Source organism: Physcomitrium patens, chromosome 6, assembly GCF_059467195.1.
Source record: "Physcomitrium patens ecotype Gransden chromosome 6, ASM5946719v1, whole genome shotgun sequence".
In the NCBI taxonomy this organism is placed as follows: Eukaryota; Viridiplantae; Streptophyta; class Bryopsida; order Funariales; family Funariaceae; genus Physcomitrium; species Physcomitrium patens.
In genome coordinates, this window is record NC_143415.1 from 6,864,540 (window position 1) to 7,007,589 (window position 143,050).

General features: G+C 37.1%; 9 protein-coding genes and 4 long non-coding RNA genes across 31 annotated transcripts; 5 read left to right on the top strand and 8 right to left on the bottom strand.

Annotated features, from left to right (window-relative positions):
- Nucleotides 1-2,655: 2,655 nt before the first annotated feature.
- On the bottom strand, nt 2,656-6,106 carry LOC112284123 (chaperone protein dnaJ A7A, chloroplastic). Its single transcript, XM_024523703.3, has 8 exons — nt 5,716-6,106; nt 5,321-5,456; nt 4,660-4,717; nt 4,461-4,503; nt 4,303-4,351; nt 4,009-4,095; nt 3,584-3,883; nt 2,656-3,375 (listed from the first exon to the last, which is right to left on the bottom strand). The coding sequence occupies exons 1-8, from the start codon at nt 5,838-5,840 to the stop codon at nt 2,842-2,844; spliced, it is 1,332 nt and encodes a 443-aa protein (XP_024379471.1). The 5' UTR covers nt 5,841-6,106; the 3' UTR covers nt 2,656-2,841.
- Nucleotides 6,107-7,442: 1,336 nt separating this feature from the next.
- Nucleotides 7,443-11,222, top strand: LOC112283183 (putative F-box protein At3g61730). Of its 6 annotated transcripts, XM_090251078.1 has the most exons (9): nt 7,472-7,567; nt 7,716-7,789; nt 8,092-8,318; nt 8,486-8,530; nt 9,045-9,212; nt 9,495-9,542; nt 9,754-9,924; nt 10,274-10,381; nt 10,682-11,222. In XM_090251078.1, exons 1-9 carry the CDS (start codon nt 7,529-7,531, stop codon nt 10,762-10,764), a joined length of 963 nt encoding a protein of 320 aa, XP_090107204.1. In that variant the 5' UTR covers nt 7,472-7,528; the 3' UTR covers nt 10,765-11,222. The 6 variants fall into 6 exon arrangements, with proteins under 6 accessions (XP_090107201.1, XP_024377370.1, XP_090107205.1 ...); XM_090251075.1 differs by having other exon boundaries at nt 7,443-7,789; XM_024521602.3 differs by having other exon boundaries at nt 7,443-7,789; nt 8,116-8,318.
- Nucleotides 11,223-11,806: 584 nt separating this feature from the next.
- On the top strand, nt 11,807-16,121 carry LOC112283181 (uncharacterized). Of its 5 annotated transcripts, none has more exons than XM_090251074.1 (4): nt 11,807-11,919; nt 12,398-14,334; nt 14,482-14,657; nt 14,933-16,121. In XM_090251074.1, exons 2-4 carry the CDS (start codon nt 13,224-13,226, stop codon nt 15,815-15,817), a joined length of 2,172 nt encoding a protein of 723 aa, XP_090107200.1. In that variant the 5' UTR covers nt 11,807-11,919; nt 12,398-13,223; the 3' UTR covers nt 15,818-16,121. The 5 variants fall into 5 exon arrangements, with proteins under 5 accessions (XP_090107200.1, XP_073390562.1, XP_073390563.1 ...); XM_073534461.2 differs by having other exon boundaries at nt 11,822-12,590; nt 13,185-14,334; XM_073534462.2 differs by having other exon boundaries at nt 11,822-12,590; nt 13,210-14,334.
- A 203-nt stretch (nt 16,122-16,324) lies between these two features.
- Nucleotides 16,325-22,723, bottom strand: LOC112283180 (uncharacterized). The gene is made up of 12 exons (XM_024521593.3): nt 21,536-22,723; nt 21,215-21,394; nt 20,790-20,882; nt 20,244-20,668; nt 19,423-20,098; nt 18,913-19,205; nt 18,456-18,570; nt 18,086-18,236; nt 17,887-17,988; nt 17,284-17,589; nt 16,812-17,159; nt 16,325-16,713 (listed from the first exon to the last, which is right to left on the bottom strand). The coding sequence occupies exons 4-12, from the start codon at nt 20,482-20,484 to the stop codon at nt 16,534-16,536; spliced, it is 2,412 nt and encodes an 803-aa protein (XP_024377361.1). The 5' UTR covers nt 20,485-20,668; nt 20,790-20,882; nt 21,215-21,394; nt 21,536-22,723; the 3' UTR covers nt 16,325-16,533.
- Nucleotides 22,724-28,023: 5,300 nt separating this feature from the next.
- LOC149989128 (uncharacterized) lies at nt 28,024-29,912 on the bottom strand. Of its 4 annotated transcripts, none has more exons than XR_016503257.1 (3): nt 29,474-29,713; nt 28,985-29,220; nt 28,024-28,496 (listed from the first exon to the last, which is right to left on the bottom strand). It is a non-coding gene; the product is annotated as an uncharacterized LOC149989128 (long non-coding RNA). The 4 variants fall into 4 exon arrangements; XR_016503255.1 differs by having other exon boundaries at nt 29,446-29,713; XR_016503254.1 differs by lacking the exon at nt 28,024-28,496 and having other exon boundaries at nt 28,871-29,220; nt 29,446-29,912.
- Nucleotides 29,913-30,553: 641 nt separating this feature from the next.
- Nucleotides 30,554-41,921, bottom strand: LOC112283428 (putative phosphoribosylformylglycinamidine synthase, chloroplastic/mitochondrial). The gene is made up of 31 exons (XM_024522067.3): nt 41,487-41,921; nt 40,969-41,125; nt 39,969-40,061; nt 39,794-39,841; nt 39,523-39,652; nt 39,186-39,367; nt 38,860-38,958; nt 38,665-38,733; nt 38,321-38,428; nt 37,886-37,998; nt 37,604-37,730; nt 37,193-37,312; nt 37,003-37,074; nt 36,792-36,857; nt 36,574-36,663; nt 36,357-36,413; nt 36,191-36,244; nt 35,717-35,905; nt 35,445-35,531; nt 35,147-35,238; nt 34,682-34,784; nt 34,260-34,415; nt 33,986-34,075; nt 33,768-33,821; nt 33,534-33,605; nt 33,108-33,371; nt 32,911-33,000; nt 32,734-32,799; nt 32,373-32,564; nt 31,696-32,247; nt 30,554-31,428 (listed from the first exon to the last, which is right to left on the bottom strand). Exons 1-31 carry the CDS (start codon nt 41,594-41,596, stop codon nt 30,844-30,846), a joined length of 4,287 nt encoding a protein of 1,428 aa, XP_024377835.1. The 5' UTR covers nt 41,597-41,921; the 3' UTR covers nt 30,554-30,843.
- A 1,699-nt stretch (nt 41,922-43,620) lies between these two features.
- LOC112283287 (L-arabinokinase-like) lies at nt 43,621-52,718 on the bottom strand. 3 transcript variants are annotated; one of them, XM_090251084.1, is made up of 29 exons: nt 52,416-52,718; nt 52,141-52,248; nt 51,989-52,057; nt 51,584-51,667; nt 51,308-51,384; nt 51,011-51,077; nt 50,667-50,724; nt 50,478-50,545; nt 50,235-50,297; nt 49,966-50,019; nt 49,665-49,767; nt 49,433-49,542; nt 49,150-49,269; nt 48,988-49,044; nt 48,548-48,735; nt 48,223-48,397; nt 47,904-47,987; nt 47,626-47,751; nt 47,359-47,492; nt 46,984-47,065; nt 46,790-46,811; nt 46,249-46,292; nt 45,891-45,986; nt 45,659-45,735; nt 45,360-45,569; nt 44,871-45,036; nt 44,619-44,690; nt 44,253-44,450; nt 43,621-43,926 (listed from the first exon to the last, which is right to left on the bottom strand). In XM_090251084.1, exons 1-29 carry the CDS (start codon nt 52,485-52,487, stop codon nt 43,813-43,815), a joined length of 2,898 nt encoding a protein of 965 aa, XP_090107210.1. In that variant the 5' UTR covers nt 52,488-52,718; the 3' UTR covers nt 43,621-43,812. The 3 variants fall into 3 exon arrangements, with proteins under 3 accessions (XP_090107210.1, XP_024377587.2, XP_090107209.1); XM_024521819.3 differs by having other exon boundaries at nt 45,360-45,554; nt 46,724-46,811; XM_090251083.1 differs by having other exon boundaries at nt 46,724-46,811.
- Nucleotides 52,719-54,383: 1,665 nt separating this feature from the next.
- Nucleotides 54,384-56,804, bottom strand: LOC112283288 (eukaryotic translation initiation factor 2 subunit beta). Its single transcript, XM_024521820.3, has 8 exons — nt 56,713-56,804; nt 56,394-56,546; nt 56,141-56,195; nt 55,815-55,921; nt 55,450-55,595; nt 55,081-55,223; nt 54,788-54,873; nt 54,384-54,640 (listed from the first exon to the last, which is right to left on the bottom strand). Exons 1-8 carry the CDS (start codon nt 56,770-56,772, stop codon nt 54,563-54,565), a joined length of 828 nt encoding a protein of 275 aa, XP_024377588.1. The 5' UTR covers nt 56,773-56,804; the 3' UTR covers nt 54,384-54,562.
- Nucleotides 56,805-57,428: 624 nt separating this feature from the next.
- LOC149989129 (uncharacterized) lies at nt 57,429-58,472 on the top strand. Its single transcript, XR_016503258.1, has 2 exons — nt 57,429-57,621; nt 58,105-58,472. It is a non-coding gene; the product is annotated as an uncharacterized LOC149989129 (long non-coding RNA).
- A 4,675-nt stretch (nt 58,473-63,147) lies between these two features.
- LOC112283295 (transcription factor EAT1) lies at nt 63,148-68,370 on the bottom strand. 2 transcript variants are annotated; one of them, XM_024521827.3, is made up of 6 exons: nt 68,033-68,370; nt 66,214-66,342; nt 65,385-65,792; nt 64,549-65,223; nt 63,963-64,424; nt 63,148-63,797 (listed from the first exon to the last, which is right to left on the bottom strand). In XM_024521827.3, exons 1-6 carry the CDS (start codon nt 68,231-68,233, stop codon nt 63,711-63,713), a joined length of 1,962 nt encoding a protein of 653 aa, XP_024377595.1. In that variant the 5' UTR covers nt 68,234-68,370; the 3' UTR covers nt 63,148-63,710. The 2 variants fall into 2 exon arrangements, with proteins under 2 accessions (XP_024377595.1, XP_024377597.1); XM_024521829.3 differs by lacking the exon at nt 68,033-68,370 and adding an exon at nt 67,631-68,018.
- Nucleotides 65,786-67,524, top strand: LOC149989130 (uncharacterized). The gene is made up of 3 exons (XR_016503259.1): nt 65,786-66,087; nt 66,568-66,711; nt 66,998-67,524. It is a non-coding gene; the product is annotated as an uncharacterized LOC149989130 (long non-coding RNA).
- Nucleotides 68,371-71,134: 2,764 nt separating the features above from the next.
- Nucleotides 71,135-72,529, top strand: LOC149989131 (uncharacterized). The gene is made up of 2 exons (XR_016503260.1): nt 71,135-71,590; nt 72,292-72,529. It is a non-coding gene; the product is annotated as an uncharacterized LOC149989131 (long non-coding RNA).
- A 4,859-nt stretch (nt 72,530-77,388) lies between these two features.
- Nucleotides 77,389-80,401, bottom strand: LOC112284077 (uncharacterized). 4 transcript variants are annotated; one of them, XM_090251085.1, is made up of 6 exons: nt 80,341-80,401; nt 79,774-80,079; nt 79,216-79,493; nt 78,324-78,771; nt 77,940-78,018; nt 77,389-77,693 (listed from the first exon to the last, which is right to left on the bottom strand). In XM_090251085.1, the coding sequence occupies exons 2-5, from the start codon at nt 80,026-80,028 to the stop codon at nt 77,968-77,970; spliced, it is 1,032 nt and encodes a 343-aa protein (XP_090107211.1). In that variant the 5' UTR covers nt 80,029-80,079; nt 80,341-80,401; the 3' UTR covers nt 77,389-77,693; nt 77,940-77,967. The 4 variants fall into 4 exon arrangements, with proteins under 4 accessions (XP_090107211.1, XP_024379365.1, XP_024379364.1 ...); XM_024523597.3 differs by having other exon boundaries at nt 77,389-77,725; XM_024523596.3 differs by having other exon boundaries at nt 80,259-80,401.
- Nucleotides 80,402-143,050: the final 62,649 nt, after the last annotated feature.

Consider the following 143,050-nt stretch of genomic DNA (forward strand, 5'->3'; position numbering starts at 1 on the left):
TTTTGATCTTTCAGTTCTTTAAGATTCATGTCTTTGATAAATAAAAATAAACTAAAGATTTATGAGCTAAAACAAGAACATAAGAAAGATATTGATAAAAGTGAGGAAAGCCTCACTCTTATCTCTATATATATTATCCAAATAAAATGCTATGTAACAACATTGTATAGGTCATTCAACATGTATCTAGCTTGGAAGGCAAAATACCAGCGTTTGGAATATAAGTTATAACTTATCAATCACTTACAAACACGTAGAAAGTCAAATTCATATCTATGAAGCTTCTAAAAAGCTTTTCTACAAGGTATTATCAAGTTTACATATATTTATTTATTTCTATTTAACTTGTCTTATCTTTACTAATATTGATATGTCTATGACACCTTCTCATCTACTATCTATATAGTATTTAAGATAACTATAAATATTTATTTCTATCCTATTCAATTTTAATATATTTTTTTAATTTAGAAATTAGAATTTTTTATTATGGATATTAGAATTTTTTAAGAATAAGAATATGGTTTTATATCTTAGTTCATTTTGAAATAATTTTTGTACCTTAATATTTAATAGCATATTTTCATGTATTTTTTAGTTTTTAAAATTATTTTTAAGATATCTAAAATTTTAAAAAATAATATATTTTTTAAAAAAATATTTATTTAGCTTTTAATAATATACTATAAAATTAATTTCATTATGATTATAATAATTTTATATTTTAAAATTTTACAACTTTATATAAAATGGCCTCATTCTTACTTCTATATATACAAGCTATCAAGAAGGTCTTGTGGAAGCTTCTTAACAATCATAAGGGTTGTAGTTAAAGCATCAAATTTGTAGTTTGCTTTCAACATGGCTTTGAACAAGTAAAAAACCTCTTATACAAGTTTCTAATGTTGTATGGCATATCTATAGAAATCTATAGTTCTAGTTTGCATCTACAAAAATTCTTTAAAGTTTTGTAAGAAAGATTTTATTTACCTAATAAATTTTTATTTAATTATATTTATCTTTATTTATTTTAGTAACATACATATATATATAGATATATTATTAATTTTTCTTATAAAAATTAAAATCTAAATAATATTGTAGATTTAAATTTTACTATTTGAATAAATATTTTAGTTAAGGAGAAATATATTTTGTGATTCAAATAATAAGTGTTTTATGGAATAATATTAAAAATTCTTTATAATTATAAGATAATAACTTTTTTTTCCAAAAAAAATTATTTTAAAAAAAAATAACAAAAGAAAAAATATAATAATGTTAAACTTTAATAGAAATAGTTTTATTAAGCATATATATATTAAATTTTTTGTACACAATAATTTAAAAGATTATTAAATTATTAAATTATTATTTTTATTTGTAACAAAAAGTTGTGTTGTAGATTTAATTTTTTCCAATATAAATTTTAATCATCCTAAAATTCAAAATTTTATATTAGCTTTGTAATAATGCTATAAATTGACAAATTAAAAGATGACACATCATGATTTTTATGTATTCTAATGGCTTCTATTTGTTTAGTACAACCATTGTATTTGAGATAGTGTTTGTTTAAAATACTTCATGTAGATGTATCCATATAAATTTGGAATCTTTTATGTCTTTGATGCAGGACAATATCTTGCAAGTAACAAATAAATGCAGATAGACTATTGCTTTGGGGCTTCTTTTGCGCCACAAGTCTAATTCAATTGTTGTGAAGATTGGATCAATTGAATCAACTATTCCTTTGTCTCTAAGTGATGAAGTTGTCTTATGTGTGGATGGTGTACATGCATCGTGTAAGACATCTCTCTAGAATCAACTGCACATGAAGGATCACCATTCTTTATAATTGTAGCCATTTAAGAGGTTTTTCTCTTCCACTATGTTGTCTAGTGTACATGTCATTTTAAGCTAGTATTATTTGATTAGTTCTTATGAACAATGTTTGCAAATATTTTGAAAGACTATAGTAGAGAGAATGTAGGAAGAGTGAGAAGTTTGAAGAATCTACAATTATACAAATAAAGAAAAAGAACAAAATGAATAGAGAAAGAAATGGTGAAACAACTCAATACAAAGTCTTGCTTTGATACCATGAAGAAGTGATCCAATACATATAGAGATTACCAATAATATCATTGTAGTCTCACAACTTATATTATTTATATATAGTTTTTACAGCCTTAATTCATGTAAGCTTAAGCCCAAGATTAGGTTTAGGTCTTCTTAACCCTATAGAAACAGAGGCTGCAGTATGTTCATCCAACAAGATCTAGGGGAGCCTTTCGACCCTTGTTATTCAAATTGGTATCTAAACTGAGAAGAATGGCAGGGAGAAAAGGGGTCGTTTGTGACAAGTTTACAAACATTTTCATGTTTGTTGACCAGGTTGAAGCAGTTCAGCAAGGCGCCTTTCGAAGTATTCATAACCTCTCTAATAGACGAAATACTGAGAACTTGTGATTGCTCTCGAGTTAATGGACATTACACCCAAAACACAAGTGTTCACCAAATTTACTTTCAACTATCAGATTGGTTCCTAGAATGAGGCTATTTAATAAAAGTAGTCTGAAATGAAAAAGATTGAAAAGGATACAGAAAAGATCACCAGCCTAGAGTGTAAGAGGAATTGAAAGAAGGCTTGAATCGTGGAAACAAAGAATTGAATACTCTATCTTAATTGGAGAGATAGGCAGACCCAGCTGCAGCGCATAGGTCTTCCTGCAATGCAAACAAATTCCTGTAATTTTCGCGACTAACCTCAATTCTGAGACTACAAAATATCTTTGTATTACAGTCTAATTAATCTATCTCGAATGTTCCAGCTAGAAATCACCTAGAGCTACCAGCTTTTGGCTTCGACACTTCTGCAAGCTCCTCGACAAGCTTTCTCTCCTCCGAACTCAACTTTTTGGGAATCTCGACTACAACCTTAACTAGCTCATCACCTCGCAAATTAGGCTTACCCAACAATGGAACGCCCCTTTTAGACATAACTAACGTGCTTCCAGGTTGCGTACCAGCAGGAATTTTTAAGTCTACAAATCCATCTACAGTTGGCACTTTCACAGTTGTTCCTAATATTGCATCTATATACGAAACCTTGGCTGAGACATAAATATTGTAACCATCCCTCTTCAACTCGAGGTCAGACTTTACATTGATGAAGACGTACAGGTCACCAGGAGAACCACCCTTGCGACCGGCATTTCCTTCAGATCGAACTCGGAGCCTGCTCCCTGAATCAACGCCAGCGGGTACCTTCAAGCTTATGCGTTTGCTTTTTCTTACTCGTCCATCGCCTGAGCACGTTAAACATGGCGTCGAAATCTCTCCGGAACCCTTACATGCTGGGCATGTTGTCACCTGCGCAGTTACGATCGCAACAATGGCACGTCACACGTGCAATTGGATAAGTTTCTACACATAAATATAAGAGGGGTCAAAAAAAACACAACCAGTATTAACAAGCCGTCAAACGTTAGCGAATAATGTATTTATCACCTCAAAGGCACACAATGAAATACATTGGACGAGAACTACAGGAACTTCAAGCGAACCTTCAATTACTTACCTGCTGAAACATTCCTAGAGGAGTTTGAGCGGTAGTCATCACTTGTCCTTGACCTCCACAGGTACTGCACGGAGTGGGAGTTGTACCGGGTTTCGCTCCAGAACCAGCACATGTATTGCAACTTTCCAGTCTAGTCACGTCTATATCTTTTTCTGTGCCAAACACGGCTTCCTTGAAATCAAGAAGTAGGTCATAGCGCTCGTCGTCACCCTGTACGGGCCTGTTTCGAGCCTGGGCGGAACTTCTACCGCCCATTCCTCCAAAGAATGTCTCGAAAAGGTCAAAGGGATTATTGAAACCCTTCATCAAGCAGTGCACAGAAGAAAAAAAAGTGAGAACTTCCAATGTTAAAACAGGGGATGTAATACACAGGTTACAGCTAGCAAAAATATACACGCCTCTGGAATATATACGAGGTAACTTACCCCAGTCCCTCCTGCACCTCCAGCACCTTTAAGACCAGCTTCACCAAATCTGTCATAAATTGATCGCTTCTCATCATCAGAGAGAACCTGCAAATAATAAAGACAATTAGCGTCAGCTTTGAAGAGTGCACACACAATTCAAATACAATACATTTTAAGAGACGAAATCCCTACTTCAAGATTGATCTGCCATTTTCGTTAATGTTTAATTTCCGATTAAGAGTATTGCTTTAAAAAGATTAAAGGTGACGTAAAAATTCTAAATTTATTTTGAAAATTTGAGATTAAAATTACCTCATACGCGTTACTAATATCTTTAAACTTCTGTTCGGCTTCAGGTTCTCTGTTAACAAAGATAAACATCATTGTTACTTACTCTGGTCAACTGGAACCAATTCAGCGGACAACCACAAATAAATTAACACCAAACCAATGATCCAACCATAACTTACTTGTTCACATCTGGATGGTATTGCCTTGCAAGTTTCCGATAAGCTGCAACCACAAAAGTACAAAACCAATGCAATCATGAGCGGAAAAATCCTCTATCACTAAAGAAGTAAATGTCCGTGCTATCAATCTCATTTTCAATATGATAAGTTTCAAAAGACAGGGCATAACGAGAAGGGAGACAATTTGAGTGACACGTACCGCTTTTAATCTCCGACTTGTCAGCAGTTTTCGCCACACCAAGTGTTGCGTAATAATCCTAAAGACAACCAGCGCATTGACGTCAAAAATAAAAAAAATAAATTATAACACATCTACTTAAATAGTATTTGAACATGTAAACAAATGACAAAGCCAAGCATTCAGAATCACCAGTACATTACTTTCTTTGTAATGCGTAGATCATGATTGTCGAGGATACCGTTATGAAATGAACTACTGAAATAAACAACCTGAAAACTGCTGCTATATGAAAATCCAAAAACCCTACTATGCCGAAGACCACCACCAAGAGCCTTTTTGTCCTCAAAATTTGTCCAACCAAGACAGTTGCAAGTGCCAAAATTACTACAGCAACTTAATACTAGTTATAAATTGCTGCGCAAAAACACACCTGGCTTACTAAACATCTACAGGAAGTTTGAAGTATGAAATGAGGGTAAACATCCACAGCAACCACGGAACTTGTACATCTATTATTAATCTCTGTAAAATCTACAGTCTGGAGGAGCTTGTTGCTATTGTAGCTAAACGTAGATAGAACCTACAGTTGCTCTTCAAATTTTGGAAGCGTTAATTGTGTCGTCTCAGCAATTGGCAATTGCAACAATGCCGTGCGAGGAGTAGAGGAAAAAAAGCTTACAGCATCAGCGCAAACTACAAAGCTTCCGTTTCGTCGCTGGTGATGCCTTGGCATTGGACGAGCCACGAAGGAAAAAGGAGTTTCTGAAGCAAAGAATGTGCTTGAAGCATAACCACAAACCAAGCCACCGCGAACCCTGTAAAAGTTATCACAAGTTACAAAGTGACTACACATCCAACAAATTCCGTGAATGAACTTCATAAAATTACGTATCCTCTGATTGGAAATTCAGAGTTGGAGCTCTTCATACAGCACATTTACCCGTGTAAACAATTAACTAAGCTTCAGTCCTGTAACAGCAATCCATGTCGAACACTCTGAATTCGGCTTCGCCTAAGAGGCACAATACATTACTCGTTGACATCAGTACAAAGCGAACCCTTGCGAATAAATACCTGGAAGGCTGGGCAAGCACCACCTGAGACACAGCTAGTGAATTACATGAAACAGGAGGTGACTTTTGCTGCAATTGTTGAGCGTTGGCCAAATTCCGCGTCGCAGCCCCCACGGAAGTCGCCATCCCACTCTACTTTGCTCACAAAATTCAATGAAAATCGCCTAGCTATTCAAAAGACGAATTCTCAGAAGCGCTGCCTCCAAACCACCTGAAAACCGTGGACTTGCAAGAAGATAAGGACAACGTAATAGTGCAACTACGGAAGGAAGAATAAAATTCCCACGTACAACTAGAACCACCACATGTACAGATTCCTACTTGGGGTTCAACCACAATGAATGGTTGCTCCAGCCCACTACGCGAGCGCAGACGGAACCACAAACAGAGCTCTCAGACGACGCCAAATTTCTAGATGTGACACCACACTTAAACCTCGGTGGTGCGAGACGGATTCCTCTCGGAGGATCATCAACAGAACACCGGAAGGTACTGGAAGGTCAAGAAGGGGCTGCAATAAAGGAGATTGCATCCTCTGAATGAAAACGCATTGGATTTTGGATGAACGTTCTTTTACTTTCCGCAGCTATCACGCACGGACCAAATTTGATTTTTGGACTCGAATAATCACTATTGGAATAAAGAATAAATTTTGATAAACGGGTTTTTTTATGAATTAGTTATAATTCAATCGTAATAGGATTTTTTGTAAATTCTCTCATTATAATTATTTTAATCCCATTCTATGATTAATGCAAATGAAATTTTTTGTATTGATATCAAAGATAAATTAAAGTAACTAAAATTAGAAAGTTCAATAGTATTTATTACCAAATTATTTTCATTTTCAAAACTACGTCTTAGTAGCATCAAATTTAGAAATATATACATGAGTGAATAGTAAATATATTATTTATGTATATCTATTAATCATTGGCTTGAATATGCATTTGAGCTAGAGTTGATTAGATGAGGCAACAAATTCAAGTGACTTCATAAGATTATGTTTTACACTTGGATCATTGAGAAAAATTTGGTGTAGACACTTATTACTACAACATCTAATAAAAAATTATTTTGCACGAATGTATACATCCAGAATAAAATAAAAGCAATTGAGCAAAACATTTAATACAAAATACATGAACTTAAAATTTGGATGAGGATGATTGTTGATGTGAGAATTGATGAACAAAATCCTGCAAAAATGTAAACCACTGCAGAGGATAATGAGAAAATTTGCATTTTAATATTTACCTTACAATTTCAATGAATTGCAAAGTGTGTTTGAGTTCAATTTAATACTCTTTTTTTATTTTCTTTCAAGTTTGAATATTCTGTTTTCAATTATTGGAAATTTCCCGATTGGATAATTTTTAAAAAAAGAATTACAATTCCATTATATATATATATATATATATATATGCATCCCACTTATTGAAAAAATGTTTAAAATTTTGATTTTAGAAAGACGTGATATCACAAGAAATTCTTAGCTACTGAAAAAAAAGTTCTAAAAAATCATATACTAGTAGTGGGTCCTGTGAACAGCATTCAGAAAACAGTAGATTTGGCTCAGATGAAGTATGAATGCTTGGAGGAATATTCAGGGCAGTCGCGAGTCCAGAGTTCTTTGTTTGAAGTGCGCAAGTTCCCAGGCTCGGAGTGCCCATGTTCCCAGACAAGGAGAGAGAAGGGCGAAAGGTTCCCCAACTTTTTATTTGATTCGCGAGGTTCACAAAAATTTAAAAGTGTCGAAGCATGTTAATCGACTCTGCAGTGGTCAGAGCTCTCAAGAACTGGTGTGCACAAGGATGGCAACGCCCGGTTTACATCACTGCGTTGCACCAAAGGTACGATGAGTGCTTTCTGCAATTTTTTGTGCTGATTCTCCCGTCTACGACTTTTGCGCGCGAAGCTGTTGCAGAGCAGGCTGTGATGGGATCTGCGATGCGAGCTTTCTCTCAAGTAGATGAGTCCTCAGATTGCTTCTCGTCTCAGCCTGCACGATCTCCGATGCTCAGTTGCCGAAGGAGGCGTTCTGTGTCGCCGAAGAAGGCGAAAACCGAAGCATGGTGAGTCAATTGATTTGAGTGCTCTCATTATGTGTGAGATTATGTTCTTTGAACTTACGAGTTTCAAGTTCATCAATGATCGGCAGTAATCTGGTCAGCTGATAAAAATAAGTGGTGCAATCAAATGCAGTATCTGTGAGTTGGTCGTAAAGTCTTTAAAACATGTACAAATCATTGCAGGGCAATAGTGTATTTAGATGGCTACTTAGGATACCTTCTTGCCCCTTGAGACTACGCCGAAGTGCACATATCTTGAATTAATCATCTGCACTAAGTAATTTCATGTGACGTTCGGTACATAGTTTCAACTCGGGAACTACATGCAGGTTTAATGAAGACATCTGGATTAGCATAATGTCGTTCTTGGACGTCAAATGTCTCCTGCGTCTGGCACTTACGAACCGCCACCTTTGCGCTATGGTGAAGGACGATTTAATTTGGAAATCAGTGTTTCTTCGTGATTTTGGAGCTCTTCCAATCGATTTAAGACCTGCGTTTAGCTGGATGAGCCTGTACCTAGCAGCATGTGGTGCGAGAAAAAAAACTTGACTCTGTAGTTGAACGTTTAGGGATAATGTTGTTGCTGCCGCTTTCATCGTTGATCTAGAGAGTCCTTGAGTAGATCTGCCGTTGTTCTCTTTGTGATGTACTTAACGTCGTGCTCATGCATAGCTATGTTGTGACCTTTTCATACAGATGGAAGTCACACATTCAGCCATCATGAGACTGAAAAACATATTGGTAAGTGTGCATCGTACCGCCTCTTCCCCGTGAGTAAACAGGCTCATGATATTAACAGTGTCTGGCTGTTCATTCATGACCTAATCTAATTATGCATGCATTGTCTGAGAGCGAATAAAGCTAATTTGAGGTAGGAAAGCAGTAATGATAATGCTACATACACTGAAGATTGATATTGCAGCTTCTGTTTCCCTGTACTTTTACATGTATGAAGTTCTAGAGTTTCTAGAAACTTGTCCAAGGTCAATTCGAGGGATTTTCTCTACCAGGTTATCAACAGGTTGTAATTGTTATGTTCTAGGCAGAGAGATGACAATGGTAAAGTAAGATCCCCCTTGGCTCTCAGTTGATGTTGGATGTCAGTGGCTCTCAAGTTTTTGATTTAGTTCTACTGGGCGTTATTATGAAATTAACCATCAAGGAATAGTGAAGTTAAGCGACGATTTTAAGAAAGTTATTCACAGCCTCTGAAAGGGAGAGTTTATTTATTACGACTTCTGAACACCTTGTGCAGATTGGATGAGGATAGGTGTGTTTAGATTAGAATCTGGAGAAGCTGTTGCAACTGATAAATTGAGGGAAATGAGACTAGTCTCCCAGAAAAGCAACACCTCTGAATCAGACAGCTTACTGCTCAAAGCCTTCGCAATTTCGAATGTTAAGAGGGGAATATGGATTGCAGGTATGTGATGTCATTCTTTAGTCGTCAAGGTTTATTACTTGGAAGCATACTCGGGAAGTAGCACGAGAGGTGTTTTGAATTCAAATATTGTGAGAAATTCGCAAGTTACTGTCAAGTTGCTTGAAAAGAGTGGTATCGTGATGTGCACAAATTTTAGCTCTCACTTAGTTAAATATATGAGTTCACTGTACAGCAGTCCCTTAAATTTGTGAAAAATTAGTTTTACAGCAGTTTACTCAATAAGCTCATTGATATAAAAGAAAACTTTCGGATTATTTCCAGATCTGCATCTTGTGCATTGCCCTGTTTGCAACCTCGCATCTTGTGAAGGTAAACCATCTGCTGTGCTCGACTCAAATGCAGCGGCTGGAGGCACTGTAACTCTACATTTCTATTAATCTCAGAATTCAATTGATCCCTTTGAAATATGATTAAAATATGGATTGAAGCATAATGTGAATAGGAACCACAGTTGATTGGTTGCAGATTTCAACATGATGCGAATTGGTTTTGGGTTGACCTATTCCTTTCACTGGATCAGGAACTATGCAAACACTTGATGCTCGGCATTGGGAGCTTTTCTTGAATAAGGAATACAAGGATCGCGAATGGAAGTATGAGCAAGTGTGTATGCGTGTTGTGGCTGGTCACTGCAGCGAAGCTGCCGCTTGTATCTTCGATGCCAAACAACTTCGTAGCAAAGGGACACACGGTACAAATCCCACATTCCACCCGTCTACTTTGCGTGCGGTGGATTTCAACGTTAACTTATTAACACCCGATTGTTTCATAATCAAGTGATTTACAGATCACTTTGCTATTTCAGGTTAGTTTTCCGTGAGGATGTTTATTAACTTGCTCGGAAAGAATAAAACACTCGCACCTCGCCCGGAAAGCGGTTGGGTTCGCTGGATAATTCTGTGAAACCATATGCTATCCGTTCCCGAATTAAATAAGTTTCATTTTGTTTGTTCTTCCAAAGTCATGCATCTTGTTTACCGAATCGAAGTAGAATTGGATTATGTATCTCGTAAGCTTCATTAGTGCCTGGTCATGAACAGGTCTCCTCAATTTGAGTAGTTGGAATGCTCCCCCTGGGCAATGGCAGCCTAAGGGAATTACCTCATCCCATGGAGCGGCAGCATGCACTAATCTTCAGCCTAATCAAGGTGTTGACACTTGAGCCTGCCATTCAGAAGGATGATTCCATTCATTTGTTTTCCGGGCCATGAGATAGGATCCCTCATTTATAAAACGGTGTTGTAAACAGGTTCTAAGAACCCTCGGTTTATCGCTCTTGCTGGATCCTAATGTAGAATTTATCTTCAAGATATACCTGGCAAGTTGCAAATGCTATGTTCTCTCTCGAGCCCAGCGCATGAAAATACAATTAGTGGGGCGCCTATGAGGGGCATTTCATTTAATTTGAATTTAAGTAACTCACAGGAATTGTTTGCTTTGCGAGACAGGTTTGAAAGTGAAGTTTCACACCATGAAAGCAGGAACGGAAGGTCCGGTAGTAGGCATTCGAATATGCCAGCAGCTTGCCTGACACCAGATTTACTGAAGCACTTATTCGCATGAATCATAACATTCCTAAAACATCCTCAAGATTCTGCGTTAGTATGGGGATTCTGTGTGCACATTATTCTTTCGTATCGGTTCTTCTCGTCTTGTTTTTCTCACTATAATTCGAGTAGTACCAGTAAGTTTTTACGCTCGATGGTATGTCCAACTGCCCAGCTGTTTTTAACAGCTCCCACATAGTGTGAGAAAGACGGAGTTTCCAAGCGTAAATCAAAAAGCATGGAAAGACGATTCAAGACTTCGACCACTCAACTAAGTTCTTTACAGTCGGGGTCTAAACCCACAATATCTCAACGTAATTGCAGGGAAATGATTCAATCGGTAGGATTTTAGTTATCCTCATAGCTTTAAACCTCAGATCTCGATTGTCTTGAACTTCGCTTTAATTACCAAAGCAAGATAGAAATTACTGGCAAGGATAAATGGGTGCAAAATGTCAACTTTCAGCAACATGTCTTATTCCTTTTCACCAACCACTAACATAGGGATGCGTTAACATTATTCGTCATTTACACCTTGGGCGTTCTACCACCCATAGACTCACGCACATGGATTTTCCCTCCACTACTGCCCCACTCCAGCTTGGACTTGCAAAGGAATCGAAGCCAACGGCACACACCAGTACCGCCACCCAATAATAGCTTCCTGTTTTGATTGGCCGCCTCCAGCTGAATTTCCGTTCCCTAACCACGCCGCTTTTGTGAGAGCCTTTCGAATCCCCCAGACCAGTACATAACCAAGACTACTGGGCTAGAGTTTGACGGTTGATGACCCAAATTTAAACTGCGATGAATGCGAAAACAAGAATCTAGTGACCGCGGTACAACTACAATACCTCTATTACACAACTACGAAGGCGATAAGTGGCAATTGTGAGTCCCCCGGTGTCCACACTTGCCACCGCATCCTTTGCACCGTTCGATTGCGCCAGCTTGAAATCTTCACCCTTGGTTCGGCTCTGGGGTTGTCTCTCACAACTGCCACAACGCGGACATGGCGTCTGGTGCTCTGTGCTGATTTGTTCTTGGCCTGCAGTGCTTTTACGATTTCGCTTCCGTCGGGGATGTGCTAAGCTTGCTGGATTGGACTCAGGGAGAACTTGGATTGGCCAGAGCTAATGGTTTGATACTTTTCCTGCTTTAGATTTTTCTTTTCTTTACCCGATTATTTATTTGAGTCAAGAGACTGGCTGAGGCAGGAGGCGGGGAGTCTAGGCCCAGTGGTGTTCGAATGCAACAGTTGAAGGGAGTGAGGGAAAGAAAGGGCGATCGATGGTTTAATTGGTGAAGCAAAGGTGTGAGCTGCTTCTCGTCTGGTATCTTATAGTGATGGTGTTGATAAATGAGGAGAGCTAGGTGTAGAGTGCGTGGTTGCGAAGCTGAACGAAGTATTGATGAGTTCTTTCTCGTGGAGACCTACAAGATGGAAGGTGGGGAATGCTGTGGGATTGTAGGGGCGCGTAAGGTCACTACCGTTGTTGAGCCCAAGATGCATCTTCTGCCGTGATCAGAGAATTTGCCGTTGCGAAATCAGGAAAGTTTTTGTAACGATTATTGTTAAGTTGGAGGAGGAACTGATTTTCAGGGGTAGGATAACAGGTATTCGGCTTACACTGCTGGTGAGGCCTTTGTGGATTATCAGCAGCGTCCATCGAAAAAGATGGAGGGCTCAAGAAGAGGCACGATTGATTAACAGGAAGTAGTGAAGCGCTTTAATGTATTGATAGCACAATGCTCTCTGCAAATTGGGACGCTAACACTTAGCGCTTGAAACAGATCTGCAAACTTTGAGGTATGGGCCTCTACTTTGCGTTTGACATTATGCTCCCAATCGCTGTGTATATCGTGTTCCATTGCATCACCAGTACTATAAACGTTTTTGGACTTTCTACTTTGATTCAGTGTATGTTCGAGAATTTTTGTAGGTATTCTCGAGGTTCTTGGAATGGATGTTGCTCAAAGTTAAGGAGAATAATTAATGCAAAATATGTTAATGAAATGTTGGAAGTTTAAAATATATTATGAGAAACCTTGTCAGTAAGCACGGTTTGTTTCCTTAGTGGATTGCTTTGGAATTTATGCGAAGACCTTTCACGTCGTAAAGACGTTCTTTCTACTATTTCTTGTTAGTCTTGAATTATGCTACATGGATATGCTAACCAGACTGAAACTTATATTGTTCGAAAGCAATATTATCAATGATGTATAGCTGAAGTTTTTATAGTGGTGACTACTGGTGCAGTCGACATTGCATTTTATTGCAGAACATCACTCAACATTTAATTCACCTCATGACAGCTTTGGATGTGTCTTTAGATTTCCTCTACGGTGTTCAGATAGTACTTTTCGAATTTCTCCAATTCTCTAGTTTATTGATTTTGAGCAGCTGTGATTGATTGCTCCTCTCGAAGTATCTTTTTGAAGGATGGGATGTGTCGCTTCCAAGGATGGAGTGGAGTCGAACTGCGAGTCTCGTCTTGTAAAGACAGGCAGAAGATTGTTCATGCCATTACAAACACATGGCAACAGCGACACTGGCTACCATATGGTGGCTCTAACTTCCAGCACTTATGGAATTTTGAAGGTAGACGGCACCAAGAATGATGGCAATGATAAGAACTTTGTAAACAAACCTGATTCTCCTCATAACGCTTACTATGAGAAGTTGAAAAACCTCGATGTCCATGAGGATATGGTTGCGAAGACATGGTCAGAGTTTAGTCGTAATCTTCCCAAAATTCCGCCCCCAACAAAATCAGATATTTCTAAGCAGATGGGTAATACTCGGGGAACGGATACTTCACGACTGACAGGAAGTACTAGTTTTCGGCGAGTTTCGGAAGGTAAGCGTCGACTACATTCGCAGGCTTCGAGAAATGATCACGAGACTATTAACATGTGGGAGTTGATGGATGATCTGGCCGAAGATGGAACTGCGAAACCAAAAGAGAAACTAATGAAGAGGACGAGCAGTTTTCCTGTGGTGAAGCCCTTTGAGAGATCCGTTAGCTTTATCACTATTCACACGCTGAGTGAACTGGACTCTGACGACCCAACCAAAGCCATTTCACTTGGTTTGAATGGTAATGTTGTGAGTGGCTTCAACTCAGTCGATGGTAGTGGTACGGAGAACGTTAAGCCGGTCAGGACAGCACTTATGCCTGCGAGCTCGCCAGTAGTGCCCGAGCGGGATGATGTTGTAACGAAGCTGATGCCATCGTCAATAGCTCCCCTGCGCAAAGCTACCACTATAATCAATAACTCCTTACGTTCTCGCCAACCAATGACGTTGAAACTGGACGAGAATGTCTCAGTCCAAGAAACAAGCAGAGTTATAACTACAGGCCTTCCTCAGCCTCTTTCACCAACTATGAGGAATGTTGCAGTTAAAGGAACCACTGCCTCTCATGTTGTTGTACATCCTCGACAACCTGACGTTGCTCCGATTATGCTGGTATCGGAAGAGCATGTTTCTGCGCAAGCGCAAAACATGCCATCACAACTGCACCCATCGAAATCTCCGATCTTAAAGCCTGGTAAAACTTCTACGTCACTGAACACAAAACTAGGGGTTGAAGTTGAAAGTGCTATCCATAAAGAGCAGTGTAGTGTGAGCTCAAGGCTAGTGCAGCCGAAAGCAACGACATCATCAGATCCTGACGTGGAAAGCAACTGTGCTTCAGGTTCTGTTACAGCTTCCTTGGGCCATGAGGGTGCTGTTGTCCGTCCAGGGCAATTTGAGCTTTGCGGGACATCGAATGAGCCCACTCGGGAAGTGCCACGATTTGCCTCTTCAATACACGTGCTTTCTCTTGCAGCCTCGTCTGAACTTCAAAATCGGAAGAACTCTATAAGCCAGGTAGACATGAATGCCCCTCCTGAATTGCCAGGTTCCAAAATGCTGATGGTTTGTCAGGTTAGTCTGAGTGATAGCCAGTCTTTTTCAAAGCAGCAAACGATGCTCTATCCTTTCATGAGCACTACACCGTGCCCAGGCCAAGGAAGTAGTTTCAGTCTCAGGATTGCACTTCTAATCGTAGTGGCTATGTGAGCTACAATGCCTTCAATATTATTGTAGGGTGTCAGAAAGCTAGCAAGGTGCCAGATCATGACTTCTTTTGCAATCATGTCCAGGTTTTGGGTGACGGGGCCCGTCGGAGCAGAGACGGTGAGGTTTCTCCGGAAAACAAAAGTTTTGGAGCAGGAGCCACAGGATCGTCGACTGGAGCTGGTAAAAGCCCGACAGGCGCCACGGAACGAGGTGTGACCACAAATTCTGGAAGTTCACTCATTGTGGATGGTATCGAAGACTCGGAGATGGACTCCGATTTACTAGCTTCTTTTGAAGAAGCCCTGGAGATGTTCTCCACAGAAAAATGGTACAAGGTGGAGGATAGTAAAAGTGAAGCTGATTTCGCTTCTGACGTTTCCGAGAATAATGGGCATTCACCGATGTCACTTGTTAAACTGGGAGATGGATTGTTTGTTGACAAAATTCGACATGGAAATGTAGATAAAGGAGTAGCAGTGAAGCCTGATCCCTGGGCACAGTATGCGCGAAAGTGTCCCCCAGCTGGAAAAGACCGAATTGTGCTCTACACAACTACCTTGCGTGGGATTCGCAAAACATTCGAAGATTGTAACAATGCAAGATTCATCTTGGAGAGCTTTAACGTTGAGATTGATGAGCGGGATGTGTCCATTCATGCAGAGTTTCGGCAGGAATTGAAGAAACTTGCTGGAAAGTTGGTATCAGTTCCTCAGACTTTCATTAAGGGCCGTTATATTGGAGGTGTAGATACCCTCATTCGATTGCATGAGGATGGCACCCTTGCCAGTTTTGTGGATGGTATGCCATCTCAAAAGTCCCGCGAAGAATGTGACGGATGTGGGGGGATCCGCTTTGTTCCCTGCTCAAATTGCAGTGGCAGTACCAAGGTGGTAAATGAGGCAAATGAGGTGGTGCGGTGCAGTGAATGTAATGAAAATGGATTAATTCGGTGTCCAATATGCAATTAGAAGATTGCTGAATTGTTGCCATTAGACTGTACAGTAAAATCATCAATACCTTTGTGTATTTTTGTGTGGCCGAGGCATTTAGTTCTTTAGGCAGGAAACATGTTTGAAGTTTAAGCATGCTAGAAATCGGTCTTGAACAGACTACAGGCTTAACTCCTTCAACGTTAGTGTAGATGATAGTGAAAATCAGTTTGTGGAGGTCGTTGCCAAGTATAACAAGAAGTATGGTTTTCTAGATAGCTCACTTGAACTTAAACGTTCTGGAAGGCGAGCTTTATTCAAATCAGACGAGTATTCGAATCAACGCTTATACAAGTCCCTGTGCAATATCTCGATCATCAACCTATATTCCATAGTATCGCAAAGAATCTTCTCCTCCAAAATAGTGTATGAAGATTGCACCACTGTCGGGTGTGTTTTCCAAACAACAATCAGTCGTCTGCCAGTATTCATATGGTGCAAGTACTGAACACGATTTGAAAGATAAATTAGGGGTTCATACAAGAATTTGACCAAAGGTTGTCGAGATCGACTGATTTATGATGCAGTTTACGGGTCTACGTAAAAAGACTAGGAAACTCTTACAAGGAGACATCAGTCACTCAATTCATAATGATCCAACTTCACCTAAAATTCTCTGGCACTACGATCACTAGTTTCGAAATTTACAAGTCATTCAAGGACGTTTCAGGATGGAGTCGGATCCAACTTGAACATCAGAGCTTTACTTGCGAACCCAGTGTGAGTGACAACGAAAGAGAGAGAGGTGGTCCTTGTCCAGAAGAATTGTCACCGGGTGTCAAAGCTAAGGCTTGACATGCACCAAAGGCTCTTTCAAAACTCAATGGGATCATGCACTTCTCGGGTCTCCCGGTAGTTGACATGGCGGCCCCCGTCTGCGCAAATTTCAAAAACAGCAAATTAGTTTATGCAATCTCTTGCTACTGATTTTCAGTAGAGGCGAAGAGCGCAGCTAGGAGGTTTGGATACCTACCACATGGTCGAGACTCTCGCCTTTGATCGAGTGTTGCTTCGTCTGCACCATGCATCCGAACATACCAGCCATTGCCGCTGCCACAGGACACTCTTTTGCCAACGGTCGGGAGACACCAGCGAAATTGAAGTGCACCGGTGATCCCTCACGAGAATTCGTGGCCGATGCACAAACTCCAGGGTGGTCTCGATGGAAAGGGTTAGTATAATCATCCCATCGAGAATTGTTTGCTGGGGCGGCATGGTTACTTGATGCCGTGGTCAAATTCAGCCACACAGGGGTAGCAGCCTCTCGAGGACGCAGGCAGATTTGAGGTACGCTGCTACCGTCCATTTTGATTTGGCATTCCTGTTATGCGACAAAGGAAGTGGGTTTTTATAGTCAATAACACAATAAAAATTGGTCATTCTTACATCTTTGTTCGATTCCAATAATAGTAGACTGTACAACATTCTTGGGGCTGGGGCATTACCTGGTTCTCTCTAATGGAGTAGGTTTCCTGGGTGATGGGACCAGCTGCATCAGTGCTGCTGCTAGTTGCGCTGTTCACGCTTGCAAATTCTCTTGCTATGGGCTCAGGATGAGTATGGCCCCCTGGTGATGAACTGGCTGGGAAAAGAGTTTCAGACATGTTCGTCACTGACAGGACTTCCTCACCTGCAGAGAGCAGCAAGCCTGGCGTGCCGCTGTCGAAACCTTCAATCTGCGGAGAACCATCTGAAGACTCTCTTACGTGTTGTTGGTAACCGAGGAGCTTTAGAATGCATTGAACGTCTGACTGCACGCAGAAAAAAGGATTGATCAAGAAGTAGATACCGCAAATACACGAGGGCTACCACATTTGCACTTCTGGCAGGTTGGTATCAACTTCATCATGACTTACATTCACTGCAACTTATACATCCTTTCAGCTCGAACTTCGTGTCAGACCTTTAGGAGAAGAGATTTGATCGATTGTGACACATCTAATGACATCCTAATAATATTTGTGAACTGTTCCTTTTGTTGAAACGCTTTACTTCGATAGTTGAACTTGTATGACGGCACATTTTAACCTTAGGTACATGAACCTAACCTGCATTCGATTGACTTCTTTCCGAATGTCTGCAAGCTGCCATTCCAAAGTAGTGCTTCCTGCAGCTGTCGTAGTCTTCTCATGTTGTTCCTCTTGTTCCTCCTGAAGTTTCAACAGAGAAAAATGAAATGAATTAGTGGGCACATTATGGTGTTTCACTATCCAAGGTGATATTCTGTTAAAGGATAAATCAATTTACCGAAATCTTCTTGTCCGAATCGTCATAAGTTCTCAAGCCAACCACATGGCCAGTTTCATACGGCTTCACTCCTACATCGTTTGTCTCTTCAGTTCGTAGAACCTCCATATGTTTCAATTCCTTTAATTTATGAAACAGGAACTTCATCTCTCTGCTCACAAACCAAACATGTGGTCGTAGAGATAAGTAACTTCAGTCCTTGAATTGATAATCGATTTCTAAGTCAGCTGCCACTTGTTCCTATTCCAATCAAAGTACTAGCTAGTTGGTAGAGAACAATTAGATTCTTGTAGTGATAGTTATTTGGAAATCTTCCAGATCCACTTTTGAGACCAAGTACTGAGGAAAAGCTGAGTGTCATATTACAAACCTTTTAAGTACTTCTACCGTCTCCTTGAGCTGACTCATTTCCGCAGCTTCGGAGGACGACATGCTTCGGCTAATTTCCCATAAACCACTTCGAAACTTATCACCTGGTTTCCAACCTACAGGAGATCGCCACGAAAATAAACACAACTACTTAGACACAGCTATGTTTTACAAAAAGCTGAAGACGTTCAATATTGAGATTTCGGTTGATTTCAGAAAGACAGAATCTGAACGACGTCCACTTGGAAGGCCAACAGGAAAAACTACAGTCCGACAGTTCTGTATTCGAAGTCCAACAAAGTCTTCTTACGGATCATCACGTTACGTTTTAGATCTAAATATATCGATGGTTGAACATGTCTAAGTGTTTCCACATGTTAGGTCAAGTTCGACAAAATCTATGAAGCCCTGGAGACGCTAACGGATTAACTTTGTAATGCATGGAAATCTGGTATTACCATGAGGAGGAATCCACGAAGGGTCCTCGACTCCAGCTGCTTTACGTATTTCCATCAGACTTGCATCTTCCAGCCAGTATTCCATGGCTCCTTCTGCGTTGTGCCGACGGCGAAAGCGTTCGCCGGTGCTTACAACCGTATCAGTCATATGCTTCAGAAGGTGATCAAGCAGCCCTGTGTCTCCAATGTGCTTTCGTGCCTCTCCACGCAGAGCAGGTCTTCGGATTGGTCTTCCTGGCTGCGCTTTGCGCTCGTGCATTATTTCTATAAGCTTCAGCTGCGCAGACTTGTACCTTCAAATTACGTAAGAAAAACAAGATCAATCAGATTTATGTCAACTCCACAAATGAGCTTCATGTCTGTCTCCGGAAGCTTCAACTATACTTTGTGGCAACGGTTACCGTCTTATCCCGACAGCAATTACTGCAACGGAGTCATGAAAATTAAACACAAGGAAAATTACGTAGAAGTTCGGAACTTTGAAATTTGCTAGATGTGGGTTGTTTACACCTTTCACTGGACCACCGGCCTTGCATGTCTTTAGGAAGCTTCAGCATATTTGTGGATCTGCTGTGATGAGTCTTTAATGTCTTTGGATCCTTGGACGCGTGACATGATTGCGTACGTTTTAGGATCCCTCCAGCTGTGCTTGCTTGCAGACCATACAAGTCCATGGTTTTCGCAGGAGTAGGATAAGCTGACGGCGAGGGCGATGGTACTGTCCATTGTCCTCTTAGCGATTGCATGAAATTGAAAGGAACAATGCCAGCTTCATTTTCATTCGCTAAAACACTTCGTAGATAAAAGTCGTTAAGCTTATCCCTCAGGTGTCTGTTGGCATGATCACTGTATGCGTGAGCTGTAAGCCCATCAACTGCATCAACTTTCCGCTTAACGCCCCAGCGAGTGGATCCCTCACTCACACGTTCACTTCCTTTGAGATCCATGTAGTTCTGGGTAACATTGAGGCAATAGCCAGTATCTTCAGGAGCTTCTCCATTGCGACAAACTGGAATAGTGGCAATTGGAGCATCATCTCTGCTTTGTCTGCTGCCCAATATCTGCCCACATGGTGTCATCCTAGCTTTCTTCCAAGGGTGCTCAACTTCGGCTCTTATTGGAGCATCCACCCAACTTTCGAAGTTTTCGCACAAGTCTCGAGTCACCTGATCGACCTGGTCTTTCTCTACACATGTTTATCCAACACTATCCGTCACATTTATAACCATATACTCGAAATGAATGTAAATGTTCAAACCTCGTCTTCTTAGGTCTAAACTAGAGGAAACCTGTGTTAATTTTCACTTGACGTTTGCGAGGTCTGAACTCACCATGACTTTGAAAATTTCTGAGAGTAGGGGTCGATGTTACTGGAGCTGTTTCACATGAGGAATAGTGCACCTTTTTCTTGATTTCTCTGGGGTTACCGTCGGATGAGCTTTGTGTAGAAGTAGGTCCAATAAACCAAAAGGATTTCAATGCTGATTGTTGAAGACTTGATTCTGTGCATGGAAATTCGCGAACGAGAACTTTCTCTGCAGCCTCGGGCGAAATTGTATGTATTTGGTCCATCTCTGAGGTAACGATTGGTTCCTATTTGCAGCGAGTGTCAAATGAACAGCACGAATTCTAGTGAGCTTTACCTGCTCTAACAGAGTAATGAAGTCGGAAAGGTCTTTATAATAGCTGCAAAGCTGGAAGTTGGAGCTTAGGTAGTCGACAGCCACCAATGGGGGTTCGTTTCTTCGTATACCAGCTGTAACAAATCCAATTTAGATTAGTCAGTCTCAAGAAGTCATGGACTTCAAAGTGTTCACTTGTTAGTTCATGAAAATCCACTATCTAGCTAGATGAAGATTATGTCGAGCTTCACGTACCGGAGCAGCTCCGATTTCCTGGTATCAGTGGAGGTGCATTCAGTGTCGCAAATTCCTTGAACTAGTTCCTCAAAAACGACGATTCCTGCACAACTGTAAATTATGTATATTGTTATGATTTGTAATGGTAGGAACAGTTCTAGTCTTTACAGAAGCATCCAATTTTTTTCGTTTTTTTCAAAATAAGAAATACTTTTCGTAACATTGAGGTGACATACTTCTGTCAAGTAAAACTAAATGAAGTTGAGCCGAGACATTGAGGTGTTCTAGTGGGCTGAGAGAGTGCTTAATTCACTTTTCAAGTACTCGTGATGTCTGTTTCAGCCATAATTAGGTCCAGATCGTTTTTAAAGGACAGTCGCAATGGGGTCATGTCTGGAGCTGCACCTGACAATTTTTGAACCCCAAGGCATTTTACTTTGTACCTTCTGTCAGCTCTGGCATGAGTTATTTGGTAGCGAAGAGACGTTTTCTCTGCTGCAGCATTAACCATCGATGCTTGATTTGGTGCAGGTCAATGGCCAGGTCACGGCCTCATTGAGAACTCGTTTCGCCAGTTGCGCGTCCAACTATCAATTACGAGTTTCATGGTGACAAAGAACACGCTAAACAGGAAACAAGCAGGTTAGGACCATGAGTTCTGTGAGGAAAGATAATTGCACATTGAACGAGGAAAAATTGCACATCCCTAGTATTCGATAGAAATTTGAATCCACCTGATAATTCTTGGGGTTTTAGGAGCTTACTTGAAGGCGCTTAGAACAAATCGAGATAGACAAGTGTTCCATCGGAAACAACAAAATTGGGAATACTCAGATATACTCTTCCAGAGTTACTGATGCCCTCTCCGCGTAAACAAAAATCCCAGACCCCTGTTATAACTTGAACATCTGGAGTGCACCTCTATCACCCTTCTGCTCACTACTGCACCATATTACTGCACTTCACGAAAGAGGCCCAAGAAACATAATTTACTCACACCTGCTGAAGGAAGAATGCGGTTCCCCAAATCGCAGCAAACAATGTCACCAACTACGGCAACAAAGGTTCTCCAAACCGTGTTAAAATCTGCGAGCTATTTTCATGAACTATTCTAGAAAAAACTCCAAGTCACTGAACCGATGCTGGAGCATCTGCCTAGCTCGCTTCATTTATAAGCTCCTGCTTCCTTGAATCAAAGTCAAGTTCCACTCGAGTTGATTGCATACACTCACGTCTTCATGTTAACGATCGACGTACTATTCTCAGGAGCACCCAGTTTCAGTCTAGCTTTTGGAGCGGTTAATATTCAACTACTTTAAGATTCTGTGGAATGCTACAATTCAATGCAACGGCATTCTGACCGATTTAGTCTGGTAACCAACTGTCGTGAAAGGTCCCCTACACCAAGTCTCTGGCCTCAAAGTAGCATTCGTAGCTTGGCTAATGTTGTAGGTGGTGCACACGTCCTTGTCTCCAATTCACCACCACCAACCGAGCAGAAACTCGACATAACAAATTCAGTAGCAACAGCAGCTTCTGAAAATTACCTGGAAGCCTTCAAAATCATAAGCTTGCACATGAAACGCTAACTGTTGAATGTGTGCATGAATCAAACTCATGGTCTAGCAGGGTTGAGCATCATCGTCAAAGTGAGCTGGTGATGAGAACAAGAGAAAAACTCATGTTAACAAACTGAGACTCAAGGAACGAGCAACAAAACATTAATGATGACCTTCTGCAGACAGCACATCGGTGAAAGCTAATTGATCTAACTGGTGAAGCTAGTTCTGAAGTAAATTGTACACTTATTGTTGATCATCAGGTGTGTGCTGTAATCTATTCCTTCTTTCCTTCCCTTTCCCTCTCTGTCTCTGTCTCTCTTGGTCGTATCTGCAGCTGGTTTCTTGTCACGTCCATGGTTCCCTCAATGATTCGTCGCTCACTCATTCAATTCACTGTTGCTGGAAAATCCACGAGCATGTTTCATTTTTGGCACTCTTCTTTGGCTTCGTTCTGGAACCCCCTTGCAAGTTCCTATCATTTGGAGTGCACTAGTGGCCCAGCACTACATATTTCATATTATAGGAAAATACTCATTTCAAGACGTAGAATGTAATGTATTACAGCAAGAGTTCATTATGTACAACACCAGCATTAGTCCAATCTACTGTGCAACTTCCGGCGACGAATCGCATGGGATTGAATTCTGGTGACTTTTCCAGTATTGCTCTGTAATTTTTTTGGTAAACCACTCTGCATTTTATGCTATTTGACTTTCATTTTGAATTGTTCGAGTTTAATTCGTTCATTAATTCATTCATTCATCCCTTCACACATACAGATAGATAGATAGATATTCGTTTACTGATTAACATACTGAACATGTCATATTGACTCAAGAATTGCAGAAATATAGCTGTGGAGATGAAATAGTCCAGATAGGTATAATTGCTGCATACTAAGACTCCTAAGTTGCTGTCAGCCACCCTTTTCTGACTGATTTCACCCAATCTTGCTGAGATTAAATCCTATTGTGACTTCTGAATCCCACTTCACTACTCCACATTGATCATGTCTAATTCAATATGAAGTAAAATAACATAATACGTATACCTGGGTTCTTCTCTACCTCAACTTCAGTTTAACCCATGTGCAGATTAACTACAAGAACCATGTGTTCTAGCATGATATAGTTATATATATATACATATAATATTTTCAACATTCTCAGTAATACTCTCTGCAAGTTTCATCCATTAACTCCAAGGTCAAGCTTCAAACTTACTCACAATCATCAGCTTTCAGCAAACTTGGGTGTTGAGATCATGTCCCATCACCCCTTCGAGGTTGATTAGACTTCCCATAAACCTGAGATGGGGTGGTACATGAAGCATCCCCCAATCCATTAGACTAAGTTTTTCTCTGGGGGAGGTACTGCAACAATTGACAAGGTGCTAAAAAACCACCAGTGTTGATCAAATGGAACTAAATGGGTGGGGGCCTAGTACTAAAGATTAGCACTATCAACCTCTGCGTCCTGGCCAATTTGCTTTCATAGCTGCTGATTGCTTGTCCTCCAAATAGACTTCCACAAGCTTGAGCTGTCCCCATTAGTCCAGCCTCGAGGTGCATCAAGGGTCAAAAACCCACACCACCTTTTATTTCAATTACTGTGAGGCATGCTTCTATTGAAATAGCACACTAATTGCAAAGGTTGGAACTGTAGTGCATATGGCACACTCAACTGATAATTGGAGCATTTGAGATAGAACACAAAGATACATAACTTGATACTTCTGAAAAAAAATGGGTAGGGCTTATAGTAGATGTAGATTCTTGTTACAAACATGAATACAATCTACAAAAATCTATTCTATGGTTGTACCTTCTTCTTCTGCTTCCTCTTTTGACACACCAATCAATGTTTTATTGTGTGATATTCATTTGTGTGAATTAACCTGACAAAATTTGAAGCTAAAATATAATCTGCAATTCTATATGTTATTACATGTCTAGCAAAAGTTAAAATTAGAAAAAAAATAGAAATATATATATATATATATATATATATATATGTGTGTGTGTGTGTGTGTGTGAGGTTTTTGTGTGTTGAAAGAGGATTGCATGATCCTGAAAATGACTAGGTAGCTCTTTTCCAGTTGCTAGTCACTCAATCTTACATTCTAATCAAGTTTTAAAAGTTGATATGTTTATTTGATATGCACTTAGTAAATATGAATTCTAAGTTGTGTGACCACAATAGATATTTTTTATATTTGTTTAGACTTGATATATGAGAACTTTAGGTTTTTTTGTTTTTTGTTTGTTTGTTTGTTTTTTTTTTTTTTCTCACATAATATTGCATGGATGAGTGACAGAGCAAAATTAGTGAATTTGAGGAATACCTTATCAAAAATTGGTATAACTAACAAGATATTGAAATTTTATGAATATTAATTAAATTTTATGAATGCAATGCTGAATATAAAATCCAAAAGTAAAAAAATAAAAATAAATTTTAATCATATAATGAACTAATACGTGAAATTTTGTTCTTTTCTATTTTTTAGATTTATTTAATTGAAGTATATAATAAATAATTAGGATACTTAAATTTATTAGCATTAAAAAATGCTAATTAGGTTTCCACATCACGTGTTGTATTCTCTCAAAGGTAATACTTTTAAAAATTAAAAATATTACAATTTTATATATTTTAATTATAATAATGATAAAAAAATTAAATAAAAAATAAGCTCACCACTTCAAATCTCACAAAATAAAAATAAAAAATTTTACTTAGTATTTTCTTTTAAGTAGGTTTTCAGGGCATCAAATCTGCATTTGTATTGAAGCATCAGTTATCTTTTGTTTGTATATATACATAGAAATAAATGTGACAGAGATCATGAAAAAGTATATACTTGATATTGACTTTGTTTGAAACACCTTAGTTGTTAAAAACAATTTCCAATTGTAAAGTAAAATGCAAATAGGGTACCCTTAAATCATCTCAACTTGTACTTGATTGCAAAAGCTCTTATCTTATCACATTACAATAACACTTCTCAATGTCCTTTTTATACCTTGAATAGTTACTCTTTCCCACCATGTTTTAACTTATTCAATTTCCTCTTGATTGAAACCTTCTGTTCAACTCCTATTGAATCACTCTAACCTCTTCTAATCCAACCCCACCCACAGCTTTAAAAAAAAATTGTAATAAGTCCCAATAACCAAGACAAATCCACTTTGCCACATGAACTGCACAAGTTTCCCCAAACACTTACACTATGAAGGACACACCACAAACAACTTCATATTAAAAACAGGCCGGAGAACAAGAGAGAGAGCCAACAAGAGAGAATCCTATGTGTGTTTTAACACCTCACTTCAATGCTACCCAAGAGGAAGAGTAAAGCAAAGCAAGGAGGGGGAGAAAGAGGCATAGAGAGAGAGAGAGAGTGTGAGAGTGATAGAGGCCTTGCCAAATGTCCTTTAAGATTTGTCTCCATCACATTATTTGACAACAATGTTTGGCACCCTTCTTCTTTTCAAAAAAATACTTGCCTGAGTTAAAGCCACAATAATCATAACACAGACTGTGCCGGACAGCACCCTCCACCACCAGGGCTAGGGAAGCCCATGTACTTGCAAAAAATTGGAATATATTATATCTTGTGCCTAATAAATGATAACAATGGAGAGAGCGACACAGCAAGGACCAGATGGATGAAGAGGATGCAGCAAGCTCTGAAGCATCTGGTAGAGTGGGAAGGGTCCAAGGGCCTCCTCTCTTTCACTTCATCATCCCCCCCCCCTCCCTCACACACTTGGCCCCTTTCTACCCACCACAGGGATGCTATTAAATTGTGTATTGTTCAAGAACGTGCATATATTCTCTTGACCAGGGTGACACCAAAAAACAGGCTCTCCAGGGCTTGTTGGACCACTTGACTGACTCATTGTTGTATTCATTCTCATGTGAATGCCCTCCATGTTTCTGACCATGGGTACTATTATCTAAGGAGAAAATTTAGAGAGGGGGGTTAAAGGGTGATATACTTTTTGGCTAGTTTCAATTTCCCAGATGGAGGGTTTGACAGTTGGGGGGGGGGGGGTTGTGGGTGGAGAGGGGGACCAGATATTATCTATTGCTGAGGAAATATCAAAGTGATGTGACCAAGCACATTCCAAATGGGAACATGTTACCTAACCTGCCAAGCCCACCACTGTTCCACCATTCTGTGTTTATGAGTTTGTTGTTATTGGTTAATGGTTACTTCTTTGTTTTTTTTGCAACAATGGAGAACAGATGTATGTTCTGTGCAGAATTTTTATTCCCATGGAGCTCTGTTGTTCCAAGAGTACTGAAAAATTCCCATCACCTTTTCCTGTGATCCCATATTCAGAGTACACAAGTTGCACTTTTATGCAGAGAGATGACGAAAAAGCAGCCATTGGAATCACTATTCTCTGCCTTATAATTCCTGGCTCTGAGATAATCCAGCTTGCAGGAGGAGACACTTAACATCATCAGCCGGACAATCCCAAGCTCAGTGTCCCATCAAGCAGCCTTTTGCGTCTTATCAATCACTGCCTCAGCCCTGTCCATCCATCATAGGCAATTGCTGGTTGATTGCCTGACAGTCCATTTGTTAATTGAGTTGCTCCCCAGTATTTTTTCTTACCATTTGCTTGCCTTAGCCTGAAAAAGACCAAAATGGGTTCTCACCAGTGAACAGCAGCCTTGGCAAATCCCTCTCATTTTTACCACTTACTAAGATGTGTGGACAACTAGAGTACCTTCATTCTCCCAACCTTATCCATCACTGGCTCCATTTCTTTTGTTTTTAACTCCTGTGATGAAGCTGCTAACTTAGAAACCATGGGAATGATGCAGTGATGGCTAGTATGAACAGAATGTGTGATGATAGATACAAATCGAGATAAAATTGTAATGTCGATAACCAACAGAAATGTTTTCAAGACTTGCTATTCTCTCTCTCTCTCTCTCTCTCTCTCTCTCTCTCTGGATTAAGATTACAGCTTACAAAAAGTTTTCTTAGTTGAAAAGTCATGGCGTTAAAGAGGAATGTCAGTTTGCAAAAACCAGAGCTGATGTTTCAAGAAAACTGCAGTTATGTGAACTACTGTTAAAATGCCTGGTCTAATGCTGTTCTGCATAACATCCTGAACTCATGCCTGCATTTCCACCACCCTATTACTGAGTAACCAGCTAAAAGAAGAAATGGCTAGCCCACAAAGGCAAATTAATTTGCAACAGCAAAACACATGTGTTCCAGCACAGAAACTGAGCAATGACAATATACACTTCCATAAACATGTTTACAAATTACCATAACAATAATTACACCAATCAATGGCAACAAAGCCAGTACACTCTAGAACCAGGTGTAAATAAATGTTTTGAAGCTAAATCTTCTGACTCTTTCTGTTTCCTTGATTAAACAATGTAAGAAAGTTGGCTATATGCTTGTCGCGCCCAGTCACATATCAGCTCTCCATGGCAAGCAACCAACTCTTGACTTCCTTGAATTGACAGCGTCTCATGCTTATTATGCAGCAAAAAAGAATCTCCTATATACCTCTCATTCTGGAGTGTCGCAACAAAGGGCTCCTAACTATCGCACAACTGGCTCTATCCATACAAGAAGGCAACTTGCTACACCTCACAGTGTCACTACCCATTGCTAACAAGCAAATGACACATGAGCAGATTTATGATATTTGGACCGAATCGGAAGTACATTTTATTCGTATAAGAATTGAGGCTCTACAGTATGCTCAAAGAAAGGACAGTATGTATGAAGACAACAGAATTATATTTGTTTTGTTCCTGAAGTCATCTTTCAAAAACTAGTTGATAAACAGGGCGAACCATGTGCTCTGCGAAGCTTTACCCCATCAAAGCTTGCCAATTCGGAAACAGAACTAGGTCAATTAACGTTAAGATGACGTTTTCGTGGATGAACAGACACTTTTGGCAAGGTGAGGGATTCGAAAAGAAATATGTTCAAATATGTCCAAAAGTATTAGGAGAATACCCATTGCAATATTCCACGTACTCAACAACCTGACGAGTCACCAGTAGTCATAGAGTGGAGTGATCCACCATTCGATTGGGTGCCTACAGGTATCCCTTAATATTTATGATGACTTGGTTGGTCGAGGAAATAGGCGATGCATCACTGGGTTGATACGCTGCATGCATGCGAATATTGTAAAGAATCAGAAAATCCTAACAAACTATCCAAATCAACCCCTACAGAAGACCACCAAATGAACTCTAACCTTCACACAACCACACGAGTGTGTTCCTCCATGCCTGCTCACAGTCACATATTTACTCTACATGTGTGTTGACTTTCAGACATTATAAATAAAATTATTTCACAAAGAATGTATTCTGGAGCTATTTGCAAACAACACACATCTTTGGAATTCATTAACTTGTGAGCTACCCACTGGCATCCAAAACAAACTCCAGTTTCACTACAAAAAGCATCTCATTAACTTGATCCCACTCAACATCATAATCTCTTCTGTTTCCACTCGAGTGCATATCACCACATAAATACATCAGATCTATGGTTTCGGATATTGTAAAGATGATAATACAACACTACGATTGTTTTCCTTCAACTAATTACAGTCACTGCACACGACTAGGCAGCAGAACGTTTGCTTACAAGTATGAGACACTCGGCCGACACACCAAAGCTGACAGAAAAACGAGCGTCCCTTATCATTCAGAATATCCTTCCACGCATCCATACACTCTTGCGACCGATCCCCCGAAGTGTGTGAAAACCCATTCAAGGTTTAATTGACACCACTAGCTTCGGCAGTAGGAGCTCCACCATTCGTTGTGCGTGGCGCGTAATAAAGAGCGGCATGTGAAGGCTGTGATACTATGCTGTGTGACCTGCAGAAGGTAAGTGGAGCCAACACAACACTGCAGCAACCAACAAGCTAAAAGTAAAAGAAATCTGCTACGACTACAAAATGGACCCAAAACAATCTCATCAGAATGAAACCCTAGCACCCCCGCCTAATTGGAGCTCTCAATGTCTGCAAGGAATTGCTATGTAGAATTCTACACTAATCTTAGGCAAGTAAACGAGCTTTAAGGATTCTACAACCTTGATACCTGAGAGAGAGCTTTAACAGGAACCAACCGATATGAAGGCAACAAAGGCATCTTCTCGAGGTCCACGTGTAGAGTATTATTCTCATGTGCTTGAGAATCAATCACCGCATTCTTTGTCTCCATCAGCAAGAACTCAACCGCAAAGTAACAGTTTCAGGCTGCACTTCCAAGCTTCCTCACGAAATTCGGTCTCAAATTATCCCCGATTTCGTACTCTCCTGTTAGCTAGCTTCATTGACACGGTAATCAGGGAGGATTACGCAACTGATATCCTCGTGGGACGAAGCTCATTGAACTTGATGTATGGAAGACAACTGGCTCAAGGGTTGACAGAGCACATCAGAAAGCGGAATGGCAAATTTATTAGTTGGAACTTCAACCTCGATGTGACTAAGTAGAACAGTTAACGACCAAACTTGTGCACACAGCACATGACGAGTCTGAACATCACCTTCCAGTGGGCCCAGAACATCAGCCACATGTGTCAAGTCGAAGCTGGTCCGGGTTAAGGTAATTTCCAGTGCTGTCATCTAAAGACATTCTACAACACTGCGTAGATGAAAGCGAGTTGAACCAGCAACAGTTCCAACAGTGAACAAAATCCTAAACCGAATCCTCTGCGTGGTGAATTATGAAACCGTTGTGGATCAAGGAATATGAGGATTGATGAGTGTAATTGGTACACTATTTAACAGCCTATGTGGTTCTATGGTTCCGCTTCTATGGAATGTCGTGTCCAGATTGTAGGTAAACTTGAAGAAGACCTCGCACAGTTGACCTCATGCATCAGTACATTTCATTTCATGATGTACACACCTTCACAGTAAACACCAAGATTCCCGAGGCCCAATTGTGTACACACTAGTGATTGATCAAGGTACACGTCAGATTGCAGGCAGCAACATAGATGGGTGAATGTGTGGAACAATCTGATGACGAATTATTGAAATTACAGTGCTAGGTCAGTTACCTGATAAAACCTAAAATCAACCCAGATCATAAAGATTGGCGTAAGAATCCCAAAACGAGACAAACAGAAAAAAGAAAAGAAAAGAAAAGAAAAGAGAAACTACTGATGCATAATAAGACTAGGAATCACTTGATAAAATACTGTTGAAGGAGCAGCTTGTCAAGTGGCAGCAAATCTCCAGTGTTCTTCGTATTAATGAGATGATGCGCTCATTAGCACATTCCCAAGTTTTCCATCAGTGCGACATTGATTTTTGGCAGAGCAATGGTACAAAAAGCCGCAAATCTCTCTTGGCAACATTACTGTACGCTGCTAACTTTGCACCATGATTGAGTTCTCTACTACCGCAGCCATCAATCTAGCTTCGGCTGAGATAACAAAACAGAACTGTCCTAACGTTGCCTTCGGCTGAGAAAAGGAGTCATAAACTATTCAACAGAGCTACACCACTCGCGAGCGTTTTGGAACAGTCGCAACCAAGGGCTGGGTCCAGCAGCATCAATGTGGGTCCATTCTTGAGGATACCATGGAAACTGCCACATTTGGAAACACCTTTCAGGATGAGGCATCATAGCCAGGTGTCGCCCATCAGGTGAGCAGAGGGCTGCAATTCCCTCGGGCGAGCCATTGGGGTTGAAAGGATAGGCTTCTGTAGACTCTCCTGCGTCATCACAGTAAGTGAGGGGAACTAGGTTTGACTTCTTCACCTTTTCGAGAATGGGAGAGTTGGGAAACAGGGCTTTGCCCTCACCATGGGATATCCATATCCCTACAGTTGTACCAGCCATGCCTTCGAGCATGATAGCTGGCGACTCCCCAATCTTGACAGACGAAAATCGACACTCAAACCGACCAGAGTCGTTATGCACAAATCGGGGCTGTGCAGGATCTCCTCCGGATCCAAGAGTACCACCAACATCCGCTCCAGGAACCCAACCAAGCAAAGCCATGAGTTGGCATCCATTGCATACTCCCAAACTGAAGGTGTCTGGTCGGTTGTAAAATTCTTGGAACTGCAGCAAGAACAGTTTACTTCAGAATCAACCATTTCACGATGACAGTGACTAAGACTGTCAGTTCATTGAACTATTTCTATATTATACCCACCAATCAATAGCACTAGAAAATAGAGGGAAAAAATACCCAACTGAATCGACAGTCTACCATATCAAAAATAGAGCTTCAATGAATAGTTACGAAACCCTGAAAAAAGTTAAGAAATCCAGGAAAACTCAAAAGTACGAAAAGAGTGCAACCAATGAAATGAAACTAGGACCCACCTGTTCCAAGAGAGACTTGTTGAACCGGATTGTGCCAGCCCAGCCTTTAGCAGAATCTAGAACATCTGCATAACTAAAACCTCCTACAAAGACAACCCCCCGGTAATCCTTGAGAGAAGCGCGCCCGGAAAGCAAATCCGACATTGCAACATCCCAAGGCTCAAGCCCTGCCGCAAGAACCATGGCTGACATTTCTCGGTCCCCGTTGCTACCTTCCTCTCGAATGATAGCAACTTTGGGTTTCGAAGGACTGTTCATAATCTCTTCTGAAGACTTAGCTGGTGTGAAAGATAACTTCCAAGCTGGGGTTTTTCTGTATTTTAGACCCTCTTGTTCGGCTTCTACACATGATTCAAGCCGTTGCAGCCTCTCGAGTTGGAAACTGGTCTCTTCCCACATATCTCGCAGAGAGGCAGTGGTATCGGATACAACCTCTTGTCCGCTGACACTAATACTTACTTGTGGGTTGGACGTCACACGGCCAACGACATTGCACTCAACTCCTGCTGCCAGCAACTGTGCAATAACAGCTTCCTGCTTGGATTGGTCAACCTGGAGGATAATCGAAAGGTTAGTATGAACCAAATTAACCATTGTCTAGGGACCTCGATAAAATGTAGAAATCATTGCTAAGAGTCCCACCATTTGAAAATGTAGTGAAAGAATAGAGTACAAACCTCAAGCAAAAGACCCAGCTCCTCCGCAAACAGGGTGGAAAGCTGAGTGTCCAGGGAGCTCTGATTCCCGGAAGCAGGCAGATCCACCGTAATTCCACAATTTCCAGCAAACGCCATCTCGAGCAAGGCAACCACAATACCACCATCGCTGATGTCATGACCAGAGGCAATAATCCTCTTATCAATCAATTCCTGTCCGTTTATGGAGCCAAATAGGATCAGGTTTCATTAGTGAGCGCTTAACTGTAAGCGTACACATAAATAAAGGGCATGGTTCAAACACAAATATGAAGAATATTATAGTATGCTATTACAATGTAAAGCTCACATGAACAGCTTTTAGAGTGCCAAGATTTCTCACCTGTACGGCATTGAAGACCTTTCCCAAATAGGGCACGTCATCTACATCCGGAGAAGCATCGCCAATCTGAAATCATATAAAGTTTCAGAAAACGAAATGAGCACTGCCGTCTCCTTACAGAGAAGGTCAAAAGTCGAGATAAAAACAAGGTTAAATCTTCAAGTACAAAAATAATACCTGATCATAAACTTGTGCTAAGCAAGATCCCCCCAGCCGACGCTTTCCTTTCCCGATATCAATGTGCAGAAGAACTCCCTCATCTTGAAGCTGAAGTAGACATGTAATAACTTAGAAGGACCAAAAGAAAAATAGACACGAACACATCAGAAATAGACATTCAGTGTTTAAGTGAAGGTCGAAAGGTAGCTGGTAACCTTCAAGTCTGGAGTGACTGTTTTTGTGATGTCTGGACAAGTCACGTAAGCACTTATGACAAGATTGCCCGGGCATTTCACAGTTTCACCTCCTGCTTGCGCGGCCATAGACAAACTGTCTTTTCCACCATCGATGGCAACTTCCAGTTCAATCATTGCCTCCTTCAGAGCAACGGCAGCATCATACATAGCAGCTCCTTCACCGTCTAACTTAGCGGCGTACATCCAGTTCCCACTGGCCTTCACATCTTTCAGAGCAGTTGCCTGTACACGCACAAGCATTCACATCAACGCTCGACTTCACCAACATTGGCAAGCAAATGTATGTCAAAATGAAAAATAGACCAGCACGACCAAGGCAGTAGGGGCATGGATACCCCTACAGTGAGGAGACACTAATGGATACAACCATGCGACACAACTTACCTTAGCCCAGACAAGGTTAGTCAATGCTTCTCCAAGAGAAAGTCGTGCCATAGCCTTGGGATCCAAAAGGCCCTGTGGAGATAAACGCGCAGTGAGAAATCGACTTTAGGTAAAAAGCGAATCGAAGTGGTTACAGTAAAAACGTCGGTGTCCACAGTCTCTAGAAAGAATGTCGAAATCATTTAGTGACACGAATAAATGCTGAGCGCAAAGCACGCAGATTATGCAGCATACCTTAATGGGTTGCTCTCCAATCGCACATGCACCACCAGTGATTCCCGTATGTGTCTAAAAGGAAAATATCGAAACTAAATTTAGAATTCAACCTTCATAGTTCAAGAAATCAACACATTTGAACTGTTTCTAATACTATTGAATATTCAAAAAGTTCAGTGGAAACTATCTCTGTTTCCCCATGTTCCATATGAAAAACTGATGGTATATGTGCACACCTGGGCAAGAACGGCAACGTCAGCTAGAGGAATCTGCAAAGGTCCCACTGTCTGTTGCTGTGCCACAAGTCCTGTCACACACCTGTCCACCTGCACCAGACATGACGCAGTTGCTTAGTAAGTAGACTGAATTTCAAAGAACATGATGAACACAAATACTAGTGTAGACTAAGGACAAAGTACTTGGCAGCAGGTTAGATACAGCACGACAGCGAAATTGTGGAAACAACTACGAGCTACCCTAATCGTAAGGTAGAAACAACCACGAGCTTACCTTAGTCGTAAGGAATCGCTTGGAGCAGACTGAAGGCAAATGAAGCACACGCTTCAGGGCCTCCATGACTGTCTGACCAGGTGCAATGTCAAGAGGTTCAGCAGGCTCTGGCATTCTAGTAAAGTTATAACTCTTCCTTGGCATGTCTCCAAGTACCTGGTAAAATCACATTACATTCATTCTCAAAACTTAAGAAGGACTTTGGTCGCGGCAGTGTAATTGAACAATAAAAATAAATAAAAATAAATAAAAACAAAAACAAAAAACCAGAATCAACATGTTACGTAAAACTAATAGAATGTGAAGATCCACAGATAAAGATCATTCTAAAATTTGTTGCGATTTGAAATTCGTTAACAAGACTGTCAGATCCGATAGTTCAGTTGGCTTTACGATGTCGAATTACTACAAGTAATCGTCACCTTTTCAAGGTCAAGGTCGACAGCTGGCATTGGAGGTGGAAGTCCCTTAGCTTCTGCCTCTTTCTTCAACGCACTGTCTGAGAGCACAATTCTTCCGTCGCCACTGCATACAGCCAAATTCATTGTTTCAGTGCTTAACGTAGGCGTCATCCTCTGTCGGGCTAGAAGATGACAGACAAATAGAAAGCGCAAGCACTGGTGCAAATCTATCTAAACTACGATGAAAAACAACAAACCCAATTAGCAGGAACAGAGAAAAACCATTTATGTCAAAAAAAAAATACAAATACAAATACAAATACAAATAATGAGTACCCATGGACTCGCAACATGTTACAATGTTTCTTGTAGACAAAATTTGTTGAGCAGCTTCAAGCTAAGTTAGGTTGCACTCAGTATATGGAGCTAATGTGTTCAGTTAACACTATCATCAGATACCAGAAATGTTCAATGTTTAAATCATACCTGATTGTGCCGATTACAGCCATAGAAACACGTTCCCGGGCACAAATTGACCGCAAAAGTGCTTCGCTCTCTGGTCTAATCAGCAATGCATCCTGTAGACAAGACATGTTAGGCATGATAACAAACGAGCCTAAAAATTCAGACAAATCAATACCGTACACACACATATATATATATATATATATAACATACCTTTCCTAAATCACCATCCAGGTAGACACACAGCAAGATCAACGACAATATCATTGAAGCTCACGTAAAAATTTCCCAGTACCCACAAATTCAATCCAGCGTTTACCTGTTCCTGATATTCTGCACCCCAAATCTCCAGCACAGACATAGTTTCATCTCCCACTACAATTGACCTTACATCAATTTCCGCACCCTGTAAGGATTACAACCAGAGGTAGTTGAAAGTCAGTCAGCTTACTAAAATGATCATAAAGAACAGAATCAAGTCCTCACAAAATTAATGTTCGGCCTTTCGATTCAGGGCAGTAAGGTAGATTTTACGCCCATAAGCATATGACCATCAACAAGATACATGATGAGTAAATCAAAAAGGAATACCTTGGGATAGATGATCTCCTTCACGACGTTACAATTGCCACCAGCACCCTGATCATGAATGCTAACAATCGGATTGTCGTCTCCCATTTCAACACAAGTGCGAACAGCTCTGTACAACTTCTGCGACATCTCTGCATCACCTCGCTGGACTGCGTTAAAGTCCAGTTCAGCTGTATTCTGCCCACTGACCTGAGAGACAGCAAGCATGATGCTAACAGGTTAATGAGGAGGTTCGGTCTCATGCACGTCTACTGATGTAGAATCAATAAATTAACACACAAACACCCACACTTTAAGTGGGTCCTAGATTCACAGCAAACTTCCTAAATCCAAATTAATCATGTAATTCATGAAACACTAAGACTGTATTCAAACCTAATAAAATTAACCATGACAACACTCAAGAACTGATGAGTTATACAGAAGTGTTTTGCAGAAGTAAAAGTCCAAAACATTCACGTAAAAGGAACTAACCATGCTCGAAGCAGCACCACCACCCATACCAATGCGGTAAGCTGGCCCACCAATCTGCATACCAACATATTCCACATCCAAATCAGAATTAAAACAAAAACCGTAATAAAACATTGCCGGTGCAAACGCTCAGCTTGTAATCTAGGGGTAGCTTGCAGTAACTTACTTTCACAACAAGCATGCCAATCTCAGGATCCTCTTTTTCCAAGTGTCGGTGGTCTATCTGTATCCAACATCGTATGCAGATTAGATATGTTTCCATAAGCGCACTTACCAAGAAATATATTGGTTGTGGATGCAAGAACAGCCTCAAAATCATAGCTTTAAATTTTAAAACATTAATGGCTCATCCAACTCAAAAACCTTGTTTATTTGGGAAATACCTGGCCAATACCAGCACTGAACATGATTGGTTTCAGCCATTCCCTTCGTTCACCACTAGGCAACCGCATGCCAAAGGTTCGAGTGTATCCCTAACACAGAAAACACAGGTCAGCAAAAACATCAAAATAGATTGGTACTTCTGATGAGGATGATAGAACAATATGATTGGAGTATTACATTACAACCAGTATATTTCCTTTTAAAACATGGAACTCACCTGAATAAGGGGCTCGCCAAATTTGTTTCCATAATCAGATGCTCCATTGCTAGCATCGATAAGAATCTGCAATTCCGTTACAGGTTCTCATCCAGTAAGACTATAGAACAAAGAAGATTGTATCAGCCATAATCAGACTTAACCTAAACGGAGTTATCTGCACATTAGAGTAACTATAACTAAGTAAAAATTCTGATGTGCAGACGTATACCTGAAGAGGGGATGCAAGATTTGGTGGATAAACGAAGGAACTGTCTTCCCAAGGAGCATAAGATCCTTCCATCTACAAAGGAATTTCGAAGAGAATGACATCAGTACAATAGTTCGAACTGAAACTAAACCAAACGCACACCAAGAAAAAGAAAAATAAAATACAATAAAATGTAACAAGCAGGACACACCTGAAGATTTCCAACACAATATCCTGCAGTGGCTGCACCGATTAGAGATCCAATTCCTGTAGCATGAGTATCACGAATGCGACCTCCAGCCCCAGTTTCAGCACCAGGAAATGGCGCAACCTGCGTATTCAGACAGAACAAGACATTGAGGATACAAAACATCACACAAAAACATTCACATACATTGAAAGCAGTACATGTGCTTATGAGAAATTATCTATAAGGAGAATATAATCTCAAGTGTTAAGTGACTTCTATACACGTTCTTAATAGTACTCTTTGTTTGTTATGCAAACTGGGCAAATATGTCCATCCCTCTCGTACGGACATTAACCTGGTTGTACAACGCTACATTTTCAACCACACGTGAGACCATCCTACAAGCACAGACAAACATAAATTTGAACTTACTGCACAAGGGAAATTGTGCGTTTCAGCGGTGAAAAGAACATCGAAATCGCGATCCAGGGCATCCACAGGAGAGGGTGAGCCTGGAGTCACTGGTAGCACAGGTTTGACTGCTGCACCTCGAATAGCGCTGGCAAAAAACAATAAACCATCAGTGCCATTGACTTCAGAATATGCTTCAGGAGAAAGAACAGCCAAGCAAACCTACAAATATGAAATAAATTATGATCGATGGCGAACTCTTGAATTACGTTACGACTAATACAAAGTACAAAAGTGACCCACCTGGAATTATCTTTAAAACCAATCACAGAATTGTTTTTGTTGGCTCTCCACGTATCTTTAACAAGACTGAAGAGGGTATCGGAGACGGGCTTTCCATCAATTGTCAATTCACCCTGTGACGAGCAGGACAGGGTATGTATAAGAGAAACACAAGAAAAAATTATCAAGAGCTTCAATGTGTACGTGCGTGCGTGTGTGTGTGTGTGTGTGTGTTATTATATGCTTACGCACCAGAAACTACATACCTACCAAAAAACCAATAAAAGATTTGAGTAGAATGGCTGAAAAAATATAGACAAGCTAAGATATAAGATCTACAACAGAAGCAAAGAACGAAGTAAGAGTAACATCATGTTATTGTAGGAACTTAGAGATAGTAAACATCATAGTGACATTTACACCCAAAACTCCCTAACTTTCAACTGAGCGACTTACATTGAAAAACCAATGACGACTGTGCTCACTGTTAGACTGAGCAATGTCGAAAAGCTCCACGTTTGTGGGGTTACGCTTGATATCTTTGGCAAAGAGCTCCGTATAATACTGCATTTATAAGTACATAACAAAGATCATTTTCTCATGCTTAAGAACTCTTCTTGTTGGCACCAAAATGGAACAAATTAACTGGCAAGTTCTTTAGAATATATCTCTAAAAACAAAAAGTTCGGGGTGAGCTATTGAAACAAATAAGTACCCTCTTGCAAAAACAATACAGTCTCATTCATAAAATGCACAATAAATATCTCGCAATGGTGAATACGGATGACCAAAAGATTTACCTCCAGATCAAATTCATCAAAAGCAAGTCCCATGGTTTTGTTGATAGCTTCCAGAGCTGCTCTCCCTTCCTGAAATTCAAAAAGAAATGATTGTGTCACGTGCCGGTTACACCAGCCATCAGCATAGCAGAACTTATGAAAGTTGTAAAAGTATAACAGTGGGATCAGTTCACACAACAAAATAACTTTCTGTACCTCCATGACAGGAATCTGGATAAAGGGCTCCGGGATTACGTCATTCTTGAATGACATAAGTTTCGTAGGGTATACGCATTCAGTCATCCGGTCATGCACCTGCAGCAAAGCAATTTTATTACCACACACAACATCTACGACAACTGTAGAATTTGTCATTAAGGCAAGCTCTACTCGACACCTACAGCTACTTGGCCTAAAAACATCAGAACTGATCAGTATCAATTGCAGGTTCCAAACACTCTCACAACTACAATTGACATACACAAGAATCACAGTGTGCACGACCAAAGTAGACACATCAAGAGCAACGAAAGACTGCTTACCAGTGCAGCAAATGCATCCAGCTGACTTTGCTCTAAGGGCGACGCTCCTGGACCAACAGAGAGCTGGTAACGACGAGATCGTTCGATCCGAGTCACTTCAGGTAAAGCACATGCAGAGCAGACTGACACTGCATTGGCTGACCATGCAGTGGTGAACGAAAGACGAGGGCCTACTTCCACAACTGAAACCCACAAGACTAGTTCACTTCAGTTCTGGATTTCAAAAGATAGCAATCATTCATCTGGGATATAAAAGAAACACAAGATCATTAACAAATATTGTTGAAAGAGTTATTTTTCATTTTACTGATGTAAATGATAGCTGTCATTTACGAACCTACTCCTCGTTCACTTTGTAAGTTGCTTGAAGATTGAAGATTTTCAGGCTCATACGTCTCCCGTAGCAGCCATTGTAATACCTCCCACTTCTCCGCAGAAAGTGGTGCACTCAATGCGACGTTGTAGCACTGCAAGCCAAAGGTTCAAAATATAATTATGACAATATATAAACATGTTTATTTTTTATGTGAGCTGATAAAATTGTCTTCTTCACACTTCACATGTCCATGACAAATCAAAATCAATTTCATGTAAGCCAATGGATTTACTTGTTCAGTCTTTATGCTGATGATGTCAGCAGAAACCTTCTCTTGAACCTGCAAAATCCACAGCAAGCTGGAAAATAAGTTTATTGGTGCTCAAAAACTGCAGAAGCACTTGTACAGCGAATGACCAGAACACTTCCATACGAATGATCCAATAGGAAAGGAAAAGATTGTAGACCAGCTTGAGAAGGGCTGTGGTGGCATTCTCTTGCAAAAACGGAGTTCGATAAATATGATAAACCTCCGCTTCCTGCTCGGTCACTGCGGCAACCTACATGCCAGAGGCATACAATATCTCCATGTCAGTGAACAATACTGAGTAAGACAGTAGGTTTAGAGGAGAGAAGAAAAATTTTAAATAAAAATAAAAATATTCATTGGCTATTAACCAAGTAGAGGAACCCTAACAGGCAAAAATAACAATTCCCGAGCCACCATAATGTTTCTGCTCGATAAACGTGGATGAAAATTAAAAAATCGTGCCCAAACACACTTATTCTTTGGCAATTGCAGATTCTAACACGTATATCTTCAACCACTAAGCGCTGGATAGTAAAATCTCAAGCTCCGCGTCCACACAACGAGTATTTGGCTTCGCTTAAACCTGTTGAGGCTTCACCCCATACTTTCTCACTACTAATATGTAGCGTAATCAACCAACCGTTGATATGCAATATGCTTCTACCATTAAGAATTTGAATAGCGCGCGCAGCTCCATCTACGTACGATAACAAAAAGAAGCTAAGAGATGCAGAAAAAAGACCCTGAGGCTCTTAAACCCTAAACCCTGAGCAACAAGTCACTAAATGCGTCAATGCTCTCCAAACACCAAGGACGTTAATTTGACAGAACACCACCTCACAACTCACTGCGCAAGGGAATGGACTATAAGCATAAGGAAGATCGTAAAAAATACTGATAAAACTTCTCAAAGACAGAAAAAACCTATAATAGCGAGGAACAAATGCGACAAATCTAGTTCAACCAAGCAAAGCTAAAACTCATAAATCCTCGACCCTCGTCGGAACATCTCCACAGAAGCATGTCAGGTAAGACGCCCATGATAATCAGAAATTAAATGCGGGAAGCAGTTGTCTCAGGACAGCATATTCGAGAATCAATCACAATATGTACACAAGACACAAACTGTTGTTAAAAAGAACTTTCGCGATAAATACCCTTGGAGTGTCAGAAGCAACTGCCTGCAGTTTGACCTGCCTCCTGCCCCCATCATTTTTAGGAGAATGGTTTTCTACAGCTGCAATAATTTTTCTTCTACCCTTCACAGACTTCGACAATTTCTTTGATGATCTCCGCGTGACTACGCGACAAAGCCTGCAGTGGAGATCAAACAGAAGCGTTGGGCAACTCAGAGGACAGAAACAAATAAACGAAAAAAATAAAAATGAACAGATAATTTGATTTGAATTCAACTAACTAGCTCTCTTTCAATCATTCTTCCCAGTTCACTAGTATAAAAATTAAAAACCCGAGACAAGTGGCAAACACTTTTCCATCCGAAAACTGAAACTAATCCAAGGAACTGAAAACTCTCTCCAGACGCCAATTCTTATCTCCTATCTACAATCGCAACAACTACAACTTCGTGACAATACACGATTAGCAATGTGTCAACACAAATACCTCCACCGGCTCTACATAAGAAAAAACCACAATTCATCATCATTCTCCACACCTGGAAGCGTCCGAATCGACGCCGAGCTTATACAAGCCGGATGGTGAGCACGCGAGAGGCGCGGAGTTCCTCACACTGGCGCTGGCCATCAGAGCCGCCTGCCCGGCCATCGTCCCCTCCCCTCCCTCCCTGCCCCCGCCTGCCTCTCTACTTTCCCTCAACACCGCCTCTCAGAAACAAAATTTTCGTTCCACACTCAAAGATGGGAGGAAGAAGAAAATCGCAAAAATGTAAGACTCCGCTTCAACTCCGCTGTTCTCCTCCGCCAGCGAACACAGAGAACACCTCGCACTGCACACACACACACACACACACACACACAACGATCCCTAAAATACGTACGCAACTTCCAGTAGAGCGAGCTCCACACCACCAAGACAAACCACCAACAACCAACTGTGTCCTCGCCGCACTCTGCCTCCAACCTCCGCCCCCCCTTTACAATATTGCAACCAGCAGCCTCCGCCTAAGTGCAAAAAAAGCACAAGCGTCGCCCCATTTCCTAGATATTCGTTCCTGATGCCCGGTGGTAGATAGGCCTCAATATAAGATAATCGCTACATAATATCTTACAGATACTAACCTCTACTGAGCTTGAAAACGAAGATGACAAGGAGTGTACCATTAAGGGTGATATGGAAGGGGGTTTCGGGTAGGAACGAATAGGTATCTAGATTCCGCAGAGATATGATCAGAGAGTGGGTTTGTACTATATTCTGATGCCTCTGGAGGGTAGTTATCTGTAGGGCCTCGGGTATGAGAGGTGCTTCTGCGGGCTTCGATCCTCGTCCTCCCCTTCCCTCTTCCTGGGCTTTGGTCAACAACGCCCATCCACCCACACGAAGTACCCATACCCGTGCATGTGTTAAAGTAATATGAGGCACTGATTCTTTACCGACTGTGAAAATTCTCATTCGTTGTTGTAACCACATTTTGCTTCAGTGGCATGATATGCAACTTGCAATCATAGATTAACATATTCAGAAGCCCACTTTAAAAATCTGAGATCCAAAAGTTTCATGAAGATCTCTCTTACTACAGAAAAAAAATGTTATTTATTATTATTATTATTATTATTATTTTTAAGGAAGTTTAAGCTCTTGGAGATAACTGTGAGTGAAATAAGGTTGTTAAAATGATTTTCAAATTTTCAGTTTATATCTTAATTCTAGCATTTTTATTACATATGTATATGGCATCTTTAGTTTTTTTAAAATATTTTTTAAAATTTTTGTAAAAAACACATTTTAACATGGACTCAATACAAATTCAAAGAGGCAATAGTATTTATGCCATATAGGAAAAAGTCCGTTCTTTCTTTACTTTTATTCATTTTTTAGCACATGTTCTAAATATAGACAGAAAGAAAAAGAAACAGAAACTTCTCAATTTCAACCAATTGCAAGCTTATGAAGTTGCGAACTCTTCCTTCCTCCAGTAAACATGTGCTCACTTCATATGCAATGGAAGAGGTTGACAACTGAAAATAATTTCAATTGGGCAAAATTTGCAAATATTCAACAAACATAAGCTATGTAAATAGTTACTTGAGACAATATTTTATCAAGTTTGAAGCAATTCTGTTTTCTTAGGAAAAAAATGTGGTAGAGAGCTGCTTGTTTTTGCTTGTATACCTTAATGATAAAAATGTAAAATAATATGGTGGCAGTTAAGAATGATAATCCACTTCAACTTGTACAGTTTCATATCAAAATGAAGCAAACCAAGTAACTACTTTAAAAATAAAATAAACAAATGATTCAAAATGTTGAAAAAGCAAGTATGTTTAAACATACGTAGTGTAAAGCTGAAAAAAGCAGTACCACGTCACATTATTCTTAATAGAAAGAGTATGGCAAAACATTCTACAATAATTGGAATAGAATAGTTAGAAGAAACATTTTAAAACTGAAGTAAAGTAAAAAGAATCAAAACTGTAACACTACTCTCATATATGAAGGCAGTTATTGGCTTCAGAGAATCATTTGTTCCATTCGAAATCTGATTGATTCCAAAATAGAATCTAAAGATACGTTGCTGCTAACACAAGGATGTCTACAGGAGTTGATTAAGAATGCCAACGGATAACAGAGAACATGTGGGATTCAAATCATTTCACACATAATTCCGGACATGGTTTTTATCCAAAGATATATTTGTGAAAATATAAATCAAGGTCAATTATATAAGTGCATCGTCATTCTGAGCGACACGTTTATCATAATGTGAAATCCTCGACTTGTGAACAGAAAAAGGAAATTCATTGTCTGCTCCTTGAGTTTGACAAACGATGCTTGAATAGACTCCTTGAACATTCTAAAAGTGGTCAGCACTTATTCCTTCGATGAACGCGAAGGAACCCAAATTGTCCTGCCCCCATGGATGATCCTTCGAAAATATATGGGTGATGACCTGTTGCAGCTTTGTAGCTCTCTTGAATCTACAGGGAACAGTAACCACACAAAACTGCACCTTAAATAGTGAAAAAAACTCTTTTATCTTGGTAAGTAAGGATCATAATATCAAAAACATCAGCGGGCAAACCAAAATATGCAACATCCAAACGAACAAATATGTAAAGTTCCAGATTTGCAAATTGCGTTCCTAAAAGCTCAACTGGATCTATAAAAGATCTTGGGTCACAGCTACCCTAGTTCTCCCTACAAAATCTGGGAAAATTCGTTGTCACGAAAACTTTCAAAACATTGCGTAAAGGGAGGACAGATAAAACCCGAAGTTCGTTCCAAGCAAAAACTAATCACGTACCTTCATAATTTGGTCGCTACTTCTAACGCCTGCACGGCCCAGCACACACACGGTTCCTCCGCAACCACCGCCTGTGATTTTTGCTCCAAAGAGTGAGGCACCATCAAACTGAGCTTTCTGCTTCGTATGCTTTACAAGTGCTACGAGACGATCGGTGCCGTGAGAACCCAAGCCACACTTCGAATAGCTGTAATGAGACTGCGGTGTACCAGGAAATATGTTTAAGGCTATGAGTTTCATGGAAAATCGAATGATGGCACTGAAAGCGAGCACGGTTATTTGATCCGAAAGTTAAAGTAATCTAAATTTCTGCACAAATACAATGACCTGGAGATTACAATTACCATAGATGAAAGGATTACATACCTGAAACATCAGCTCTCCTAAATATTCCAGCTGGGCATCGCTGTCTGCGGCCGTCAGTGCCACAGCAAAAGACTGCGGCAACAAGAGAAGTTTTAACTAAACACAAAGCCTTGACATGAAACAACTGATGTTAATGTAGAAACAGTGATGATTTACTACCAAGTATTATCTCAACACTTGACGACCAAAGTCCATATATAAAGAGTGAATAGAAGTAAAAGAATTTATGCATACTAGGGTTTAATACAGCACCTTCACTCTGAAATCCTCATAAATCGGATGAGCTGTTGGTGCCTTCACAGCATACATCTGACTAGGATCAATTTTAGTGACGGGATCGTTGTGACTTCCATAGGTGTCTACAAAGATGTCTCCTCTTATTTGCACAGGGAGCACATTTGCATATTCCCCTTCAAGCCTGTCAAACAGTCATTAGATTACGACTTATGAAGCAACTTCTAACAGACAAACTCAGACATCAGAATGATACAACATTAGATTCATTCAATACTGAGAGGTCATCAATTGCAAAACGGATGTCAATCTAGTACCACCAAAATAGTACAACATAAATCAAATTGTTGGCCTGAAAGGTATTTATTTATCACAAAGCTCATTGGACAGTGAAGTAAACAATCAAGTCAAAAATTGAAATCTTAAACAACAAATGAAGGTCATATATAATCGTCTAGGAGAAAAGTTACGAACACTGTTTGATACGAAGTACTTCAACTTCCGTACCTGTGGGGAGGAATATTGCATAAATATTGCTCCTTCGAATCTCGCTCTGACATAGCGAATTCAGGATCCTCGAACTCCTCAGCTGCTGTGCTCAAAGCTTTTAAGCCTTCGCATTGCTTAGAGGCGGTTCTTTGAATGATCCGGCGACCCATAAATGCTCCTACTCGCACTGACCCATAATCTGCGCCACCAACACTGAATACCCGAACACTGCCATTATACCACACATATTATGAACGTCACAAAACATCAGCTAAACAAATGTATTCCAAGGTTCATTTCCTGTGCTCAGTACAAACCTGTGTCGAATGCCTGAATCAATACCCCAAATCTGAATATGCAATGGGATATTTACATGCCCCTTAACTTCTGCTGGCTGCAACCACAGCAATTCACGATACAAGTGAGACATACTTGCTGAAATAAGCTTCTTATGTTATTATAATCACTGGTAGACATGAATGACAACAGAAGCGAAATTATGAACTAAGATCTTTGAAGATCATTGAAAACACTAAATGATTGACAAACCTGGCAAACCATTGCCAATAGTTTGTTTGCTTCTCCACAAGCTGATGCCATTTGATCCATCACTCCACACGGAGCTCCAACCACATGATTTTCAACCTGCTCCAGCCGTTTAGAACTTTTTCATAAGCATTCAAGATCAGCATCAAACAAGCAGAAAAATATAGTGATGATAAGATAGAAAAGAAACTGCTTAAGAAGGCCACTGACAGTTTCTGCATGAAATGGAATGAGACATGGTAAATGCAGAATTTCTTCTATCACGAGCTCTCCTGAATTTCAGCAAAGAATTGAGGTTGACCATTATGAACATTCAAAAGCCTAACATGATGGAAGAACTCTTCACAAGTAAATGTAAGACCTTTTGGCAAAGAAAAGCAAGATCTCTTGAATTAATCTTCAATCCTACACATTCATAAATGATTCACGTTGAACTCAATTATGCGAAAATATAATCATGTAATACTGGTCTCAGACAGAAATACTTCAAGAAAATTATTTTCTTGAATCTGCATCAGGCGAGTGCCACGTTAGAGCGCCACACAAAAACAAACTGAGGAGCTCAGAATTCAGTGAACTGAATCAGGATGATGCAAATCTTAACCCCAGCATTAACTTCTGTGCTCAGTACATCGATCCTCACAAACTCTTATATTCAAGATTATAGATTTAGTTACCCAAAAAGAGGACAGAAAATTCAACCCATGTATATTGCAAGCTTCCCGCAGATCAATAGTTACCTTACTAAATACACAAGTGATATATGTAAACAAGCAACTAGAGATTGATGCCGAGGAATCATAATGTGTTCATGTTAGTGTGGTATAAAACTTTACCATAAGCAGCAGCAATCGCACTCATAGTAGCTACTTCGAGAGCGGCTGATGAAGATAATCCCTTACCTTCAGGCACATCTGATGATACCTGGTAAAAATCCAGCTCATCTCAAATAAGAAAAACTTAAGAGCAGGAAATATGCAGCTCCAAACAGGTCACGCAAAAGAATGAAAATAAGGCACCAGCTGAAACCGATTCTGAATAATTAGAAACGTTCCAAACGATCCTAAAAATCTTCAACGTCAGGTGTGGGCAATACAAGTATGCTAATGCTATCGTGGAAGCTTATGCCAAGCTCACGCATCAGAACCAAAATAGTTCCTGCCACATACGCAGCCCACCTGTCCAAATGCCAGTTTTGTAAGGAAACAAGATCTTAACACTTCGCCTCCAAAGGACCTTTTTTTTTAAAATTTAAAATTTTATGTTTAGAGAAACAGTTTCATGAACATTGAAATACGAAGTTTGTCTACGAGTTAGCTGAGAATGAGACATGTCATAGACAATTAGCAAGCATTTCAGTCATAGCCACCACATACCATCAGAGATTATACTAGCATTAAATTAAAGCCCATCTAATCCAGCACTACTTATCCAAAAATGCTTTTAAGGAAGTACATTTTTGCCAACTTACTTTTGCGAAAGATCTTGCTCGAAATACTGACGTGCAGCTTCGTAGGATATAGGGCCACCATTCGAGTCCATAAAGTCAGACAAATCCATGTCAAAAGTAGGTGCCCGATTGACCGTGTCAGATCCAAATGACACCTGTGATAAATGGGTTTAAAAAGGAAGGTCAAATCATAGAATGAACAATAGGTTAACAAAGACCGAGCCAACAAGACGTACTTATCAGCTACCAAGAGGTAAGTGGCTGCGGAAATACTGGATGGTCGCTTACAATACAAAGTACAGGCTTTGCAGCTGCACCTTGGGCCGATACTCGTGTCTTAATATGCTTCCACAATCTCTGTTGAGTGGGAGGGCTTCTCTGAACAGCTACATGACATGCTTCTTTTATAGGCATCTGCATTATATCAACAACTCTTATCAGCCACAACTCACTCCATAGCATCACAGCTTAAAAGAGTCATTCCACAAGATACAATGGATCCTCTAGATATGGATATGTTGATGTCTTATGAAAAAGTATTGCCAAGTTTGTGAAAAAGACATTGCCTGCAGAACCAAGCTACCAGAGTAATCTGCAATTCCTCCCATGACGTCCAGGCGTCCAGGAGCTCTAGCAACAAATAAGTCTTCCTGCGTGGCAGAACATGGTCAACTCCTTGCGACGCATTAGACAAAAAAGTTAATGTTTCATTGCCCAATCAAAGTTCAAAGTGTTACTTTACAAATTGGAAAAACTTAAACAAATGATTGTTAGACAATGTACGATGAACACGTATCTTCCGATCTAAAATCTACTCGACCATTTATGAGGAAAATCGTGCATGCTTGAGAATAATGTCACTTCAACACAATTGTGTAGCTGTACCTCCCAACGAAATAGGCCTCCTGCTGCCAAACGTTCCCGTAGTTGAGGCATGTCAGCAAGATCACTAGCTCGCACATCACCTTCCTCATCTAGGTGAGCCAAAGTGCGAAGAAATTGCAACGTATCTGGAAGCCCATGTACATCTCCCTCAAGTACTTCAAAGTCATCCACTCGTCTGCATGAAACCAAACTCTTTTAAAAGTTACGAGTTATTTTTTCAGTTCATTTGGGTTAAATACATCATGTGATGTTCGAATACAAAACATCTTAAGACTTTCTCAGGTACGAATTTTGTAGAGCATTCGCATGCGCTTGATACACTTACAACTCAGGAGGAGGAGGAGCACCCTGAATACCAAGGGTCACGGTGTCAACGGATTTTTTGGCCGGCAAAAGGCCCAATCTAGTCTCATTTGGTCCATACCAATCTGGTATATCAACTTCTCGCCCAGGATGCCGCTGGAGCTGAAATCCAAAGACAATCGCATCCCTCAAGCGCCGAGCTCCACTTTGCTGCGTTGATTCATTTCACGATGCACACATGAGACACATCGCATAATTTTTGATGAATTCGAATTGTGATGTTAAAGCAGCTGCTATGGGTTAAATGTCTGCATAGGGTCTTGATCACATGTAGCAATCAATCCATTGGTAGGTCATTGCAAGAACTTTAAATGATAATCTACTTGTAAATGACAAGCTTATGTCGATTAAGTGCCAGTTGAATGTCCTTTGCATGTCAAATGTACCCAGCGAGGGGCTAACCGGTTTGATGGTATCCGCTTTCCCTCGTGCGGCATCTTCCAGAAGTGTTGCAGCAACCTAGTCCAATCATGTTTTATGTCAGGATCCTTCGACATCTACAGATCAAAATAAAATTCCCATCAATGAAACATTACATACCAGACTTCACAAAAGTATCCATACCTTTCCTCCATTAATAGAACCGTTGAAGCAAGGCTTGATGATCAGTGCACGCTCAAGATATGCCACCCAACGTCCACTCAGAAAATCGCGTCTATTCATCTCCACACCTCCGCGATAGAACTGCATAGGACACCAAAAAAAAAATATATATATATGTGTGTGTGTGTGACAGACATAATAAATTCATGTACCTCCTTGAAAGATGGTGCAAAATTATATTTAACATTTATATAATCCGGTCAAATGAACGTTCTACGTCATTCAAATATGCAAGGAAGTGTACCTCAAGCATCTTTCTTAAGAATGGCTCCTCATTGAAATGATCTCGTCGTACGAATACAAGAGGTACCTTACAAGCCAGCGTCTCACTGACTGTTCCATAACCAATCTTGCCTGGAACAACCACAGCTTTGAGTTAGTTACGTTGCCGTAAGTTTTTGGCGCAACAAGACATACGAACCAAAACTGGCTCTAGGGGCATAATATCGAAGGAACTGTACACAGAGAAAGCATACCTAACATACAGTCACTAGCTCCAATAAGATCGGGGACATAAATATCACGATCCAAGCGCGTGAAGTTGGAGCCCAGCTCTTGCTCTGCCGGTGCACCACAGACCTTCCTTTCAACACGCCATCATAGACAGCTCCACATTAACAAATCCTCTCAATTGCCACGCAGTACAACTGCTTTAACATTCGTATATTCTGGACCTGTGTTTCCTAATAAGTTGAAGTTTGAATGAGATCATTTGTTGTGATTGAGGGTTAAGATGATAATTAATGTAACTGCACTTTACGTGAAGATATGGCATACCCAACATAGCCAGCCTGGAGGCAGATACTGGTCTTTGAGGGACCACCTTGCATCCTGTTCCCATTCATGTGTAAAATCAAATGTGATACAAATTAAGTCAATAAACTTGTTCATCCCCTTCTGCTCTTCCTAGAGGCGTTTCTAGCACAAAATAGAGGTGATGATGCATGCGAGGATTTCAGAAGCCAAACGATAGTCCATATGTCCGATAAAACATTCCTTAATGTAAACGTCAAGTTGCAGCAGGTGGATTTGTTCGAGAGGACCACCTGACCACCGAAGTTGAACAGAAGCACCTTCACATCTTCGCTGACTCCGAAATCCTTACGAACCTATCTCAACAAAAAACTAGCTACTTCAATAAATCATTTGAAAAAACGGATATCCAGAATTCAAGCTCGAACCTGCTTCACTGCCTCACTCTACCTTCTTATCTTCTTAGATTAAAAAATACATGTCCCACAAAAAAATCACGAGATCCAGTATTCTTTCAGAAAAGAAGCTAGTGGTACCTGTTCTCGACTTCGACGCACACTTCGCACAACTAGGGGCACATCAATCACATCTCGAAATGCCGGCACTGTATCGTTCACAATTTCAATATCAAGTTAGATTATGTCATATAATCTCAGCTAAATAATGTTGACTATATTACTCTTGAATGTATCTCCATCTCTCATAATCGAGTATGTAAAACTTACTCGGACAGTACCCAGGCAGACGAATCAAAAAGAGAGAATGTGAGTAATCCTCAGCAATCTGCAATGGAAAAAGTAGGTGGGTCACGGACTAAATTCACATAGTACTAGCTGAAGTTGGATAAAAGACACATGATGCATTGCACGTAAAATTTCACCTAGGTAATAACAGCGATTGAAGGACTTGGAGTAGGGCACATCGCTGCTTCAAAGATTCTATAAATAATTGCTAAGCACTAGTTTACTTTAATCAAAAAACCGGTGGTCACATTTCATGGTCAGTCACAAGAGATCATGCACTCCAGATATACTTTTCCTACAACATGCGGTGAGAGATGGCTTCAAACCTGCCAAACAACAGATTGATGATGTTTTCCAGCTACAGTAACATACTCTGAGTAGATAAAGTCCCAGCTGTTCCAAATTCCATGTCATAAGGTGATGGAAGATGCAATTGTGTCTACACCGTATCAATTTTGCACTTCTTGAAGGATCTCTTCATTCCAAACTGAAAACCCTGCTGTATGTTTATCACAATAAAAGAGTATCTTTCTTATGACGACGAGTTCAACCAGTCTGCATCCCACTAGACAGAGCGCATGGCAAGAGCACAAGATAGGATACAAAATGAACCATACATTTACCTGAAGTTGGAAACACAGACAGATGGAATGCCCGCTTCTGCAGCTGCTTTACATGCAATTGGAACAATGTCCGTCGCCTGGGCGCAAACACAAACACAAGAATGAACAGAAAAAACTCTGAAGAGTTTATCTAATTCAAAGATTTTAGCCCAAACAGAAAAAGTTCGAACGAAACCGTGCTCAGAATCTGCTCGTTTCTGCGGGCATTCTGATTATACAACTGAAAAACATAATTTATTGCTTTCAGACATGAGAATTTCCGACGTATCCACTCACCACAAGATTGACCTGAACTGATTTTAGCCACTCCACCTCAGTAGCCAATAAAGCATCACGATTCAACACCGCGGTTCGAGAATACTACCCTCACACCACAGTTATTTGCCAGAGTCAGCAACTTGAACGAATGTCTCGATCACAAAAATCATACTGAAAATTGAATGGTTTGAAAGATTACAGTGAACGACTATTACAAATTGATGAACCTTAATATGGCGTCAGTACCGACCATTGCAATTGCTCAAACAGAGCTGCGACAACCACGCCAATCAATATCTATAATTCACCACTTCACGCCGAGAAGCCTCTTCAAGAGTAAAAACTTGCATGAAGTTGCATTGCCTCTCACACTCGTTGAAAACATATCATACCACGCAGTGTCAACAATGTCCAAGCTCAAACCTGTTCTAATGAGCCTTGGCAATCCACTGTCAACGCATCCGACTGCACAGCCCCGCAATCCAGCAACACCTGAATGCAATCACCCAAATGAATTCCCATGGATCCACAACAAAAAAAACCGCAAGAAGCAAACTCCAAAAGCCACGCCTGACCTTTCGAATGTGAAGCTTGGGAGACGTGATATCTCGTTTGAAGACGAACTCCGGTGCGGCCGTCACAATGTGGACCTCATGCCCTGCTAGACAAAGGTGTCGTGCCACCTGCAATTCCCAACTCTCAACATCAATTCATTGAGTGAGCTTCCTAAACACATGTACGGAGAAGGAAAAGAAAAAGAAAAGAAAAAAAAAAAAAAAAAAAAAAAAAAAAATCCTACAACTCCAACACGAGAAATTACTCGAGGACCCGATCAACCCAAAACTCCCACCTCCACGACACGCGTTGAATGGCCTAAGCCATGGCCAGTGACGTAATACGCGAACACCAACGACTCCCCCATCGCCGACCTGCAATCGATTCGTCTTCTGCTGCTCCAAAGTGGACAAATTACGTCGTCTTGCAACAATCAAAAACCCTAAAGCACGCAAACTACAGTGGAATCTGTGGTGGAGTTGCGAGCGTCTGCATCCTGGAAGAAGACCCGATCACGTTTTGGACAATCCCTCGAACTCTCTGTATCTCTTGCTCTCGCCCTCACACAGAGTCACTGACTGGCCTTAACGTTACTTCGTTTCGGTCCACTGCCCTTCACTACCACACTCCACGAAGGCTTCTGATCGTACATTTACGCACTTCGTATGTATCCGTTTCGTATGTCGTATGATACGGATTCGTGTATCGTGTGTTTCAGCTTGCTTGTAGGTCGTGCTAAATCTTGGTTTTTTAGAGATGGAATTGCGAGTAAAAATTACCAAATGGTGGGCTATTGTACTCAGCAACTCCTACTTCATTGTTTTTTCAGAATTATTTGTGAATTAGATCTCATGAATTTATATTATTCTATATTTTATTGCATATTACGTGACTTATAGGCAAAAGATTGTGCCCCATGTCTAATATCCCCAAGATTCTGTGGTAGTAAGAAGGGGCAAAACTATTTGTTGTAGAATTGTTCTTAAATTTGGTAAGGTGAACATTAAGAAATAGAGAATTTCGTATGAGTAGGAAGAAAGATTGTTTCTACACAAGGTCCTTGGTTTGAGCCTTGCCAATGGAAGTCATTTTATTTTTTCTAGTTATGATTTTACAAATTAAAATATTATGAACTTAGACTTATTTTATCATAAAATCTTCTTAACATTAATGTTTTTTTTGAAGATAATATAAAAAATTAAAAAAATGTTAAGATAGTATTAAGTACTAATAACTCATATCTACTTAAAAATATTGTATATATATATATGGGATAATGCTTAGACCTAGGCTTTTACCAAATTTACCCACCCATCCTAACCATCTAGATTCATTTCTCCGCTACTAGACCAACCATATTTATCATGATCACCATATTCTTCATCTTGGGTGGGTCAGTTTAGTAAAAGCTTAGGTCTATTTAACATTCTCTTGTATATATGTATATATGCATGCATGCATGCATTAGATTGTCTTAAACTGAATTATCAATGGGTAGCAAATATTTAAAAGCATTTCAGTAAGTCGTTGCTGAGTTAAAATAGACTTAAGATTCATCAGACAACAGATATTAGAAAAATATCATTTTAAAGTGTGACTATATTAGTGTAATAAAAGTATCATTTTATACTTTAAACCAAAATATGATAATAAGTTATTTGTTTGAACATAAGGTTTGGAAGCTAAATGTTTAAATTGTTGGAGTCTTTCAAAATAATTTCCAAGGTTGTAATGATGCACCTTTAGACCCAATCTAGAATACTGTATAATGATTCTCACAGCCAATGTAATGTATGTAGAACTACAGATTTCAACAAGTCACAAATTTTTACTTACTTATTTTCACATATGATGCACCAACAGTCTCACAGGAAGCTAATTTTTAAAGTGAGTTAAAGATGATACCACCAGTGCAGTGGTTAAAAACAGAAAAAGTGCGTAGTGATCACGGCGAATTAATCAATCGACGCGGAATAGAAAGATAGGGGAATCACGTACCTAGAAAAGCTAAGGGATATATCGAACACACCTTCAAGGAAATTACTTTCTTACACAAGCAGAGCGAATGTAATGAACTCACTCAGGATAACACGGCAATCCCACATAATCTAAACGAAACGGCAACGATCCTGTCGTACTGCACTATTGCGCACCACATTGATCATACCTAAAAAAACGGAGAAAAAACTAACAGGAAATCGCACAGCAATGGACAGCCAATCAGGCTAACATTCATGCCGAGGACCATCACAAAAGAAGAATAGAGACGAAAAACTATGTCCTAGTGAAAAATGGAGGGAAGGTGTACACAGGATAAGCTGATTGAACTTCAACTGAATTAGGAACCAGCCTGCAAATTTTGAAACTAGACCATTATATGTCATCCAACTCCTCCAAACATGCAAATGAACTTCCATCTTACTAAAATCCAATAACCTCGCCCTAAGTCGTTGTCTTACGTCGTCCAACCCTTGCAACATAACCGGCTTTGATTGGCGCTACCGATCGCGAGCATCCACACTGAAAAGAAACGAGGTAGAAGAATCATTACACCATGATTGTGAAATGCGACTGATGTCATCCTCTTTTCTCGAGATGAAGCACAGAGAGTGATGAGGAGTAGCCTAAAACAACACTGACAGAATAGCAGGACCAGTGATTACTCACCTGCTCACAACGAAGAAAGAACAACCGATTCTCCTTCGTAAGGATAGTGTCCGGACTCTTGCAACCATTGCACATAACGTATTCATCTGCAACAAGAGGATCCAAAACACATCCTATTAGAATTTGCGAAACTTTCGACTTCTTCCAGAAAACATTATGCAGAACAACATGCTGAAGGAGTGCAGGCGTATCATCAGAAATTAAAAATTAAAAATAAGAAAAATAGTGAGGTTCACAGTTTACGACACTGTCAGTATGTCAACCTCAAAGCAAACAGGGGTAAAGAGACTTACTGACATAGCGCCTAAGAATACCCTCAAACACCTTTGGAGCGAATCGACCTTTCACGACTAAACGCTGCTGTCCGTCCAATGATCCGCTTGTACCCAACTCGGCTAATAAGAAAGTCATTACGTGCTCCGGTTGCCTATGCAAGCTGTACATAAAAACAAACAGATCCCCAATTATGTAAATCCGAAATCTACGTGTCATGAATTGTGTCAAGAATGTAAGTCTCATAGTGGAAATGATAATGCGTGCAAACATCACATCTAACAATTTTCAGGTTGATTAAATCATCACTGATCATTGTAAAATAAATAATCTCTTTGTTTCAGATAGAGAAGGACACAGAATGACTTCGCAGGAGGGAATATACATACGTCTTGCAAAGGTCCATGAAGTTAGCAAAGACGGTCTTCTTGGTTCCTTCTCGGAGAACCTGAGGAGGCCTCATGATAGTACGCCTCCTCTCTGCAGACAGCTCTGGATTGTTTTCTCTCAGGATATCGAATACCCGGCCTAAGAGCTGCAGATACCAAAAAATTAAAACAGGAAAAAGAAAAAGAGTTCATACCAATGCACAGGCCAACGTTTACTAAGAAGGATACTGCTTGATAAATCATCATCTCAGCACCACAGAACCTGCCTAAAAAGTTAGACGAGACTTTAAAGCAGTAATCAATATTACACAGGGAGATAATGCAGGAAAAGCAAGAAAACCACTTGATCGCATTGGAGGTCTTACCTCCTCGTACAAGTAGTCACGATCCGATCCTTCCCAAGGATACTGAGAAATGCCCAGTTGAATACCTTCGGCAGGCTCATCATCATCATCATCAACTTCACCGTCCCCTGCATTGGGTTTCAAAGATTCATGAGCTATAAGAAGACGATAAATCCAACACTTTGATTAACAAGATTCTGAATAAGAAAATCGATAACTAAATATAAAAGCTCTACAAGTCTCATCTTGTTTCATCTATGCCCGTCGTAAGCCATCATTGCACATGTACAGAAGCAAAGTTCGTGTATTTATCCGCTGAACCCCTCATGAACAGAAAGAATCCTAACCGGTAGCTTCATCTTCATCATTGCCGTTCTCTTCCTCTAGATTTTCGTCTTCAACCTTCTCACAGCAAATATCAACAGCTGACTGTTAAGAAAGGTGTTTATTTGGAGAGCTTCCGATTCAACTACGCGCAGGCACTTTCAAACCTAACAATTTGCAGCACACAAGGCACCACAGCAGCTTGACAAACATCCCTTGATATTCGATCCCTCAGCCCTAAACTTCACTACCCCAATTGCAACTGGAAAAGCTTACTGGTTTCTTTTTCTTCTTCTTCTTCAGACCAGCAAATGATGAATCCACGCCGCCTTCAGCAGGAGCAGCTTCCTTCACGGGGATGGGCTCTTCATCCTCCTGAATGCGAACTTTCTTCTTCTTCTTTTTCTTTGAGGGATCGAAAGCCCCAATCTGCTCAGAAAACCGAACCCCTAATTTCAATCAGACCCCAGCAAACTTCGAACACTATCTTCACCCCCTCGTCAGAATCTCTGTCAGAAACTCCACCAACACTGAAACAAAAACTAGGAACCCTAACAAACATCTCACTTCACTGCTCCACCAGAGTAACGCGTACCTCTCCTCCGATGTCCTCCTTAAGCTCCGGCAAGGGTTCGTCATGCTGAAGATCCGCCATGGTGATGAGCGACGACAGTCACTAGGAGTGGGGAAGTGAAAGGGAGAGCCACAGCGCGCGTCGCAGAGTTACACAGTTGGGCATCGCCACGCCATGGATTCGAACCGATGCCCTCTTACCTCAGCCCTAATTTTCTTCACTTTCTATCGCGGCTACAGGTATTCTTTTTTTTCCCCAGTACCGCATTTTACCCTCAACCAGGTCAAATTATATTTTGGCCTTTTACCACTAAATTCTATCAAATCTTCTCCTGACCCGAATATGTCAGCTTTTCCAAGGCAGAGCAAGCTGAAGAACATGGAATATTCGACTTTCTTTGTGTTTCTACTTTGTTTCTTTCCAATATTGTGAATATAATTTTAGTAACTGAAATTTTCATTTAACCTCTGAATTTTTTTTAAAACCTGACACATCAACAAATACCTGTGAAGCTTTCGGATCTAAGAATGAAGAAAAATATTAGGTCTGCTTCATTGCTTGCAACCAACACAGCCAAGTTTGTTGTCATCCATTATTCTTAACCATCGTTCAATCATTCATCCATTACCATTTTAAAATTTAGTCTCAATCAGAGAATCAATGCTTTGGGATGGTTGTAAGGCCCAGATTTGTCCCCTCATTTTCTGGCTGTGGAGTCTGGCTTCTCTGTGCCATTGGTTTCTGCAAGTAATTGTTAGCGTGTATCCTTATTGCAAGAAGAGATTAGTATTCGGCTCTTGCTAGAAGTAACAACAATGTGGCACGATGAGGATGAAGGTGGATTCTCGAATTCGAATGATGGTAGAGAATGGAGGGCGATGTTAACATCGAACTACGTTTGTCATCGTTGATGACAAAAGCCAAGAGCAGGTACCTGATTTGGTCCCATTAGGTGTATATTATTCAGTTGGATTATCGCTTACACAGTGAGTTATGGGAATTTTTTTCTGCAGCTGAATTGGATAGATTGTCACGATTGAGTTATTTGTATTTCTGCATTGTTTTTGAGTTGTGAAAATTTTATAATGTCTTACGAATCGGTTATTGAGTAGTTACAGTGAAACAACGAAACATATGAGCACCTTTCGAGGCCGTTGGACTTGCCTTCTACTGATGCCATGCCAGTGACGACGACTTAACTGAAATTTGCTTTGAATATCAGTAGTGAATGTGCACTGCATGCTATCGATAGCCCGGACTTGTAGCACCATCGGTCTTATTGCGCTACAAGAAAAATTCCTCCTTAGGCAGATCCTTTGGCTTTTATCTGAGAGTGCATTCTTTACACCCAAGGGTTAGCGTAAACGAACCGATGATTTAATTGCATTACAGAACTTTGCTGACTTTTACCAGGTGCCCTGCACGTCGCTACTGTGAAAAAAATCCTACAGAGGGTGACAAGGATTTGAAAGAGGAAGAAATTCCTTCAAGCTACACATCCAGCTGGTCTACCGGTGCAGAGATATACTACTCTTGATCACGTGTTTTCCCGTCATCTGATTCGCTTCTTACATTACCAGCTTCTCACTTGAAGCTGTTTTGCTTTTCTGAAGGGTATGCTTGTTCTATTTCTATTTCTAGATGATTTAATAAATCGTATGATAGCGTCTTGTTGCTAAGCCATTGTGGCTGAGTTCTCTCATGTAATGATTAAGATAGTTACATGACTTTGTTGTTATCTAAGTTTTTCGTCTTCCTTCTTGGTAGCAATTTCTTTCGAACCTGCCAGAATCATGGTTGTTTTGATTCTCTTTCCTTCATGCTATTCTTGAGTAGAACTTTTATGCAGTACAGTGGCGCTAACTGCAGCTCGAGGTAGAGGTTTTGAGAGTGGCAACGGCTAAGGCAGTTGTCCTTAGGTATTGATTGAGTTCAAACAACACTAACAACCTTCAAATAAGATTTGTTAGTGATTAAGTGTTGCCTCGGTTTCTTTGTGTTATTAGATTTTATACAAGAACCGCTAACCAATGAATTTTAGTGATTTCACAACAGCAGTCCAAGGAGTAAATTTCTGACATGCACGCCATACACAAGTATTCAAATATCGTATGGTACAAAAGTATTGTGATTTTATTGTTATTCTCATATTAAGGTTGATTGTGCATTGTTGCTATTTAAGGAAGTGTGTCATTTCTAGTTACAAGTCTGGCCAGAAGGTAGGCATTCTAGCTTTTTATTGTTTGTTTGTGTTGGAAGTTAAAGTGTACCAAGGAAAGTGTATTAAGGAACTAGTACCACAAAAGTCATTTGAGGTAATATATCAATGATGTAAAATAAGTTCAAAATTTTTAAGTTGGTGATTGAGTATTACTATTTTTGAATAGTGTTTTGACTCTTGTAAGAAACTTTAGATTAGATTGGCCATTGTTTACACTATCATTAGAGAGGAGTTTTTAGAGAGGGGTTTTAAGAAAGGATGTTAATATAATATATGTCTTATTTGTTGAATAATTAAGGTCTTTGGAGAGTATAGTGGCTTTAGTATCAATTATAATTACAAAACCATGTATGTGTTTTGATCAAATCTTAGTACAATAATTTTATTGTGCATAACTTTTTTGTAAATGAGTAATTTAATATTGCCTTACTTAACAAATTTACCTAATGTAAACCCTCTAATCTCTTTAAGAGCTACAAGGTGAGAAAACAATGAATCTTTATCTTTTGTGTTTGTAATTTTTTTAAATTGCAACAATGGTTATAATTTATTTATTTATTTATTTATTTATTTTTAAATTATAAAAAACCTACTTCTATTGTATAAGAATAATAATTGATTTTTTATAAATTGAATATAAAAAACAATGTATTGAAAAGATATTTCAAATTTTACCATTGAAAAAGACTTAAACGTCTTGTAATTATGTTTTTCATTGTACAAAGAATAAGTTAAATTTATTACTCTCTTATTTTCTTTTGGCAATAAGAGCCTTCAATTAACTTTGCAGTATAACTCTAAATGTACGTAATGCAATATTTTTGAAGATTATTTAGTTACTTCTTTATGTAATCTTTGAGCTACAAGAATACTTATATACATTGAATTTTTTAAAAATAGTAAGTTGTTAGCAAAAAAATATGGTTTAGAAGTCATATGATGATCTTTCAATTTGAATTTATTTTATTTTGATTTTGTTTGTTTGCTTGTTTTGTTTGTTGTTGTTGTCAAATCCTTGGCTTTTGAAAATAATATAAAATAAGAAATAATTGTAACATGAATTGATTTTTTAAAATTATAATTCTAAATATAAAATATAAAATATAAATAGAAAAATAGATTAAAATATATAGATAAATTTAAAGAATTATTTAATAAATATTTTTAGTATTTTTTAGTATTTTTTAGCACAATTTTTTACAATTTAGTGAAAATTAGTTCTTGAGAATAAATTGAGCACAAATTCTAAAGAACCGCATTATTTATGCCATGTAAAAAATAAATTGCATTTTCTTTCATTTTTTCTTTAGTGTAAAGTCATATCAACCAATTACAAGTTTCAAAAGTATTATGCTTTTGCCTTGTCTCCTGAATCTAAAAATTCCCTTCACAACACCTACTATCCAATCAAAAATTGTATCCACTAATCAACATGTTGACAAGGAGTTGGAGTTACAGTATGTGGTGTTTCTGGCTAGCTTCAGCTGTCAATGCAAAGCATTTCCAAGTGCTAAGAAAAATCAAACGAAGAACTGCCTTGAAACCAGTAAAGATTCATGAATCCTGTACGATGAAATATTTCTTTATTCTTAGATTTTGGACCTTGACATTTCTTCAGTTAATTCAAAACAATCTGACACATCTCACTCAATCGGGATTGGAATAATGCTTACCAGGTAAGATGAGGGTAAAGAACACAACGACCTTCCGAGATGAGGACTTCACCAAAGAGTAAACTGACTCCGTTTCGCAGAGACTTTCGCCTTCAAGCAACAAGCGCATCTGCTAAGTCACTTTCTGATCTCTTCGCTTTCATGCTCAGGTTCTCGAATTGTTCGAATATGACATATGATACTTAGCCGACGAACCTTATCTCCATTGGAAGCACCTGTGAAAATGCCTTCAAGACACTATGAGAACTCTTGGTGTCACTGATGACCGAATTTTCGGGTCAGCTTCTGAATGAAGGAAGAATGATTTACTCAATATATTAGTGTTCCTTGTTGTCTATGTCGAAGCGAATGCATGACAGTATGCTTAACTTGAGTCGCACATATTTCTCCACATGGAAGCTGCTAAATTGAACCTTTCTGACGGTAAAAGCTAGATGCTCAGCGACACCCTAGCCTATTCTTTGTTTTCTCTGAGGATGGTAGGCTCGAGGGCCGAATCCATAGATGGTACTTGATGAGGGACTCATTTGTACGCATTCCTCTCTTGTGATGTTTCTTTGGTTGTAAATGATTCAAGTTTGGTACTCTGCTTCTGAAAGATTTGAATCCCATTAGTACAACCGCCACTTCGAGTATGCAAGGTCCGAATCACACCTTACCCCTACGATACACATGAAAATTCGTTTGTATCTAATGCCTTAACTAGTAAGCAGATGTGTTTCGTTCCCTTAAAATATTTGTGTCATAAAATTGTACGCCAAGTTGTGCTTGAAGGCACGACCACGCCAAGCTAGCGGACTTGGAAGCAACTACAATCCGAACCTAGGCTTCCACACAAATATGGGAAAAGTTTGTTACCGAATCCGATGGCAGAATAGGAGACGAAGTTGCAGTCTCGATGGCAGGCTTGTTACCATAGACTCACGACTCCGACGAGTTTGCGATGCAGTTAATGACGAAGTAATCTGAAGAAAATTGACGTGATAAGAAATTTCGTTGCCTCCGCGTACGTCTGATATATTTGCCGTTTTCAAAAATGGAGTAGCGAAACTTCACATCGTTAAGTCTGAGTCAACCTGGCCGGTTCAGAACTTGTGATTATGTCCTTCTCAACTGTCAATCTCTTTCTCACGTGCATTTTCTCACGTGCTAAAGCTATTCCACAAGAGTCTTCAACAGAAAGCAGCGATAACGCTAATTCAAATTCATCACCGTCTATTAGCACAGTCTATCGGCCACGCAGTTCGTAATCCGTTTCATCTCCCTTTCCGGATTCTCGATTACGACCTGGGTGAACGAAACTAATACATATTCCACGTTTATTTATTTATTTCTTTATTTTTATGACTCTAGACTTTCAATCTCTTACAGTTCCACTGGTCTCCTCCTTTGTTCAATTTGTTAATCGATTGGGATAGCGTCGCGATCAAAAAGGTCAAAAGCTCTAGTATACAATCTATACAAGAAAGACGAAATTCATTGCTTCTATGTTACTGCAGGCAGTATCGCATTAAAGCATGTAAACAGATTCGCAAATGCAATAGCGACGCCAATTATTCACCATCGTCTCCTACTAGCTTCTGACTTGTTGGACTGTGGTGTCTACCAATCCAGAAGAAAGAGTAAATCGAATATCTGAAGAGGCCACCACCCGTTTTCCATCCGTCATCGCCATGGCCCTCAATTCAGCCGTATTCCTAAGCTAACGTTCACCGTTTCCCTAAGTTGCAAGAAGAAAGTCATACAATTGTTTTGCTAATATCTAATCTACAAAAGCAACTCTTCGTATTTGACAACTTCCCTGTTTACTTCCCAAAAAGGCCTCTGTTCTTCATCAAAGTTTGAGGCTCCACGAAGGCCAATAGAAAAAGCCCGAGTCTCAAAGAACGACGCGAAGCTCAATTCTTCAACTTCAACCACTTTTTAGAACCTCGAACCTTAGAGCAAGGTTCAGGATACCGCTCTTCAGGTGCTCAAAAAAAAATTAAACTGTCTTCTAATTGAAAAGTTTTCCAATTTCCTATTAGGATTCAAATTGCGCTTCCAAAACGACGCCGAGTGCTGTTCGAATTCTAGTCTCCCCAAGTCAACAATGATGATGTGATGGAAGACGAGACATCAACGAAATTCGGTGGTGTCATTCGTCCATAATAGAAGTTATGCTCCTTGATTGGAAGGCCTTGATTCTCAGGGTAAATTTGCGTCGTTCCAGATTTACTTGTCGATGTTGATCTTCAGAGTTGACATCAATCTGCATTTAATTCTCGTGCCTCGTTTAGTGTTTCTTTTCTAATCTAATGTTTTTTTTTTTTTTTTTTTTTTTTTTGTGAGTTTGCTTAAGATTTTGTTTTTGAAGCGCTCGGGTCTGTAGTAGGGGTTCATGTAGTGAGTTGAGAAAATGAGGGAGCTAAGGATGAAAATACGTAGCAAATCCATGTGGTGGAGGGAGGGAGAGAGAGAGGGAGAGCTGTTTGTTCTGCGGTTCGATGCAAGCAATGTCAGACACGGTTTCGAACTGTCTTCAATAACTCAAGTGCATAACGTGTAATATTCAAGTTGAGATTCGTATTGAAATACATTTTCAAGAAATTTTATTATTGCTTGACAAATGAGCCTTGAAGAGGTGCTCTACAATGTTCACATGCGAAGCTGAAGAATCGAGGAAGTGCTGTGATAGCACTTTATCGTATTAACGGTTAGAATCATCTATTGTAATGTCCTGCAAAAGCTAACGGAAATCTTAATTAGCAGAGCATGCTAGGTATATCCTGCCAGTCACAACTAAGCTGAAGAACTGGAAGGAGCATTCCTAACCAGACTTCAGATTTGTCATTTCTCTACGGGCGGTACCCGGACTTTAAAACTGTACAGTGTATGTGATTTAGAAACCTTAGCTTACTTCTATGGTATCCGCTCAATTCGACTAAATGTACAACTCCAAGAAATTGCATCAAAAAAACAAGTTACTCGGCTCTATAATTTCGAGCACAGATATATGTTTTGTGAGGATGCACTTTCTTTAGGCTCTCCGTCACTTTTCATAACCGTACGAAGTGAATGTGTAACGTTGTACCAGTGGAACTCGTTAGCACCTGTAAAGTCTCACATAATGGAGCAGGTGGTTTCTATGGATTGATCACCAGGTGGCGATCAAGAGCATCCAGCAGCTTCACTGCAATGTATCCTGCAAATGTGGACGAGCCCTCCAGAATCTGCGCATATCATCACCGGAATGAGAACCATTTTTTCTGTGAGTATCTATTAGGTGGACCCTAATCCTTACAAATCCGATTACTAAATCTAATTAAAAATTACAAACAAGTAAACGTAAACATGCATGCGTAACTAATTGGTACAAATAGTCTGATAACTCAGACCTTGGTATTGAAGAGGAAAACATCGTGTTCGCCGATTGTAGCCCCACTGGCTTGAAGAAGGTCCAACTGCAACTCTTGTAGCACGGCGATGACATCAAACACTAGACAATTTTTCCCTCTTCTCTGGTTGACCTTTATTGTCACCTCGTCGTGCACAATTCGCACATCCACGTGCGTCCCATTTTGTGATGTTCTTTGTAGCCAAGAGGATCTCAATTGAGACCCATCCGTAGAGAAAGTGTCGTTGCCTTTCTGCATCACGAGATGTCCGTTGGAAGCATTTTCAGTGGTGCAGCTTCCTGCATAGTTGTCCGCATCGTCCATCGACCGTCGACGCTTGCCGCCGCTTGAGTCCCCCGCTGCTCGCCTCTTCTCTTGCACTAGTAGCTGCAATTCTTGCACTGTTCTTTTCAGTTCTTTTACGTACTCAATTGCGTCTGCAACTATCGAAGCTCTGTCTGCCTGCAATCACAGCAATCACAGCAATCACGTCTAAATACTGTAAGATTAATAATTCACATTTACTCATACATCCTCTCCATGATGTTTGATATTCTGCAGTACAGTAGGGTATGTAAACATCTACCTTTGTTGGGTTAGGTACCAAAGAGCGTAGGGTTTGATACTTCTCGTTCAGGTACTCTCGCCTCTGTCGCTCAGTTGCAAAATGGTTCACTCCTCTTGGTTCTCCTTTTCCCGATGCAGCACCATGATCTCTCTTAGATCCATATGCTGATGCTACATTTTTCCCGCTCAAGTCTTCTCTCTCCTGATCCAGATCTACAAGAATATTCGGTCCACCATGTCTCGAAGTCTCCGGAGTATTCCCCCGTGATAAGTTGTGGAAAAAGCTTTCCGAGGAGTTTTGTAAGTGATGTGCAAGAAGAGGATCATAACCGATGCCTCTGTTTTCATAAATACTTCCAGTATTGACTGGACCTGAAATCGTGGAAGTCGAGTACAAGGGACCTTTTCCTCTAATGCCTGCTGTGTAGCCGAAACTCGGTATGGCAGATGTTGTAGTGCTTCTGGGAAACTGAAAGAGGTTGAGCAGATCAGATTCGCCTGGGAACTTCGCACTGCCGCCGAAAGCTGCGCTTCGGAAGCGATCGGCATTGTAACCTTGATTGAACGCATGCTCGGTTTGGGTCTGGTTATAGATCTGGTGCACCTGCTGCTGCTGCTGCTGCTGAAGGTGGACCATTTCTTGCAAAACATGTAGGCTGTCTTCCCACGACCCGTGACTTGCCGTTGCTGGAGCCTGACATAAATTGAACATGAAAGTCCCATGTTTGCTTATTTAATGAAACTAAATAGAGATCTGTTGAACATGAAAAGTGCAACTTATTCTAATTCTAACTAATGTTTTGGAAGTAAATGTTTCCAAAATCTTGCGCAGTAATCAGCTGGAATGCAATTCACCTGAGAATGAGCGTCAGTTGATTGAGCTTGTTGGGATTGTGGATGTTGTTGGAGCATTTCCTGAAGCAAATGACTATGATCATCCCCAACTTCGTACGCAGTAGAGTTCAAGTCTCCAGTGAAGGTGCCTGTCAGGTTTTGCTCCACGGCAGGTTCCATACCGTTTGACGGTAGCTCCCCTAACCCAGGGAAGCTTGCTGATGGATCTAATCTGTCCATTGCTCCACCAAAGTTAAGCATCATATTTCGCCCCGCTGTTTCAGGAGCTTCATTTTCCACGTCAAATGTCGATTCCTGGTTCCCATTGAAGTAACGTGAATCATCATAAGTCATATTATTTGGGCTGTTATATCGGTGCATATTTTGTATAAGTCGAACTCGCTTGGAACTCAGTAGCTGGCCGGAAACCTGAACGGACAATCCACAAAATCACCTTGCATACAATGTAAGCTCATAGCATTTGTTGCTCGACGATCCTGAACATACGCGGAGGTCAACATATTTGACACATTCGTCCAAATACGAAGGCCATCTGAATTGGACGCCCCCATGATTTCATCGAGGTTTTGGGCGTCAACCGACTTCTCGGAGAATTTTGTGTAATGTAAGGATGGAGGAAAACTCCAACGGCGCTGCCACTGAATAATGTTGCTGGTCGTCCTCAACGAAACTACGTCGATTTGATTTTATGAGGTTTTCGCATGTAAGTTATTACCTGCTAATACATGTTCGCTAATTTTCTGAATACCGGGAGGTCCAAAGACGTATTGTATATCAAATCCTGTCAGTGAATCAATTGAGAGTACTGGGGGTTGATATGTGGACGCACGTTGTTTTCTTGAAGGAGAATCGCCGGTGACGTTGGCGTCTCAGGTAGGCTTGTGGGATTCCTCTCGAGGTCGCTTGCATGACTCCGTATTCGCACTTGTAACTCTCTTTCACACTCTGGTAGATTCGACTGCAGACAATCAAACATTCTCATCAGTCAACCTGCGGATCCTGTCAGTACGTGAATAAATTCATGTCAATCCACGACATTTGCCGATATCAGTCATGCACCGACGGGGTATCCCCTTAATCGTCTACACAAAACAGTCTTGAAGGAGGCCTGATTTACTTTTCAGGAAAAATTAGTTGTATGCAACTGTCAAACCTTACTAACGTCAATGCACTCTCTTTGCAGATAATGGATTCTGTACAATAACTTAGAGCATTGACGACAATGTCATTAATGCATATATCAAGACGTCTAGCAACCTCTCCAATTACGAAATACGCAAATTACGGGTTTGTACGGGAGACGATTAAACGCCCACGAATCTTGGAGGTGAGCATGACTGACATATGATCTGGAACGACAAACAGAATTATAAGCAAATACATGTATGAGTTAAGTCAATAGAACAGATTCTAGCTAGGAGACTCGTCCGAATTACAATACAGGCATTCAGATATCAGCGAGCTTGAAGATCGTTACGGAAAGTGACGATGCCATGGTTGGATCTAAAAGTTGATCTTCCTCTTGCTGAGTTGAAAGATGATGCAAGAACGAAGAGATTGAGCACGTATGCGGAAAGATCTAAATGAAAGAAAATGTGATTGTATCCCTGCAGGAGGCTGAAAGCTTGAGTTCATCTAGAGTCTAGCAACTAGTTCAGGCTACAACTCGCGATGGCACCAGTTGGGCCTTGCGGGGATAAGTCTCATGAAACGGTTGGTCCACCAATACTGTAGTCTTTTAAGCAGCATCGGTTTGGTTCCTTCTTAAGGGCTTGGGAGATCTACGGAGTATAATTCACATCTTCTAGTCCAATATTTAAGAAATCGGAACTCCATCGTAGTCAGGATAGCTTCCACTGATCACTTCTTTGGAGTATGACTCAGTCGTAGGAGCGGCTTCTCTTGTTTAAGCTTTATAGTTATTAGCTGGATCGCCTAAAATTACAACAGTGGATGATCTATAGTTAAAGAAGTCCAACCAAGGCTTTGATTTCAGCAAATCAGGAAGTTCTATCGTAATGAATACGGTATCCAAATCACAGCCAAAGCTTCCATCATCTACATTTAAGAAAACTTGGATCGTTTAAAAAAAACTTGGGAAAGATAATCTAGAAGCCGATTCTCGGCGCTCTTATATCAATTTTGCGAGCAACAGCCTCAGCTCTGCGAGCGCCGACACCAACCTTGTATGAAGATGGACAGAGAAAAGATAATCAAAGAGGGCTTAACCACATCGAAGGACGCACCCAGGATGTTGACTCCCGATCCATGTCGCAGGCATTCTCTACAGGCCTCCCGAGAGGAGAGTGTGGTCTGCGGACACATTGACGTGCTCGGAAGGAAAACCGGTTCAACTCGATGAACAACTAGAAGCACGAAAGACAGTGCGAGGCACTGAAATTAACAACTTTAGACACGGAAGGACGTTACAAGCAAAACCAACTCCAAAAGTATCCGGCACACAAGATCATATGCGTGTAAGAGAGTAGTTAGGGTGCTCCAAAGGACCCCAGAGATGGAACAGAAAACAGAACATGAAACAGCACACAAGCTTGGAGCCATGGTTTCAGGCGTCTATCCACTGCAAGGTTACTTCGAGGAGAGGTCAATGGACAACAGGTGGGTGAGCACTCGGTGGTGAGGAAGACCAGAGCAAGAAATGTAGAAATCTTGGTCGCATCGCCTTCTTCTTTGCGACCGGAATCACCAAAGCTGGCCCATGACACATCACCTTGATCAGCCCTAGCCCGTCCCTTTGTGCGTCTGATCTCGTCTTCCTGGACCCAGCAACGCTTGCTACCAAAACCCGACCGCGATGGCTGACGGTCACGACGCGGTGGCCCTACCATGAAGCTCGGTTGTCGTCCATATGCCCCTTTTCGCCGTCACTGGTATGCATTATACACTGTCAGCCTTGAATGTCCTGCTCCGCGCTTACTCTTTCTCCTCATTTTGGATCAAGTGCCGCTCTACAGCATGCAGGTCTTCGTCTATACATAGCGTGATGTTTCCGACTTCGGACACTTGAGAGACAACACCCCCTGGCTCGGTACTGTGTTCATCTTTCGTTTCGGGCCATTCTTGCAACCTACCTTCGCATGTAAAAATCTGGGTCGTCCTCTTTCGACTTCCACTTCGATAATCACCTGGTCCTACACTCAAATACAACCCTGCTGGTTTGGTTCGGTCTCCTCTCTGAACGCCGTCCTTCGGTGCGGTGTACAAAATTATTCTCCAGGGATCATGTGTAAATGCTTAGAACAGTAATTATCAACATATGTTCCCTTTCTGAGACTTTTCAGGTACCCTGTCACAATTCTTCCTTTCTCATACTTTCGAGTACATTATGGTGGTTGCGGTAACTGGCGCTGATGCACCATCTGTAATTAGGGTTAGCCGCAATCGGAGCGTGCCGAGCCCCTCTAAATTATGCTTCAAAGCCTAACCAACGGGGGCGCAGTTGAGGAACTCAAGTACAATATAACAATGTCAAATCAAACGGCAGACCGGAGCATGATCCAGGAGGAATCCACAGCCGGAGCTAGCCAGCGTAACAGATGAGAACAAGACAATATATTCGTTGTCTAGACAAAGAACAACCAGTGTTGGGCCGCTTCCACTGTTGGAGACTGAGACTGGTTCATTCCTGGCAATGAAACAACTTACAAAATTATTAAAAAAATAATATGTGACCATACTCTCATAGTAAAAAAAACAAAAAAACAAAACACTCGGGACGAGCCTCGTCATGCAGACACACTGGTGCCCACTGTCGCACGAATAATGCCACCGCAAGACCCAACTCCTTCCTGTTAAACAATTATACCATCCGTGGCAGTCTCAAGTTTTTCCGTAGCTCCCCTTAAGTGAACTTTGTCGTCCAAAATAATCCCTTGTACAGTAGGGACAATTAAATCCGGTCCTCTGTGGTTTGGAATCTGTGTAAGGCTGGTAATGATTTGCGCTCATTTTAACTTCTCAAAGCCTAAGAGCACATTCTGTGTCGTCCTTTGGGGTCGCTCATGCAGCCAATCAATGCAGCTGACAGAGCCATATATTCATGTGCTTCTTCTTTTTTTCTTTTTTCTGTTTTTTTTCTTTTTGTCTCGATTGTGCATTGCAGAAAAACTATTTTCATAGCCCTATATTAAAACTGGCAGGGAGGAAGCCATTTGACTCCAGGCTGGGAGATTAAAGTCCCTGGGTGGTCCTGGAATGTCTATGGTGTGCCTGTCCTTCAAACCATGATAGACAGTTGCTTTCAATGGCCTCACTGAGAGAAGGGATGTAGACTAACACCCAGACATACTGTTCCAAGTTGGGCTACTACAGATGCAGCAGGTCTACAGGGTGTATGCAATGGGAAAATGTAGATAGGACTGCCTGTATTGGTTTTACATTGACTCTGCCTGAAAGGCAACAAACATGTGGAACATGTACCTGTGGGAGGAGCCATCCACACATTCCAAAGCCAGGTGATTACCAAGGACCCTAAGTGGGATTGCAGTTTTCTACTATACACACTCACACACACACACTCCCATTCCTGGGCATTCAAGGAGTGAAGTAAGTCACCAGAACTCTATGCACTGGAGCTGACAAACAAAGAGTTAGCAACTAAGGCATTACTGTGAGGGAAAAAAATAAAAAAAAAATGAAAATGAAATAAACCCTAGTCAGGAGAATTGGTAGTATACTACAAAAAACCAATAGCAGCAATAATGGAAGGTGGGGTGGGGAGATGTATCAGACAGCTTGATTTGAGCCCACCAAGAGAATTCAACTTGAGACCCATCAACTACATGTATGTTCTTTCTTTTACTTTTTACTTTTTTCTTTCCCATTTTGACCAATTTGATCTCACCAGAAACCAAGATTTTGGGTACTAGTACTCCAAGGAGAATTGTATAGCAATGGTTTCACTGTTCCATTCAAATTGTACTCCATGATACACAAGTTAGATTGAACCCTAATATTATGATGGCTCAAGACTTTGGCTCTGTGGTACCCCCCACCTCCACCCATGTGCAGGCTGCCAACTGTCTCCAAGAGTTGCACCGCTGGACAATTCTGCATCGGAATTCCTATGGCCAGGCTGCTAAAGCAAAGGTTGGAGCCAGAACTGTTGTCCAGGTTCAGCCTTGTTGGACAGTATGTTGTTTTACACCCTATCTAAGTGTTGAGGCCTTGGAGCCTGAGAAAATTTCACGGGTTTCTATCAAGTCATCCAGGCCCCCTCCAATTCATTACTTGTACAAGTATATGCACATTTTGAACAACAGCAGCAACAACAACAACAACAACAACAACAAGCATCATCTTTAGCTTGATCAAATGTGTGTACATACTTAGATACATTTTGGTTTTTGTGCAAACTTTGACAGATGAATGATAAAATCTATCCTGTTAGTTTCAAATCAAATAGGACTCAAATTTTAAGCATGTGGCCACCCCCATTCTCTTCCAACAAGGAAGTTCAGTACTGCAACATTATGTCTAACTCAGATGTAGAGGCACGTAACTTAACCGTACACTATTACCAAGCAGAAATACACATTATGTGTTCCTCAAAAACATAAGATGGCATCAATCACGAAGTTTGCAATTGAATAGAGACAGTTTACAAAATGGCTGGAAACAATTCAGCTTGGAAGTAACCAGCTGGTGGACACATGAATTGTGTTTGTGTTTGTGTTTTTGTTTTTGTTTTTTTTTGTTTTGTTTTTTTTTTTTTTTCTTCAATAAGAGAAGTGCTGGATTGCCCAAATGTGAAGAAGTTCCAGTGCCATGTGCCATAAATTCTCTGCTTTTCACATATCCCTTGCTCTCTGATTTCTTCCTCTCACTTTGATTTTTTTCATGTTGAATAGGACAACTAATACTAGCTTTTCATCATGACTGATGACTAATCTTAACCTTTCCCATCATTTATAGATTTTGCAACATTCATATTTTTGCATTTTTTGCATATTTTTCTCCTCTACAAGAATTGAACCATAATTTTACTGACATTGCTGGTAGCCAAGCATCACAAGACCCTAATCCATGCATTGGCTAAGCTTCATGAAACTTGGAGCATGGATTTGGATTATGTCACAACTTCAGTGTGAATTTCCAGGTTTAGAAGATGTAACGACTTTGCCTTGTTCAAGAATCAATGTACTTATGCCCCATACCCACAATTCTCATTTCCAAGATGATTTTGAGTAAGCAGGATTAATATTCTTCAAACTGCAATATATCTTTTGTAAAATTTTATACTTTTCAAAAAAATCCACTATAACTGAACTTAATGTTCTTTATAAAGCAGTCTGTAAAGAAAACATTTTTCATGAAATTGATTTGATCTTACATCAAAAGACTATCTTTGAAATGAAATAATGAATTTGAAAGCGTAAAATTTAAAAATTACATGTAGAATTTATAGTATACTCAATTTACAATAATTAAATTAACAAATATTGTGCACTTACACGCATTAGTGCAGTGTAGTTAAAATTTTATTTTTAGAATATTTATGCTTTTTATAGAATATTGTTCTAATTCGTATCATCTAACTAACATTTTTTTATTCATTGGTTAAAATATCAGTTTGTTAGGAGTAATTTCAAAATATACTTCAATCTGAATGCACAATATATATAAAGAATTATTCAACAATAAAATTTTGAAAACCTAATTTGTAATGGACAGTGATATTGAAAAAAATTAGTGCAATACACCACTAACTGGTTCTAATATTTAAATAATATTTTATTTTCGTATTCTACTTTTATTTCTCAGAGTATCAAAATTTGAATTTTGAAGAACCAATCTGTGCATCATTACATGACATGTTGTGTATTTTAAAAAAATCAAAGAATTTCCAAATTCACCTTGTAACTTTAAACCACTTCAATTTTTATAGTAGAATCTTATGAAACCTAAAACAAGAAGGAAACAACCATGAAGAGATGCTGGATGAGCTCTTCTGTTAAAAAGCAAGAGATCAAAAGTTTGGGGAAGTTAAGCACCAAGCAATCAAAATCAATTCATGTGCTTATTATGGAGTCAATATTGATCTCTCCAATATACAATAGAATAGAAAAGAAAGAATATAAACAAAATCTTGATATAAAACTAAAGAAATAAAAGCAACCAACCCACAGCACACTGTGATGCCCTGGCTTGGTTGTGCCTTGGTGGGTTTTGATGTTTGATGGTTTGGTTTTCATATTTAATATTATATCCGTTTTGGTACATATAAAATAAACACATACACACACATACATGTGTGCAGTGGGGATCAAAACACACCCTTCACACAAATGGGGTGGTTGACTAGGCAGAGATCAGAGGAGAAGGGGAGGTTGAAGTGGGAGAATAGAGTGAGAGGGAAGGAGAGGTTGTTCTCACCTTCTCTTTACTTACTCCCCTTCCCCAAGAAGGAAACAACCATGAAGAGAGGTTGAAGGGTGAGAAGGTTTAAGATTGTTTAGCTCATAAAAATATGCCTTGTAGTGTGTGTTTCCACACACAGACACTCACATACACACACACACAGAGCTCATCCTCCATTGCCCTGCTTCCAAGCAAAAGAAGGAGGTTAGGAGTAGGAAGCAGGTTAGAAGCAAGGAAGGAAGGAGGGAGGGAGGTTAGGCAATGAAGGTTAGGCTGTCAATTGTCTTGCATCACTGACCACCATTATCCATGAAAGAAGGCAAAGGAGAAGGAAAAGGAATTATATATATATATATATATGAGGGATTAGAAGAGGACCATAGAGTTGCTTAGGCAACAGAAAATGGCCTCACCCCTTCCCTTTCCTTCCCTTTCCTTTCCTTTCCCCCACTCTTCTTCCTTGGCTTCTTTGTCTTCTTTTATTCTTCTGCAGGCTCCTGCTCTTCTTATTCTTCTTCTACAACTTGTTCTTCGTGCCCCTCATCCTTGTATTACAAACACTACTACATCACTTTGATGAGGACATGGGAGTTTGGCTCAAGTGACACATCTATCTTCACTTGCTTTCTCTCCTTCTTTTGCATTTCTTTCTTTTTATGAGATGGGAAAGAAAAAGAGAGAGGGAGAGAGAGGTTACTAACAAGCCGCTACTAGCATCTCACATCAACACCCATCGCCCTCAAGTGAGAAATTTGCATCCTCTCTTTCAGGCACAAGATGAGTTATCACATTATTATTGTGCCCCCCCCCCCCCTATATTTGCACGTTATTAGAAGTGAGAAGAAGAGCAAGAAGGAGCAAGAGAAAGGAGGAGCAAAGGAGCTTTGCAGCAAAGCAGAAGAACAATTACAACAAAATAATGAGCAGGATGAGGAGGAATTTCTTGAGTGGCTGCAACACAAGCTGGCCCCCTTTAGATATTGTTATGCAACAAATATCTCTACCCAATTACTACCTAATAAAACAGAAAATTCAATTTAATAACAGTAATACATAAAATTGAGATATTAGACCCAAAAAGAACTTTTTGATATCTCAGCATTCATCTTGCATTTGTTGTAAGTATTTATTAATAGAATCAAGTAAGATTTTGCTAAAAAGTAATGTTGACATCCACTTTGAAGCATCCAATTCATTTTACCTCCAATCTCCCATAATTTGGATCACATCCATAAAGAAAAATCAAATAAATATATGTATAAGTTTTTCTTTCTTACTTTTGAAGAGTATAAAAGTTGAATACTTTTGAAGTAATTATCACAAGCAGCACATGTGTACTGCTCATTAGATATTAATTTTCTCTTCCATTTAATTATATATATATATATATATATATATATATATATATCTTAATTCTTAGTTCTTGGTTCTTTTAAGGTGAAGAATTAACAGAACAAAAATGAGTTTTGTGATGGCACATATACATATTGAATTGCTAGGAAAAGAGTGCCTTATTGCAGCTGTGTTGTTTGATGTATTGTTTTTGTGAAAGAGCTTGGGCTCCCACTCCTACTTAAATGTCATTGCAAGAGAATTTAATAATGGGCAAAAAAAAAAAAAAAAAAAAAAAAAAGAGAGAGAAGGGGGCCACCCACAAGCAACAATTAGATTCTTTAGCAACAAGGTTTGTTTCACCATCTCTTTCATACACACCTGTTGAGAAAAAACTCTCTCCAGAACATTGGGGAGGAGAAAAAAATGCAGCAAATCAAACAACAAAAACACAAAAAGATACACTAAAAAATAAACATTTTATTATCCACATATATATATATATATATATATATATTATCCCAGGGGCACACTTACAAGGAGAAGTGATGCACACAGGGGGCTACCAATGAGCCATTGCTGTCACAAGTATGTGCAACATGGACAAGATTGAAACAAAGAAGAAGAGGAAGAAGAAGTGAAGAAGTGAAGGAGGAAGTAGAAAACGAGAGAAAAGATAGGAGGGATGAGAGTTGGCTCCACTTTGGTTGTAGACGTCTCTATTGTGGGAACAACTTGAAAGGAGGCCCAAGAGCTACTTGGCTAACTTAAACCCACACACACACTCACCCTCTTCCTCTTCCTTTGCTTAGGCATTTCCTTTCCCTAGTCATTTCCTCTCTCCCTTGATGAAGTGCCTGACCCACCAATCACTCTACCTTGTGTCCCCATCACCACATGATGGTGCCTCTGTTGGGGCTGTTGGCCCACCCTCACACCCTTCACCTATCATCCTCATCAGCCCTGGTCCAAGAGCATGACTCCCCCTCCTCCTACCCCCATTCCCAACACCCACACTCCCCCATTCTCTCTCTCTCTCTCTCTCACCCTCCCCTTTGACTCCCATTTATGTTGCATGCAAAACCCGTAACCCACTTCTGCCTCCATTCATACCCATGTCTAGTTTTAGGGTTCAGCCTAGGGTTTTGTTAGAGGAGAAGAAGAGGGAGGAGGGGATGACTGGAAGTATTGCAATGTGAACATTTGGGAAAAGGAACGAGGAAAGGAAGAGAGAAATGAAAGAGGGAGTTTGAGTGTTTTGAATTGAAACTTCCTGTGTGTGAGACAAGTGTGTGAAGAACCCATCTATTCTTTTGAAAAATGGAGCAAGGGTTGAATGAAATAAAAGTAGAATCCTGTTCTCAAAATGTGCCTCTATGTTTAATTGCAAGGCTCTGAAACTCAATTGGAGTTCAGAGAATGGAGATTGGGCTCAGATATGTTTATATATATATATATATATATATAAATAAAAATTAAAACTGTAACAAAAACTATTATGACAAGTGCTCTATGGACTTTGTGAATTCCGTGGGCTACTACATTCATCTGGGCACAAGAGCTGAGGAGGAGCCCTTTCCCCACCCCTTGGGGACCTTATTGATAAACTTCTATTGCACAATGCCATTCATCAATTGGCCAGGTGTAACAAGAGTAGGGGCCTGTCCTGCTGCATGGTGATGACTTGGAGCAAGCGAAATGGCCATTTCACATGTGAAAGGTGCACCAACATTTACCATAGAAACAGAGCCCAGTCCTTTTTCAAATGTGGCGAAAATGACTTCTCACACTATTTATTCCCTGCACTAATCTTATCTCCCACCCCCCCACCCCCCATTCCTTTTTCAACACCTATGTGTGTGTGTGTACACTTCAAAAGAAAACTAGGCCAAATCTTACTAGCCAGTGGGAGAGTCAAATAACTAACTTACCCACCACCCTTCAAACCCCCTTTGGCATTATCCCAGCTGTTAAATGATTGAAAACCCCCACTTGAAAACAAAAAACCCTTTGGCTACCTTGCTTGCCCCCTTGTTGGTACTAATTCATCACACTGTGAAGTACAAAAGAGGAATCAGTAGCCATGAGATGGCCGCTCTTTTCATGTAGTGTGTGTACATGGGTGCTAGACAATGGCTACCACTGTGTACAGATGGACATGGTTAAGTACCTGGGAGGAGGAGGAGGAGGTTTTATGGTACCCAAAGCTCTCAATTGGTATTGACCTTGGAAATTGTGTTATGGAGGATCACTGATAAGAAGAATTTGCCAAGAGGAAAGAAGGAGAGAGAGAAGTGGGTGTGCTTGGATTGATGGAATCAGAGGTTTGATGCACCATCTGTTTGCATTGTCAACCAGTCCATGTTGGTGTTGGTGTCAGTGAGTGGAATACTATCATAGAGCACCTGCTCCAATGATAAAATATCTGGAATAGTTGGAGTGTCACACTGCTAAGAGATCTTCATGGTGGGAACTTCATGTACTGGGAGGGATAGTACAACAGACAACACTGAAAGATAGTACAGACAATCTGGCATATGAGGAGGTCGAACTTCAGTTAGGGCGCATCACTAAATAGATGGTCAGCTGCAGGGTTATGTGTACAAGGTGGTGGTTAGTGGGCTGAAAACTACACTTGGAATAACTGATGAGCTTACAAGCAAACCTAGGGAGGGGCTCAGAGCTTCCTGACACTCTAATGTATCAAGGAGAAAAAATGACATCAACAGCAAGGGTTGTCTGCTGCTTCTACAAAAGTCTCATTTCTGAACTCATCACAGCCAGTACAAACAGAAAACAGAAAAGTGTAGTCCTCAGTGACTGTCTGTCACAACCATGGCACCTCCAAGATTTAAGACCACTGTACCTACAAGAGATGCTTTTTGATACACAAAGCACCATGCTGCATGTAGTTCCACTGAGCCTCATACATAGAATCTTTGTCTGCATTGAATTCCAGTTTCTTCAGATGTGGCTAACATAAAGACAAGTAACAGTGCATGAAATTGTGGAGAATGCAGCATACACTTGAGTTACCTAAGCACTTGGAATTGCATTGAATGATTAAAATTGCTGAGGTGTGCTGTATTAGCCACCGCCAGATTGGGGGTAAATGAAGGCTTACACTAACAAAGTTCCGAAAGATGGCAGTTTAGGTTCCAAGTTCTCATCCAAAATTCTACATGTTTGAGACCCAAATGCAGAACATCTATGGCCATTGACGAGGTTGCTGCAATACTCTGATCCTATCCAGATGGCTCAAACAAATTACCCATATTCTCTCGCCAATCAATGTCTTCAATCCATGTGGCTTTTCTTATCAATGTGATAATGTTCTTGACTACAAAGCTTTATACTTGACCATGCAATGCTGCCAATTATGTACAGGGTAGTGTACAATAGCATCCAGATTACAAACACGCCCATTGATCGGGGCATAGCAATTTAATTCTACAGTTTCCAGGTAGAGTTTTCACTCGAGGACAAGAAAGGGACAGGGAATGTTTTTGAACTTTAAGCCGCAACTCTGACCTTGTTACCGTCCACCGCAATGCAGTGGACGATCGCCTCCAGCAGCCGGGGCGGTGACTGTTGCTTCTGCAACCATCCGTAGATACTTGACTTGGTTCCTTACATATAGTCCAAAAACAAAACCAGTGACTACAAGAACGCAACTTACAAGCCTACCCTAGTTTAATATATGCTGAAGGGAATTGCATGTTGCCGCCAAGAAAATAACCGAACCCAAGAGAGAGGAAACGACTTGGTCCTAGGATCCAGTCAAGCATGTCAATCCCCAACTAGAGAAATGATCTCCCTGCAAGAATCGATAGGTTTAGCTACCTGAGGTTGAATGTATCGACAAATCATGTCATAGAGTTGCTCCAGGAAAAAGGAAATCCTTCGTGAAGCGCTCGCTCCACTGCATCAACCAAGTCAGAAATACAGGGCCAAGAAATCAAAAAAAATTCATACTTCAAAGAGGATGTAAGATCAGTCCATCTAATTACATAGGATGTGAAAAAGCGAACAGAAAATAGTGCACACACCCTAGTTGATCGGCTTCCTCATAGAAGACATAGGAAGTGACTTTTCCCCTCAAGAAGGGTAAAATGATGTACCAGCTGGGTACAGAACATAGACAAACCTCACCGATAAATTCTAGCATTACCAAAGTTTCACAAACACACCATTCATGCCAGCATGATGGATTTGAGAACTAATTACCTCGACACCGAAGTATGTATTAAATAACTTGATTGCAGGATCTCGCTCGGCATTATACTGGTCATAAGCGTCCTGCCGTGATTTGACATACGCAATGGCATCGGGATTCTCATTGCTTTGAGCTTCACTTAGAGCCTTGAGATAGACATCCACGTACTCCAGATAAACCTCCCAAAGCTTACCAGTGGGTACCTGCAAGGTAGGCTCTTTGGCACCAAGGCTAGATCGATAGAAGATCAAGTACTTTGAGAAGAATTGAGTTTCATCGAAGAACTTGCTCGACATATGACCACACTTGTCGCGAATCTTTTCATAAATTGGTGAAAGTACGCTGGTGTGACGCTCTAGATACTCCGGGTCTTGAACTAAAGGTTGAAAATCAACAACACAGAGAATTTTGTTGCTACCAAACGATAGCAGATCAATCCCTAGCAGAGGTAAATCGTACCTGTGGTCAAGTCCCAACTCATTAGCATCTTATTCTTCGTAGAATATGTTGAGGTTAGGGTTGAGAAACTTATAGAACATAATTCTTCAGGGACAATGAAAAGAGGCCCTAAAACTTTGGGACCTGAAGTGGAACATTATAGTTGTGGCACATGTTACACATTTCACAATGGTTTGCGATACGCAAGCTTTTCGGAAACCCATCTTCCCAAATATTAATTGATAGACTTTCTACCCAATTCTACACGACAAAACATTGTTACATTCACTCTTAAAATTACAATCATTTTCTGTCTTGGTACAGAGGAGTTTCCAAAAGTGGCAGTCCAAATAATATACTACATGAACGAAATTCTTGCTGTGTTGGAGACATCAACCTCAGCCCAAACCGAGTCCCAAAAATGTGAACATAACAGTTGAAGAACAGAGATAGTAAGCAACAAACCTAGGATCAGGGTATAGGAGGCTGTTGAATGCTTGCCCAGCGGCACCCCCATCAAAGTAAGTAAATCGAACCCTCCGCACCCTGTCTCCGCACAACAACCAGTTGTGTACCCTTGCTTTGCTTGCCTCCTGAACTTGATACTCAGGTAACAAATCCATAATTCGCAGCCCTGGCACATTTCCTCTAAGTTTTGCCCAGAAGTGATCCATGTATTCTCCATACAGAAGCTTTACATCAGAACCTTGAATCGAGTGCCCCATCTGTGCCCCTGGAAGACACTGCAACGAAACTCAGTCGAAACCTAGGATACTCAGGAGCCTAATATGTTCAAATATAGGTTTGATATCATCTATAAAAAAAAAAAGAAGAAAGATACACTCTGTCACAATCAGAATAAAACATTCCACAAGGCACTGCTGCCATTTATTGAAAATTGACATCGATATCCATGGAATCTCTATTGACCCTGGAAAATGTATGCCAAGAACGACGAACATTCAATTTCATTTCAAAAACAAGTATGCCAAATTAGAATGCATGGAGTGAGAATCGACGAACCTGTAGAGGGTCAGATATTTGATCCATTGATGATGAAGAAGTGGAAGCCGCCCCTGGTGCATCTCCTTCCTCAGCAGACACAATGGAAGCTCGAAAGCTAGCGGTCCGAGCTGGCCGGGTAGAGGCCATACAAAGAGGTCGACCAATAAACATAAACTTCCCCCTTGTAGTTTGGTTGCCTTTGACAGGGTCGAGGGAGCACATAGGAGTGACCCAATGCTTCGGCGCCCGGGGATGGAGCACGCAACAGGCCATGGCTGAGAGTCCTGAAACCCAAACCAAACTACTCGCCGACGCCACAATTTCCTGTGAACACCACCCGAAACTGTGTTTATGAATTGCCACAACACACCAATTCCAAGAAGAATTTGAAGCACTAATCCCACAAACCCAGTCTCAAGCCAAGGCAGGATCCCAGGACACGCAATCCAAATTCTGACCACTCACGACAACAACTTAATTCAAGATCAAGACAACACAGCTACCAGCACATCAATGGCAAACTCATCGCGTAAGCACCAAACTCGAAAAGATACAGTAGTTGTGAGCATCTGTTTCGAAACCTACAAGGCAAACGATCTCCACAATTCGGAATTCCACGCCTCAGCACCAGGGTCTTCAACATGAAAAGAGGTGCACGCACTCTAATTCTCAGAAGAAGAATCCCATAGGCATCACGTGTGGGACAAGTCCAACGCAAGCAACGCTCAAAGCAAATCGAGGCCCAGGGATGAGGACAGAAGAATCATTCGCAACAGTTTCCAGCCAATCCCAAGCCACCATTGATGTTGTAACTCTATCCTGGCGCAGAATTTACCGCGCGGATCGGCCGCACTGACATTTTTTCTTAAGAAGGACAATGTGAGGAAGCTTGTTGGTGCTCGATTCGGCCACCACTGCGACAAATCAAGCATCCACATCGGCTAAGAATTTCATCTCAAACGGGGGGGGATTAGATTTAACCATTCACTAAAACGGACATGCATGTGCAAATTGTGTCGTGCCGGAGTCGAGATCATCGATCCCCGCTTTCCCGGCGTGAGACATGCGATGGTGTGGGTGACCGAAGACTACTCTGCCCTTCACCTTTCACTCCTCCCGAAATCAAATCCTAAAATCGGAGCGAGGGGATGAATGAACGAACGAATGAATATAAGTTTGTTTAAATAGAGATGTGTGTTGAAGTAAGTAAATAAAAGTAGAATAAATTACATAGTAAAAATGTATTATCTTAAATAAGTTGCTAATGGTCAAAGGATTGATTCTTGGTGTTTGGAAAGGACATCCTATAGATAAAGGACGAGGTTGACTAAGAGTCATAGTCAAGAAGACAAAGTATGAACTAGAAAATATTAAAAGACTAGGTAAGAGTAATTAGTATTTGGCATAAGATACCCTTGTGGTTAATAATATGCCAAAGAATCCAAGGACCATAGAATATCTTTGAAGTATGTTAGATACCAAAGGATTTTAGGACCTAAGATCATGTATATACAAGTCAAAGAGTGGAAGTTGTTTTCTAGGGCAGCAACCACAACCTATAAGTATTGGGTGTTGGAAGTGAGAGACATCTTATTCCATACTCTCTTTGTATGCAATCTTGTTGATGCCATGTATTGTGACTTCAAAGTTCTATTTCTTTAATAGATTATGGGTCCACTCACCTTTAGTTGTGAGTTTTGAAGTTCTTTGAAGTCTTTGTTGTTATGAAGAGTAGATCTTATGGTTGTTGTCGATGTTTGGTTTTAGTATCTTTTAAGTCTCCTTTTGCATCTACTTGTTGATGTAGTTTTTACTCTTACTTGTTGTTAAGTGCATTCATGGTCTTGGAGATTGTTACATACTTATGAATGTTATTCTAGAGCACTAATGGTGTGTTTCTTTCCTGACCTATATCATTGGTACAATAACATTGAACTTTCATGTGCTTAAGTTCTTAATAGATCTTCTTATAGTAAATAGAGATCTTATGAGAGATTAGAAGTGATAAAAGAGTGGCTAAGCTTACAAGAGAGGTTAAGATAGTATATAAGACTTGTGAGAAGTTTTATAAATGAAGTTGAGAGTGATTCAAGAGTGAAATCACTAGTTTATTCACAAAGAGGGCATTTTGGGATTCTAAGATAACAACACTTTTTTCTTGATTTTAAGAGTTTTATCTTCTATTTTCTTGATTTTTTTTTATACATCCCTTCTTTAGACATGGCTTCAAGTGAGGGTGAGGGTTTGAGAGTCATTGAGAAGTTTAGAGGTGACAACTTTTACCATTGGAAGAAAAAATGGAGCTTTTGTTGGCTTCATTGAATCTTTCGAACATTGTTGATGAAAGTAAAGAGCCTCTTAGTGATGATGTTGATGTCAAGGTGAAGAAAGAGAATAAATAGCTTGAAAGGAAGGCTTTTGGCATGATTGCAATAAAACATGATGATGCCAACTTTTTACATATAATTGCTTGCAATAGATTAGCGAAAGAATGAAACAGTCTTTAAAACGTCTATGAGAGTAGAAACCTTGTCAATATTCTATAAAAAAGGAAAAAGTTCTTAATGATAAAGATAGAAGAAAGAGATGATTTCATGGCTAATGTCAATAAGGTAAAAGCACTTACAAAACAACTAGTAGTTGTTGACATTCCAGTTGATGATAGAAAAATTGTGTTGACATTGCTCATGAGCCTTCCGTAGTCATACAACTACCTCATTATGGCATTCGAGTCTATCAGCATGAAAGAGCTTACCATAAATTATGTCACATCAAGACTTGCACATGAAGTAACAAGAGGAAAGAAAAAAAACTTTAAAGTGATGATTCAGCTCTATTTTCAAGATAAGGCAAAGGTAGCTTTTTACACCAACTATTAGGCATATAAATCTCAAAGAAAGAGAATCCTCAATACACTCTTGTATCATAGAAGAGAATTAAAAAGTCACTTAAAAGATAATGTAATATTAATTAGAATGGCTATTGCCAAAAACAAGAAGACTAGAAAGTCTTGAAATAAGACTAAGGACTAGAATGGCATTGACAAGACTGAAAAAAGGCTTTACTCTTGCATCTATATATACTCTTAACTAGGAGCTACGTGGCAATGTCCTATAGGATCTCCAAAACATGTTGACTTTGCTAGCCACTTGTCTAAACTTACAAGGTAAGTTATTTATGTATGCGCCAAATGGTTACATTGCGGAACAAGCTATTTTGTGGAGTTAACTTGTTCCATAAGCTACTAACATGTGATTAACTTGTTGACGAAGTTTCTGACCTACAAACACATCTAAAGTCAAAATCGTATCTATGAAGCTTCTAAGAAGCTCAACTAAAGACTTTATAAAATTATTCTATATTTACATACTTTTACCTAATCATATAAGTAATTATTGAAGTAAATGTATATATCCATGATATTACCTTCTCTTCTAGAGACGAGTTCGATGAGAAGTAGTTTTCATATGTTGAGGAAGTCCAAGATGTGGCAAATTATATTTATCACATACTCCGATCTTTGCTCTCTTTGAAGATGGTTGATAGGCCCTCTCACCCATCAATAGTGTTCCATACCAGAGTAAGAAGACCACCTTATTATTTGGTGGTTGTTGAAGCTTTCATAACTTCTTTCAAATAAAATATTTGGAACACCATCAGGAGTTTTTCCTACCTCTAATAAAATCTCCAAACAGTGGGAGTCTCTTCTAAAGTCGTGATACCAAACACGTTGTATTTTGCCATCTATTCGAGGAAAGTGAAGTCGTTCTTGAAGATCTTTATCTCGATTCCATTGTCTTGAAGGTTGTAAAAATTGTAATGTCTCATCTAGTAAATCTGCAAATGAAAGCTCTTGAGTTGAATCTACTGATTGTTGATTCTCCATCTTTTTAGTATCACAAATGCACACAAGCTACAAAAAAAGTTAGAAGGTAGAATGTTATCTTTCTTTGATCTTGTTTTTTTTATAACAAAGATTTGCTATTCTTCATCTTAGTTTTGATGGATTTTATTGATGAAAAGCTTCAACTTTCTTTGCTGCATTTGTAAGATTCTTTGATGGCTCCCATGTGCATTCACTAATATCATATCTACACCAATGAATAAGATATTCCAACCTATTTTGGTACTACCTTAAGTCTAAGACTTCTTCCACTTTAAATTCTTGATTATTATCTACTTCTATAAGAAGAGGTGGCATTTATCTTCTTTTCAAAATATTTATTATCTTATATGGCTCAAAAAGAGATATGTGGAATACAAGGCGGCTCTTCATAGACTGTAATAGATGTAATCGATAAGCAATAGAATTGATTTATTCACAAATAAAAAAAGGTCCCAACATACAATAGTCCAACTTATCACAAAGATGAGTAGTCTTAATATTGCAATGAAGTAACCATATCTTATCACCTATATTGAATTGTAGTTGCTCCTTGTGATAGACATTCGCATTGATATTTTTCCATCCTTGAACTTCTTTTAATTGTATCTTTATTATTGCATGTAGCTCTGACAAATGATTTGCTAAAACTTTCGTCGAAAGATTATCAACTTTTGAAAAGTCAAAAGTATCAAGTCATGGATGATAACCATAATTAATAAAGAAAGGTGTTTGTTGAGTAGAAAAATATACTGAATTATTTTATGCAAATTCTATCAATAGTAAAAGAGTTGTCCAATCATCTTAATGACAGTTGATAGTACATTCCAAATACTGTTCCAAAATTTAATTCACCTATTTTATTTGCCTATCAATTTGAGGATGAAAAGCCAAAGAAAGCTTTATATTCACTTTTAGAATCTTGAATAAGGTTTTCTAAAATCTTACAAATTGAGTCCTCCTATTGAATATAATATCCTTTGGCAATCCATGATAGTGATAGATATTTTCAATAAAAATCTTAGTTATTTATTCATGTGAAATAGATTTTGTACATGGTACAAAATGTGCTATTTTGGTGAAGCAATCTATAATTATAAATATAGGATCACGTGAACCTGAGATTGGAAGATCTGTAATAAAATCCATAAAAATAGAAGACCATGGTTGTTTTACAATAAGTAATGATTGAAACAATCCATAAGGTCTATAGCGAAGAGTTTTGGATCTTGAACAAGTATTACATAATTGTACAAAGTCTTTTATCACCTTTCACATTTGCGGCCACTAAAAATCTTTAAATAAAAGTTCTAAAGTCTTGTTGTATCCAAAATGTCCTACTATTAAAAAATCATGATGTGCATGAAGAACACATAAATGTGCTTCTCCTTCAAGAACATATAGGCATTCTTCAAAATAGAGAAGGTTGTTCTTGAACTCAAACTTTGAAATATCATGAGACTTAGAAGAAAGATTATTGATATCACAAATAAGAGGATCAAAAGGCATACTTAATTGGATTTGCTTGATAAAGGTTGAATCAACAGTCAATGTTGATTTTATTGCTCAAGATGAAAATACTTGGGCTTCAAGAGATTCATTCTTTGTTGATCAAAAGATGCATCTTCTTCTTTTGGTGTAAGATAAGAATGTCTAGAAAAGGTGTTTGATAGACTTTATTATTTTTTGGCTCGATAAATAATATTAAAATTGAATTTGAATCAAGACATGGTCCAACGGGCTTGACAATTCAAAATATGTGCTGACATAAAGTACTTGAAGTTCTTATGATTTGTATACATGGTAACTGGACTTGAAGCACTTTCTAGATAATGATGCCATTCTTGAAATGAATCCATGATTGCAAGGAGTTCTTTGTCATGGATCTCATAATTAATTTTGGCTGGTAAAAATTTCTTGAAATGAAAAGCTACTAGGTGGAATTTATCATTTGTTTCCATTCGTAACAATACGGTGTCGTGTTGTAACACGAGTAAACCGTGAAAATATAAAGAAAGGGGACTTTTATTAATGTTCAGTTACCTCGAATATTGGGAGCAATGACCAATTCTAGTACAAATATTGAGTGGCCAGGTTCAGTCACCCCATTACAGTGAGCCGGGGCATACTGAAATGCTCCGTTCGATTCCAATAACGAGAGTCAGCAAGAAGAGAAAGGACCAATTCACACGACGGGTGAGCCTGGTTCGAAGAGTCAATTGGATCCAATTTCAAGAATCCAATCCGGGTCCTCTTGCCCAATATGAGACCTGAATTGGCCGGGCAACAAAATGCAGTCTAATTACGGGAAAATCCAGGTCTTATTACAGGCCTCAGCCAATCTGACGCGAAGGACCAATTTGATCCAATTACGGGGACATCCGGGTCTTACTACTGGACTCTTAGCCAATATGAGACCTGAATTGGTCGGGCGACTCAATGTTGTCCCAATTACGGGGTTTCGATTCTGTTTCAGGCTGTCTTGTTCTCTGTGCCATTTCAGGGAACGTTGTTTTCGGTAAAAAGATCTCTTAAAGGTAAAAATGGGGGAAAAAGCTCTGACAGCGAGAGCCAATTTCGGATCCAAGCTCTGACGGTGGGAGCCAATTCCGGATCCAAGATGGAAGATTGAAGAAATTCAGAGGATAAGGTTAGGGGAGAGAATAAGTTTTGGGGTTTTTTTTGAAGGATCGGGGGGAGATCTAGCTTCATGCTTCTGGCGGGGAAAGAAGACAGAGATTTGGGTTTTTTTTCTTCATAGGGTTTTGGGAAGACTGAGCCAATCGTTGCTGAAGTTAGTGTTATAATAGTGAATCAAGATTTTTAATGAAGTGGATTTGATTACTCTTGACTATTTTTGTGAAATCGAGTTACGTTTGTGATGAAGAATTAAAAGGGTGTCTATAGGATTGAGTATGCAGAGAAAATGAAATTTATTAGGTTAATCTAACGAGACAGTCAGTGGATACAAGATCGTGAGTATAAAGCGGTATCGAAGATTAATAGTTTGGATTGTTCGGGGTTCTCTGTAACGTCTAGAGACCTATCGGCTGGGACAAAAAGGACTTTGGCGAGCAGTCGAAGGGCATCCATATAGATTTACGGTGTATTCTTGCAGTCATTTATATTCTAACAGTAAAAAACTGATAGACTGCTTGACTATTGGCGAATCTCCATACTACTTTCTACAGCTAGATGCCTGGCACGTTCTCGAGTAGGAAAGCACGTAATACGATAACGGCATTTATAGCAAAGTTTGACGCATCTGTTTTTATAAAAAATACCTTGGAAAAGTCAATGCAATACATCATTGGTGCAGAGATAAATTCCTTCTTTAAAGCATCAAATCATGCTTTTGCTTCTTTATTCTACTCAAGTTTGTCTTTACAAGTCAAATGTGTAAGTGAAGCTATAACTTGAAAAAACTTCTTAATGAAGATACGGTAGTAATTAATGAAGCCTAAAAAGTATTGCATATCTCATATTATTCTTGAAATCTTTTAATCTATGATAGTTTGGATTTTCTTGGGATCCATCACAAGACCTTCATTGGAAATTATGTATCCTAAAAAGTCAACTTGAGTAGTGTGGAATACATACTTTTTTAACTTAGTACATAATCTTACATCTTTAAATTTTTGTAATACACAATTAACATGAAGTTCATGTTCTTCTATATTCTTAGAGTAGATTAGAATATTTTCTAAATAAAAAATAATAAAATCATGTAGAAATTCACTAAAAATATCATTTATAAGATGTTGAAAAGTTGTCGATGCATTCATGAGTCCAAAAGGCATGAAATTACATTCAAAATGTCTATACCTAGTTTAAAAAGCAATCTTCTATTCATCTCCTTCTTTGATACAAACTAAGTTGTATGCTCCTCATAGATCTATTTTCATATAGATCTTTGCTTGATTGAGCTAGTCAAGAAGTCTTGAAATCAAAGGCAAAGGATACCTATTCTTGATGGTGATCTTATTGAGTCCTCAATAATCTACACACATCCGCAGAGATCTGTCTTTCTTCTTCACAAATAAGATAGAAGCTCCGGCTAGGGATTTAGAATAGTGTATGAAATTCTTTGCCAAGTTTTCATGAATATACTCCTTTAATATAGCCAATTCATTTTGCGGTAAGCTATAGATTGATCTAAATGGTAGTTGAGCTCTTTCTTGCAAATCAATTGAACAATCATAAGGTCGATGCTTTGGAAGAATATCTACATTCTTCTTTTCAAAAATATCTTAGAATTCTTTATATTGACTTAGAATACTACTTGGCATTTTTTTACCATTAGAAATAGGCATAGCATATATAGCAAAAGATGATCCTTCTTTTGCAACATGCTTGAAAGCTCTCACACCTACCAGTAAAAGTTTGGAAGTACTAGAATTTTGTACTTCTACTTTGCTAATTTGATCTATGATTATACTACCAAAAAAGTTAAGGTTACAAAAAATCCAATCTATTTGAGGGTTATATTTTTTTAGCCACGATAATCCTAAAATAATCAGATTGGAGGGAGATCTTATTACATTAAATTCTACTATGGTTTTATGATCTTTAATTGTTACATCTAAAAGAACAGTCTCATAGATAATATTTCCAAAAGACAACAAACGACCATCTATGACTTCTACATGTATAAATTTAGTTTTTTTGACTAAAAGTATTTTTTGATTTTTAACAAAATCTTTATCTTTAAAATAGGTTGAGGCTCTTAAATCTAATAAGGTAAGAAATTTGTGATTTTTAGGTCCTAAACGTATATCTATTGTAAAACAAGGTAAAGGATTTAAAGAGAGAATATGATCTTTACTAGGTATTGTACATGATTCTAGCAGCACGATTCCTATTATAGTTAAAAACTCGTTTTTTGATACATTATCTTCTTTGATAATTGTGCTCTTTATTTTGTAATTGCATTACTTTTTTGGATAGTATTGAGTAGTGTGCTTAGCTTCTCGATAATATAAATACAAATCCTCTTGGCGACATTGAGTCTTTTCCTACTTTGTCAAAGTTTTAAAACATATCGCATAAATTTGCATTAGTTCTAGCCTTGATGAATATGTTTTAGAAAACTTGGAATCTGTCGCTATTACTTGACTTATTTTTTTCAAGCCAAGTCTTTGTTCTTAAAGCCTTTCAAATAATCAATTATTACATGTAATGGCTTGAACAATAAATTATTTCAAAGATTCTATTTTTGACATTGTTAAGAAGAAATCTTTGACACTATCCTTTAATCCATATTAAAATTGATTGATGAGTGTTTTTTCATTCCAGTCTACATTACAAGCAAGATTTTAGAATTTAATAGCATATGTGGTGACTAATCATGATCTTTATCGTAAAGATAAGAGTTTGATCTCTGCTACTTATTCTCAATCACTTTCTCCAAATGTCGTCGTAAATACTTCTAGGAATGAATTCAAATCATAAAGGAGTTGCAAATCTTTTTCCATTAAAGATGCAAATCAAGAGAGAGAACTTCTTGATAAAGGTGCACCTATGAATCTAACTTCAATAAATCCATAACGATATTGAAAAAGGTGCAACCTTAGATAGAACTTGACTTGTTGCAAAAATCTTCAAAATTTTGATCTTGTTCTATCAAACTTCTTAGGCATACTAATCCTTGTCTCCGTCATACTTGTAGAAAAAAAACTCCCTGGATTTGGTTGTGAAGTCCATCTACTTGCTTCCTTTGATTGCACAATTTCTTCCCACAAACTCTAAACTTCTTCCATAAGTATAGGCATTGTACTTCCATGATTAACGTTAGAAATATGTGAGATTTTCACTCTAAGAGTGTTGATAAGCTCATAAAGATCTGCAATAGTTACAAATCTATTTTCACTTCTGCTAGGTATAGTGTCTACAATCTTTTCTTCCATAGATAACTCCAACAAATCCAAAAAGTTAAATTAGAGGAGGGTAATCTGCAATCTCTAATAAAAATTTCTATAAAGAGAGATAATCGACTCTCTTTAAGGAAAGATCAGTATTAAAAAATAAGATTTTTTTGTTTAAAAGGTGGATAGTCCACAAGCTTCAAAATACAACAATAGAAGTGAGATAATCCATTCACTTCTAAAACAAGAACAAAATAATATATTAACACTCTTAACAAACTGTCAAGGATATGAATCTCAAAGAAAGAGAATCCTGAATATATTCTTGTATCACTAAAGAGAACTAAAAAGTCACTCAAAAGATAATATAATATTAATTAGAATGGCTATTGCCAAAAATAAGAAGACTAAAAAGTCTTGAAACAAGACTAAGAACTAGAATGGCATTGATAAGAGTGAAGAAGGCTTCATTTTTGCCTCCATATATACTCTTAATTAGAAGCTATGTGGCGATGTCATATAAGACCTCCAAAACATGTTGACTTTACTAGCCACATGTCTTAACTTGCAAGGTAAGTTATCTATGTATGCGCCACATGATTAGCTTGTGGAACAAGCTATTTTGTGGAGTTAACTTGTTCTACAAGCTACCAACATGTGATTAACTTGTTGGCCAAGTTTTTGACCTACAAATACATCTAAAGTCAAAATCGTATCTATGAAGCTTCTAAGAAGCTATACTAAAGATTTTATGAAATTAATCTATATTTATCTACTTCTACCTAATCATATAAGTAATTATTGAAGTAAATATATATGTCCATGATATCAATGTAATAATTTAAAAAGCATCATAAAGAATTACTATATTTGTGGAAAATCAGGTCATTTTTCTAGGAATTGCTGTAAGACCAAGATAGGAGATAGGAAAAATGAAAAAAATACTAGAGATAGTTTTGGTGGAGATGATTATGCTTTCATGGTAAGTGAAAGAGCCTCCATGATTGCCATGTCTAAAATGATTATAGATACAGGTGCTACTAAGGACATGATACCATACAAGTATTCATTTGATACTTATGAAGCAATTCCAATAATAAAAATATGATTGAAAGATAATGGTATGGTAAAAGCCATTGGAATTGGCTCCATTGTGGTAAAGATTGTAGTGAAGGACGAAATCAAGTAGATCACATTGAAGGAAGTCTTACATGTGCGAAAGATGAAGAACTTTTTTTTAATGAGCAAACTTGTATCATATGGTTGTAAAGTTTAATTTGACACGAATGGGTGTTTTGTGAAGACATTGAGTGGATAACATATTGCCAAAGGCCTTAGAGATGGCAACCTCTACTTCATCAATTGTAAGAAAGTGAATGGAATTGAAGTAGCAGCATAAGCTGATTTTTCACAAAATTAAGACAAGTTTGGTATTTGGTATCAACGACTTGGTCATTTAAATGCCAAGTGCATGAAAGAGCTCTAATTTGTGGTGAGTGGCTTGGATCTTAGTCAATTCAATCACAATGCTATGACACTTGCTTGTGAAGGTTGTATCTAAGGCAGATAACAAAGGGCTTCATTTTCAAGTGGAATTGCAACACATGTAAGCAAATTATTGGAGATGGTTCATTCTGATATTTGTAGACCAATAAAGACACCATCAATTAAAGGAGCGAGGTATTTTGTCACATTTATTGATGATTTTTTAAGAAAGGTGTAGATATACATCATTAAAGTCAAGAGTGAGTATTTTTTCAAGATTTAAAGAATTCAAGGCACTTGTGGAGAAGCAATGTGAGTGTAAGATGAAAATATTATACATGGACAATGAAAGTGAGTACATGTCAAAGTATTTTGATAAATTTTTGAGAAATCAAGGCATTGTAAGATAAACCTCTATTCCTTACATTCCACAATAAAATAAAATTACTGAAAGAAAAAATCACACTATTGTGGAGATGGCAAGGAGTATGAAAACTTTCCACATGAACATTAGGCAGAAGCTATGGTCAATGTAGTGTATACAAGGAATAGATGTCTAATAAGTGCACTCATATCAATGAATCTACAAGAAGCTTGGAGTGGTAAGAAACCTTGTGTTTCATATATAAAGATCTTTGAATGCATTGCTTATGCAAAGAAATTAGATTGTATGAGCTCCAAACTTGATGCAAAAAGAACAAATTGCATATTTTTTAGATATTGTGAAGGTACCAAAGCGTATATGCTCATGTGTTTAGAAACCAAGAAAATCATTAAAAGTTATGATGTAGAGGTTTTGGAGCACAAGAGTACTTGTGAGTACTTGGAGATGTGTCTAAGTGGGAGTAATGGTGTGTTTGTAGATACATCTTTAAATCCAACAATGAAAGAAGAAGAAGACAATGATAGTAAAGATGGTGGAATCTCAAATAAAGATGAAGAACCAAAGAAGGTAGATCATGAGGTACCTATAATTGCTAAAACCAGCAATGAAGACAATCAAGATATTAAAGATAATGATGATAATGAAGAATATCAATCTTTAAATATAAAAAAATAAGTTTTAAGAAAAAAAAAGATTGCAAGAGCTATTAAAGTGTATGAAGGTGAATCTTCATCAAGTGAAAGGAGATATCTTTTAAGAGATTGAAAACAACTTAGTGAATCTATTGAAGTGAATGAAGGTAAATCTCCATCAAGTAAAAGGAGATATTCTTTAAGAGATCAGAAACAACTTGGTGCATGGTGAAAAAACCACATCTTTCTTCAAGTAAGTGAAGAACATTCCTATGTTACCCTCTTTGTTGATCCATTGAGTTTGTGTGATGCAATGAAGTCCACAAATGCTATTAAGTAGGAGAATGCTATAGAAGAAGAGTACAAATCACTCATGAAAAATTGAATATGGAAATTGACTAAACTTCCACCAAATTGATCTTTAATTAGTTATAAGTAGGTGTTTAGAACCAAAAATGATGCAATGGATAATGTTATGAGATGCAATGCTAGGTTGGTTGCCAAAGGATACTCACAAGATATTGGAGTTGATTTCAATGAGACATTTGCTCCAGTGGCCAAATTCACCACCATTAGAACCATTGTAGTAATTGAGGCAGTAATGGACTTAGAGATGCATCAAATGAATGTGAAAACGGTTTTCTTGAATAGAAAATTAGAAGAAGACATCTACAAGAATAAATCTCAAGGATTTATTGAAGATGGCAAATAACACCTTGTTTATAAATTGAAGATATTCTTGTATCGGCTCAAGCAAACTCCAAGGGCATTGTACCAATGTATTGATATATTTTTTGTGAATGAAGGATTTGTAAGGAGTGAAGTTGATCATTCTTTACATGTGATGCAATGAAATGAGTTCATATTGATTTTCATCTTCTATGTTGATGATTTAATCATCTCAATCAATGTTATGAAGATGATGCATTGGTTGAAGGTAAAATTAAAAAAAGAGTATGAGATGAGTGATTTGAGAGAGCTTCACTTTTGTTTAGGAGTGGAGTTTGTGAGAGATTGTACTAAAAAGACCATTACAATGAGCCAAAGTAAGTATATTGAAGAAGTATTGAAAGAATTCAATATGGAGGAATATAAGTCCATTGAAACACCTTTGGAGGCCAATTTGAAGTTGATGAAGCTCATGAAAGAAGAGTTTGCTAAAGTTGAAGGATAAATGCAAGGCATTCTATATAAGATAGCAGTGGACTCACTAATATATGCAATAGTTGGTATAAGGGTGGATCTTATATATGTGGTAAATGTTGTTAGCCAACATATATCAAAGGCTGGACCAATTCATTGGATAACCATCAAAAAGATCATGAGGTACTTAAAAGGTACTTTGAACTTCAAATTATGTCATAGAGGTGATAATATTACTATGCATGGTTATTATGATGTGGATTAGGCTCGAGATATAAATGATAGAAGGTCAACAATAGGATATGTATTCTTTGTTGGAGTGGGAGCAATTTCATGGAATTGCAAAACACAACCAACAATTGCAAGGTAATAATGGAGGCAAAATACATGGCAACAAGCCATTGTACAATGGAGGCAATATGGCTAAGAGAACTTTTAGAGGACATTGGAGTAGTACAAATGGAAGCAACTCCAATGAAGTGTGATAGTCAAGGATATTTTTTTTTTTGCAAAGAATCCAAAGCATCATTCAAGGACCAAATATATTGACATTCAACATCACTTTATATGAGAGAAGATTAAAGTGGGAATAATTGATATGAAGTATTATGCAATAGAATATATGCTTGCTGATTTATTGACAAAGACATTAATAAAGGATAGACATCATATGTTGACAAAGGCTTTAGGATTGAAAGCCCCTTGATCAGTAGCAAAGTGGGAGTATTCAAGTAAGTAAGTAAAAGTAGAATAAGTTAAGTAATAAAAGGCATTACCTTAACTAAGTTGGTCAAAAGGTTGATTCTTGGTGTATGAAAAAGACAACTTATGGATAAAAGACGAAGTCAAGGACCAAGAGTCAAAGTCAAGAGAATAAAGTATGAACTAGAAAATATTAAAATCTAGGTAAGAGTAATTAGTGTTTGGCATAGGATACCCTTGTGATTAGTAATATTCCAAAGGATCCAAGGACTGTAGGATACCTTTGAGGTATGTTAGATGCCAAAAGATTCTAGGACCTATGATCATATATATAAAAGTCAAAAAATGAAAGTTGTCTTCTAGGGCATCAACCACAACTTATAAGTATTGGGTATTGGAAGTGAGAGACATCTTATTCCATACTTTCTTTGTATGCAACCTTGTTGATGCTATGTGTTGTGACTTCAAAGTTCTATTTCTTCAATAATATGTATGATAGTTTTTGCTGTTGCCACGACAATTTGCCATCCAGCACATGTCATCATAATTTTTGCTAATATCACTATAAGCTCTCTTGAAATTCTATTATATACCACAATACATTTAATGAAACATTAAAATACACATTTGTAATAAATAAAGTATAATATTTTTATAAATATGTATATTTTAATATTTAATAAAGTATATTATGATGCAAAACTTAAGTTCAAGGCAACTTGTGATGACATTGGTACAAATTATAATGGCATATGGTAGATGGCAAGTTGTGGTGACAATAGCAAAATTTGTTATGGTATTCACAACACCTTATGAATTATTGCTTTGTTATTAATTTTAGCTACAATTTTTGAATGAGTTTTTTTTTTTTTTTTTTTTTTTTTTTTTTTGGTTAGGTCTCTTATAAAAATAAAATTAAATGAAATATTTTTTTACTTATCATTTTTTTATTTTATTAAAAAATATGAATTTAATCATCATCATATGAAGGTACTTAAATTATTATATTGTATTATAAAAAAAAATTTATATAGAATTTTTGTGTGCCAATTTTTAAATTTAAAAAAATTCCAATTTTTTTTAAAAATTAATTTTTAATTTTTTAAAATAAATATAACTTATGATTTTTAATATTTTAATGATTTTTTTAATAAAAATAAAATCATAATATTTTATAAATATTATATCTTACCTAAATAATATTTTAAATATATCTTAATTTTTAATAAATCTATTAAATTTAATTAAATATCTTAAAATATATTATTTTTATCTTATATTTTTAATTTTTAATTTTTAAAATATATATTTTTTACATAAGTTTGATTTATAAAGAAGCAAATGTAACATAAGCCTACACCTACAAGATATTATCAAATTTATCTACTTTAAGATATTTATACTTATTTATATTATTTAGATAATTATTAGAATAAATACGGATGTCTATAATATTATTCCTTCTTCTAAGAAAAAATTCTATAAGGAACAATAATCACACATTGAATAAGTCTAACATACAATAAATTGTATTTGCTACATAGTTGGATATTTATTCTCTTTGAAAGTAGTTGATAGATTCTCTCAGCCATTGATAGTATCTCATACTAGGATAAAAAGACTACCTTGATATTTAATCATTATTGAGGCCTTTATAGTTTTTTTCAAACAAAACATTTATAACACCATCAAGAGTTGTTTCTACCTCTAATTGTAATAGAGTGTAGATAAGATAATTGTATTATTGACACATAGAGATAGATAGTTAGAACCATGGAAGTTTCGAGAATTAAGGTTATGTTAGTGGATTAGGTAGGATTCACCTTAGAACATTTTAGAAAGAATTTAAGGTGGTTATTTAGGTAGGATCCACCATAGAACCTTCTAAAATGAGTTTAAGGTAGTTATCTAAAGAAGATCCATCATCTAGGAACATTTTAGAAAGTCCAAGGTGATAGAACAAAGTATAAATTGGATTGGCTAGGGCCTTGTGAGTCATTAGATCAGATGTAGCTTCAGATCTTTTCTCTTAATACAACTAGATTTTGTATCTTCCTATTTTATTTTGTTTTGTTCTAATTCCAATTGCTCAATTTTGTCTTCCATATCTCATTCTGTTTAGTTTTGTTTAATTTTTTTTTGATTCAATTTATCCTACCTTGTGATGAGGTTTTATATTGCTGTGGATTAAAAAGAACTTGGATACTTGAGATAGACCGGTCTTCTTTTATTGATATCAAAAAAAATATTAGACTGTATTTTTTGGGTAGTGTATTGATAGTCATCATCTAGTCTAAGATCAGTTGTTGTAGTTACACTAAGTACTATATTGAGGCTACTACTAGCTATTCTTAAAAAATCAACTTAAAGGTGAAAAGACATTACAAAAATAGAGTTTGATAGAGAAATTACAACATAAAAGATATAATAGAGTAATCCTATATAGAGGCTTAAATACAACACTTCTTAGGCCAGATAACTATTTTTTATAGACAAATGAAAGCCTCGAGGACAAGAGAGTTGATACCTACTTGGTTGAAATTGAATAAGCTTAGTACATATTTAGAAATTTTAAAACAAAAAGATGTATATTAAGGGCTCTTCAACATGCAACAATACCTCCAACTATCTCGAGCAAATTATATATGCAATCAGCTATTTGAAAGATGCGACAACCATTTGGTGGCAACATTGAGTTCAAAGCTATGGAGCTTAAGGTAGATTTTGAGATTAAAAGAAGTTTGAAATCAAATTTAGGAATCAATTTTGGCCCATCAATGTGGAAAAGATAGTATGCAATCAGTTGGCAAATCTTACACAATCTAGGTTGCTGCAAAATTATATCTCACGATTCAAGTCTCTATGTCTCCAAATTGATAATATTTCAGAGATGGAGATGATGGATCAATTCTTAAAAGGTTTGAAACTTGTAGTCCAGCGAGTGGTAGAACTAAAGGATCCACAAATACTTGAAGAGGCAATTTGGATTGCAGAGAAGGAGCAATTCCTAAAGAACATGAGCAACACCTACAAGAAGTATTGTGTTGGCTATAAGATAATCGCTTCTAATACAAGCAATCAAAATGTGAACTTTGGAAGTCAAAAGTCACGTTTTAAAAGCATGTAGTATCTTTTGAAGGCATGCGTTGTCGTAATGTGTGAAGTCTTGCTTGAGAATGCTCCAGGCACCTAGTTGTAGAAGGAAGAATAGAAATTGCGATGATAAAATCTTAAATAGAATACTAACAATGCTCTAATTAGACCATAATAATGGTAAATAAACGTAATCAAATTCAAAACAACTCAAAGAAATTTCAAACAAACAATAAAATTCTTAAAGAAGTATTAGAATGATCACAAATTTTACTCAAATATATGTCAATTCAACCTTAATTTAATTCTAGTTAAAATCCTATTGAATTTCACTCAACTTTAGACCAAATCTAATTAAATCTTAAACCCTAATAATTCCTAAACCCTAAGTCAAATCCTAAACAAATCTTAAATTAAACCCTATTCCAAACCCTAAACCCTAAACCAAATCCTAAATCAAACCCTAAACCAAATCCTAATCCAACCCTAAACCCTAAACCAAACCTTAAAACAAATTCTAACCAAACCCTAATCCAAATCCTAAATCAAATCCTAACCAAAACCCTAAATCCTAATCCAAATCCTAATCCAAATCCTAATCCAATCCTAAACTCTAATCCAAATCCTAAACCTTAAACCAAACCTTAAATCAAACCCTAACCAAACCTTAGTCCAAACTCTAATCCAAATCCTAAATCAAACCCTAACCAAATCCTAAACCCTAATCCAAATCCTAATCCAAACCCTAATCCAACTCTAAACTCTAATCCAAACCCTAAACCCTAAACCAAACCTTAAATCAAACCCTAACCAAATCCTAATCCAAACCCTAATCCAAATCCTAAATCAAAGCCTAACCAAATCCTAAACCCTAATCCAAACCCTAATCCAAACCCTAGCCAAACCCTAATCCAAACCCTAATCCAAACCCTAAACCGAACCCTAGCCAAACCCTAATCCAAATCCTAGTAATTCCTATGATAGATTTAAACCTCAATATCTAATGAATAAACCGTTGATCTCAATTCAAAATTTGCATACTTCTTAAAAATCAAGTTCAAAACAAGAAATTTTTTTTTGAAAAGGATCGGAGTCACCAAATTGATGAAAACCTCAAAAATGTGTTCGGGTGTTAGCTGGCCTCCTTCTCCAATCTTGTTGCCAACCTTCCAGAGCCTATTTCTCTTCTTTGCGCCGTTCGATTGGTTTCAAATTTCTCATGGACATAGGAAAACAAGTCTAATATCCTCTTATACAAGTTTTACTCCAATCCAACTAGTAAATTGCATGAAATCTTAAAAATCCTCACTAGACCTAAAATTCTACTTTCTGAGACCTTGACTCACTTAAACCTCAATATCTCTAAGTTCAACCGTTAGATCAAGCTCAAATTCACAACATGTATTCAACACAACTATAACCATGAACCCAAAAAAATTCATTTGTAGATCTTCAACAAAACTCTCGAAATCACTCAAAACATAAACCCTATTTTATTTCATAAAACCCAAGTCATCCGAAAAAAAACTCAACTTTGCAAAGCTCTTACAAATTCATATCAACTTCAAATCACCCAAAATTAATGCCTATAGATACCCTATCCAACCTTTTCTCCAACCCCACTCTCCGATCTGCCAAAGAGTTCCGGAGTCGTCGTCGAGACTCGGTTTTGTGCCTCACGGTTTGATTTCGACCCTGGTTCATAACCGGCCCTCTCCGGGTATCAATATCTAGTTTTTCTAAGTAAATTTTTTCTAGAATTTACTCTTAACTTTCTTCTAAAGATTCCTATATCATTTATTTTTCCAATCTACTTTGATTTGCCTTACTTATGGTACTACAAATTAAGTAGAAGTCACCTTTCTAAAAGACAGCATTGATACCTTTTAATTTTTCTACCCCTTTGGCTATTAACTTTATTTCTAAGATAATTTGTTCTAATACTTTGAACTAAGATCTCTTAATTTATTATAATCTCCACACTCTTTCACCTATTAATCGTGTTACATCATGACAGCGTATGGAGCAAAATAAGGCAAAAGCCATAGAAGATTAACCAACCTCCAAGAATGCTTTTGAAGTCCGCTCATTTTTAGGACTTGTTGGATATTATCATCGTTTTATTTGGCAATTTGTACACATTGCTGCCTCATTGACAACTTCATTGGAGAAAGATGCCTCATTTGAATGAAAACTAGAGTAGAAAAGTACCTTTGATAGGTTGAAGGAGGCACTTATTACTGCTCCAATATTGCAACCATATAGTCTCAATCTTCGTTGTATGCTTGACATTGATACTTTTGACTTTGCTATTAGAATGGTCATTCAATAAGAATTTGATAGGGACCTTGAACCTATGGCATATAAATCATACAAGCTCAGAAGAGTAGAGCTCAATTACTCTACATGTGATTGAGAGCAATTAGCGATTGTACATGCTACAAAGATGTCGCGATATTATCTATTGGAAAAGTAAGTATTTGTTTGAATTGGCCATCAATCCTTTCTATACAATTTACATATAAAAAATGTGAAATCACAACATCATCATTGAAAAGAATAATTGTAACTTTTTGATATGTAGCTTGAGTACAAACAAGAACAATAATATATTATGTGAGATACCCTATTGTAAAGACTAAATTTGAAGGATGAATTAAGAGATAAGATAAAGTCGCTACCATTAGTAGTGTCATTTCAAATCTAACCAAAGCAGCCAAATGAAAGAAAGCTATATATTGGGATGATTATTTCAAGATGATTAGCAATTTGCTGAAGATGGGTAATATACAATATCTAGATTTTAGTCTTAATGATGGCATGCTTTATTTTAAAAAATAGATTTATGTGATTGATAATGTTACACTTTTAATGCACATATTTTAAGAGAGACATGATATCTCAATATTTGAACATTTGATGCAAGAAAAGACTCTAGAACAAATATCAAGGATATGATTTTGAGCAAGTTTGGATTGTGATGTTCAAGCTTTTGTATGCTCTTGCAAGTCATATTAATATAATAAAACATGAAACATAACATTTCATGGACTATTACAGCCAATTCCGCTATCTACAATATATTGGAAGCACGTGACTGAAGATCTCAGTACATGTTTGTTGTAGACACCTTATAATCATACCACAATTGCCATCATTATAGATCAATTCTTGAAGCAACTTTACTTGGCCATGATACTTGGCCATGATACGCTCATGATACTTGCATAAGTCTTCTTTGATATCATCTTTTGTCATCATGGATTAATTTGTGTCATTGTTTCAGATTAAGATCTACACTTCACAAGAAGTTTTTCGCAAGCCTTATTCAAGTTACTACGCACACAACTTGTCATGTCTATAGCCTTCTATCTACAAATAGATAGATAAATAGAGCATATAAATTTGATCTTGGAAGATATGCTATAGACGTTTGTGGTAGTTCATCATAATGATTAGGATGGATACTTGATGCTCTTGGAGTTTGCTTATAATGATAATATTCAAATAAGTATCGATTATTTATTTATTTTTTATTTATTTATTTTTTAATGTCGATTAGCAATCTGATTATTCTAGCAATTCTCCATCAATATCAACAACTCGTCCTATCAACACTAACAACTTGATAATAGAAGAATTTATACAATGGCTTACAACAACCTTACAAGAGGTACAACATTACCTTTTTACGATGTAAAATTGACAAAAGCAATATATAGATAATCACTAGCAACATAAGAGCTTTTGAGAAGATGATCAAGTATTACTCTCTAATGCCAACTTGCCACTTACTACATCAACCCAAATCCATAAACTAGCATCTTAGTGGCTTGAATCTTTTTCCATTTTTGCAGTGATTTCTGATGTCACTTACCACCTTGAACTTTGGTAATATATTTGGATCCATTTAGTCTATATATTTTACAATTGAAGGAATTTCATACTGAGCCAAAGTGTTTTCTAGATTGACACCAACCACCACAACCACTAATTGTAATTGATGACCAATGAGAATATGAAGTGGAACATCGCTACCTTTGCCATGGCAGTGGATATCCACAAATTTAGTACAAAGTTCTTTGGAAAGGTTATTCCATCCATGATGCAACATGAGAACTTACACAAAATCTCACCAATTGCCAAGAAATAATTTGGAGATACCATTGAAAGTAGGTTAAGGATCTTCAGCATTAGTGGAGGGAAATTAATTGTAATAATGTATATATAAGATATTAGTATTATTGACCCATAAAGATAGATATTTAAAACCATGGAAGTTTCTAGAATTGAGATTAGATTAATGTATTAGGTAAGATCTACTTAGTACATTCTACAAAGAGTTTAGGGCGGTTTTCTAGATAAAACCCACTATAGAATCTTTTAAAAGAAGTTTAAGGTGGTTATCTAAAAGAGGTCCATTATCTAAGAACATTCTAAAAAATCCAAGGTGGTAGAATAAAATATAAATAGAATTGGCCACGGTCTTTTGAATCATTTAGTCAGATATCGCTTCAGACCCTTTCTCTTAATATACATAGATTTTATATCTTTTTGTTTTGTTTTATTCTATTTTTATTCCAATTGCTCAGTTTTATCTTTTGTATCCTATTCTCTTTAGTTTTATTTAGTTCTATTTTGGTCTAGTTTGTCTTACCTTGTGATAAGGTTTTATGTTGCTATGGATTACAAAGATCTTGAATACTTGGGATATACTAGTTTTGTTTTACTAACAATATCTATAAAAATTAAGAGTTTCTTCCAATGTCATCATATCAAACATATTATTGTATTGTAATTGCTTATAATATATAAAAATTAACTAAAATAGATAATATATTTATAAATATTGATGTATTTTAGAGTGGTTAGTAGATTAATTTAATGAAAGTTGATGTAAGAAAATTCATTTTGAAATTTTTTTATATTGATTGTAATATTTAAATTATATAAGATTTGGATATTTAATATAAAACTTAAGAAAAATATTGGAGTACAAAAATGAAGATTCAAACCTCTAAGAAAATTATTTAGAAAGATATATAAAAGATATGAATGGATGAAGGCTGAAGGTAAAGATCTTCATTCTTGTTGGTTGAAGGCCATGTCTAATAGGTATTTAATAAGCTATTTGTGGCTATAACAAAAGTTTTGGCAATTTTAGAAGAGGCATTTGAAAATCAAAAGCAAAGATTATAAGTTTTAGAATTTGGACTAAAATTTATGTGTAAATTTTAGAGGATTTAGAATTAGGGTGATGAAGTCATAGCCGTTTGAAGTTAAGGTGTCTTTTTAAAATATACTGTTGGTCTTTTGAGGAAATAAGAAGTTTTATGATAGAATTTAGAAATCAGGAAGTGCAACCACAAAGATGATTTTAATATCTACATCTTTTGTAAAAGAATTTCTATATTTGGAATTTGTATAAAGAATATTGAAGACAACACATGTGATTCAAAGGTAGTAAATGAATTGTTTTGTTGATAGTAATGGTTGAAGCCATATCTTAAGTTTTCAAATAAATTTTTGGCTTAAAATTTCTAAAAATATATATTATTAGGTTAAAAAGATATATATTAAAGTTTTATAGTACTTGAATACTTAGTTTGTGAGATATGAAGAAAATTGTATATAGGTATATATAAGTAAGGGTTTGAAGTTATTAATAGGATTTTTACAATACATCAAGATCTGTAATAAATTTGCAATTAAAATTTGTTGTATTAGTTGTTAAAAGTACATTAGTACTTTATGTAAAATTTTAGTTTGTTTGAATAGTTCAATCATGAGATATGAACTATTGTAAAAGACATACACATATAAGCTTGTAATTACCCGTATAAATAAATAGAAATAAATAGAAGTATATAAAAGTAAGTTAATTCTATAATATCTTCTAAAAAAACTTCTTAGAAGCTTCATAGATGCTACTTTGACTTTATAGATGTCCATTGTTGACTTTTAGGTTAGAAACTTGGTCAACAAGTCAATCATGTACCACTTATGTTGGTAGCTTGAAGAACAAGCTAATTATGTGACAAATATATAGAAAAACTTGCCTTATAAGTCAAGGCATATATTCTACAAAGTCAACACATATTCAAGATCCTATAGAACATTGCCATGTAGCCCCTAGTTAAATAGTATATATAGAGACAAGAATGAAGTCCTCTTCACTCTTATTAATTCTTTTTTTGCTTTTAGTCTAATTTCAAGGGTCTCAAGTTTTCTTGTCTTTTGGCAATAAGCCATTCCAGTTTCTTTTAAAATTATGTTGTCATATTATGACATGATTATATGGTAAAAATATGACTAAAAATAATTTTTTTTATTTAATATTCTATTATATTAGTTCAACAAGTATTCAAAATATTTTAATAAGGCTTTTATGAAAGCTTCTTAGCCTATTTTCTTGTCTTAATAGCAAGTAGATAAAAGTTAATTAGTATTTTTACCTTCTAGGATATAGAAATTCTTTTATTGGCTTAAAAAGACCATAAATTGATAAAATTAGAATAAAAGAGATAAATGGTTGGTATGGTTGATACCAAGGTCAAGTCGAGGGTAGGATTGGGCTAAAAAAATCCTTAAGATAGATTAGATTGATACTCGAGGATCGATCGTTTGTGAGACATGGTCGAAATCAGACCTTTGGTTATTAAAATGATTGCTTAGGATAAATTAGAGATCCATTCAAAGATCAAAGATTAGAATTTGAGAGTTAGCTTAAAGTCCTTTTCAAAGGCATAAGGATTATTTTTTTAGGATTTTTGAAGGCTTAGCAATTATTATTCAAAATTAAGGTTTATATTGGTGATTTGGATTTTATATAATATAATTAGGGCTAGAAATTTTGGCTAGGTCGTGCAATTGGTGTAACATCTATAGTTCAAAATTTGAAGCTATTTGAATTATTAGATGTGCTAAGTGTATACAAAATTTTGTAATAATTTAACAATGTGGTTAAGAGTTATCTGGTTTTTAGTACAAGAGGGTTTCAAAAGTTGGTAGTTTGGAGTTGGATAGGATTTTTAAGATCTAGCAATCTACTAGTTGGATCAAGGTGAAATTTGGCATGGTGTTGAAAGACTTGAAGATCAAGGTGGACACCAATTTTAAGTCAAAGTTAACGGTTAGAGAAGGAGAAATCACTACTGAGATTTTTGCTTCACCTTTTAAGTTGGTAGCCAATTGACATTAGTACAATTTTGGGAGGTTTTCTCACAATCTATAAGTTGGATTGGGCTGAAAATTCTTGAGCATATAGAAGACTTACATTTATAATTACAAGAAAAATTTTATATCAAGTGGATGGTTAGATTAGAAGTTACATCTTATTAAAGCTCACTAATTAGGATTAAAGCTTACAAAAAAAATCTAAATTACTTAAATATGAAAGTAACAAGGTAATTGAGGTTTATGTGTGATTGAGGCTACTAAAAAGAGTATTTTTTAGCACTTTTGAATCAAAATTTAGATTATATTCTTCTCATATGGATGAAATCTATTAGGATTTTTTTTGGATGTTTGTGAAATACAACCTCACCTTTCATAACTAGGTGCTTGGTGCATTTCTAAGCAAGTCAATACATAATACAACAACATACTTTCTTATTTTTATTTTGTCACTTTTTCTTAGATATAGATTTCATAGATTTATGTATCATCTTTCAATTCATGTCCTTAACATATTGATAAGATTAAACTTACAATATGAGAGCTTTGTCTTTTTTTGATTAAGAGTGGATTATTCCTTTCTCTTGATAAAATATAAGCATATTAGAAGTTACAAATTACCTTCTTCTAAACTGATATTATTCTTAGTATTTTCTTTGTCCACAAGTCCTTTTTTTTACTTGTCTTGAATAATATTAGATATTTTTTTGAGTGTTATCATGGGAGAGCTTATTGAAATGAAGAATGCAATGGCACAAATACAAGAGCAATTGAAGGAGTTGATACTTGTGATGCAACAACTTAGCTTACTACCACAAAGATCAATAAGAATGGCAGGAAGTGAGGATATTGAGATGATTAGAGCTGCCTCAACATCTGTATCAAATCATATCCCTTCACCTATGGTAGAACATCCTTCAATGTAAGAGAACTAAGAATGACCTGTTTGAGAAGTTTAACTGTATAAGATCCAAATTTTGAGGATTTATCAATTAAATATAACTTTTGATTGAAGTTCAACCTCAAAGCTATCCAATTCTAAGATCATAAGTTAGATTCATTGGTACACTTCTTTCAGGTTCTATACTATCATGATTTTGATCTTTTCATGAATGATGAAATCTAATGCTAGATAATCTAGAGTTATTTTTGACAGAATTTTGGTCCATATATGGAGAATATGATGCAACTCGTGTTACAACCAACAAGATCTATATTTTGTGATAAGACAATCAATGTGTAACACTATGCTTCATAGTTTTAATAACTTACAACTGATATGAAGTAGAATGATGCTACACTTATCAGCCAATTTCTCTATAGATTATAATATGAAGTAAAGAAATTGATGCTCAACTTACCTGATCTTCAAACTTGAGTCAAGCAATTGACTTTGCAATGAAATACGATAATTAATTTTTCGAATTTCGATCTGAGAACTGTAGAAGTGGGCTTTAACATTACTATAATTTGATGGCAATATCAACATCTCTTCAACACATATATTCAAGAATAGGGGATATGTAAATTGATATCGTACGTTTTAAACCTATAACATAGCAAAAAAGACTTGTCGCTGTTAAGAAGGATTATGCTTATATTATAGAGAATCTAAATACAATGCTCAATATTATTCAAAGAAATGACAAAACCACAAAATGAGGAGCACAGCTATTAAAAAAGACAATGTGTTGGAAAATAAATTTGTCCAACTATAATAAGGACTATGCGGCTGGAATCTTGTACAATTTCTAATGAAGGTTTTATCTTCTTCTCAAAATCTTTTTTTTATTTTATAATAGATGTATATTTAGAACCTAATAATTATAAAGCCTTTGCCTTGATAGATTCAGGAATCTCAACTTATTTTTTAGACATAGAATTTGTTAAAAGTCATAAAATATTATTAATACAAAAAACTAAAGCTGTTCATATAGAAGTCATAGATAGTCGTCCATTGTCTTCTACAGATATTATTCATGAAACACTTCTTATAGATGTAGCAATAAATGGTCATAGTAGTTACATAATCTTTAATATAATTAGATCTCCTACTAATCTAGTCATTTTAGGTTTATCATGGTTAGAAAAGTATAATCTTTATATAGATTGGATTTCTTATACTCTTTATTTTTTTAAAAGCATAACTAAGAGTGAAATTAATTCAATAGAAAGTCATAAGTCTAATACAATAAAACCTATATTTGTAGGTGCAAGAGCTTTTTTGCATGCTACAAAAGAAGAATCACCTTGTATCATTTATGTTACACCTATTTTTAATGATGCAAAGACTTCAAGTGGCATTCCAAGCCAATATCAAGAATTTTAAGATGTATTCGAGAAGAAGAATATGAATATTCTTCCAAAACATCATATCTATGAGTACTCAATTGATCTTCAAGAAGGAACACAATTGCTATTTGGACCAATCTATGATTTATCACAAAATAAATTAGTAAAATTCAAAGAATATATTAAAAAAAATCTGGCCAAGAATTTTATATGCAATTCTAAATTACCAACAAGAACTCCAATCTTATTTGTGAAGAAGAAAGATGGATCATTACAGATGTGTATCAATTATCGAGGATTCAAGAAGATCACGATCAAAAATAGGTACACTCTATTTTTGATATCCAGACATCTTGATCAACTGAATCAAGCTAAGATCTATACAAAAATAGATCTACAAAGAGCATACAATCTAGTACGTATTAAAAAAAGAGATGAATAGAAGACTACGTTTTGAACTAGGTATGGATATTTTAAATACAATATCATGCCTTTTGGACTTATAAATGCATTAATAACTTTTTGACATCTAATGAATGATATTTTTTGAGAGTTTTTAGACAATTTTCTTATCTGTTATCTAGACAACATCTTGATCTATTCTAAGAACACAGATGAAGATAAATTTCATGTTCATTATGTATTACAAAAATTAAGAGATACAGAGTTCTATGCCAAGATAGAAAAATGTGTATTTTGCACTACTCAAATTGATTTCTTAGGATATATCATTTCAAATAATAGACTTGTGATGGATCCTAAGAAAGTTCAAACTATTATGGATTGGAAGATTCCAAAAATGATAAGAGATGTCTAATACTTTTTGGGCTTTACTAACTATTATTGAATCTTCATCAAAGACTTTTTTTGAGTTGCAGTCTTACTTATATATTTGACTTACAAAGACAAACTTGAGTGGAGCAAAGAAGCTGAAACATCTTTTGAAGCTTTAAAGTCAACCTTTATATCTATACCAATCTTGTATCGTATCAACTTTTTTAAGGTATTTTTTATGGAAACAGATGCATCAGACTTTACTTTGGATGCCATATTATCACAAATGGAAACAAATGATAAACTTTACCTAGTAGCTTTTCATTCTAAAAAAATTTCAATAGCTAAGATTAACTATGAAATCCACAACAAAGAACTTCTTGTAATTGTGGATTCATTTTAAGAATAGCATCATCATCTATAAGGTGCTTCTAATCTATTCACCATATATACAAACTATAAAAATCTTGAGTACTTCATGTCAACATGTATTTTGAATCATTGCCAAGCCCATTGCAGCATATTTTTATTAAGATTTGATTTCAAAATTATGTATCGACTTAAAAAATAAGAAGGTTTGTTAAACACCTTTTCTAGACATTCTTATTTTACACCAAAAGAAAGAGATGCATCTTTTGATCAACAAAAAATGATTTTCTTGAAGCCAGAGTAATTTTAATCTTCAAGTAATGACTATTGATTCCACCTTTGTAAAACAAATCCAATTAAGTATGTTTTTTGATCTTCTTGTTTATAATATCAAGAATCCTTCTTCTAAGTTCTAAGATACTTCTAAGTTTGAGTTCAAAAATAACATATTCTATTTTGAATGCCAATAATATGTTCCAAAATAAGAAGTATGATTACATATTCTTTAAGCACATCACGACTTTTCAGCAGCAAGATATTTTAGATACAAGAAGACTTTGAAGCTTATATCCAGATATTTTTGGTGGCTACAAATGTGAAAGGATATGAAAGTTTTTGATCAGTCATGTGACATTTGTTCAAGATCAAAAACTCCTTGTCATCGACTTTATAGACTTTTTCAACTATTATCCATTCCAGAACAACTATGGTCTTCTATTTCTATGGATTTCATCACAGATCTTCCAATCTCAAGTTCTTATGGCTTTATACTTGTGATAGTAGATCATTTTATCAAATTGGTTTATTTTTTACCACGTACAAAATCTATCACATATAAAGAAACAACTAAACTCTTTCTTGACAATATCTATTGCTATCATGGATCATACAAAGATATCATATCAGATAAGGAAACTCAGTTTGTATCAAGATTTTAGTAGATTCTTCTTAAGATTCTAAAAGTAAATATAAAATTATCTTCAACATTCCATCCTCAAATTGATGGACAAATAAAGCATGTTAATCAAGTTTTGGAGTAGTATTTAAGATGTACTATCAACTACCAACAAGATGATTGGATAATTCTTTTGCCATTGGCAGAGTTTTTTTTATAATAATACATTATATTCTTCTACAAAATAAATATTTTTTTTTACTAATTATGCTTATCATCTACGACTTGATACTTTTATCTTTTCAAAAGCTGATAATCCTACGATGAAAGATTTGACAAATCATTTAACAAAGCTACATGCAACAATGAAGGCACAGTTAAAAGAAGCTTAAGAACAACAAAAGATCAATGCAGATGTTTATTAAAAGGAACAACCACCATTCTACGTGGATGACAAAATATAATTTTTTTGTCACAATATCAAGACTACTTGTCTTTGTCACTAGTTAGACTATTGTAGGCTTAGACCATTTTCTATTTCTACACAAATCAATTCAATTGCATATTGTTTATACCTACCAGAGTCAATGAAAATCCATCTAGTATTCCACGTGTCTCTTCTTGAACTATAAAAGATAGTGGATATACCAAGAAAAAGACAAGTGCCACCTCTTTCTATAAAAGTGGATAATAATGAAGAATTTGAAGTACAAGAAGTCTTAGACTCAAGGCAGAGCCAAAATAAGTTGGAATATCTTATTCATTGATATGGATATAATATTAGTAAATTCATATAGAAGCTAACAAAGAATCTTGGAAATGCAACAAAGAAGGTGGAAACTTTTCATCGATGACATTTATCAAAATCAAGATGAAGATTTTTCCTATAAAAGAAACAAGATCTAGGTAAGATAACATTCTACTTTCAATCCTTGTTTGTACCTTCTTGTATTTGTGATGTTGAGGAGATGAAGAACCAACAACTAACGGATTTGACTAAAGAGCCTTCATTTGCTGACTTATTGAATAGAACATTATGATTGTCACAAACTTTAAGATACAATCGATATGAAGATCCTTAAAAATGACATATTTTTTTTTGAATAGATGGCGAGATACAATGCGTTTGGTATCATGACCTTAGAAAAGACTCCCAATGTTTGATAATTTTATTAGAGGTAGGAACAACTCTTGATAGTGTTCCAAATGTTTTATTTGAAGGAAGTTATAAAGGCCTCAACAATGACCAAATAACAAGGTGGTCTTCCTACCTTGATATGAGATACTATAGATGATTGAGAGGCCCTATCAAACATGTTTGAAGAGAACAAAGAATTGAATATGTGGCGAATATAATTTGTCACATCATAAATTTTCTCAATATATGATGATCGCTCCTCATGGAACTTATTTCTAGAAGGAGGAGTAATATCATGGACATACACATGTAAGCTTGTAAGTATCTGTATAAATAAAGAAAAGTAGATAGAAGTAGGTAAAAGTAAGTTAATTCTATAATATCTTCTAAGAAAACTTTTTAAAAGCTTTATAGATGCTACTTTGACTTTATAGGTGTCCATTTTTGACTTTTAGGTTAAAAACTTGATCAACAAATCAACCATGTGCCACACATGTTGGTTGCTTGAAGAACAAGCTAACTATGTAGCAAACATATAGAAAAACTTTCCTTGTAAGTCAAGACATGTATCCTACAAAGTCAACACATATTGGAGGTCCTATAGAATATTGCCACATAGCCCTTAATTAGATAGTATATATAGAGACAAGAGTGAAGCCCTCTTCACTCTTGTCAACTCTTTTCTTGCTTCTAGTCTAGTTTCAAGGGTCTCAAGTTTTCTTGTCTTTTGGTAATAAGCCATTCTAGTTTTTTTTTTTATATACATACTTCTTTATTTCTATTTTGTCACTTTTTCTTTGACACAAGTTTCATTGATTTATGCATCATCTTTCAGTTATGTCCTTCAAAGCTATTGAAGTTTGAAAAAAAATTACCTTAAGGATATACAATATTTTATAGTATTTTTATTACATTTTTTGTGACCTTTGGTACTTAAGACTTATGTATTGATATAATTGTCCCTATATGAATAATTTTATATATAGAATTGATATTTTTTTAATCTAGAAGCTTAATTAAGTAATTAATGACGACCAAAAGTAAGAACTTGATTAAGGCAAATTTTCTCTATTTCAATAACATTGTATCTTGTCATCCATTTAAGAAGAAATATATTATTCTTAAGGATCTACATGTCCATTATATTGTCTTTAAGATTATGATAATTAAAATATCTTATTTAATAATTTAAAAATTAATAGCTCTTTAATTGAATTTATTAATTTTGATTTTTTATTTCTTGAGTGTTACAAATACAAAGAAACCATAATTAAAGATAGAAGATAGGATGCAATTGAATATCTTATTCTTTATAATAAGTATTTACTTAATTCTTCATCTTGGTTTTGATAGATATTGGTGATAAAAAAACTTTGATCTTTTTTGTTGCAATTATAAGATTCTTAGCTTACTCTTATATATATTCATTAATATTATCTTTGCATCAATTTACAAGATATTTCAACTTAAGTCAGTATTATCTTGAATCTAAGACTTCTTTTATCTTGAACTCTTGATTATTATCCATTTCTATAGAAAAAAGTGATATTATAACAAAGTAATTATACTTTATTGTTAACTTAGGATGAAGGTTATTTTTTATAGTAGATATTTGTATTGATCTTTTATTATTTTTGATCCTCCTTTAATTGTACCTTTATTATTGCATATAGCTTTAATAGGAAATTTGTCAAATCTTTTGCTGTAGAATTAATAAATTTTAAAAAATTAAAAATATCAAGTTATAGATAATAATTATAATTAGCATGGAAAGATGTTTATTGAATAGTAGAATGTACCATATTATTGTAAAAAAAACTCTAATAATGGCAAAAAGATTATTCAATTATCTTAATGGTAATTAATCATACATCACAAATACTATTATAAAATTTAATTTACTTGTTCTACTTATCCATTAATTTTAGGATGAAAAATTAAAGATAATTTTATATTCAATTTCAAAATTTAAAAAAAGATTCTCTAAAATTTTGATATAAATTAGATTCTTCTATTAGATATAATATCTTTTGATAATCCATAAAAACAATAGTTATTGCAAAAAAAAAAATAGTTATTTTTCCACTTGTAACAGATTTTATATATAATATAAAATATGCCATTTTAGTGAAACAATCTATTATCACAAATATAAAGTCAGATAAATTTGAAGTTAGAAGATCTAAGATAAAATACATAGAAACAAAAAGCCAATATTGTTTTAGAATAGATAGTTGTTTTAAAAGTCTATAAGGTTAATGACAAGAAATTTTAGATTTTAAAAAAAGATCACATGATTTTATAAAGCATTTGATCTCCTTCCATATTTGAAGCCACCAAATATCTCTTAAATTTAATTTTAAGATCTTATTATATCTAAACTGTCTTAGAATTAGAAAGTTATGATAAGATTAAAGAACACATAATTATACTTTATTTTTTGGAACATATAAGCATCATTTGAAATAGAATAGATTGTTCTTGAATTCAAACTTAGAAGTATTATAAGATTTAGAAGAATTATTTTTAGTATCACAAACAAGAAGATGAAGAGGCATACTTGATAAAACTTATTTAAGAAAAGTTGAATCAATAATTATTATTGATTTCATTGCTCAAAGATGAAATTACTCTAGTTTTAAAAGAATTAATTTTTTATTGATGAAAGGTTGCATCTTTTACTTTTTTCATGAGATAAAAGCATCTAAAAAACATATCTAATAAATCTTGTTGTTATTTTGGCCAATATGCAATCTTGAATTCAAATTTTGACATAGATATGTTTCAACTAGCTTAATAATAATTTAGAATAAGTGTTGATATGAAATACTTAAGATTCTTCTGATATATATAAATAATCACTACATTTGAAGCACCTTTTAGATACTAGTGCCATTCTTAAAACAAATCTTTAATTATAAAATGTTATTTCTTGAGGATCTCATAATTAATCTTTGCTATTGATTTTTTTTTGAATGTAAAGCAATATAGTAGAATTGTTTTTATTTATTTTCATTTGTGACAATATTACATTCAAAATAAAGTTTGATGCATCTACTTTTATAGAAAATATCTTTAAAAAATAATATAATATAAAATTGATGTAAAAATAAATATTATCTTCAAAGTTTCAAATAATTTTTTAGGTTATTTATTTTGTTTAAATTTGTCTCTACAGGTCAAACATATAAGTAGACCTATAATTTGAAAAAAAATTCTTGATGAAGCTCTTATAATAATTGGAAAATTTTAAAAAACATTCGATATTTTTTATTATTTTTGAATCTTCTAATCTATGATAATTTAGACTTTTTTAAGATTCATAATAAGGTAATTATTTGAAATGATGTATATTAAAAATTCAATTTGAATAGTATGAAATTATTATTTATTTATTTATTTATTTATTTATTTATTTTTTTATCTTTACATGGAATTATATATGTCTATATTTTTGTAACACATGATGGATATGAAATTCATATTCTGTCATGGACATACATATTTATTCTAATATTTATCTATATGATTAAGTAGAAGTAGATAAAAGTAGATTCATTTTATAATATTTTCTAAATTAGCTTCCAAGAAGCTTTATAGAAGCTTCATAGATACTGCTTTGACTTTACATGAGTTTGTAGTTGATTGGTAGGATAGAAACTTGGTCAATAAGTTAATCATATGTTAGTAGCTTGTAATACAACCTAAGTATATGGCATACATATAAAAAACTTGCCTTATAAGTTAAGATATGTGTCTTATAAAGTCAATATATTTTGGAGGTCTTATATGACATTTCCATATAGTTCCTAATTAAGAGTTTATATAGAGGTAAGAATGAAGCCTTTTTTACTCTTTTCAATGCCTTTTTAGTCTTTAATCTTATTTGAAGACTTTCTAGTTTTCTTGTCTTTGGTAATAGTCATTTTAATTTAATACCATATCATCTTTGAATGAATTTCTAATCCTTTTGATTGACACAAGAGTATATTAAGGATTTCTTTCTTCAAGATTTATGTTCTTGATAATTTAATAAGAATGCTAACTTATTATTTTTATCTTATTATAGAAGTAAGTATATTATCTCAATTCTAATGTTGTATTTTGAAGGTTGCAGACTATCCACTTTTAAACAAATAATCTTCTTTTCTAATAGTGATTTTTTTCTTAAAGAGAGTAGATTATCCTTCTTTATAGATATTTTCATTTGATATTAGAAATTACAAATTATTCTCATTTGATTTAATTTTTGAATTTGTTTGAGTTGTCTATGGAAGAAAATATTATTGGTGCTATTCTCAGCAAAAGTGAAAATAGATTTGCAACTATTATAAATCTTCATGAATTTGTTAGCATTCTAAGAGTACAAATCTTACGTATTTTCAATATGAATCATAGAAGTACTATTCCTACGCCTATAAAAGAAGTTTAGAGTTAGCATAAAAAAATTGCATAATTGAAGAAAGTAAGTAGAACGACCTCACAACTAAATCTAGGAAGTTTTTCATCTATGAGTATGATAAAGACAAGGATTAATATACTTAAGAAGTTTGATAGAAGTTGTAGAATAGGTAAATAAACTTTGTGGTAAGTTACTGGTTGGTGATTGATAACCTTAAAAATTAGACTGATGGTTAGGTAATTTAGTTGGTAATAGTAGGTTATTAGTGGAATAAATGGTTATGAATTCAAAGGGTCATAACCTTTGGAATTTGTTGGCCAATGGTCCATCTTTTGGTAGAATAAAGAGGTTGAGAAAAGGGAGATCGGAGCCAAACTGTGAGAGTCGTAAGCCAAGGCAAGCTTGATGCTACTTCTTTTTGTTTCCTTGTTGTTGACGAGTAATTGATAGTTTTTGAATATTGAGAAGTTAGTCTAGAGTACTAGACTATGAGAGTCGTAAGCCGAGATATTGAATTCTGTGTGATGAATTGACAAACTGAATATAATAAGTAAGTTGGAGATCAGTAATTGAATATATATAAACCACAAAGAGAGTAAGTGGAAGATGAACGGATAAGAATATAGAAATATTGTTGAATTGATAGTCATAGAATGGATTATGACTTGAATTAAGATGGAAGTAGTAAGCCTTAGTATTTTGTAGTTTGATAATTGATTTCAAATAGCTCAAGTATAGTCAATTGTGATACTAACAGACCTAATTCATATAACCAATCTTTTTCCGTGTTTGAATCTACCTCTATTACTTCAATTGCTTTGATATATTGAAGCTTGAACACAACGAGAATAACATTTTGGCACGGCTGCCGAAGAAATGATAATAATATGAAATGTTAGAAATTGATTATATAGAAAGAATGAAAGATTATGAGTGATAATCATGAAGGGGAGGATTATCAAAGAATTAATAGACAAGCGAAAGAAAGACATGAGCGATTATGCATAAGAAATCTCCTAGGAGAATGACAAAGGATTTGTAGGTCCAAGTAAAATCAAAGGAAGAAAAATTCAAATTCAAATAGCAAGGAGACCAATGATAACACCAATGGCCGCGAGAGTGCCAGAAATATCAATTGTAGTACAAATGGAAGCAGTAGGAGACCGAACTATAAGTGTGGCACCATTACCTATTTTTAGTGGTTGGCCAGACTCTGATCCCGATCACCATATATCTCAATTCTTGATAGCCTGCGTGGCTAATAATAGTAGAACTGAAGACATTTGTTTGAGATGGTTGTCAGCAAATTTAAAAGATACAGCTTTTGAATGGTATAATCGACAACCAGTGGGTAGATTTCCTAATTGGGAGGCCTTAAGGAATGCCTTCCTATTCCATTTTAGACCAATTGGATTTGAAGATCGATTTAGAAAAAGTTTTATGAATAGTAAGATATTTGTGAGAGAATCAGTGGAGTCCTATTATGGCCAAATTGCGGATATATTTTGTAAATGGGCAAATAATCAAATGTCAGATGCGTTTATATTGTCGATATTAATCAATGGTTTGTATCCACTAGAATTAAAAATATTTGTAAAAGAAGCTTGACCAGCTACGGTAGAGGCATCATTGGCATGAGCAAAGATGTGGGAAGAATGTCATTATGACCAATTGTTAACAGTGGAGGCCACGATGATTTCAAGTTCAAGAAGCCAAAAAATACAATCAAAAAATGTGTCGATGGATAATTATCCACAAATGGTTGCATCCAACATGAAGAATGTTATGTTGCAAAAACCAATTAATGCTACCCCACTCCAAACAATAGCACCAATAACAATGACACCTTATTTTACATCGCCAACCTATCAACAATCGGAATTGCTCACAAATGCGATTGTTAAAGATTCAAATGAAGCATTGTTATTAAATCTAATAAAGAAGATGGAAGAATTGGCCGTGAATTTGTCTAAAGACAAGGAGAAACAACATAAGCCTTCTAATACGAGACCTAATGTATGGTATAATAATTTTAAGGGACAAGATCATTTTAATACAGAATGTCCATCACTCAGACAAATGAGTATTCAATGTATATTTTTTAGAGGAAAGCACCCTACCCGAAACTGCTGGCATTTACAAAGGCAACAATAGTTCAATAACCAGACGATACAACCAATTCAATGGGATATTAATCAAATACAGACTGGAAATATAGGTGGTTGGAATAGTAATCGCTCAAATCGACCAAATCATGGCTTTGGAAATATTTAAAATACTAATTATAATCCGGTTTATGGAACAAAGATGCAGAATGGTAGAAATAATCAAGGAAGTAATCTCCAAACTATACCAATTCAGTAGTCTAATTTGCAACTAGTAGTAATTGGTCAGCAATGATCATTTATTATGGCTACTTGGAATCAGCCTAGTAGATATATTCTAGTGGAGACTCTAAGTGTATTTGACAGTATGGGTCAAAAACCACTACATTACTACCGGTACTGGCAAATTGGTCATTATGCTAGTAAATGCCCTAATCCAAAGTTTATACAAGAATATGCTCTAATATGTGGAAATTCTAAGCAATTTGGTCATTTTCATTATCAATATAATGTTCTATTTAATCCTAATAATCATGATCATAAGATACAATCGACTGTGCAAATTGTAGAAGAAAAAAATAACAGGACACAGGAATCACCAGTTCATCGGGTAGAAGTAGTCCAAGCTATCCATACAAGAAGTCAGCAAAAGGAGAAAGGACCAATTCAACATTTGGGTGATCTTGAAGCAAAGGGCCAATTGGACCCAATTATGGAGCCATTCAATCTAGGTCCTGACATGGGCCCTTTACTCAGTATAAGACCTGAATAGGTTGTGCATTCTAATGAGGTATTGATTACGGAGACTTTGATTCCATTTCAAGCTGTTCTGTTCTCTACACAGTTTCGGAAAACGTCCTTTCCGTTGAAAGATCCTCTCAGAGGCGTGAATTCCAAGGAACCAATATCAGCCAAATTAGAAGAACAATCTTATCCATTAAAAGAACCAATTTTATAGGCACCGTCAAATTCAATTCTAATAGCTTTACCAATTTCTAATATAGAGAAAATCAATTTTCCTACGTCAGTATCTAGGACTGGAAAGAAGAAACGGACATTCGAAATTATCACTAATATAAAACCATATGATATTCTAAAAGATTTGGGTACCATTCAGTCCACGATCTCTATGAAGCAACTATTGGTGGTAGCACTTGAGTGCCAAACTACCTTGAATTCTTCATTAATTTGTTGCAGATCTCAAAATAAAGAAATTTAAAAAATAAGTTTGAATCTTGATCCGTGTGCACCAACGATTGATGTCTTAATTGATGGAGTGTTATTATCGGGAGTGCAAGTAGACGGAGGATCTAGTATAAATCTTATGAATGCCCCTACAATAGAGGAGTTGGATTTGGATCACTTATTGCCTATTACAGTAGTTTTGAGAATGGTTGACTCCAATTGAGTTAAACTTATGGATATTTTACGAAGTATTGATATAGTAATTGTGGGGATTACTTACAAAATTGATTATATTGTTTTTCGATTGCGAAGCTTTATATTGTCATACCCAATTTTATTGGGGCGGTTGTGGTTATATCAAGCTAAAGCTCGAAATGTCTCGAGCCATAGTACATTAACAATTGGAAAAGATAATGATAAAATTGTGCTTCAAATGTACCATGTTCAATATTACGGAGAAACTCAAGTTGCCAATTCAGAATTCATGTCGGATTATAAAGATGAGTCTACAAAAGAAGAAATTGGTGCACCTGACCCAATTTATATTGATACAAGGCAAGTTGTTGAGCACTTTAGAATGAAATACGAGTGTAAGAGACCGAGAGAGTACTTAGTTCCTCCAGATGTTATTGACGATTCTGATCATATGATTGCATATTAGATGAATAGACAGGATGTTAATTACATTAGTATTATGGAATTGGAGTTAGAAAGTTTTAATTTGTCAGATTTTATGAAAGATTCTGAAATAAAGCAGAACATTATTCTAGAGACTCCTGAAATTCCACGATGTCAATCAATTAATTTAGGTATAGAGGAGGCTTTCCAAATCATTCAGATTTACAATGGTATAAAAGGCAAGGAGAAAGAAATTTAGGTGGATTACTTTTTAATGCATAAAATTACTTTCGCATGGTCGTATGCAGATTTGAAAGGAATTCCAACTGAAGTTTGTGAGCATCAAATTATATTGAAGGAGAACGCTACACCAATACGCCAAAGACTATTCAAGAAAAGAAGTCTAAAAGCTAAAAATACTTAGCATCAGTAAGGATCATAGTCTAAAAGAAGTGTGGAGAAAGATGATTCTTACTTCGAACATTTCTTTACTTATAGGTGGTGGTTTACTCACCAACGAGACAACTTCTATCCTTTTGATATTACATCTATTTCTATCTCATCTAACTAAACCCTTGATGCCACCACAATAACTTATTTTAACTCTTTGCTGCCTTTTTAGTATTAGCAACATACTATGCTTAATCTCTATGTGGTTGTAACTAAGCAAATACTTGCTGATCTTCAACACTCCTACTTTGCTAATATTCAAAAGGCTTTTAATTCTAATCTCTGAATCAAGTCATGATGTCTATCCTTCATTAATACCTTTTTAAGCACATCAACAAGCATGTCATTTGTAATACAATACTTCATACCTATTATTCCATCTTCAATCTTCTCTCATATGAAATGATGTGAAACATCAATGTCCTTGGTCCTTGAGTGGTGTTTTGGATTCTTGGCAATTTTCATATATCATTGTCTATAAGTGATTGGTACTCTTCTTCCATAGCCTTCTCCCACTTGATTGCATCTTCATACTTCATAGCATTACACAAAAATAATGGATCAACAAAAAGAGCAACATTTGCATGTTCTTTACTTACTTAAGGAAGGATGTGATCCTTCCACAATTCACCACGTTGCTTTCTTTCTCTCAAATGATATCTCCTTTCACTTGTAGAAGAATATTCATATTTTTGCACTCCTTGTTCTTTTTCAACTCTTAAACCTTGTCGTTCTTCACTCAATGGTTAATACTCTTCATCATTATCATCATCCCAATTTTCAATATCTTTATTTCTTTTATTTTTTGTCGTAGCAATTGTAAGAGCCTTCATATTTTCAACCTTCATTGTCTTCATCTTCTTGTTTCTTTCTTGAATTCAAAGATGTGTCTACAAACACACTATTACTTCCACTTGGACACATCTCCAAATGCTCACAAGCACTCTTGTGCTCCAAAAACTCAACATCATGACTTTTGATGATCTTTTTAGTTTCCAAGCACATTAGCCTATATACCTTAGTACCTTCACAATAATCAAGAAATACATACTTTATATCTTTAACATCAAGTTTGGATCTCATACAATCTGGTGTTTTTACATATGCAATGCAACCAAAGGTCCTCATATGGAAAATGCAAGATTGTCTCCCACTCCAAGCTTCTGTGTCATTGATGCAAGTGTACTTGTTGAACACCTATTTTTTGTATACACTACATTCACCACAGCTTCCACCCAAAATTCATAGCCAAGGTTTTGAGCAGAAAACATGCTCCTTGCCATCTCTACTATGGTTCGATTTGTCCTTTCATCAACACCATTTTGTTGTGGAGTGTATGGAGTTGTGGTTTCTTTAGAAATTCCTTCATTCTTCAAATAAATATCAAATTGCTTAGACATGTACTCACCTCCATTGTCCGTACACAACACCTTGATCTTGCATTCACTTTGTTTCTCAACAAGTAGTTTAAACTCTTTAAACCTCCAAAAGCATTCACTCTTGGCTTTCAAAATGTAGATCCAAATCTTTCTTGAATAATCATCAATTAAAATAAGAAAATATCTTGATCCTCCAATACTTTTATTCTTCATAGGTCCACATACATCAGAATGGACAATCTCCAGCAACTTGGTAGCACGTGTTGCTACACTCTTTGGAAATGAGGCCCTTTGTTGTTTTCCTTGTATGCATCCTTCACATGCAACTTGTTTTGCATTATGGCTTATATTGCCAAGATCTAAGCCACTTACCATGGTCTTGAGCTCTCTCATGCTCTTCACATTCAAATGGCCAAGGCGACGATGCCATATATTCAACTTATCTTGGTTTGATGTAAACTCAGCAAATGCGGCTACCTCCACTCTATTCACCTTCTTACAAATGAGGTAGTACAAATTTCCTTCTTTCAAGCCTTTGAAGAGCTTTTCTCCACTCAATGTTCTTACAAAACATCCATTTTTGTCAAATTAAACTTTAAAACCTTCCATTACAAGTTTACTCACCGAAAGTAGATTTTGCTTCATCTTAGGCACATGAAGGACGTTTTTGAATGTGATCCTATTGGTTTGTCCATTCACAACCACTTCTACTATAATAGAGCCAATTCCAATGGCTTCACATATACCACTATCTCCCAACACCACGTTTGATGCTAGAATAGCCTCATAAGTATCAAATAAACACTTATAAGGTGTCATATGCTTGGAACAACCTAAATCCACAATCCATCTTGACATGGCAGCCATAGAGGTCCGATTTGTTGCCGTGAATGCATAATCTTGTCCTCCAAACTCATCTTGCATACTATTTATATTTTCCTTCTTAATCTTTTTACCTTTGTAGCAATTTCGAGCAAAATGGCCTACTTTGCCACAAATGAAGGAAGATTTGATATTACCTCATTGATTTGAATAGTTGCCTTTGCATTGACGTGAGTAGAGTGCTGAATCTTTACTTTGAGGCTCCTTTTCTTTCTTCTTGGTTACTTCAAGGGCAAGTCTTGCCGTCACATAATCCATTGTAAGCTCTTTTAGCTTGATGGACTCCAATGCCATAATAAGGTAGTTGTAGGATTAAGAAAGGCTCATTAGCAAGGTCATGACATCATTACTTTCTTCTAAAGGTTTGTCAACAATTGCAAGTTGTTTTGCAAGAGCCTTTACTTTATTGACATGAGCCATGAGGTCTTCACCTTCTTCCATCTTGCAAGTAAAGAACTTCCTCCTTATATAGATGATGTTGGATAAGTTTTTGCTCTTATAGATGTTGCAAAGAGTCTTCCATGCTTCCGCTGATTCTTTGCAAGAGATAATGTGGGAGAAGTTGGCTTCATCCACATTAATTGCAATCAATCCAAAAGCCTTCTTTTCATGACGTTTGAACTCTTTCTTCTTCTTCATATCAGCATCTTTGCTTGGAGCCTCTTCACTTTCATCTACAATATCCCAAAGATCCAAAGATGCCAACAAAAGCTCCATTTTTACCTTCCAATGGTAGAAATTGTCACCTCTAAACTTCTCAATAACTCTCAATCCTTCACCTTCACTTGAAGCCATGTCTAAGAAAGAGTTGTATCAAAAAAGATTGTAAGAAGAAGTCCTAATGCTCTCAAAAATCAGTAAGAAAGCCTTAGAATCCCAAAATCCTTCTTTGTGAACAAACTAGTATTTAAATTCTCAAAAATACTCTCAACATCACTTCTAAGACTTGTCACAAGTCTGATGACTTATCTAAGTGTTTCAAATCTGATTTGCCACTATAATATCTCTCATATGCTGACAAATCACCTCTATATACCATAAGAGGCCTTTTAAGCACAATCAACAACTTTAGAATATGAAATTATAAATTTAGATTACCAAGGATCTATTTCAACAAAAGTATAATGCAAACTTTGTCTATAGGTGAAAAACAAGATACTAACACCAAAATGCTCTTAACCACAAGTAAGAGCAAACCATCATTTAGATCTAGATCTAAAACTGAAAGTTAGGTTCTTCTAAAGCCTAACATCAGCAACAATAAGTTGATCTACTCTGTACTTACAAAACCACTTCAAAGAACTTCAAAAAAATAATCAAGAAAATGTGAGTGGGTCCATAACTTATTGAAGAAAAGAAGTCTAAAAGCTACAAACACTTAACATCAGCAAGGATCATAGTCTAAGAAAAGTGTGGAGAAAGATGATTCTTACTTCCAACACTCTTTACTTATAGGTGGTGGTTTACTCACCAACGAGACAACTTCTATCCTTTTGATATTACATCCATTTCTACTTCATCTAACTAAATCCTTGATGCCACCACAATAACTTACTTTAACTCTTTGCTACCTTTTTAGTATTAGCAACATACTATGCTTAATCTCGATGTGGTTGTAACTAAGCAAGTACTTGTTGATCTTTAATAAAGATAACATTGACTTAATCCAAAATACTCACTTATGGTAAAAGAAGAGCTAGATAAACTCTTGGAGGTTGGATTTATCTATCCAGTTCCTTTCAATGAATGGATTTCATCAATTATTATGGTACCAAAAAAGAATAGAAAAGTTCACATCTATCAAGATTTTCGTAAATTAAATGTAGCTAATGTCAATTCTCAATTATACTCTAAAATTTAAATTTTTGTTATTTTCCTATTTTACGATAATTAAACATGTTAGATTAGGATTTATATAAGTAGAATTCAGTTTTATAGAATTTTTAGGATTACAATCCCTCATGGTATAAATCATAGCCTAATTCCTTGAATTAGGTTAATTAGGACTAAAGTGACAAGAGTTAGAAAATTAGAATAGTAACTTAGTTAGTTTAATAATTTAGAGGTTGTTAATCATTACAATAAGGGTTGACTAAAAGCCAATGAGTACGGCTATAATCATTCACATGATTTAGGGGTTGGAATTATAATTCTCTAAAAGATTTAAAGAAGTTAGCAATGGTAATTTTGGATTTTTCCTCCAAATTTGGTAAATTTAAGCGACATGGTGGTTCTCTACTTAGTGGAAGTCTCTTTAATGCAATGGTGGCACCGGATTTACCTCGTGGAGTGAAGAAAACAAGATCAGCAACCTCTCTTTCAAAATACAAGAGAAGCAATGAAATTCTCATTTTGAAGAATTTCACAAAAAAATTGCCAAGATCCTTGTAAGTAAAAACTTCCATAGAAATTATAATTGAGCATGGATTGGGGAATGTGAGTAGTCGATCTTAGCTTAAAAAGATGTTTTTAACACAATAGTGAAGTTAGATTTAAAAAAAAAATGCCTTCTTGACCACTTACAAGGGCCATCAGCCTTCATAACGAGATTGGCTTTTGGATGAATGAAGGTCGTAGATCTAGAGTAGGGATCTGAAAAATCAAGGGTGGAGATGTAGCCACCCTTCTACGAGCCTCCACTCAATTGTATAAGAGAGGCTTGGTTTTCCAAGCCTTCTCTCTCTCCTCTTTTGGTGAAGGACAAAGCCATGCTAAAATTTGGCCAAAAACCCTAATTTTAATTTCATTTAGATTTTAAATCTCATTGTGAATTTTTTGGGTAGGTGTGCATGGATTTCGAGTTGTGAATGATAGTCATTGGGTCTTAAAACACGTTTCATTGTGGTGAATAGCTCCCTTGGCCGCCCAATTACTCCAAAGGTTTCAAGAGCCTCAGATTTCCCTCCATCAGTCATTCAATTATTTTATTTCCAATGTGATTTTTTTTAAGGTTGTAGCTTTTGTTGTTAGCTTTCCAACAAGATAAGGCTCGCTCCATTTGGGGTTGAACTGAATTTTTGGTAAAATTTTGAGTGTGAGGGGGTCGACTGCCTTCGCAGTTTGGATTAATCGAGTTTGGGAAGGCATTTCTCAGTGCCTGATAACTGGATTCATTTGAAATTTTGGGAGCATCAATATTTGTAAGCTAAGCTTTGAAGGGCACAAGTTTCACTGGATTTAAAGACAATTTAAATTTTTAGCGAATTTCTAAGTGAAGGGGGTTGGTCACCGCGGCAGTTTGAATCACTCAATTTCAAAGAAGCAATTCTCACGAGTAGGTCACTAGATTGCAATGAAATTCATTGGCGCAGAAGCATCTTTAAGTTAACCTTGCAACAACCTGCAAATCATTCAATTTGGAGCTAATTATAATTTTTGGCGAATTTTGGAGTAGAAGGGGGTCGCTGCCTTCAATCCTTGGCATTGTCAAGGTACCTTCGCTTTTATCCCTCTTATTTTATTTTTACTTTTATCTTCACAGTAACTCGTAAACTCCACATTTCAACTTTTGACTAATAAATTTTAACTTTTAACTTTTAACCTTTATATTCTCACTTAAATTTTTAAACTTTGAACTTTAATTTTTGAATTTAATATTTAACTTTATTTTTTAACTTTTAACTTTAACTTTAAACTTAACTTTTAATGTTGAATTTTAACTTTTAATCTAAACTTAAGTTTTTATTCTTATTGTGAATTAATAAGAAAAACTTAATTAATTACTTTTATCCTTTTTTTGTGTGGTGAATTTCATCTGATATTTTAATTTAATATTGGTAACTATTGCTTGGAAGGTGTTAATTTTAATTGAATTATAAACACCCACATTTTAATTAACCTAATAATTTCACAATTAGAAGTTCTTCTATTCTACCTCTTGAGCTCATTATGTAGTATTAAATCCATAGAGTGGTGGATTTTTTGCTCACAGCTACCAACAAGGATTATTTTCCTTTACCATTTACAGATAGTATATTGGATGCTGTCGCTGGACATGAATGTTATTCATTTCTTGATGGATTCTTCGGTTATAATTAAGTTAAAATTGTAAAAGAAGATCAGTTAAAAACTACTTTTACTACGGATTGGGGGACCTTTGCCTATAAGATTATGTTGTTTGGGCTTTGCAATGCACTAGCTACATATCAGAGGGTAATGATGCAAGCATTCCAAAATTATCTACGAATTTCAATAGAAATATTTCTAGATGATTTTTGTACATTTAGTACAAGAGCAAGGCATTTAGAATGTCTAGGTCAATGTTTGAATCAATGTGCCAAATATGGAATTTCTTTAAATTCAAAAAATACCAATTTGGTGTACCTTTTGGTAAACTGTTGGGTCATATAGTTTCGATGGTAGGCATTGCTACAGATCCGGATAAAATAAAGATTATAGTAGAATTAAAGCAACCAGACACTATTATAGATGTTCGATCATTTGTCGGCCATGTCAGTTGTTATCGACGATTTATCTTTTTATTTGTAGTTATATGCCTTTCCTTGACAAATCTCTTGAAGAAACCACCAATTGATGGGACCAGTCCATTTTGGACAAAGGAATGTACAATTGCATTCGAAACATTGAAACAAAAATTGATTTCAGCACCAATATTGGTGGCACCTTGTTGGAAAAAACCATTCCAAGTTTCTGTGGATGCATCTAATGTCACAATTGATTCTGTGCTAAGCCAGAAAGTTGACCGGGGTTTTGATCATCCTATTTATCATGCAAATCGTCCATTGGTAGCAACTGAAAGAAATTATACAACAATCAAAAGAGAAGCATTGGGGATGATTTATTTCATACAAAAGTTTTGACATTATCTTCTTGGTTATAAATTTGTTTTCTATGTCAACCATAATACTTTAAAATATATGATTAATAAGCCTCAATTGAGTGGTCGTAGTGCACAATGGGTTTTACTATTGCAGAAATTTGACTTTACTATTCAAGTAAGACCAGGAAAATCACATTCCAATGTAGACCATTTATCTCGATTATCTGATATATTGGGTAATGAACCCATTAACGATGCACTACTCAATGCGAAACTGTTTGCAATAGATATAATTACTCCGAAGTATAGTAAAATAATTCAATACTTGATATTTCAAACCTTCCCACCTAATTTTAATGAAAAGCTTAAATGACGTTTAATAATAAAATGTGCACCTTATATGATGATTAGTGAAGCTTTATATAAATAAGGCAAGGATGGAGTTTTGCGACGTTGTAGTTATGAGACTGAAGTATGTACTATATTAGAAGGTTGCTACTTGGACAATTGTGGTGGATATTTTGCGAGAGATGGCAAGGCTCGTAAAGCTTTAAAAGTTGGTTATTGGTGGCCAACAATATTTGCAGATGTCCACCAATTCATCTGTCATTGAGACCCATGTCAGAGAACGGGTCGACCTATTGGAATTTCAGCAATGCCATTCGTACCAATTCTAGCTCAAGCGCCTTTTAAAAAATGAGAAATTGATTTTGTGGGACTAATTGCACGAGCCTCGAGAAATGGAAAAAAAATGATATATATTAGTAGCAACGGATTACGTAATAAAATGGGTTGAAGTCATAGCTACAAAAATCAATAGTTCAAGTACAGTAACAACCTTTTTGTATGAAAATATTATTACACGGTTCAGTTGTCTATGACAATTGGTTAGTGATTGAGGAACTCATTTTATAAATAGTACAATCAAAGCACTCACGGCTAAATACAAGATAAAATATTAGAAGACTACACCATATTATCCTAGAGCCAATGGACAAACGGAAAAGACTAATGGAATTTTATGTAAAATCTTAAAAAAAACAGTTTTAGGAATGAGAACAGATTGGGACATTAAGTTGTTTGCAGCTTTATGGGCATACCGTACTGCATATAAAGTTACTACCAATGCTACCTCTTTCCAATTGGTTTATGGCCAGGAAAAAATATTACTTATTAAATTAGAAGTCCAAAGTTTACGAATTGCTATAGATACTAGATTGAGAGATCAGGATTCATTACGGCACCATTTAGAAGAATTAGAAAAATTAGATGAAACTAGAGCCAATGCATTAATAATCATGGAAACTACACAAAAACGAAGAAAGACTTATTATGATAGTAAGCTTAGACCAAAGGATTTTATGCCAAATGATTTGGTACTTCTTTATGATAGTTGTGATTGCTCATTTTACTTATTCCAGAAGAAACCTCCCAGAATAAACTCGTATAGGGAGATTCGAACACGAAAAATGATTAATTGTTTAAGCGTTCATGTTAGGGTCACACAATCAATTACCTCCTGAATGTATCCTCTCTATTTCCAATATCTGAACACACAAAGAAACTATAATCTCTTCCTTCACCTTATCGGTCTCTTCCTTACAATAATTCAGTCATATCAATAACTACTATTTTTACCAATATATTCACCCTCATAATCTCCAACTGTAATACTGCGCCTTCATAACTTTCAGCACACAATTATCCTCGTTCCAATCACTGGAATTCTTCACACAGAACTGCCATTCACATTACAGTGTTTTTTACAAACACAGACTCATTCTCTCTACTGAACTACAATCAGATTTCAGCATTCAAACTTTCTTCTTTTCAAATAATACCAATCATATTTCCATTCCATAATTCACTTCATAATATTCAGAAACTCTCAATCCTCTTATTCAAAGAAAATAACAAACAAAAGAAAAGAGGTAGCACCAAGCTTACTTTGGCTCATACTATCACAGCGATGGCCCTCGGCTCATGACTATCACAGTCTGGCCTTGGACTTACGACTCTCACAGTCTGGCCTTCTCTTCCCCTCTTCCATCCTCTTTATACTACTCCGAGATACCAACTCCTATACTACAGATGATAACTACTTTTCTTGATTATTCATCCATTCTACATGCTGAACCACCTTTTCAGTAATTATCTATCCTTGTTTATACTATATACTAGGTATCTATATTCTGAAAATAACTACTTATTCTACATAGTCCTACTCCTAACTGTGCAGCATCCTCGCAAACACTCAATTGATACCTATCTAAAAATTATCTAATAAATCTCCACAAAAATTGTGATCTCTCTGGCCTATCTAATTAATCAATTGCCATAGTATCTGCTATTGGTTCCACCGATTCTGGTTCCAACTGTAAATCTTCGTCCTCTTCTTCCAATCCATCGACTTCTTCCTCAATTGATTTGATAGATCTTCATTATACTCGCCTAATTCACGGACTTGAACTTCCAGTTTCAGGATTTGGACATCCCAAAGTTCCAATTGTTGTTGCTGCTGACTCATCTATTCTGGAATATCTTCAATCGACACTTATGACCGGCTCCTCACTGTTAACTCTTAATTGGAACTACTACTCTTGAAAACACAAGAAATACAAGAAAATGGCACTTCAGCCAATCCAAAATAACACCATAGAATGACTTTAATTGGTGCCCCACTCCTATTCTTTTACCTAGTGGTGATAATGACAACATGTTATCCATACTATTTGTGAAAGGTAATGAAAAGTAATCTTTCTTGGTGGTCACATTTAACTTTCAAAAATCTAGACATATCCTGATTTTTCCATTCTTCTTCGGTACCATTATGATTGAAAAAACCCACTCACTATTTGGTACCGGGTAAATAAAACCAACTGCAAGAAGCTTGTGCAATTCCTCCTTCACCATGAGAGAATATTTAGGATTAAGGCAATGTTGCTTTTGACAAACTGGCGTAATACCCTCCTCCAGAATAATCTGGTGCTCATACACGTCGACTGGAATCTCTTTCAAATCTGCATACGACCATACAAAGGTAGATTTGTGACAGACAAAAAATTATTTCCAAGCATCCAATTCTATATCGATAATACTGGCATATATTTTAATTAGCTGTGGTATTTTGTTGGTGCCTAGGTTAATAGATTGATACAGAAGGTCTTCAACAACCTCTGATTTAATTATCTTCTCCTGATCTGAATATCTTGTATTATCCGACATATAGGAACCACCCAAATCTAATTCGAATGTGCTGACTCTAATGACTGCAGGATTATTCATCCATTCGGCAATAGCATAATCCGAGTTAGTCGCATCCTCCTGATGTAGTAAATATTCACCCAGACTTCCACATTGGTAGACTCCTGCCTTTGCTGTTGAAGTATTTTGTCCTACCCCAAATTACGATGAACCTATAGCATCATCATCTGCCTCAATCGATTGACTCTCGTTGTCCAATGTAAATTCTCATTCCGACAATTGAGATTCTCCATGATATTGTACCGGGTACATCTGTAGAACAATCTGGTCACGGCCTTTTTCAATTGACAATGTGCCTTGGCCCCAATCATTCTTAGCTTTGGCTTGATAAAGCCAAGGTCTGCCCAATAAAATGGCATATAATAACATAGAACTTTGTAATCGAAATACAATATAATCGATTTTGTATGTCAATCCCATGATTATAGTGGCAATATTGCATAAGATTCCCATTGGCTTTATCCAATTATGATTTGCCATTCACAAGACCAATATCATAGATAGCAATTTCTTTAGATTCAAGTCCTCCATTATATCCACGTTCATTAAATTCACATTGGAGCCACCATCGATTTGTACCCCTGGAATTAAAATTCCATCGATTGATACATCAATTGTTGGTGCTCCCGGATCTGGGTTTAAGCTAACTTCATGAATTTCTTTAGTGCAGGATCTTCGCCATATTAATACTAAATTCAATGTAGATCAACATTCTGGTGCTACAGCCAAAAGTTACTTCATTGTAATTGAAGACTGAATAACATCCAAATCTTTCCGAATGTCGTAGGGTTCCATATTGAGAGTAATTTCTAATGCTCTTTTACATTTCATTGGTTTTGATTTTACTCCGTTTGGCAGTAATTCCTTCCTGGCAATTGAGATTGCCGTTGATAACTTCGTTAACTTTTCTACCACTAAAGGTTCTTTTAATGCGTAAGATCTTTTATTGGTCTGTACAGGTAATGGTACTTGGTCAGTTGGGGTCGATCTTGATGGTCCCGGTAAATTGGCACATGGGACCGAATTGGGTTCCTGAGTCTTTTGAGGTCTCAATATTGGGATACGTCCCAATACTGATATTGGTTCATTTAGCCCCATGGACGGTGCTACTTGCTCTCTTGCGATTGGTTCATCCAGGTCCTGAATTAGATTCTTGTCTTTTTGTTGGCCTTTGGTAAGCACTGCGTTCATCACCTCGACACGATGTATTGGTGAGTCTCGTTGAACAGGGCCTTTGTCTTCCACCGGTTGGCTTATTTGTATTTGTTGGTCCCAATTATTATAATTAAAGGGCGCATTGCACTACTAATAAGTGTGACCAGACTGCTTAAAATTTCCACATATTAGAGCATAGTCATCGTTGGCCTTTGGATTAGGACATTCACTTGCATAATGTCTGATTTGTCTGCAATGATAGCAACGAAGTGGTCTCCTGCCGACTCCTTCAGGGATATTGGGTGTCTCTATTGGTATATAACGGCTAGGTCTGTTCCATGTCAGATGAGTAAAGGATCCTGGTTGATCCATTGTTACTGTAGAGTCTGGCATTGGCTTCGTCATGGGTGGATATTGATGGTATCCTTGTTGATTCATCGCCAATCCGTGAGTATTGAATACACCTTCTTGGTGAAATTCAGAGTTGAGGAAATTAGAATAATTCTTGTTTTGTTTATTCGCTCGATTTCTATTCCAATCAAACCTATTATTTGTATGTACTTGATTGACATCTCACGAAGTTGGTTGAGTCATTATCTAGTTACTGAGTTATTGTTGCTTTCGTAAATTCCAACAGTTGGTGGTAACATGCTTGCACCCGTAAAAGGTACATTATACAGTCATTTGGGGTGGTGAAGGACATTCTATTACTAAATGACCTTGCCTCTTATAATTGGTGCACCAGACATTCGTCCTAGTATTGGTAGGCTTTAGCCTTATCTCCTTATCTTTGGCCATATTAACGGCTATTTCCTCCATTTTCTTCGTCAAATTCAATAATAAGGTTTCATTGGAATCTTTTAGGGCTAGCATTATTGGTATCTCTGCCATAGTTAACGCTTGTTGTTGATACAAAAAATATGGAACATACGCTATTGTCACGTTTGGTGGTATAGCTTGCAATGGGGTGACATTAACTGGCCCCTGAATATTGGTATTGGAATTGGCCCTTGTTTCTAACATCCATGGATAACTATCCACTGATTTGTTCTAAGACGGATTTTGATATCTACCTTGAACTGGAATCATCGTGGCTCCCGTTGTCGTATTACGTGCTTTCTTGCTCGAGAACGCGCCGGGCATTTGGCTGTAGAAGGTAGTATGGAGATTCGCTGATAGTCAAGCAGTCTATCAGTTTTTGACTGCTGGAATATAAACGACTGCAACAATGTACCGTAAATCTATACGGATGCTCTTTGACTGCTTGTCGAAGTCTTTTTTTTTTTTTTTTTTTTTTTTTTTCCCCAGCCGGTAGATCTCTAGACGTTACAGAGAACCTCGAACAACCCAAACTGTTAATCTTCAATACCCCTTTGTACTTACGATCTTGTATCCACTGACTGTCCTGTTAGATTAACCCAATAAATTTCATTCACTCCGCATACTCAATCCTATAGACACCCTTTTAATCCTTCAATCACAGACGTAACTCGATTCTACAAAACAGTCAAGAGTATTCAAACCCACTTCATTTAAAAATCCTGATTTACCATTACAACACTGACTTCAGTAGCGATTGCCTCAGTCTTCCCAAAACTCTACGAAGAAGAAAAATCCAAATTCTATGTCTTTCCTTCCCCGACCCGAAGCATGAAGCTCCTCTCTCTAATTCCCTTGATCTTCAAAACCCTCAATGAAAAAACCAAACTGGTCACCTTGCAGAAGCTCGAAAACTAGCTCCCCCTCCGATTCCCCCCTAACCTTATCCTCTGAATTTCTTCAATCTTCCGTCTTAGATCCGGAATTGGCTCCCACCTCAAGTTTGGATCCGAAATTGGCTCTCGCCGTCAAGCTTTCTCCTCCATTTTTACCTTTAAGAAATCTATTTATCGAAAACAACGTTCCTTGAAACGGCACAGAGAACACGACAGCCTGAAACAGAATCGAACACTGTAATCGGACCACATTGAGTCGCCCGACCAATTCAGGTCCTATATTGGAAAAGATGCCCGTAGTAACCTGGATGTTCCCGTAATTGGGTCAAATTGGTCCTCGCGTCAGATTGGCTAAGACCCGTAGTAAGTCCTGGATTTCCCGTAATTAGACTGCATTGGGTTGACCGGCCAATTCAGGTCTCATATTGGATAAGAGGACCCGGATTGGATTATCGAAATTGGATCCAATTGGCTCCTCGAACCCGTCGTGTGAATTGGTCCTTCTCTTCCTGCTGATTCCTGTTATTGGAATCGAATGGAGCATTTCAGTATGCCCCGGCTGACTGTAACGGAGTGACTGAACCTGACCACTCAGTATTTGTACTGGAGTTGGTCGATGCTCCCAATATTCGAGGTAACTGAATATTAATAAAATTCCCCTTTCTTTTTATTTTCACTATATACTCGTGTTACAACACGACATCTACCCCCTCTGAACCTGTGCATCCTCCGGTATGCACCAATTTACCCAATTGCTGTTTGATTCAGAATATATCCCCTACGTCTTTGTCCAGTTCGTCTTTGTCACCTTCATTATCCATATTACTTTCATCTTCTTGCATGTGGAATCTCTGTACCTTCATTAAGGTCTTCCATATTCATCTCTGCGTGTCTTCGTTTAAATATTTTTACTCGCTTCCCTGCAATTGGTATTTTCAATTTTGTACCATCTAACTCCCGTAATGAGTAAGTCGCATTATCATGAACAGTTGTTACAACATATGGTCCAAACCAACATTTTGAAAATTTCCGCAAAGTACTATGTTGATTATCCAGACTATTGTCATAAACAAGTACCCAGTCACCTTCCTCGATTGCTTTTGGTCTCAATCGATGTTGCTTATCGAATCGCGCTTTGTTTTGTAACCTTGCTCTTTTTAACCTTTCCAATGTTATTAGGACATCTTCCGTTCTTTGCTCCAATTGTCGAATCCTAATAGCCAGAAGTTCTTCTCTTGTCAATCCATCTTCCCATGGTAGCATACTCCAAGTAAGTACCTTTTCTTCAATCAGCGTAATTGGTTTTTGACCTGTCATAAGTTCTACTGGCATATATCTTGTCACCGAACTATGTGTTGTTCGATCAGCCCATAATGCAAATGACAAAAGCCGTGGCCACTCTTTAACCTCCCCATTACAAGCTTTAACCAATGCTTTCACAATCGACGGGTGACCGCGTTCGCTTTTCGCATTCCCTTCCGGATTATAAGCAGTAGTCAGTGATAGTTTAACTCCACATTTTTCAAAGAACTTACGAGCTTCTTGTGCATTTAATTCTCCACGATCTGCAGTGATTTTTCCTACGCACCCGTAACGGCAAATGACATCTTCAAGCAAAAACCTACAAATTCCCTCTGTAGATTTTGTCCTCAATGCTCTTCCTTCTACTAGATTTGATAAATCTTCACGAGCTAAAACCAAATATCTCATCTGCCATAACCCAACCGGCATAATAACCAAATCAACAACCCATTTAAAATGAATAGCCAAAGGATACGTAGGATGAAGACCATCTCGATGTCGGATATTAGAATACGATTGACAGATTTCACATGACTCTACAAATGAGAGCACATCTCGATACATATTTTTCCACCAATATCGTTCTTTGAGTTTAGTAAAAGTAGCCCAGATTCCTCTATGCCCTGCCCATAAACTATCATGAAACTACTTTAATAATTTTAGTTTTTCTTCCTTTTTGCCTATCACTCGTTGTGGCATTCTAATTCCTTTCTTTGGTCTCTTCCATAAGAATCCATCTCGAAGTAAAAATCCACATGCTTTTTTTTCTTATTTGTTTGAATTTTTCAGTAGACCAATTCCCCAACTTAGACAAGGTATTCAAATAATGACCAATATCCAATAATTCTCCTTCATAAGATTCTTCAAGAAATAGCTTGTCTTCTCTGTTGAGATTTGATATTGAATAGAATTTCAATCCGACATCATCAATGTCTTCAACCATTTCGTCCTCCCTCTCTTATCTTGCTCGAGATAGCATGTCTGCTACTAAATTGTTCTTTCCAGTGATATGCTTAAATTCTGGATTTAGTGACTTAATATAAGCAATCCATCTCAACATTGTTATATCTGGCATTGAACAGTTAATAATCATTCCAAGCAATGGCAAACAATCTGTTTCAATTACTACTACTGCCCCAATCAAATAGTCCTTTTCAGCTTTCATAGCCAAAACGACTCCCCAAAGTTCTCTTTTGACTTGCGAATATGCACGCTAACGAATACTTAAAACTTTAGCCCCAAATCGAACTGCAAATCTACTTCCATTCGAATCATCTTGACCCACCGTCCATCCAACGGCAATTGGACTAGCGTCTACAATAAGAATCACTGGTCTATTGCACTTATAATCAACCTTCCTCAATATTGGAGGTGACATCAATAATTTCTTCAATATTTGCATTGCCTGAATATGCCTTTTTCTCCATTCAAATCGGTAACCCTTGCGTAACAGTTCATATAATGGATCCGCTATGTGAGCAAAATGAGGGATCCAGATTCGATAAAATACACATGCACCCAAAAACCTGCGAACCTCTGTTAAAGAACCACAATCCTCTTTCATCCTTCCAATTGCATCAACTTTAGTCGGATCTGGTTTTCTTCCGTAAGATCCACATAAATGTCCAACAATTACAACCTCTCGCACTCCAAATACGGACTTCATACCCGATAATGTAAGATGAACTTCTCCAAGCCGAGTTAAAATCTTTTCACAATCTTGTATATGATCAACAACATATCTTCGACACCCTCTCGTATCTAAAGTTTCATCCTTGTCTCCTTCTCTGCACCCTTTTATAGGAACATCATCCAGAAAAGGCATAGTCTTTTCCGGAATAAAATCTCTCAATACCTTATTCATCCCATTCATCATATGCGCAACCGAGTTGGTCGCGCCTTGAGGAAGAGTGCACATTCTAACCAATCCAAGCGGTGTCCTCATCGTTGTCATATCTCTACTTCCTTCGGCAAGTTGAAATTGATCATAACCTGAATACAAATCACCCATTGAATAGATCGCCCTTCCAGCAAACGCCTCAGCAAATTCATCCACAATAGGTCCAATTCTTGCATTCTTGACAGTTACAGCATTCACCGGCTGCATATCTTGAATAAACCGTAGTGACCCATTCTTCTTAGGTACCGTAAACCATCGACTAGAATACGGCGCAAATGAAGGTTCTAATATTTTCATCTTTATCTTTTCTTTCAATAGTTCCTCCAATTTAGGTAAATGTGCCCTCGGTACTGGAATCGGTCTTAGATTCCAAGGTACATGCGGTACAGTGAAGATAACCATAGGTGTTATAATATTTGGATCCACACATCCAATTTCATGAGATTCGAAGGCAAACAATCTACCTTGTTTAGCCAACATCTTTTTGAAGCAAGTAATTTCCTCCGGCAATAAAGAACCATCAGAACCAATCTTCAATTCTTCAAAAGTCTCTTCAGTTAACTGATGTCCAATACTCATTGGATCTCTTAAACTTGCTTCTTTTGATGCTTCTCCCATTTGTTCTTTAGAATCCTCTGGTAATGGTCCGGCAACAGGCTTTACTTTCTTATCTGCCGTTTTATATCTCGTCTCTACTGTGACTTCTGGTGCTTGAAAAGATTCAAGCATGGTATAAACCTCTCTTGAATGAATCTCAACAATCTTATCATTATCCCCTAATCCAATAGATGTAATCAATTCCAATGAATCTTCTAGTCCATTTTCTTCATAAACACCTAAAATCCTCTCATCATCTTGCAATGTACCTATCTTGCGTAACTGTCCTTCAATATCATATAATCTTTTTCTTTCTTTTCTTTTAAAATCATCAACTTTCTTATACATAATATTTTCATTCTCCAATATACCAATAAAACTCGCATCAAAGGTACCTTCATCTCGCGAGAGTACCTCCTCTTTTGTACCTCCATAATCTCGCTTTACAGTGGTACCTCCCCAAAATCCTTAAATCCTTCAACAATCTTTGGCAATGGTTTCTCCCTCAACCTATCTCGATTTCGTTCATGGTTAGGAGGTACTGTTAGAAATTGTACAGCTTTCCTCCCATCCTCGCTCCGTACCCTTGCATAAGCAGAACCATCGTCAAGTACCTTTGTTTCCATCCGTGTTGCCGTGATATAAGGTTGTCCTAAAATCAATAGATAAGACGGTTTATCTTGAACGAAGAAATGTTGCTCCGTCGCAACATCCCCAATCCGAATTTTGACATCTGGACAAGCTCCATATAATTTGCCTCGTGTGTTATTAGCTGCTTGTATTGCCCATCCATGTTCCATATCAATTGGCCATTTTTGCTTCTTATAAAGATCTTTAGACATGAGATTTATTTCAGAACCATGGTCCACCAAAGCAACTATTGGTTCTTCTATATCTCCACCTTCACCAATACCTCAGTAGTTGCCCTTCTCCAATGCTTTCGAGTATAATGGCTCAAAGTTTCCATTTCCTTGTCACTAGAATCGTTGAAACGTACTCACTGATTATACCTATTCTTTTCATTTGTTGGTTGCTTGTAACCAATATCAACCTCTTCTTCATCTTTATATATTCTTGCATCAATAGCATGACTCATTCTAGTTTCGCTCATTAATTGCCTCTTTCGCTTAATGCTGTCAATGATAACATGTCAAGGACAAGAACTCGATGAAAGCTAAAGAGTAAGTGAGACTTTTCTCAAAAAGAAATAGGACAAAATAGAAATATGTATATTAAGAAAGAAACTGGAATGGCTATTGCCAAAATACAAGAAAACTAGAGACCCTTGAAACTTAGACTAGAAGCAAGAAAGGAGTTGACAAGAGTGAAGAGGGCTTCACTCTTGCCTCTATATATACTATCTAACTAGAAGCCACGTGGCGATGTTCTATAAGACCTCCAATATATGTTGACTTTCTAGGCCACATGCCTTTGCTTGCAAGGCAAGTTTTCTATGGATGGACCACGTAGTTAGCTTGTTCTTTAAGCTTCCAACATGTGTGGCACATGGCTAACTTGTTGACCAAGTTTCTAACCTAAAAGTCAACTATAGACTCCTATAAAGTCAAAGCAGCGTCTATGAAGCTTCTAAGAAGCTTCTCTAGAAGATATTACACAATTAACCTACTTTTATCTACTTTTACATACTTTTATCTATTCATATAGGTAATTATATGTATGTCCGTGACATTACCCCCCCTTCTAGGGACGAGTTCCACGAGGAGCGGTGATTATATATTGAGAAAATCTAATATGCGGCGAATTGTATTTGCTACATACTCTGATCTTTGTTCTCTTCGAAGATAGTTGATGGGTCCTCTTAGCCATCGATAGTGTCCCATTCCAGGGCGAGAAGACCACCCTGTTATTTGATCACTGTTGAGGCCTTCATAACTTCCTTCAAATAATACATTTGAAACACCATCAGGAGTCGTTTCTATCTCCAATAATATCACCAAACATCGAGAATCTCTTCCAAGGTCGTGATACCAAACGCGTTGTATCTCACCATCTATTCGAGGAAGAACATGTCGTTCTTGAGGATCTTCATCTCGGTTGCGTCGTCTTGAAGGTTGTGACAATCGTAATGTCTCATCCGGTAAGTCAACAAACGAAGGTTCTTGAGTTGAATCCGCTGGTTGTTGGCTCTCCATCTAATTAGCGTCACAAATGCAAAGAAGTTACAAACAAGGATAGGAATTTGAATGTTATCTTGCCTCAATCTTGTCTCTTTTATAAGAGAGGTTTTCATCTTGGTTTTGATGGATGTCGTTGATGAAAAACTTTGACTTTAGCTGATGCATTTGCTAGATTCCTGGATGGCTCCCATGTGCGCTCACTAATATCATATCCGCGCCAATGAACAAGATATTCTAGCTTATTTCGGCACCGCCTTGAGTCTAATATCTCTTCCACCTCAAATTCTTCATTATTATCTACTTCTATAGGAGGCGGTGGCATTTGTCTTCTTCCTTGTATATCCACTGTCTTATATGGTTCAAGAAGAGACACGTGGAATACAGGATGGATCTTCATTGACTCCGGTAGATGTAACCGATATGCAACTGGGTTGATCTGTTCAGAAACAGAAAAGGGGCCAAGCCTACGATAGTCCAATTTGTCACAAGGTCGAGTGGTCTTGATATTGCGACGAAGTAGCCATACCTTATCACCCACGTTGAGTTGTGGTTGCTCTTTACGATATACATCTGCATTTATCTTTTGTCGTTCTTGAGCTTTCTTCAACTGCGCCTTCATTATTGCATGTAACTCTGACAACCGATTTGCCATATCTTCTGCTGCAGGATTATCAACTTTTGAAAAATCAAAAGTATCAAGTCGTGGATGATAGCCATAATTGGCAAAGAAAGGTGTTTGTTGCGTGGAGGAATGTACCGTATTATTATAAGCAAACTCTGCCAATGGCAGAAGGTTTGTCCAATCATCTTGTTGGTAGTTGATGGTACACCTTAAATACTGTTCCAAGACTTGGTTTACGCGCTCTGTTTGTCCATCAGTTTGAGGATGGAAAGCTGAAGATAGCTTTATGTCCACTTTTAAAATCTTGAAAAGAGTCCTCCAGAATCTCGACACAAATTGAGTTCCCCTATCCGATATGATATCTTTAGGTAATCCATGATAGCGATAGATATTATCAATGAAAAGCTTAGCTGTTTCTTCACCTGTGATAGATTTTGTACATGGCATAAAATGTGCCATCTTGGTGAAACGATCTACTATCACAAATATAGAATCATAAGATCTTGAGTTTGGAAGATCTGTGATGAAATCCATAGAAACAGAAGACCATGGTTGTTCTGGTATAGGTAATGGCTGAAGAAGTCCGTAAGGTCGATGTCGAGGAATTTTTGATCTTGAACAAATATCACATGATTGTACAAAGTCTTTGACTGACTTCCACATTTGTGGCCACCAAAAATCTCTTGATATGAGTTCCAGAGTCTTATTATATCCAAAGTGCCCTGCTGCTGGAAAGTCATGACGTGCTTGAAGAACACGCAAACGTGCTTTTCCTTCTGGAACATATAGGCGTCCTTCAAAATATAATAGATTATTCTTGAACTCGAACTTAGAAGAATCATGAGACTTGGAAGAATTATTCTCGATATCATGAACAAGAGGGTCTGAGGACATACTGGACTGGATTTGCTTGAGAAAAGTTGAATCAACAGTCAATGTTGATTTCACTGCTCGGAGATGAAATTGCTCCGGTTTCAAGAGGACCGTTCTTTGTTGCTCAAAAGCTGCATCTCCTTCTTTTGGTGCAAAATAAGAACGTCTAGACAGGGCATCGGACAAACCTTGTTGTTTTCCTGGCCGATAAGTGATAATGAAGTCGAATCTTGACAAAGACATACTCCAACGAGCTTGACGACGATTCAACACGCGTGCTGACATGAAATACTCGAGGTTCTTGTGATCTGTATACACAGTGACTGGACTAGAAGCGCCTTCTAGATAATGACGCCATTCTTGAAAGGAATCCACGATCGCAAGAAGTTCTTTATCGTGGATCTCATAATTGATCTCGGCTGCTGAGAATTTTCTTGAATGAAAAGCTATCGGATGAAGTTTGTCATCTGTTCCCATTTGTGATAAAACTGCACCCAAGGCAAAATCCGATGCGTCTGTTTCCATAAAAAATACCTTGGAAAAGTCAACACGATATAAGACTGGTGCAGAGACAAACGATGTCTTCAAGGCTTCAAATGCTGCTTCCGCTTCTTGATTCCATTGAAATTTATCTTTACTAGTCAAGCGTGTAAGTGGAGCTGCAACTCGTGAGAAGTCTTTGATGAAGATCCGATAGTAATTGGCAAATCCCAAGAAACATTGGACATCTCTTACAGTCTTTGGAATCTTCCAATCCATGATTGTTTGGACTTTCTTAGAATCCATCATGAGACCATCATTTGAAATGATGTATCCTAAAAAGTCAACTTGAGTAGTGTGAAATACACACTTTTCCATCTTGGCGTACAATCCTGCATCTCTAAGTTTTTGTAATACTTGACGAACATGTATTTCATGTTCTTCAACGTTCTTGGAATAGATCAGGATATCGTCTAGATAGCAGACGACAAAATTGTCTAAGAATTCACGAAATACATCATTCATGAGATGTTGAAAAGCAGCTGGTGCATTCGTGAGTCCAAAAGGCATGACATTGTATTCAAAGTGTCCGTACCTGGTTCGAAACGCAGTCTTCCATTCATCTCCTTCTTTGATCCGTACTAGATTATATGCTCCTCTTAGATCTATTTTTGTATAGATCTTAGCTTGATTTAACTGGTCAAGGAGTCCTGATATCAAAGGTAATGGATACCTGTTCTTGATTGTGATCTTGTTGAGTCCTCGATAGTCAACACACATTCGTAAAGATCCATCTTTTTTCTTTACGAATAAAATTGGAGCTCCTGCTGGAGATTTTGAATGACGTATGAAATTCTTCGCTAAATTCTCGTCAATATATGTCTTGAGTTCAGCCAACTCATCTTGCGATAAACTGTAAATTGGTCCAAATGGTGGCTGAGTTCCTTCCTTGAGATCGATTGAACAATCGTATGGGCGATGCTCAGGAAGAATATCTGCATTCTTTTTCTCAAAAACGTCTTGATAATCCTGATATTGACTTGGAATGCCACTTGAAGTCTTTACGCTTTCAGAAATAGGTGCAGCATAAATAGCAAAAGTTGATCCTTCTTTTGCTGCGTGTATAAACGCTTTTGCACCTATAAGTGCGGGTTTTTCTATACTAGACTCATGGTTTTTTACTTGATTAATAGAACTGTTACTAATGCTCCGAGGAAAATCAAGTTTACGAGAAATCCAATCTATTCGAGGATTATACTTTTCTAACCATGATAAGCCTAAAATTACTGGATTAGAGGGAGATCTAATTATATTAAAAATTACGCAACTACTATGACCATTTATTACTACATCTACAGGAAGTGTTTCGTGAGTTACATCTCCAGAAGACAACGGACGACCATCTATAACTTCTACGTGTACAGGTTTAGTTTTTTGTATTAATGATATTCTATGACATCTAGCAAATTCTTCATCTAAAAAACAAGCTGAGGCTCCTGAATCTATCAAGGCAGAGGCTTTGTAATTATTAGGTCCTAAACGCACATCTATTATAAAACAAGGAGATGGTTCTGAGGAGAGGATAGGACCTTCATTAGAAGTTGTACAAGATTCCAGCCGCACGGTCCCTATTGTAGCTGGACGTACTCGTTTTCCGACATACTGTCTTCTTTCACAGTCGTACTCCTCATTTTGTAGTTACGTCGCTTCTTTGGACAATGTTGAGCAGTGTGCTTAGGTTCTCCACAATATAAGCACAATCCTCCTTGTCGACGACGAGACTTTTCTTGCTCAGTAAGAGGTTTGAAACGTACCGCATCAATTTGCATATCCTCTACTTCCGAAGGTATGTGTTGAGGAGACGTCGGTGTTGCCATTGAATTGTAGTAACGTTGAGGCCCACTTGTACGACTCTCGGATCGAAATTCAAAAAGTCGATTGTCGCACTTCACAGCAAAGTCAATTGCTTGACTCAATGTTTGAGGATCAGGTAAATTAAGCATCAATTTCTTTACCTCATATTGTAATCCGTAGAGAAATTGACTCACAAGTGCGGCATCATCCCACTTGATATCAGTTGCAAGTTGTCGAAATTGCGAAGCATATAATGTTACTGATCGATTGCCTTGTCGCAAAATACGGATCTTGTTGGTTGCAACACGAATTGCATCATGTTCTCCAAACATGGATCGAAACTCCGCCAAAAAAGCCTCCAGATTATCCAATATTGGATCTCGTCGTTCAAGAAAAGATGAAAACCATGACAATGCTGAACCTGAAAGGAGTGTACCAATGAATCTAACTTGTGACCCTGGAGTTGGATAGCTCTGGGGTTGAAGTTCAATTACTAGTTGGACCTGATTGATGAATCCTCGAAACTTGGATCTGGTACCATCAAACTTCTCGGGCAAGGCAACTCTCGGTTCTCTAACACTCGAAGGGTGTTCCATTCTGGGAGAAGGGACATGGTTTGGTGTAGATGTTGAAGCAGCCCCAATCATCTCTATATCTTCACTTCCTACCATTCTTGTTGCTCCTTGTGGTGGTAAATTGAGTTGATGCATCGCAAGCATTAACTCCCTCAATTGCTCTTGCATCTGTGCCATTGCACTCTTCATTTCAACAAGCTCTGCCATAGTAGCACTTAGAAAAGAGAAGATGTCTAATAACGCTCAAAACAAATAGAAGAGAGGAATTGATAACAAAGAAAATACTAAGAACAATATCAGTTTAAAAGAGGGTAATCCGCAACTTCTAATGCGCTTATGTCTTATCAAGAAAAAGGGGTAATCCACTCTTAATCAAGAAAAGACAAAGCTCTGATATTGTAAGTGTACTCTTGTCAATCTGTCAAGGACAAGAACTCGATGAAAGCTAAAGAGTAAGTGAGACTTTTCTCAAAAAGAAATAGGACAAAATAGAAATATGTATATTAAGAAAGAAACTGGAATGGCTATTGCCAAAATACAAGAAAACTAGAGACCCTTGAAACTTAGACTAGAAGCAAGAAAGGAGTTGACAAGAGTGAAGAGGGCTTCACTCTTGCCTCTATATATACTATCTAACTAGAAGCCACGTGGCGATGTTCTATAAGACCTCCAATATATGTTGACTTTCTAGGCCACATGCCTTTGCTTGCAAGGCAAGTTTTCTATGGATGGACCACGTAGTTAGCTTGTTCTTTAAGCTTCCAACATGTGTGGCACATGGCTAACTTGTTGACCAAGTTTCTAACCTAAAAGTCAACTATAGACTCCTATAAAGTCAAAGCAGCGTCTATGAAGCTTCTAAGAAGCTTCTCTAGAAGATATTACACAATTAACCTACTTTTATCTACTTTTACATACTTTTATCTATTCATATAGGTAATTATATGTATGTCCGTGACATAACATCATGAAACTCCTTCTTTGCAATTTCCAAAACTTCTTTCAATATGAATTCCACCTTAGTGTTTAATATACGTTCTTCTAACACCCCTTTCAAATTTGTTGCCGCTTCAATGTCAGAAAGTAGCTTATAAGCAATTAATTTGCCCTTATCTTTTGTCTCCGTTGTTTTTTCTCCCAATGATGCTGAGGTATCCTTTATAGGCAATTCTTGTGAAGCTGCCTCTC

Bases quoted from the DNA above. Each gene is read 5' to 3' on its own strand.
- LOC112284123 (XM_024523703.3), bottom strand. From the start codon at position 5,840: ATGGCGACTTCCGTGGGGGCTGCGACGCGGAATTTGGCCAACGCTCAA. The intron at 4,718-5,320 runs GTAAGCTTTTTT...GGTTGTCTTTAG, and splicing joins TTGTAGTTTGCGCTGATGCT to GATTATTACGCAACACTTGG. The intron at 4,504-4,659 runs GTACGTGTCACT...TTGTGGTTGCAG, and splicing joins CAAGTCGGAGATTAAAAGCG to CTTATCGGAAACTTGCAAGG.
- LOC112283183 (XM_090251075.1), top strand. From the start codon at position 7,476: ATGTTAATCGACTCTGCAGTGGTCAGAGCTCTCAAGAACTGGTGTGCA. The intron at 8,531-9,044 runs GTAAGTGTGCAT...CACCTTGTGCAG, and splicing joins TGAGACTGAAAAACATATTG to ATTGGATGAGGATAGGTGTG. The intron at 9,213-9,494 runs GTATGTGATGTC...GATTATTTCCAG, and splicing joins GAGGGGAATATGGATTGCAG to ATCTGCATCTTGTGCATTGC.
- LOC112283181 (XM_090251074.1), top strand. From the start codon at position 13,224: ATGGGATGTGTCGCTTCCAAGGATGGAGTGGAGTCGAACTGCGAGTCT. The intron at 14,335-14,481 runs GTAAAACTTCTA...ACTGTGCTTCAG, and splicing joins ATCTCCGATCTTAAAGCCTG to GTTCTGTTACAGCTTCCTTG. The intron at 14,658-14,932 runs GTAGACATGAAT...AATCATGTCCAG, and splicing joins GGAAGAACTCTATAAGCCAG to GTTTTGGGTGACGGGGCCCG.
- LOC112283180 (XM_024521593.3), bottom strand. From the start codon at position 20,484: ATGGACCAAATACATACAATTTCGCCCGAGGCTGCAGAGAAAGTTCTC. The intron at 18,571-18,912 runs GTAATACCAGAT...GATCTCCTGTAG, and splicing joins TTCGTGGATTCCTCCTCATG to GTTGGAAACCAGGTGATAAG. The intron at 17,160-17,283 runs GTAATGCCCCAG...GTCGCATAACAG, and splicing joins ACTCCATTAGAGAGAACCAG to GAATGCCAAATCAAAATGGA.
- LOC112283428 (XM_024522067.3), bottom strand. From the start codon at position 41,596: ATGGCCGGGCAGGCGGCTCTGATGGCCAGCGCCAGTGTGAGGAACTCC. The intron at 39,842-39,968 runs GTCTACAATCTT...TGGATTTTGCAG, and splicing joins CCACAGCCCTTCTCAAGCTG to GTTCAAGAGAAGGTTTCTGC. The intron at 33,606-33,767 runs GTATGCTGCATA...TTATCTCCACAG, and splicing joins TTGGAGAGCAACCCATTAAG to GGCCTTTTGGATCCCAAGGC.
- LOC112283287 (XM_090251083.1), bottom strand. From the start codon at position 52,487: ATGGGGGAGTCGTTGGTGTTCGCGTATTACGTCACTGGCCATGGCTTA. The intron at 52,249-52,415 runs GTGGGAGTTTTG...TGGGAATTGCAG, and splicing joins ATTCAACGCGTGTCGTGGAG to GTGGCACGACACCTTTGTCT. The intron at 47,066-47,358 runs GTAAGTTGGCAA...GCATTTGGACAG, and splicing joins GAGCAAGATCTTTCGCAAAA to GTGGGCTGCGTATGTGGCAG.
- LOC112283288 (XM_024521820.3), bottom strand. From the start codon at position 56,772: ATGGCGGATCTTCAGCATGACGAACCCTTGCCGGAGCTTAAGGAGGAC. The intron at 56,196-56,393 runs GTAAGCTTTTCC...TGCTGTGAGAAG, and splicing joins AGAAGAAGAAAAAGAAACCA to GTTGAAGACGAAAATCTAGA. The intron at 54,874-55,080 runs GTAAGTCTCTTT...CTCTTGTTGCAG, and splicing joins TATTCTTAGGCGCTATGTCA to ATGAATACGTTATGTGCAAT.
- LOC112283295 (XM_024521827.3), bottom strand. From the start codon at position 68,233: ATGGTAGGGCCACCGCGTCGTGACCGTCAGCCATCGCGGTCGGGTTTT. The intron at 65,224-65,384 runs GTGAATTGCATT...AATTTATGTCAG, and splicing joins CAACTGACGCTCATTCTCAG to GCTCCAGCAACGGCAAGTCA. The intron at 64,425-64,548 runs GTAGATGTTTAC...CTGTGATTGCAG, and splicing joins TGGTACCTAACCCAACAAAG to GCAGACAGAGCTTCGATAGT.
- LOC112284077 (XM_024523596.3), bottom strand. From the start codon at position 80,324: ATGCTCACAACTACTGTATCTTTTCGAGTTTGGTGCTTACGCGATGAG. The intron at 79,494-79,773 runs GTTCGTCGATTC...GTTTCGTTGCAG, and splicing joins AAATATCTGACCCTCTACAG to TGTCTTCCAGGGGCACAGAT. The intron at 78,019-78,323 runs GTAATTAGTTCT...TGGTTGATGCAG, and splicing joins ATACATACTTCGGTGTCGAG to TGGAGCGAGCGCTTCACGAA.